The sequence below is a fragment of the Amblyomma mixtum genome, chromosome 2 (assembly GCF_055824585.1).
Source record: "Amblyomma mixtum isolate Tamu chromosome 2, ASM5582458v1, whole genome shotgun sequence".
NCBI lineage: Eukaryota > Metazoa > Arthropoda > Arachnida > Ixodida > Ixodidae > Amblyomma > Amblyomma mixtum.
The window spans coordinates 89,527,369-89,671,181 of NC_143013.1; the positions used below are offsets into that span (position 1 = coordinate 89,527,369).

General features: G+C 47.6%; 4 protein-coding genes, 1 long non-coding RNA gene and 1 pseudogene across 9 annotated transcripts; 4 read left to right on the plus strand and 2 right to left on the minus strand.

The window, feature by feature from the left end:
- The first annotated feature begins 7,665 nt into the window (after positions 1-7,665).
- LOC149360091 (palmitoyltransferase ZDHHC20-B-like) lies at positions 7,666-14,239 on the plus strand (annotated as a pseudogene). The gene is made up of 3 exons (XR_016288200.1): positions 7,666-8,117; positions 10,034-10,351; positions 13,642-14,239. The product of XR_016288200.1 is annotated as a palmitoyltransferase ZDHHC20-B-like (transcript).
- A 4,185-nt stretch (positions 14,240-18,424) lies between these two features.
- LOC149360092 (tubulin beta-4 chain-like) lies at positions 18,425-25,242 on the plus strand. Of its 4 annotated transcripts, XM_089569190.1 has the most exons (8): positions 18,425-18,481; positions 19,241-19,349; positions 19,947-19,949; positions 21,050-21,160; positions 21,948-22,192; positions 22,532-22,731; positions 24,494-24,930; positions 25,070-25,242. In XM_089569190.1, the coding sequence occupies exons 1-8, from the start codon at positions 18,425-18,427 to the stop codon at positions 25,240-25,242; spliced, it is 1,335 nt and encodes a 444-aa protein (XP_089425316.1). The 4 variants fall into 4 exon arrangements, with proteins under 4 accessions (XP_089425316.1, XP_089425313.1, XP_089425312.1 ...); XM_089569187.1 differs by lacking the exon at positions 19,947-19,949 and having other exon boundaries at positions 19,241-19,355; positions 21,053-21,160; XM_089569186.1 differs by lacking the exon at positions 19,947-19,949.
- Positions 25,243-35,353: 10,111 nt separating this feature from the next.
- Positions 35,354-43,334, plus strand: LOC149360093 (tubulin beta-1 chain-like). The gene is made up of 7 exons (XM_089567783.1): positions 35,354-35,410; positions 36,292-36,400; positions 37,705-37,815; positions 39,284-39,528; positions 39,867-40,066; positions 42,582-43,018; positions 43,162-43,334. The coding sequence occupies exons 1-7, from the start codon at positions 35,354-35,356 to the stop codon at positions 43,332-43,334; spliced, it is 1,332 nt and encodes a 443-aa protein (XP_089423909.1).
- Positions 43,335-54,934: 11,600 nt separating this feature from the next.
- LOC149360094 (neprilysin-like) lies at positions 54,935-65,806 on the plus strand. The gene is made up of 6 exons (XM_089567784.1): positions 54,935-55,033; positions 56,739-57,011; positions 58,439-58,700; positions 59,869-60,065; positions 62,099-63,015; positions 65,374-65,806. The coding sequence occupies exons 1-6, from the start codon at positions 54,935-54,937 to the stop codon at positions 65,804-65,806; spliced, it is 2,181 nt and encodes a 726-aa protein (XP_089423910.1).
- Positions 65,807-70,471: 4,665 nt separating this feature from the next.
- LOC149360095 (uncharacterized) lies at positions 70,472-71,638 on the minus strand. The gene is made up of 3 exons (XR_016288308.1): positions 71,537-71,638; positions 71,337-71,420; positions 70,472-70,700 (listed from the first exon to the last, which is right to left on the minus strand). It is a non-coding gene; the product is annotated as an uncharacterized LOC149360095 (long non-coding RNA).
- A 9,081-nt stretch (positions 71,639-80,719) lies between these two features.
- On the minus strand, positions 80,720-82,599 carry LOC149360096 (uncharacterized). Its single transcript, XM_089569191.1, has 3 exons — positions 82,509-82,599; positions 81,908-81,991; positions 80,720-81,131 (listed from the first exon to the last, which is right to left on the minus strand). Exons 1-3 carry the CDS (start codon positions 82,581-82,583, stop codon positions 80,724-80,726), a joined length of 567 nt encoding a protein of 188 aa, XP_089425317.1. The 5' UTR covers positions 82,584-82,599; the 3' UTR covers positions 80,720-80,723.
- Between the last annotated feature and the right edge of the window lie 61,214 nt (positions 82,600-143,813).

The following is a 143,813-nucleotide window of genomic DNA, read 5'->3' on the forward strand; positions in this document are numbered from 1 at the left end:
CGGACAGTGCTCCGTGAGTGCCACGGGCTGCTTTCGTCGTTGCTCTGTGCAGATGTTTTGAAAATGAAAATCCGGATTCGAAGCTGCTCGGTATTAGATGACCTGTGAACGGATTATTTGACCAGTTCTCCTAACTATGACGTATGGGTTTGGGAGCTGTAATGTCACAGAGCGGCATCCGCTGTGCTCAGCGTAGCAGTACAGTTTGCGCAGTGGGTAGGCCTACTTATCCTCAAGTTCCATGAGTAGGTGGTACCTTGCAATATCATGGGATAAACGGAGCTTGCAGACGGGGACAGCGAAGGAAGCAACGACGCACACAACTGTGCTGAACTTACAATTTCATTTCTGAAAAATTCCATCCACGCCTTTTGTGTGCCAGAGGTACAGAGACACGCGCGCACTCTTGAGGTGTCAGCAGGAGGTCTACAAAAAACGAAAAAAAAAATAGCCGGGATTTAACTCCGCTTAAGCAGATGTGTGACAGCAATGTGATGGCGCAAATCTCAAAGCTGTGAACAACTTTTTCGGGCATGGCCCGGAGAAAATTTTCGGAAATGAGCCGGGCCAAATTTGCAGGTCGCCATCGTGTCGAGCATGGTCAATTATAGCTGAACATGAATTTCAGTTCAAATTGGTCATGTTCCAAATTTCTTGGGTTGCCCGTGGGCCAACTCACAGTTGCTATGGAAACAAGCGATGCAGAAGCGAAATTTTTGCTCAGCATTGGAATCGGTGTAACATCAAGAGACCGGAAGCGGGTGGAGTGGGTGAGGGAAGAAACGCGGGTTAATGAGGTCTTATCCGAAATCAAGAGGAAGAAATGGGCTCGGACAGGGCATGTAATGCGAAGGGAAGATAACCGCTGTTCCTTGAGGGAAACGGAGTGGATTCCAAGAGAAGGCATGTGTAGCAGGCGGTGGCAGAAAATCAGGGTTATTTGGAGAGACATGGTATATGCCTTTACCCAGCTGTGGGCGTAGTCAGGCTGATGATGATGGCGTCACAGTTGCCGTGGCAACGAGCGATGAGGAAGTAAGATTTTTACTCGGCTCTGACGATTGTATACGATTGCTTTTACCCTAAAAGCGCTCCGATTTTGCGCAAGGAAAAGCGTAGAATCGGTAGAAGCGCTGCGTGAAAGAAGTGCGGATTGCTAGCAAACAGCTATATGGAGGACTGTCCCGCAACCGCTGTTTTGTGATTTGCCAACGTGGTTTTGAATGCGTTTCTCTTGTGCCGCACTCACGGGACCGATATTTTGGCGGTGACACACCTGTATAATTACAGTTTCGCCTTTCGTTCCTCTTTCTACCGGCGTACGCGCCACTGTCCCGTTCCGCCGGAGAGAGTCGCATGTCCACTTCATATCGCAGCTTCTGCAATATAATTATTTACGCTTTAGTCACTGTGAAGACAGGAGCGGGCCCTTTGATGCTTCAGGAGTGTACTACTGCCACCCTCGGCTGGCAGAGGTGGACCAACCCTTTTTCGGACGACCTTCATAGCCTCATGTCGATGACGTGTCCCTGCACCGAATACTGTGAGGCTAGCATCGCTGAGGGCCGCCCAAGTGGAGGCATCACACAAACCGCACCATGCGACCGCCGTGTAAATCCCGAAAGCAGCGTGGAGCCACGTATGAGTGGGGCAATCCCATTGCACTGTGCATTTTGTTAAAACTGTGGAGCATGTAATCTCGATTTGTCTATTGTATGTGCGGGAATGACGAGTGTTGACCGCTCCATAGGTGCGCTTCGACAGCATTGGACGCCATATTAGGCACACGACCCGAGGGCTGGCGAGTCCTCTATGGGCAACACGTACTACGCGCCTTTGTTTCCGCAGCAACGCTGACCTCGACTCGCCGCTCGGTGCAAGCGTATATTCACCGTGTGTGTAGCATGCATTTTCGCCCCTCTTTTGTCCTCATTGACAGCCACTAAAACCCTTGCTCTCCCCTGTGGGGAGTGTAGCAGGCCAGAGATTGACAACTCCGACCGGCCTCTTCGCCTTTCTTTCTAAATGAATAAACCTGCCTTTTGAACTCGGCACTAAAAAATAAGAAGCGGGAAGAAGGAGGTCAGAGTGGTTTGTTCATTAAAAAATTTCTCATCCTTTTTAGTGGAATCGGGTTACATGGTGCTCTTTTCTTGCTGCGGTTCGGGGGTGCGAGACAAGCCTATCCTTCAATTCGGCTGCCATTTATTTATAATTTAGAAGAAACCTTTATTGCATAGTATGAAGTCGTTGTCGGAGACCCTGTGTTCAGGCCTTCGTTAGCAAAACTACCTTCTGAATCGTTTTTACGCCATACATGCAATTATCATTCATACTTCATCTTTGTTCGCAGGTGCCCCTATAGCACCCTCCCTCATGTTGTCGCGACCTTGGAAAATGGTGCACAACACCGAGTGTTGGTGGCGGGAGCCGGTGCGTATTGCGTAGATGCGTAGCGGCAAACCTGTCGCCGCCATTGTCGCCGGAGGAAATAAACAGGAGAAAAGCGGTGGCCCGCCTGCCACCTCGGTCACGTGACTCTGTGAAGCCGTGTGGCAACCTGCCCACCGTATTGTGAGCAAAGCGCTCACCGTGGCCGGCGGCAGTTAAACTATTCATTGGTCGCGAGTGGTTGTTCTGAAACGGCTAACTGGGTCTCTCAAGCTCCCCCTGGTGGCTCTGTTTGAAACAGCCAGTTATCAGTACAGGTGGCGCATCGCTTAGACGCTGCACTATTGCGTGGTCTATGAATGTAAAGTACAGAATGACCATGGATCCGCATGTATAGGCATTTACTTAGTAACGCTATCTGGTCCTACGCTTAAAGGGACCCTGAAATGACTTTTGTGGTCACATTCTAGAGCGAGATCTGTAGAGGTGCGCCATGTGAGCATTCCAGTCAAATTCAAAAGCGCCCAGCCGCGGTGGCTGAGTGGTTACGGCGCTCGACTGCTGGCCCGAAAGACGCGGGTTCGATCCCGGCCGCGGCGGCTGAATTTCTTTGGAGGAGAAATTCTAGAGGCCCGTGTACTGTGCGATGTCAGTGCACGTTAAAGAACCCCAGGTGGTCGAAATTTCCGGGGCCCTTCACTACGGCGTCCCTCATAGCCTAAGTTGCTTTGGGACGTTAAACCCCAATAAACCAACCAAACCAAATTCAAAAGCACTGCGTGCACCCTATCATTTACAAATAATTAAAAACCATGGAGGGGACACATATGCTCCGCGTTAAGGGTATGAAGTGATAGCTTTAGTGGCTTAATGCCCATGTATGTAGAATTGGCTATTCACTACTTAACATTCATTGATCCCCGGGAGTCGTTATACCCCTCCTGGCGTAGTGGTGCAGCGTAAAGCGCGGTTAAGGGATGCGCCACTGCAGTGCGATGGGAGAGGCTGCCACCGGTGAGCCTTGTGGGCTCTTCCCGAGCAACCTCCCGCGATTCATCACTAATTTAAGCACCACCTGTCACGGTGGCCAGTTTGCTCACAATCAGGTGGGCAGCTTGTGATGACGTCGCTAGTTTACATAACCTAGGTGGCCTACCTTCCTCCTCGGTTGCTTCTGTGGGAATTTTTCGCTTTATTTTTTGCTCGCGGTCAATGGCGCCGACACCGGATTTTCTGCGACACGAGTTCCTTAACGCTATCGCGGTAAAATTTTTGCTCCCAGTAACTCGCAACCGATTTGGGTGACATCATACCTCGCATCCCGAACCACGATGACGTCAGTGGGCAGTTTGGGTGAGCCTTTTCACTGGGCACGGCCAAATGGCGAGGGTGGGATGGGGCTAGAGGTGATGTTTAGATGGCTCGTGGATGGGTGTAGCCCCGACCTGTTTTCTCTATATTTTTGTGGTCCTGGCGCGTCAGCCTGTAAGAGTTGAGAGGGGTGAGGAGAATCATCAGAATCACCATGCGATCGCGTTACACCCTTAAGGCAAATCTGAAGTGTCCCTCCCAATTTTCCACACAGGGAAGTATTCGTAGCCTAACATTACCCTGCGGGACTTTCGAGTTGTTGTTATTGTCCGAGTGACATGGCACATGGCGATGCACGACGGTGGATATATGCCAGGGTTCAGTGAGGAGAGCCAACAAAAGAGGGTAAACCGAGTATATTATGTCGCATCTTTGACTTCTATATACTGACTGACTCTGTGCCTTCAGTTTATTTCAGAGCCGTCCTATTTTTCTTCGGATATGTGCCGATAGAGAATTAAAATTCTCGCATTTTAGCTTCTTTTGGCATCGTAGATGTCGCATATTTCTAATCATTCTGCCCGAATATGCTTTAGCTTTGCCAAAACATTGGTGGGTGCAACCGTAGGAGTGAAAGAAGCGCACCGTAGGCTCGTGGTGGCACGTGAGACCGCTCCCAGATCCCAGCCTTACCACCCTAGCTGACAGGTAGCGCCGAGAACGTTCTCAGGCACCATGGACCAGGACTGTACTACACCCAAGCAGCACCAGCAGCAGGCGCCCCAAGACGGCCATGGACATCCTCCTTCCAAGCCACTCGAGGTTCGTCAGCCGCCTCCCGAAATGACACCAATGCTTGACGCGCCGTCGCTGATCCCTGACGATGCCCAACCGGTACCACCTCAGAACCCTCCAACGAGTGAGCAGGCCACGGCGACCTCTGCGCCGAGCTGTGACGGCCACGAAACTTGCGAAATTTCGGGTTCAGCAAGCAGGGGTGCGCTTGGGCCTCAGCCCTGCAGTGATCCACCGGTGGCCGAGCCGCCACTTCGCCGCCCTTTGGGTCCAACTTTGGTTCCAGTCAAGACTCTTCTGGCTGTCAGGTTCGGACGCGATGGAGGAGAAAATCGTCAAGAGATGGAGCCTGGCGAAAGCTGCGCTACCCAGCCGCGTCGCAGGGCGCGACTTTTCTTCGCCTTCCGGTTCAACTCCAGTCGCTAGCTTCGCCAAGGCGCTGGACCCCCAACTCTGAAGGGCTCTTCACTCAGCGGAAGCAGGCGGAAGGAAACCTCGACGCCCCCGGTGGACCACCTCAAGCCCGTTTGCAAAAAAAAGAAAAACGCTTTGAATAAAAGCCTGTCGCTGGAGCAGTAATCTTAGCGTTCCTTTCCCTTCTTATCTAACTTACAGGGTAACGAAGAACTCGGCTGTGCTAACACCGAATACAAAGCTCCGTGAGTGCCGAGAGCTGCTTTCGTACATCCTCTGTGCTGGAGTTAGAAAACGACAAAACCCGAACTTGAAGCTATTGGGTATGAGACGGCCTTATTCGTGAACGGATTATTTGAGCGGTTCCCCCAAACAAATTTTTCAGGCTGTAATATCGCAGAGTGAAACATCCATGATGCGCTGCTTGCCAGTACCTCAGACATCTTGCGCACTACTGGCCCATTGTCACTCAAGTTACATGGATAAGGGGTACCTTTAAGTATATTTTTCAAACTAATTCTGAGACAAATTGGTCATTGGTAATAATGCATGTGGGGTTTATCGCCACGAAACGACACATGGTTCATAGGTCACGCCGCTGTGGAGTGCTCCACATTAATTTAGGCCAAGTAAAACTCTTGTTTGGGCGAGTTGGTTCATGTTGAGAGAAAAAACTGGTAATGGCGCAAGAAACGAGTACACAGAAGTCCTGTCCTTTCATTCCTGTCTTTTGTGTGCCTTCTCTGTCCTCGTTTCTTGCGCCATTACCAGTTTTTAATTTAGGCCACCTGATTTTCATTCACGTGCGCTAAGATCGCACAACACACACGTAGTTTTCATTTCGCTTCCACGGAAATGTGGCCGCGGCGGCGAGAATTGGACCCACCACCCTGGGTTTGGGGTCAGCAGTCTAACACCAAAGCTACCGATACTCATCGCGCCGGGTGGTATTGGATAATAGGGCAAAGGGCAAATGCTGTTTGCCTAACGAGGGCTAGCAGAAGCCGAGAGGGTCCCAGAGATATGACGGAAGCCTCTGACTTCTCGAAGGAAGATGCGGAAATAGGACTCGTGTTTAACCGTCGTAGCCTGCTGTGCATAGATTTGCCATTTAAAGCAATCGCTGGTATTGCCACATCACGTTGTTTCTCGGCAGGGGCGAATCTGATCATTTTAGCGCCGGAGGACGTGGGTGCGGTCGGCTTCCCAGGAGAGAGCTTTGACATCAGAAAATCGTGCTGAAGCCCATATTTTGGAAGAAGGCTCAAGGCATGCATGCTTCAAACGGAACCCCCCGTGCAGTAGTGGCCGCGGCAGTTTTAAAACCACGGAATTGGTTTGTGAGCTAAGGAAATGATGCAGTAACTGTCTCTCTTTGCGGCCAAGTTAGCCCGTTGTGCGTTATGACGGTGTGGGCCGATCACTTTACTTTTATTTATTTTTTTCTGCCCACACTAATTTCTGTAGGCGTGAGCGTTAAAAAAAATTGGAGGGTACAGTTAACTTCCACATTAAGGGTATGACGTGATAGTGTAATGGGTTAATTCCCATTTAAGCAGATTCTCATTCTCTGCTTTACATTCATATTTACTGAGGAGTCCTCATACCCCTCGTGGTGCAGTGGTGCAGCGGTGAAGCGATGCGCCACTGCCCTGCGATGACAGGTGCTCTCAGCGGTTGGCTTTGTGCGGTCCGGGTTGCTGTTCCCGAGCGACCAAACATTAATTTATACGCCCCCTGCCACGGTGGTCATTTCACTCACAATCCGGTGGCAGGTTGTGATGGCGCCACGAGCTCACGTGACCTAGGTGGCCCAAATAGGTTTCTTCCCCGGGCATTTGTAAGGCCAACAACAACAACAAGGTGAAAGACGACTTCGCCTCTGGCGCTTGTCCTGTTGTAAGCCGGAACTCTTGGCGCCATTCTTCGAGTACACAGGCGGTTGGTAGCCCAGCCGACCGGAGCTGAAACTTCGCTGTGCGGTCACACGCGATATTGTTGTTGTTGTTGTTGTCCTCAAGAACGGCGCTTACCGACTGCGGGGGATTGGCCTAGACATAGGCGGTGACTGACAGGCGCTCAGAACGTTCATTTTTTAAAAAAGAATGCAGATTTGGAAATTGGAGTTAACAAATCAAACACTGTGAGATTGGTGACTGAAAATGAGGATAGGGTTAAACGCGCAGTATTTGGGAAGGTTTGGTTACAGATGAGTTTGGAGCGACAGCGGGGAAAGAAAGGTAACCGCTGGTCATTAAAGGTAATAGAGTGTATTCGAAGAGAAGACAAGCGTAGCAGAGGACGGCAATAGGTTAGGTGGGTGGATGAGGTTAAGAAATTTTCCGGGATACGGTGGCCGCAGTTGGCAAAGGGCAGGTTTAGTTGGAGACACATGGGACAGGCCTATTTCCCTGCAGTGAGCGTAGTCTGGCTGATGATGATGGTGAGCCAGGAGATGGAATTCAGGAAGTATTTAGGATGGCAGCCGTTCGTGTCTAAAGGTAAACTGTGAAAGGCGGAGAGAACAGTGCTGTGCCCAAGGGTAGAAGCAACAAGAGACGGAGCAATCACAAAAGACACACGCGATATTTTGCCGCGGACCGAACTTCCTTTTCTTCCCACGACACGGCTATCGCCATCGCAGCAGCGCGTGCTGGCACTCAATAGATTCCACCCATTTTATGAGGACAACAACGTCAACTTTCCACTTTCCAGGAGGTCGAAAGTGGCTCCACTTCAGGCACCCTACCCGCGATGACGACCTCCTCGGGTGGTTCCGAATCGGCCCGCCACCGACGCTCTAACCCCGCGTTCGTCGCGTGGCTCCCAGTCGCCCTGGTGGTGGGCATATTCGTGTGGGCCTACTACGTGTACATCTTCGTCTTCTGCGGCTCCCTGGTCAAGGACGGCGCACAACGCTTTGCATTCAGCGCCGTGTTCCACCTGCTGCTGCTGCTGTGCCTCTGGTCGTTCGTGCAGACCACCGTGACCGCCGTGCCGCCCATACCGCCCTACTTCGGCCTCAGCGAGAGCGACCGGCGGCTGCTGGATCAGTGCGCCGACGACGAGGCCCGCGGGGAGTTCTTCGACATCCTGGCGGAGAACCGGGGCGTGCTGACGCGGGGCCCCAGTGGAGGCGTGCGCTTCTGCGAACGCTGTCAGCAGGTGAAGCCCGACAGAGCGCACCACTGCTCTCAGTGCCGGAGGTGAGGGTCCGTTGTGGCCTTGCTATGTGCAGCCTTTGTAACAGGCCAAAGGGTCTGCTTTTTAGTAATTTGGCAGTTCGGGCGGTTGATATGACATCACTTCAAAGATATAGCATAGCACGAGACGGGAACAGGAGGATAAGACAGGAGAGACACAAGTGCTAACTTACAACAACGAGCTATCTCGGAAGAACGGAGGGTAGATTGAGACCGAATAGAAAGAGGGGGGCTTCCTGCGCCAATGTTGTACCGAAGGAGCTGCAGTACTTGAAATGCCATAGAAATTTTGCTTTCTGCACTTTCATGATGTGTGTCCATGACGTACTTGTACTGCCCTCCGCTGTTCACATTGGGAACGCTGGCGGAGAAAAATGAGCCACATGGCATGCTCTAGAGGAAAACCCAACGAACTGCATGTTATAGCGCGATAGCGCTAAGGATCTCGTGTGGCAGAAAATCCGGCGTCGCCGTAGGTGTCATTGACCGTGAGCGAAAAATGTTCACAGAAGTAACCTGAAAGGCAGGTGGGCCATCTTTGTCACGTAACATTGTGACGTCATCACAACCTGCCCGCTCAATTGTAAGCAAACTGCGCATCATGGCAGGTGGCTGTTAAGCTAATGATGAGTCGCGATAGGTTGCTCAAGAAGAACTTAGGTCTCACAATCCCCTCCGGTATGTATGTATGTATGGCTCTGCATGTATGGGCTCTAACCCATTACGCTATCGCGTCGTACCGTTAAGGTAAAGCCTAATTGCCCGCTTCAATTTTTTTTTTTACAGACGCCGTATCCATGAAAAGCTTTGGGTTCAATTCGTTATGCACGAAGACTATGAGCTCCCGCATAGGACTAAGGCCGCATGAATAAGCGCTGTATAATGTCTGTCAGAGTTTAAGAGGTTCGGCTGCGCGCTTTACGTGCTTTCGAATTTTGAGTTATGGTGCTATATATTGCAAGAGCGCTTAACTTGGATCACGATGGTGCCCACTGCAGAGGAGGAAACGGTTATAAAAAGAAGGTGACATAACTTTTTCATTCGGAGTGGAGTATTTCTTCGCTCCCGCCTTCCCCTTTCCCTCACGTCGCGAGTAAGGTGTCCACCAAGAAGTGGGACAGTTACCGCGCCTTTCAATTTCAGATCAACAATCGTTCAGGGGACATGTGTTCCGTACTTCTTTTTTGAGGGATATCGGTCAGCTGCTGTTCATTGCTTGAGAGAGCTTACCAGATGCACTCCACATCAGTAATGTTATCCTAGTATTTCTTTCTCACGGTCCGCATCTGCAGTCAGTAGAAAGATGTTCTCCTTAATCACTACTGCAGTACACACTCCATTACATACGTAAACTGTTTTTCCCTTCCTAAGTTGTTGCACGTTCATTTCGTCTTCCCAGTACCTACCAGGCTTTCCAGGTCATCTGTAGACCAGAGGTTCAGTGTAACCTGCAGGACGCATGATATAAATTACGTGATGTGTGCACACCATGACTGACAGGACTGCATATTTTAAACGCTACAGAATCACGCCAAAAACAGTTTCTTTGATTCGAATCGTTTGGGCACGTCCGTTTGCAAGAAGTTTCCAAAGATGGCACCAGCTACACCAGCCACGGAGCCCAGCAACCATGCAGCAAGTAACGTGCCTGGTGGCCGCACTTTTTAGCAGAGTGACACTTTTGGTGGAGCGACACAGTTACGGTGCTCCTTCCTTGTAGCTTGCTCTTGATTGCCAAAAAAATGTTTTCGCCGAGTAAAAACCCTCAAACAGTTTTAGGTAGAAGCTAGGAAACCATGAACTAATGAGGATCGAAAGATTTTCTTCGAAGGCAATTTGAGCGGATGTAAAAACCGGATGCGTGTGATCCTGGCGACGTACCTTCCTGGTACATGTTCCCTCCTGGCGCGTATTCGCAGGTGCGTTCCAAAAATGGACCACCACTGCCCTTGGTTCAACAACTGCGTCTGCTTCAGCACCTACAAGTTCTTCCTGCTCACCATCTTCTACGTGGTGGCCCTGTGCGTGTTCGGACTGGCCAGCGCCACGCACCACGTGGCAGGGGCCTGGTCCAGCAACGCTTCCACTTACGTCACGCTCAACTGCACCTTTCTCTACGCGTTCGGCGTGATGTTGGTTCTGGTGCTGGGCTCCTTCCTCTACCTGCACTTCAACATGGTGTGCAACAACGTCACCACCCTCGAAGACCTGCGCCCCCACCTGTTCAAGGATGACAGGTATCGAACAAGTTGCCGACCGGCCAGTTTGTACGCCTTACACGTTTTTAAATCGCGTAGCTGAGAAAGAGATGATAAGAATATTAAGGCGGAAGCCTTTAATGCCTCATCGTTGTAAGCAGCAGTTGTCGACAGAAATGTCACGCTTTTCAATTGGTCGCAACGGTCGTGACGTCACAGTGTGCGAATTTCAAACGGAGCCAATTCTACTTTGGCTACTAACCATGCAATCCATTAAAGCGACCGTATAGTGATGCTCCAAGTAAGTGGGACTGAGTTTAGTTAATTGCCTACTTAACCAATTAGCCTAATTAACCTTTCTAGTCAGACCAGATAAATAAATAAAAAAAATTCAGGGGGCACTTTGACTGTCTAAAGTGCGTAGAGGCGAAAGCGTTTTCCGCACCACTTTCGCTGCTTCTGTGGCACTGGTGGCATCACATATAATTGAGTACTAATTGCTAAGTCATGACAAATCACTAATTAATTCTTAATTACTAATTAATGCCTGAATACTAATTAACTGCTAATAATGACGCTTAAGTTTCGCCTTTAGGAGTGGAACGCGACAGCGTGTTGTAGCGCTGCCAGGGAGTCCACGGAACGCGACCACCCGTTCGGCGCGATGCCTTGCCTCTTTGAACGCAACGCTTTTTGAGGAAAGGAAATGGCGCAGTAATTCTCTGTCATCTCGGTGGACACCTGAACCGCACCGTAGAGGAAGGGAGGAAGTGGGAGTGAAAGAAGAAAAAGAGGGCCCGTAATGAAGAAAATGAAAATTGTATTTGAGGAAAGGAAATCAAGCAGTAACTGTCTCGCATATCTCGGTTGGTTGGTTTATGGGGTTTAACGTCCCAAAGCAACTAAGGCTATGAGAGACGCCGTAGTGAAGGGCTCCGGAAATTTCGACCTCCTGGGGTTCTTTAACGTGCACTGACATCGCACAGTACACGGGCCTCGAATTTCTCCTCCAAAGAAATTCAACCGCCGCGGCCGGGATCGAGCCCACGTCTTTCGGGCCAGCAGCCGAGCACCATAGCCACTGAGCCACCGCGGCGGCGCTTGCATGCTTATTTTTTTTGCATATCTCGATGGACAGCCGTCAAAATTCAGGGGGGCACTTTTTTGACCTAAAGTGTTAGTTAGTTATATGGGGTTTTATGGCGCATAAGCAACTGAGGCTATCATACGCCAAACACAAGGTTAGATGATGTTTTGTTAAGTGTATAGAGGTTACATTATAATAGATTTAAAACATTGGCTTTCTTTAGAAACTTACAAACAAGTGAAAACTCGACAAGTGTTTGTTCGCCTAAAAGCAATGCGGGATGAAATGGAATGTGTTCATTGTAAAATACCGTAAAACTTTTTTTTTAAGTTCTGACCTAAAGTGTGGTCGCTGATGTGTCGTTAAGATGTTAAGCTTCGCCTCTAAGAGTGGAACGCGACAGCGTCTTGCAACCCTGCCAGGGAGTGCATAGAACGCTATCGCCCATTCGGTTCTACGCCTCGCTCGTCGGTAAATTGGTTTTTGAGGAAAGGAAATGTATCTGTCTCTCATACCTCGGTGGACACCTAAACCTCGCCAGGAGGAAAGGGAGGAGGATGGGAGTGAGCGAAGACACCGTATTCACTAGACGCGCCTTTGTTCATTCCAAACCATCGAGCTGGCATGGCGGAGTGGATAGCATGCTCGTCTCGCACGCCGAAGACCGGGGTTCGATTCCCGAGCTCGACCAATTAACTACTCGGTTTTACTTATTTATATGGCCTGACTAGAAAAGTTAATTAGGCTAATTGGGTAATTAAGCAATTAACTAAGCTCAGTCCCACTTGGAGCATAACTATACGATCCCTTCAATTGGTTTCATGGTTACTAGCCAAAGTACAATTGGCCCCGTTTGAAATTTGCGGACTGTGACGTCACGACCGTTTTGACCAATTGAAAAGCGTGACATGTCTGTCGACAACTGCTGCTTACAACGATGAGACAAATGGCTTTCGCCTTAAAACGGGAAGGAAATTGGCCGAGCTCGGGAATCGAACCCCGGTCTCCGGAGAGCGAGACGAGCACGCTACCACTCCGCCATGCGATCTCGATGGTTTGGAATGAATAAAGGCGCGTCTAGTGAATACGGTGTCTTTGTTCACTCCCATATTCCTCCCTTCCCGTTACGGCGAGGTTTAGGTGTCCACCGAGATATGAGAGACAGATACACTTCCTTTCCTCAAAAAACAATTTACCGACGAGCAAGGCGTAGAACCGAACGGGCGATGGCGTTCTGTGGACTCTCTGGCAGCGTTGCAAGACGCTATCGCGTTCCGCTCTTTGTGGCGGGTGGTTGGTTGGTTGGCTGCGGCTGAGAGAAGGACGAAAAGGAAAGCGCACGTGGCCTACCTGCCGACTGGCTCAAGCCGAGCCACAACCGCCGCCACGTGCAGAAATGAGAGTTGAAAGATAAGAAGAAAAACAGAGTAAAGACGCGCGTCGCAACAACCGCGTCCGCCGAAGCGGACGCTGGCTGAAAAAACAGATAAGCGGCCGTAGCCCGAGGGCTGCAACCCCCTCTCAGAGGCGAAGCTTAACATCTTAACCACACATCAGGGACACAAGCAGCAACACCACGCTTACGGCTTTCGTTTTACCGCACTTTAGGTCAACAAAGTGCCCCCCCCCCCCCCCCCCCTGAATTTTACGGTATTAGAATATGTTTTGCCTGAAACTGAGTAGTATAGTAACAGTAACATACTGTATTTAGGCAGCAAATTAAGCGCCCATCAAGTGAGCGGCTTGACGGATCAGGGCCGATCCTCCGATGTGGAAGACTAGAGCCACGCATGGAAAGAGACAGGGGGAGGGGGAGGGTAAGGGGTGGACTGAATAGCGACGAGAGAAAGGAAAAGACAGTGCTCTAAATTAGCATAGATAGAGGGACATTTGGGCCAAAAGGGATGAAAATGCAAGTAGTAGAGTTAAAGATGCGCCGGAGAAGTGAGGACATGGGCTTGAACCTTGCGAATGATGTGGAATCAGAAGACACGGAGGGAGAGGTACGCAGCTTAGGTATAGTGGAATAGAATTCAGTGCATCCGCTGTGCTTTCCCTACTGAGAGAAGAGGTCGCGAGGTACTAGAGCAAGAGCGCAAAAAATGGGCTTCCGCGTAAAAAAAATTATGCCAGAAACACTGCTATCAGCACTGATTTGCGAGGCCTGCGTGACATAAACGTCCACACAAAATAAAGGCGACGACGTAACCCTCCGCGGACGCCATCGGTGCTCTTTGCGCAGGGACTCGTTCGACATTGGCTTCCGGGACAACATCGCCGAGGTGTTTGGCCATCGCAAGGCCCTCTGGCTGCTGCCGATCTTCACGTCCCTGGGAGACGGCGCCCGTTTCCCAACACGGCTGCACCCGGACCGTAACGTCTACTGTCCTCCCGTATCGGTGGTGGTCGAGGAGCGCAGGCCGTCTGTTCCGGTCCCTCCGTTGCCTGTGGCGGCCGAGGTCCCCGAGTTGCCGGTTTTGACCTCGTGTCGGAGGCCCGTTCCGTCGACAGAGGGCCCGCTAGGGGGCCTCACGCTGACTCCTTTTGTGGCGCCCCCTCGCGGCAGTCTCTCCTTTCTTCCTCCGACGGCCATCACAGTCGTGCCGCCAACAGAAGCCGCGCCGTCGGACCGGCTTTGTGAGAGCAAGAATGAGTTACTGCCTATTGTAGTGGCACCGGCACTCACTTCTGTGGAAGTGCAGTGACTTTTTGCTACACTTCTATCTCCGCAGACCACCGTGAACGCAGCATGTGACGATGCGGCACGGGGAAGGGGAGTGATGATAATGCGATGGAGGCATCAAATTGAGATGGAAGGTGAACATACGAACATTCTTTGAACTGCTTTACCGTCCTTTAACAAGTGTGACGATATAAAAGCGCGGCAGGATATTGTATAGGAAAACGGAATGGAGTATCTGTTCTCGCTTCGGCGAGCGCGGCTTCGGCCGCTTCTTTTTGAGCAGCGTCCGCTCCGGCGGACGCAGTTGTTGCTGCGACGCGCGTCTTTTCTTTCCTTTTTCTCTTTCCTCTGATCTTTTAGCTCTCCTCTACTGCACGTGGCAGCGGTGGTGGCTTGGCTCGAGCCAGTAGCAGGCCCGTGCAATTTCGTTTTCATCCTTCTCTCAGTCACAACAACAACAACATATAGGAAAACGCCCTCGGGAATGGGTCGTGAAAGTTTGAATTTGTAAAATACCCAATCATGAATTAAAAACTTGCTGCAGTAAGACACAGCAGTCAAAAAGTTTTCTCTGCTTGTAGCTACGTCGGTACCCGTCATGGTTATCGATTGAATAAAATGCTCTGAGTATCGCGAAACAGCCACAACTTGAAGCAGGAGGCTTCAGAAAGATTAGTATACACGTCAATTAGAAGTATAGTGGGCACAGTATAATGGTATGAGGTAATATATTAGCTGAGATTAGGGGGACGAAATTTTGAATAGAAGATACCCCACAGGGACCTCAGAGTAACATGGACTCAAAGAGAACGAAGGCGTGACAGAAGGCGGCGCCAAGTGGGGCGATAAGTGAAATTTACCGGTATGAGGTGGCTGGTGTAAGACAGGGCTGATGGATGTTCGTGGAGGAGGCCTTTGTTTTTCAGTGGAAACATCTGAGCATCTAGTGAACCAGCTCTGTTGGTGACAGAGCACACTTCCAAATGCTGTTGAATAGTATCAATCACTGAATCCTTTTCTGACAAATGAAATTTCTCTGCTGCAACCCAATATTCAGTGTGTTCACAGCGCCACCCTCGTCCATGGGACATCTATGAGATGGGTCGAATGTCCTCTAATAGCACTTAAGCCACTTGAAACGTTAGGTTAAACGCAACACAAATACACTCTCAAGTAAAAGATTGGAGAGAGAATAAACTTTTATGATATCAAAGGAGACGGAACAAATTGTGGACTTGTAACCACCGGCACTATGACCATAGCGAAAACAGTTATTGCACTGCAGACGTCTAGACGTTAACAGGCCCACCCGAAAGATTAAAGATTACGTCTTGATTTTGGACGGCCAGAAAGCACCCGGAAAAGTTGCAATAACAGACTCGGCTGGCATCCCGCCCGTCATTAACTTCCCGGCTACAACGATGCACAGCAACGCCATTCCGCTAGGGGCAGAAGTTCAAAGGTCTGGGCTGAAGTTAAGCCAGAATCAACGTCTCGGACAAACCCTTTCGCGCGGGCAAGATGGGAAGAAAGAGCATGCAAAGGAAGAGCAGTTAAGATTACTCAGGCTTTGCGGAGGCGACTTTTACACAGGCGAGGTTGTAATTGTTGTTGTGGTCCTTTTTTTGCGTTTTATTGGCAGCTACTTTGAGATGCCATTGTAGCCCAGCTTTTGACATGACATAGGCGCTGTGTATATTTTGAAGCTTGCCCGAATTGATTGAACTGCAGCCATCCACAGACAAGCGATCACATTATTTGCTAGTGCCCTCACTACACTGATGCCAGGAGGAGGGCCTTAAAAAATACTCTGAGACAGTTGGACGGACGTTCTCTCTCTGAGGAAACTACAATAGGCGCCAGGGCGAACCTAACTGACGGCTAGTGTACGGTGAAGGCCGTCAGATTTTGCTGTGAAACAGGCCTAGATTCCCGTCTGTGACACATGCGTGTGCTGTGCTGTACGCGTCTATACGGTGTGCAGTGCGCACCACACATGTGCATACGCGTTTTTTTTCGGGACATGTGTCTGTGTACTTTCAGTTTTTTTCAGCAACACTGCACGCTGTGGGTGCAAATCCACTTATGCCTGGGTGTGAGGCGTGCAGAGTCCTTCTCTGCAAGCGTACGTGATGTGTGTGTGCGTGCGTGCGTGTGTGTGTGTACGTGCGTGTGCGTGTACGTGCGTGTGTGTGTGTGTGTGTGTGTGTGTGTGCAAGGCATATGCTGCACGAGGAAGACATGCGCCCCATGTGCAACACGTCGTCTCGCGAGATGAGTGCCACCTAGTGTGTGCGTAGTCTCCTCTAACTCAGATTACTACAAGCAATTCATTGTATACTTGATCACCCTTCATTCGCACCTTCAATATCCTTTTACTTTCCCTTTCCCCCTTCCGTAGTGTGGAGTAGTAGGCCAGGGTCACCCAACCACCGGTCGACCTCTCTATCTTTCCTTTCATTAAATTACTTTCCCTCTCTCTTGATCAAAGCCGACTGAAATCGGGTGCTACATTCTTCACCTAAAAGCAAGATTGGAAATTCGGAAGCCAAATATCAACGCCTTTTCTCTCGCAGTATGAATAAATGGGAGTGTATAACAGAGCAGGAACAGGAACTAAATGTAGTGCTCGAAATCGCGGCATCCTCTGTGATTATTGTCCGCATTGTCAGAGCTGGCCGCGTACCAGCCGCTGGTCATTATCTGCTACTCCCAGTACATCTTGGTCTCTGTAGGTGCAGTCGGAGTAGCGTAATCTATCAGGCAGTAAAGAAAAAGAAAGCTGCGAATACTTCTGCTTTAATGGCAACGACATGTATGAACTTAAAGATGAGGTGGACGAAGTTCGAGCGCATTCCCAACTGTCACTCAGAAAATTTACTTTTACCTTGTGCATTTTATGATTTACTTTTAATGCATTAATTGGCCACAGCTGGATTTTCGGCCAGTCCTCGGGAGATAAACCACAAAATTTTCGAGGCTGACAGCAACCTCCGATGACTGCCCATAAATCTTCCTTTGGTTGGAGAACCGGAACATCTTGTCGATTCGATTTCTTGCGCGCCTCTGAACCGTTCACCTGGATAATAAAGCGCGAGACACGGCAGCATGAACGCAGGCTTCCTTAAAAGCATATATTCACAGTTTTGCAAGGTAAGTCCAGACGTACGTTCTTCAGAGAATCCTCAATATTTTTGAACAAGTCTCTGTATGGTTCAGTGCTGTGGCGTGTTTGTCAAAGCCCTTGGTATCGTTTCAGTCAGCCAGTCAGTTCGTCTGAAAATTTTATTGTGGGCTAAGATTAAGACCCCAGAAGAGGGGCCATTTGATCAACCAGATTTCGCGGGTTGTCCAGCTTTGCACACTGTAGCCAGGCGCTCCATGTTAAGGGCGAGAGATAGGGAAAATAAGGCGGGAACTGGTCAGTTCTACATGTGAAAAGTATGAATCCAGTGCTTCAAATTGAACTCTAGTTGTAAGTGTTGCAAAAGCTCTGAAGTGGTTCTACTTATTAGGCAGCTGGAAGTTCGGGATCTGTAAATCACAATAAATTACTTTCATATAGCGCTTTTTGTGTAAACTCGTGGAATGCTGCAAAGGAGACCATATGTTGATTATACTAAACGTGGCAATTATCACTGATTATTCAATAATTTTTTTTCTCCTTCAACGTTGCACTACTGACCGTCATTAAGGCATTTACAACGTTATATCTACTGAAGTCATTTCCACAATGGACAAAATGTGCCGTAAAAACAACAATGAACACAGAAGTAGTTAAAGCACAACCACTCTCAAAACTGAGTGCATTATCATCACCATCATCACTGATAGCCTGGAGGGCAACAGGAATTCATCCAGCAAGTTCTCCGGGCAGCCAAGGCCAGAGGAGTCCTGGGATAGTCATACGGCCTTAATAAAATTTCTTCTCTCTCACGAGCACTGAAAAAAGAAAATGAAAGCAAGCCATGACGCGTGCCAGAGACGCCTAGCGCCATGATGATGATGCCTAGCGCGTTCTTCCCTGCAGACAGTTGTGAGCACCCCGTTTGGACAGATGTTTTCCGAAATGAGAAATAGTTCATATTGTACTGCTCATATACTCTGCACGGCATCTAGTACGTGAATTGAAAGCCTTATATACGAGCTATAAGGCTCATTTAGCTTGGGAGGAACAGGCTGTAGCGCTTTCTTGGGCGGAATTAATTTGCCACGCGTACAAAGAGGTGTGCAGTTGAGGAAGAAGTGAGCGGTGGTGCGGCGCAAGGCTACAATTGCGCGGACCCCTGACCCGAGCTGACAGTCGGCGCCTTGGCAGCTGAGACTCGGAGTGGCTTCCAACATGCGCGAGATTGTGCACATCCAGGCAGGCCAATGTGGAAACCAGATTGGAGCCAAGGTAAGCCGCTACTTTCGCCTCGGGTTATTTCGTGGCTCAAGCGGTCGCTGTTTTCATTCGGTCCCAGAGCCTGTCCCGGCGCGTTTGACCTTGGCGATTGCGTTGCGCCCTAAACTCCATATCCTAGGATATTTTTTCAGGCTACGGGCGTAAATAATTGCTTCTGAAGCAGTCGCGGCTGGCAGTAGCCTCCCTGCTTCCGCGCTTAGTCGCGGTTTCCGTGCAAAGCACATTGTCCCCCGGCGCGCACCGAACCTCCGGTCTTCGACTGCTGCTTTCGCTTGGAGGTTTTACTTACTGCTTGCGCTTTATGAGCGTTGCAATATTTTTGCGGTTTTATGGCATCTACTCCAGCCTTTGTCCTTTTGTTATAAGAAATTCGAGACAGTAGGTCTTGGCGCAGAGGTGACATCGAACCAGCTGAAGCCGACAAACTGCCGCAAAAGGGATCTGGCGGAGGGTGAGGATTCTTTGACTGGATTTTTGTTTTCCTATGGCTTAGTTTTCACGCCTGACACTATGCAGAGGCCCAAAATGCCGTTAGTTTCTGCCATCTTTCCGCTATCATTAAGAGACCTGACTCGTCAGAATAGATGGCAGCCGTCAACCCCAGAACACCACTTCACGAGTGGAACTGTAGGAGTTATGTCGCTTAAAGAGGTATAAATCTTTTCGTGCTCGGTGTGACACTGAATGTGTTGTGGTTTTCACTGCGCTATCCGACACCACGCTGATTAATGATGCCTTTGCCCTTTGTAGTTTTGGGAGGTGATTTCCGATGAGCACGGCATCGATCCCAGCGGGGCGTACCATGGCGATTCGGACCTCCAGTTGGAGCGCATCAATGTCTACTACAACGAGGCCTCCGGTACGTGTATTCCTATGTTTCGGACGATAATTTCAATTGGAAACTTCCCGTCGCGTTGAACGCGCTTCTCTACTTTTTCGCGCTGTTAAGCTGACACTTGGCGTCGCAACGAGGCATCATGAGCGGCACGCCCTGGCTATTCGAGCTTTACGTCATGAAACTGATCCATTAGTCGCAGTTTAAAGCGTTGTGGCCTTTTTTTGCCAGCAGCCTGTTATGCCAGTGCAGTTGTTCAGGTCGCATTTATCGCAGTAGCGCAAGGCTCAGTTTGAAGATTCTTGAGCAGAAACTATCTTTTTTTTTCACAAACCAATAATGTTCCCAACTCTGTGACGGCGTCATGAATCACCTAGTCAGATTTGACCATGGTATGCGGTTAGTATTACCTACACAAAGTTTTACCGTGTTGCCGTGAGTGAATAAGACTTTTAACATCATGTTTGCTAAAGGTAACGCCGCTGTACCTAAGTGGCTGCAGCGTTCGGCTTTAGCGTCATCACGGGATTGAATCCTTGCGACAGCGACCGCATTTCGATGGAGGTTATGTGCTGAGGCGCCATGCGCTGTGCGATGTTCTTGCACGTAAAATAACTGCAGGTGGTCTATATTAATCCACAGGCCTGCGTTACTGCCTCTGACAGCTCATGAACAGCTCTGGGACGTTAATACTATATACCACCCCACAAATTTAGTAAGAGGGAATGGAATGGCGGGAAAGCAGCAGGACTTTAAGGTAGTAGCGTCATTTTACTTGATCTGAATTATCCTACTGGCACTTTAAGTGCATTTTTGCTACTCAAATCAAATTTAGTAAATATATTCTTGAAACTACTGATTGGAGGGGGCGATATTAAAGGGCTGCTTTTATTTGCTATTACAACTTTATAGTTAGCACAATCTGTTTTAACGCGATAACGTAAAGGACCTCGCGTCGCAGAAAATCTGGCGTCGTCGGCGTTGTTGACCGTGAACGAAAAATCCCTAGAGAAGAAACCGAGGAGGCAGATAGGCCACCTAGGTCGCGTAACCTTGTGGCGTCGTCACAACCTGCCCACCTTATTGTGAGCAAGCTGTGCACCGTAGTATATGGTAGTTAAATTAATGATTGATCGCTAGGTGGTGTTCGGTAGAAATAACTTGGGCCGCACATTCCCCACCGGTGGCGGGCGCCTGCCACCGAGGGAGGGGTGCATCGCTTAACCGCTGCACCACTGCATCAGGAGCGGTAGGAAAACTCCAAGGGATCTGTGAACGTTGCGTAGAGAATGGCCAATTACGCATATATGGGCGTTAACATCGCCGCCGCGGTGGCTCAGTGGTTATGGTGCTCGGCTGCTGACCCGAAAGACGCGGGTTCGATTCCGGCCGCGGCGGTTGAATTTCTTTGGAGGAGAAATTCTAGAGGCCCGTGTACTGTGCGATGTCAGTGCACGTTAAAGAACCCCAGGTGGTCGAAATTTCCGGAGCCCTCCACTACGGCGTCTCTAATAGCCTTAGTCGCTTTGGGACGTTAATTAAACCCCAATAACCCTAACCCCTAACCCATTAAGCTATCGCGTCATACCCGTAAGGCGGAGCTTAAGTCCTTACCCTCTAATTTTTCCTTTCATTCTTTTGCTTATTTGGTTTTGAAGCACATATACGTAGTAACAGCAGCACGGCACTTTTGTTGCCGCTAAGTGCTATTTCGTTTTTTTGAGGAGGTAAATACGTGCCTCGGGCCATCCTGGTCGACCTGGAGCCAGGAACCATGGACGCCGTGCGCTCGGGACCCTTTGGACAGCTCTTCCGGCCGGACAACTTCGTGTTCGGTAAGGAGCTGCTCGTCGTTTTTTTAGGCAACATCTATAATTTTGCACCGACTCTTCAGAAAACACGTTAGATCAACACACGGACATGAGCGCGCAATATGAACTAAACTGTAACGTGCAGAAAAGAATAAATTTGTACCCAGATCTGTGTACTCATTACGTTTCCTCGCTGAGCTTAATCCAGTCTAACACGACTGTAGCATGCAGCGAAATGGGCGTTAAGTTCGAGAGGCAATATATGCGCTTTTTCCAAAATGAAGCTTCCGTCTGGCGTTGGTACACCGCAGAACACAATTTTGGCACCACATTACTCCAGCAAAACGGGTATGTGAAATATTAATTAATGACGCGATGCAGTCCTCGGCTGGAGAAATCAGTCAGAGTGCTAAATAGTTGGGACAGAGATGGAAGATGGGTCCCGCAGAGAACCTCTTCCTGTTCTCGTGTTGTTTGCCACTTAGCCAGTTTAGCCGAGCGACATGGTGCCGATATTTTGTTCTGCCGGCCGAGTGCAATATGAACCATCAGTTGTTAAATTCTTTACATTTGTGAAGACTTTTTTTCAACTTACTTAAATTACTTAAAATCATTAAATCCTAACTGTTAGCTTCACTAATCACATGCGGCATTTATCCCGCTACTGGTTACGCCCATCAGGCAGCATAAGTCCATTTTTATTACCTTTCTTAGTGTTCAGTGCATGGCTGTCTTTTTGCATAGTGCGGTACTGATTTCATTCAGAGTATAGTTTGCGCAGGTATAAGCCTCTCGCTATCTGCCCCTTCAGGCCAGAGTGGTGCGGGCAACAACTGGGCCAAGGGCCACTACACCGAAGGTGCCGAGCTGGTGGACTCGGTGCTCGACGTCGTGCGTAAGGAAGCGGAGCCCTGCGACTGCCTGCAGGGATTCCAGCTCACCCACTCCCTGGGCGGAGGCACTGGATCCGGCATGGGCACACTGCTCATCTCTAAGATCCGTGAAGAGTACCCAGATCGCATCATGAACACCTACAGCGTAGTTCCCTCTCCAAAGGTGTGTGTGAGAATGCTCATCGGACCGAATTTCGACGTCGTTGTAGAACGGTGGTGATCGGCGATTGGGGTGCACCACGTCATTAACGTGATCTAGCGTCGCCTGTTGTTGTATCGTGTCAGCGGCTACGTGCGTTCTGTTATTACTGGCGAAGGTCTCTCGAAGCGCGCAAGTCGGTACCGGAATAACATCGAAAAGAACGCTCCAGCGTGTCCACGGTAATGTGATCGCCACTGTACGTAAAAAACCTCGTTTCTTTTTGCTTTGTTTGTCCTTGTAGAATATGAATTGATGCCTGCCTGCATCTGGTCATCGTCGTCCTTCTGTCGCTTTCTGCAGGTTTCAGACACCGTCGTCGAGCCGTACAATGCTACCCTGTCTGTGCACCAATTGGTGGAGAACACCGACGAGACCTACTGCATCGATAACGAGGCACTCTATGACATCTGCTTCCGGACGCTGAGGCTCACGACTCCCACCTATGGAGACCTCAACCACTTGGTTTCTGCAACGATGTCTGGTGTCACTACATGCCTGAGGTAAGTATTTCGTAGCTGCGTTCAAGGGGTCACCGAAGTCACTCATGCATGTTCAAAAGCGCCGAAAGAGGTCGACACCCTCCACCGAATTTCTCGTTCTGACAGCAGCGGTCGTTGGTGGTCGCTAAGGTTATTTAGGAAACATTTACAACGATACACTACAGCATAATCTCCATGCATAAGGTACATGTGGTGGCAATATTTGCAGAAAAATTCGATGAAGACCAAGAAAGCAAATAAAGCACTCTCGCTCTCCTTACCTACAAACTAAACTAAACTAGAAACTAAGACCACACCTGCTAAAGCCAACCAAGCAGCCTCAAAGAAGCATTGAAAGAAAGTGAGTTTGGCAGCGGCAGCAATGACGAGGAGGTGGCAGTGGTCGGAAATAATGGACGTACGCGCTTTGCGGCGCCTTATCTATGGCGCACGATCGCGGACATTTTTGAACAAACGGGCAGCGTTTAACCCTCGTACCTCAGGAAGCACAGCAGGCGAACAGAGAAATTAAGGCCACGCGATAGTGGTGAACTTAATATGCTGTTTAAAAAGCAAACATCTCAAACCTCTCGGGAATAATTGAGGTGTTTGTCAGCGGCGAATGTTGCTTCAACGCTATCTCTTTTATTAGGTGCCCATTTATTGCTTTCTCACAGCTTCCGAATCCAAGTGTACAGGGCCTCCCTTGGAAGCCTTACGTACAGTGGTATTTTTATCCCCGCTTTTTTTTTTTTCTGGCAACGAGAAAAGCAGTTTCCAACAGTTTGGCATGGAAGTTTTTCTTCGGTAATCAGTGGTTTGGTTTATGGGGGTTTAACGTCCCAAAGCGACTCAGGATATGAGGGATGCCGTAGTGAAGGGCTCCGGAATTTTTGACCACCTGGGGTTCTTTAACGTGCACTGACATTGCACAGTACACGGGCTTCTAGCATTTCGCCTCCATCGAAATGCGACCTCGGCGGCCGAGGTCGAATACGCGTCTTTCGGGACAGCAGCCAAGGACCATAACCACTGAGCCACCGCGGCGGCCTGGCAAATAGTTGTACCTTCTGAGTGAGCTGGGAAGAGATCACTCCATTAGCCTGATGGGAAGTCAGTATGGAATAGAAAAAGGTGCCCAGTGAGGGGTGGGGGATGACGTTTAGGGTCTGGAGAACGGTGCCATTAACATTTTAAAGGGCCATGACGATCGGCAGACCGGGAAAGTTCAAGACCCACCGATGTTTTCCTAATCTAGTAAACTGAGTAATCGTTGAAGCTGGGTATAAAGCTAGGACCACACAAATAATGAAATTTTATTTTTCATGATTTTGGCAATCAACCGAAAGCAGCAACAGCAGCAGCAGTTCTACAGAAGAAATGATGTTATCTTACTGGCATTAGTTTTTACGTCGCTGCAAAGTGGCTGAGGCAGATAACATTAACTGTAGTTTTAGCGCACCCTTAAAATAGATTGGCAACGTGTAAATTATGCCACTTCTGAAATCTGCATGAGTTCTTTCAATGGTCCACGGGGTCTACACTGGTGTGAAGGAGAAGTGAATACTAAATTTTATGACCGAATTTTCAAAAATTGAATGAATTATGACAATAATCGCGGCATTGTACAAGTACCTCTATTTACGGTTATAGCTCCTGCTCAGGCTTACCACAATCTTGTCACACTGCTGCCACACAAGACCACCGAACACACCTGTTCAAATTCACTCTTCGCTTGTGAATTAAGCGAGCTTCTAATCAAGTATCGTCCCTTCCCTGACAGATTCCCTGGACAGCTGAACGCCGATCTACGCAAACTGGCCGTTAACATGGTTCCCTTTCCGCGCCTCCACTTCTTCATGACTGGCTTTGCTCCCCTTACGTCCCGCGGCAGCCAGATGTACCGGGCTCTGACCGTACCGGAACTGACGCAACAGATGTTCGACGCCAAAAACATGATGGCTGCTTGCGACCCCCGACACGGCCGTTACCTGACAGTGGCCGCAGTGTTCAGGGGTCGTATGAGCATGCGCGAAGTCGATGACCAGATGCTCAACATTCAGAACAAACACTCCGGATACTTCGTCGAATGGATTCCGAACAACGTCAAGACTGCTGTCTGCGACATACCGCCTCGCGGTCTTAAGATGTCGGCTACTTTCATCGGGAACAGCACAGCCATCCAGGAGCTGTTCAAGCGAATCTCCGAGCAGTTTACCGGTAACCACAGTCTTTGATTTCAATGTGGTTCTGAAAACAAATGCTTTTATTAGAGCCCGTTTGTGCCTATTTTGTGGAGCAGCGTACTAAATGTAGTGTGACCACACCTGCTTGATATTAAATTCTTTTTTTTGCGCAGCCATGTTCCGCCGCAAGGCCTTTCTGCACTGGTACACCGGGGAGGGCATGGATGAGATGGAGTTCACCGAGGCGGAGGCCAACATGAATGACCTGGTTTCCGAATACCAACAGTACCAGGAGGCGACAGCTGACGACGAGGGAGAGTTCGAAGAAACCCGGGCAGAGGCCTAGCTTTTTTTTTTTTGTGCAGACAGTAGTGCTCCTCTTGTTTTCTTTCGCTTTGCAATAAAGTTTTTGTTTGTCATGGATCCTTCTTTTTTGAGCCAGGTGCCCGTACGCTTTAGTATGTCGTAGGCTCGGACTCCGTCACAAGCATGGCCACGCGACGTAGCGAAACCTTGCTCTATTGTAATGTGTGCACGTTTGGAAGTAGCTGTGTGACCGGCGTTGCATGGTCGTTTTGCTTTTCCACCGCTGTGTCGCAAGACACAGCTTTCGGCATTTCGACGCAACTGTGTAATCGCTTCAAAATCTTATCATCGAACCAGTCTTAAAGCTAACGCAAGGTGATCCTAAAGGGCAAATGACGAGGTTTTAGAATTCGATGAGTTTAGGCGAGCCAAAAAATCAGTGAAACTTGCAGGTAAAGCATGCGCAATCTTTGACCGCTAGCATTAGAATTTTTGAGGAATCTCTGACTAAAGCGGCGTCAGGCTTCTCTGTAGTGCACAGCGAGAAGTAGGGGTCGCATTGACGTCAGTACGGCGGTGCTAAGTTTCTAGCGAAGAAGCGGTGAAGGTGAAGCTCACGAGGTATTGCTTGGCGGCATTGGAAGAAGCACGGCGACATGTAGACGAAGGCAGCGGACATCTGAAATTTCGGCAATAATGACGTCACCACGAGTTTCCCCGCAGTGATCTAGTACAGTGAGGGGAAGCCTGAACATCGTCGCGGTTTTATTCAGTGATTACGTAACCATTTTAAAAGCTAGCGCAAGGGTACTTGCGCAAAACTGCATTCATAACCTAGAAGCTTCATAGATTCCAATTCTTGAGTAACCTCTAAATCTAAAAAAAGCATTTCACCTTTCCTTTAAGGAAAATAATTTTGATGAGCCGCTATTGGTCTCAGATAAGTTCCTGTCTGAACATCAGGTGGCATCTTTCCTGCGCGGTCGAAACTAATATGAGAAGTCGGTTTTTAGAACGTACAATAGTGCAGTCAGTACAGGGAAAGGATTGCGCTCAGTCATCTCAATGTCACGTGACACTGAGTTTTTTTCTGTATGACCTGTCATTTCTTTAACTCTGTCATACCGTAACAAGCACAGCGTTTTGTAGCGAAAGCTACACTAGGCTTGTGTAAAAAAAAGTCCTTAGGGTGTCGGACATGAAAGTAGCATTGTTTTAACGCAGTTAAACTGAGTCTTATATGGAAATACTGGAAAATATCTATAACGACTGCACAGCTACCACAGTCCTTCATGAAGTCAGCAATAAAATTTCAATAAGGAAGGGTGTGAGGCAGGGAGACACGATCTCGCCAATGCTATTCGCTGCCTGTTTACTGCAAAGCATGATCAGTGAGTTATACAGGCAGAGCAGAACGGTGGGTCTAAAGATTAACATGCAGAAAACTAAAGTAATGTTCAACAGCCTCGGAAGGAAACAGCAGTTTACAATTGGCAGCGAGGTGCTGGAAGTGGTAAGGGAATACGTCTACTTAGGGAGGTAATGTCCGCAGATCCGAATCACGAGAGCGAAATAACTAGACGAATAAGAATGGGGTGGAGCGCATTTGGCAGGTTCTCATAGGTCATGAATGGCAGTTTACTAATATCCCTCAAGAGAAAAGTATATACAACTCTATCTTATCGGTACTAAGCTATAGGGCAGAAACGTGGAGGGTAACGAAAAAGGTTAAACTGAGGACTACAGAAAGAGACGGAAAGAGGGCAGAGTAGGTCAGGGAACAATGACATCCTAGTCGAAATCAAGAGTAAAAAATGTTCTCGGGCAGGGCATGCAATGCTAGGTCAAGATAACCGATGGCCCTTAAGCGTAACGGAATGGATTCCAAGAGTAGATAAGCGTAACAGGGGGCGGCACATTAAGGAGTTTGCGGGGATAGGGTGGCCGCGGCTGGCACTGACAGGGTTAATTGGAGAGATATGGGAGAAGCTTTTTTGCACTGCAGTGGGCGTACTCAGGCTGATGATCATGATGCACACTTCCAAATCAAATGACTTTTAAGGCGGAAACCTTTAATGCCTCATCGTTGTAAGCAGAAGTTGTCGACAGAAATGTCACGCTTTTGAATTGGCCGAAACGGTCGTGACGTCACAGTGCGCGAATTTCGAACGGGCCAATTGTACTTTGGCTACTAACCATGCAACCAATTAAAGGGATCGTATAGTGATGCTTCAAGTTAGTTAGTGGGACTTACTTAACCAGTTAGCCTAATTAACCTTTCTAGTCAGACAAGATAAATAAATTAAACTGATTAGGAAATTGGCCGAGCTCGGGAATCGAACCCCGGTCTCCGGAGTGCGAGACGAGCACGCTACCACTCCGCCATGCAAGCTTTTTTTTTCTTTATTGCCTGGCTTTGGTTCATGACATTGCACAACAAAAATACACATAACGCTATATAGATACGACACTGTCGTGGTCAGCCAGCACGAGACTGGCTTCGTCAGCTTAAAATTCCCGCAACATACACAACGACTCTAGCCTTGAGAGCCACTCGGGAGGCTCCGCAGCTGCTTTTTGGATTGCAAGAAACCAGTCCATGCTTTCCCGGAAATAAATTCGGGCCGGTCATGCGTCTTTGTCACAATGGTAGCCTGTCATTCTGGAGCGCCATATACTGTACAGTGGAGGCCCAAGAGCATTATGAGATCAAAAGGTGCCCCATCCTCATTATCAGTGCTTAAATAGCGAATTCCGTGCGCGTCAAGTGGTAGCTCTTGCTTTATGGTCCTTTGTAACACGTCCCAAAAATAAACTCCTTCCCAGCAATGCAAAAAAACATGGTTTATTGTTTCAGGCTGTTTACAAATTAAGCAGTTCGATCCCCACGGTAAAAAGAAATCCTTTCCCTCTAGAAACTTCTTAACTGGTAACGTCCCGGTGTGTAACTTAAAAAAGAAAGTCTTTACTCCTGGTGGCACCTGCATTTTCTTCACCCTTTTTGAAACATCCCCTCCCGGGCCTCCACTGTACAAGGCCCTGTACATGGGCTCTGGGAAAACAATATCACAAAGATCATTGTACAACTTTTTCCTTTTACTTTTCCACAAATAATCGGTGGAAAAACGTGCCGAAAGAAACCGAACGCTTGCTACAATCTCTTTGTAGTAACCAAAAGTTCCACCAGAGAGCTCTTCTGTGGATACCGCAAACTCCGGCAGCAATCGCCGCAGCTTCACTTGGCACACGGTGGGCAAGAACGGGTCTGTGACGTCGCGAAAAAACAAAAAACGGTTCACCAGCTGCCTTAAAAAGAGGTGCCCTAGCCCTAGCCCCCCGTCTTTTACCCGCCGGAACAGGTTCGTTCTGCTACAACGTTCCCACTCCGCCATGCCAGCTCGATGCCAGCTCGATGGTTTAGAATGAACAAAGGCGCGTCTAGTGAATACGGTGTCTTCGTTCACTCCCATCTTCCTCCCTTCCCGTTACGGCGAGGTTTAGGTGTCCACCGAGATATGAGAGACAGATACATTTCCTTTCCTCAAAGACCAATTTACCGACGAGCAAGGCGTAGAACCTTTCCTCAAAAAGCGTTGCATTCAAAGGGCAACGCATCGCGCCGAACGGTTGGTGGCGTTCCGTGGACTGCCTGGCAGCGCTACAACACGCTGTCGCGTTCCACTCCTAAAGGCAAAGATTAAGCGCCATTAATTGGCAGTTAATTTATGCACCAACAGAATGTAAAGTGAACAATCGCGTAGCAGAATGCAGCACTCAGGCTTTCGCCTTTCATCACTTTAGCCGCTAAAGTTCCTCGTAATTTTTATCCTTAAGAAAATCATATCGTGCAATCTTCGAAGTGTTGTTGCGGGTGCTACTACGCCTTTATTTCTTTTACTAGCTCAACCTCCAAGCATGGTTAGTTGAAGAGCTATTTCAGAGCTTTTCTAGCCGGTCTCTCAACTATCTCGTTTCTTCTGAAAATGCTTCTGCAATGCATATGGCTCCATTACAGTGACTATTAATGCCAACTTTCTAGAATCGCATATTACTTCTATATTACTTCTATGTTTGACTCGAATTTTTAAAAATTTTCCGCAGCCACTTTCAACTGCGACGGCTTCTTGTACTGCTGCACCTGAGTGGGCACAAACGAAATCAGAGTTCAAAAACCTCTGTTTTCGAATACCAGAAGCATGAAGTTGCCACTGCCGAGGAAGAGGATCTCTTTGAGAAGGAGACCCAGAAAGAGGCACCAGTTTTTTTTGCGAAGGCACCACGGCTGTTTTGTTTGGTTTGACTTTTAAACAAATGTTAGTTACCATCGTGTCATGTCCTGCTATCGTACGCCTGCATGACTCAGTACGTCGCAGTAGTTCATACCTATGAACTATACTCATGTTTCTTGCAGAACCAAGGTGTAAAAGGGCTAACGGTATGTGGAGTGCCACGGCGCTTAAAGTGCGATTCTAGTCGCGGCTGTGCAGGTTTCGCAAAATGAGCAGGTAGGTGCACTACGCGAAACGTGCTTCCAGAGTGTGAACAGAGCGGCACAAGAGAACAGCGGAAGACCTTTGCGTACAGTGAGAAAAAACCCAGATTTTAAAGGGTGTGAAGGAAGCAGCGTGGTTAACATTTGTTATGGCTACCTGCTTAAGCTTCGTTCGTTAGTAAGGGCTTTTGCTCCAGGCGCTCCTTTTGCACAACTATACATCCTTGATGACTTTTGCTTGATGTACTGACTTGGTATTTGGTGTTTTGCCGGTGGTTTCGATCTCCCTGACACTACTTTTGCTCCGACGTGATAACCTTGCTTTTTCTATGACGTAATGACCCGGTCTGCCTTTCAGTGGTTTTTCCATTTAATACGCATTTTTGATGCACACCCATGGCTTCTGCGTTGGTCGCATGTTTCTGGTCTGAGGTTCAATGGGGTAATGTGATAAAATGATGAGTGTTGTGATGGTACTGGATGCGCAGCCAGATTCTTTTCCTGATAGCTGGTCATGTGACAGCTCAGCGTGCGTAAAATGTGGCCTGGTTTTCAGTAAAATCGAGGTGGCAGTTCAGCGCCTGTCGTTCGGAATATATTTCTTTGCTGTCCCCGCTTCTTTTGCTCTGCCACTTTGCATGATGAATAACCGCCCAGCCCAAACTAAGATACATTAATCGATTGCACAACAAATGTGGGCTAATTGACTCCTATAGTAAAACTTAAAAAAAAAAACAGCAGTTGCTAACACTGGGCCACGGACCGCCGCGTTCTGTATTACTCCACTGGCTGGTCGTGATAGTAAACGAAGTCAGCTTTTTAATGTTTGACTATCTTAAACAAGTCAGGTATCGAAACTCTAGAGCTTATAACTTTTTTTCTTGTGACAAGCTTCTTATTTAGGTATGCAAGAAAGGTTTCAACAACGCACTTTTTTATCGTAGAGAATTTCTGTTCGACGGTCCTGAATGTGGACGGAGCTTCACCGCAGACTTAAGTTGTATCCAACTATGGAGCGGGTCGTTTTCGTTAAAGCTTGGTCATACTTACCTGAAATACCCAGCATCAGCGTAGCCGTTTACTTCCTTGATCATAAATGCAGCGAAGAAACACGATCACATAGAGAAGAAGCACACAACACACGTCTGTGCGCTTGTGCGTTTCTTATATTGATTGTAAACAGTCTCTACTTAACTCCTCTACCTTTTGCTCATACTACTTGTGTGTGTGTTTGTGTGTTTTCTATGATTTTCACCCCAAAGCCCTTCAGTTTTAATCGCGCCTCATGCCGTGCACGTGCCCCACAAGCAAGTTTAGGCAACCTACACCTCCCTAGCTCTCCTTCTTTTTCAAATGAATACCGTACTGCTGGCACTACGTATCGTAGGGAAAGAACGAGGCATATGGTTACTCATGAGCACTATAGTTCGTTAACACCGGCAGTGCTTCGATCCCGCGCTGTGATTGAGCAATGCATGATTGAGTGAAAACTTTATTTGCTCTCGACAGTATTCGATGTCGAGTCCAGCGGGCGGGTCCCTTAGTCCAGGCCTCCAGAGGTCACGCCAGCAAGGCATGCCCGGTCGACCAACAGGACTTTGTCGTCCAGGTCTTCGCTGGACAGCGCGGTCTCCGACTGCGCCTGGGTGGGATTCTGTATGTGTGGGACTGCTGTGATTTTCTGACTGCCCCATGTTGTGTGGTACAGTGATGGTCTGTCTCCGCACAAAAGACACGTGTCTCGGAATATGGCTGGGTGGATTTTATTAAGAATAAAGAGGTTTGGGAAGGCGTCTGCAGTTGCCTCGAGCGGACCGACTTCTTCCTGCTTAGTTTTGCATGTTGGATAGGGAAACGCTTCCCGATGCTCCTGAAAGACTCAGCTATGTCATCGGAAATTTCTACCGGATCGGTTCCTACTTTGGCGACCGCCGCTCGATTAGTGTGGTCGCTAGCTGTGGCGTTTGTGATTTGGTTTCCGGTGAGTACGGCGTGTCCTGAAACCCATGTGATGGTGTGGGGTTGTCAGTTAGTACCTTCATGGCGAAATATTTGGAAATCTTTCCTGCTGAATGGCCGCTTGTTCCCTTACGACTGGTTGTTTGTAAGCCAGAGATTACCGCCAAGGATTGATACCGTCTTCTGCCGTCGGCAATTGTTAGAAGTTTCTCGGGCATATGACATTCCGGTCGCTGCAGTGTAACACAGAATTCAACGACAACCTGCGCACTTCTGGAGTGGAACTTGCTGAATGTTTAATGTTGTGCCGTCTTTTTCAGTATACACTCTGCACACTGTGTATAGTCCGAGCGCTCAATTTTGCTGCAAAAAAATTACTAGATTGTTCGCACCCGTTACATAGCCTGGCAGAGTCAGGTGTGCGAACCGCCCATAGAATTACATTTGGTACAGCTGAAGTATAAGAAAAACAGAGTAAGCGTCGCGAATTTTATGCCACAATCTGCGGTACTGAAAAAGAAAAAAAAAATATCCGTACATTCTGTATTTACAGATGGTTCGAAAATCACAAAATTTCAACTTTTAAAACCGTATAGTCCGCAGAATGTATGCCAATAAATACGGTGTTACAGAATTTCTGCCCCTCGCCTCTGTAAAATTTCCTGGTCTTGATGGTAACATATAAATTATTGTTCGCCCCTCGCCTCTATTAAAGCCCCTGTCTGGATGCCAACATATATAAATAAATAAGTTTCTTTCTCGGTGTACAGAAAATTCCAGGCATCTCATGGCTATAAAATATGCTACAGATTAGATATTACGACGCCCACTACGCTCGTTATCCTCGCCAGCAGCGTTTTCCTTGTTCCATTCGCTGAAAAACCCAAACCATATCGAGCGTATGAAAATTCTGAAGCTTCATTTGGGGAAGCACAACAAATGAATGAGTCAAATAACATTTCTTCACTTACACTCAATTGCGTAAATGAACAATTCGATCATTGTTTATTTATAAACGGCTACCTCAGGATTCACCCAAAGATGAAGAAGACGAAGTTTGCATCTTTCCGCGATGCGTTCATCTCGAAAAACTCAATTTTGCCTTAAATATTCGAAGGTACTTTTGTTACGCATTACATGGTCTTCACCGGATTATGAGCTGATCCCCCCGAAGGGGTGTTAGTTGTCAGCCTGTGAGATCAACAACAACCTCAGATAGTTGATCATAAATCAGCTCCTCCTCCAGCGCAGATCGGGATAGGGGTATACATGTCGAAGTGTAAATATCATATCGCAAAGCGTAATCCCATATTACGGCAGAAGGGAAGACATTACGACAAAACCATTGCGCTCGTCCCTTCTTGTGTATTCCCTTCGTTTTTACACGGCGTGAGTATCGTTAGAACTGTTCCTGGTTGGACAAGTGGAACGTCTCAGCCATCATTGGGCACCTCGGTACCTTTAACGTGGAGAGCAATGCATAAGCTGAGCAACATACTCTAAACTCTGCTAAGATCGTATATACAGAATTTCACGAGACAGGGGTCCCAGTCATGTTTTCTCGACAAATCCTCAGCATATTTGATCAAGTTATCGAACAATGTAGGGCACAGTGAGGCCGAAAACAGCGCTTGCTATCTTTTCAAATCGCACTCAACCTGCCAGCGTTACAAAATGCTGTTAATCATGCCTTTTTTTGCAACTGGAACCTGATGCTTAAGTTAAAGGAAATTATTTTAAGCACTTGTCTTGGTGTACAGGATGGGGAAAGTGCAAATGCATTCTTTTTCGCTTGATGCAGATATCCATGTTTGTGGAGGAAGACTCCAACTTGTTTCCTCCTATGTTCTGTTAAGGTGGGTTTACACGATGTACCACATACCGGACTTGCCCCACCGACTTTGCCGTTCCGCTTGGGCTAAATTAACCTAAATTAATGGGAATGCCCCAAATCCCCAATTCAGCCTCCCAAGTCCTCACCCATTCCCTCCTCCTCCCAGTGGAAAGCCGCCGTTTCCAGAGCACTGACCTGGGTGGCCAGCGCTGACTGATCGACCGGGTAAGCCGGTTTGCAACAGCTAACGGGGCCCTGGACTAAGGGCTCCACCTTCTGGGGGTACGTAACCCCAGACGAAATAAAGTCAGTTAGATTGGAATACCAGAAATGAACGGACGACTACGCTTCGAAACGCAGCAAATATAAGGGAAGAAGCTGCAGACTTCAAGGCGGCTATTGGGATGGTTATATTCCAGGATCTGACATGGAACTACTCCATCCGTATATCTGATTGCGCTCCTTATTCCTTCCCGAGTGTTTGGCCATTGGTTTTGCCCTTCTCAACACTTTGAGGTATGCAGTATATCAAAGGTTCTCATCCTTGCAGACTGCCTCTCAGCTTTAGCCTCTCTCGAAACTTCACGAAACGCTCTTTTGAATCGTTCCCTTAAGATCGGTGTCCCACACACTGTGATATTCCTGGTCATGCGGATATCCATTTTAACGAGATGGCTGATTTATTGACAAAGTCAGCTACCAGTGCCCCTCAGCGGGGCACTGGGAGCCCTGCTGCATATTTCATCCAGAATACGTGATTCTTAGCTCAAATCGTAGCATCTTCAGCACAAGTACCTTTGGAATGTCCTGTCATGTAAACCAAGGCTGTGTATGGTGTCAATGACGCTTCCGCAATTCAGAATCCCCCGCCTAGATATTTTGTATTTATGCAGATGTGGGTTCGATCCTACAAAACTGTGACACATGCAGGGAACGAAGCAAACAGACATTTTCTCCTCTCTTCCCGGCGGTTCACACTTCAGAGAAAATCTCATCTAGAGGTCTCTTTTTCGAGGTTAGCGTTCCCTCCTTGTGTTACACCCAGCTCATCTCTTGCTCGGGGTGATCCCCAAGGGATTCGGGTTAAGTAGGCTTTTCGGATATCTTCACGACTACATTATTGCAACTGGAACGTTACCTTGTTAACTGTATTCAAAATTCTTCCGCATGTCTAAAAATATTTTTTTCTTTTTATTCCTGAAACATAAAAATTGTTTTCATTTTTCTTCAGTTGTTATTTTTTTATAGCTTAGATCGTTTCACAATTCTACTTCGCCTCATGCCTTTCGTTTTCTTGCATATACCTATATGATTCTCCTTGGCATTCAGCAACAAACCTTGCCCAATCCCACAGCGCAGATATGTGCCATGTTTACTGGTGTCAACGACAACTACACATCATAAGTTCTCTCTCGCAGTTCGGTGGAGCCCTGGAATGAGGATGCCACCCATAAGCTCGCAGAAATCCAAAGATTTTCCTCCTGCTCTTCCTCACGCGCAAACAGTTTCGAGCACTGAGAAAAGAAAGTAGAAGCAGCCGCGTGAGCCCCTGCAGCCAGTTGTGGCGCCCCATTCGGCCGTACGCTTTCCGAAACGAGAAGTAGTTCGCTTTGTACGGCGCGTATCCTTTACACGGCATCCAGTGCGTGAACGAAAGGTCTTATAAACGACCTCAGAAACGGATTTACATTGCCAGAAACAGGCTGTGGCGCTTTCTCAGCCGCTATTAAGTCGCCACGTGTACACGCAAGAGCACAGCTGAGGAAGAAGTGAGCGGTGTTGCGGCGCAAGGCTACAAATACGCGGACCCCTGATCCGAGCTGGCAGTTGGCACCTTGGCAGCTGAGTCTCGGAGTGGCTTCCAACATGCGCGAGATTGTGCACATCCAGGCAGGCCAATGTGGAAACCAGATTGGAGCGAAGGTAAGCCACTTCTTCCGCCTCGGGCTATTTCGCGGCTCACGGGATCGCGACTTTCTTTCGTTCCGAGAGCCTGTTCCGGAGCGTTTGACGTTGGCAATTGCGTTGCGTCCTTAACACCGTGTTCTAGAATCTCGTGTCAGGCTACGGGGTCAACCATTTGACTTGTGTGCGAAGTCGTGGCTGGTAGTAGCCGCGTTGCTTTTGTACTTAGTCTTGGCTACTTTGTGTAGGACAACGTTGTGCCTCCAGAGAATGTCGAATCTCTGGTCCTTGACCTTTGGTTTCGCGTTGACATTTTTTTTGCTGCTGCCTTTTTACGAGCGTTGTAACAACTCTTGTTGCTTTATGGCATCTACTTGAGCCTTCATCTTCGGCCTTGGCGGAGATGAGACATTAGCCGTCTTACGTCCACTGACTACCACAAAAGGGATGGGGCGGAGGGCACTGATTCTTTAAAGGGACTCTTTCCCCCTGCTGGGGTGGCTGACGGGATTCAATGGCCTGAAGTGCTTTTAGGCCCTGCGCGGGTTTAGCCATCGGGAAGATGCATGACTCGGCAGAATTGATGTGGGCGATGAACCTCACAACGCCAGTTGAGAAGAGGCATCGGTAGCAACTACGACGTTTAAGACCTTTGAAGTTATTTCGTGTTCGGCCCCGTGTGGGTTTAGCCATCAGGAATACATATGAACTGGCAGAATTGATGCTGGCCATGGACCTCGCAACGCCAGTTGAGAAGAGGGACCGGTTGCAACTACGACGTTTAAGGCCTTTGAAGTTATTTCTTGTTCGGAGTGAATTCTAGTCATTAAGTGTGCTTTGATGGTTGTCACTGCGCTATCCGACACCACGCTGATTAATGATGCCTTTGCCCTTTGCAGTTTTGGGAGGTGATTTCCGATGAGCACGGCATCGATCCCAGCGGGGCGTACCATGGCGATTCGGACCTCCAGTTGGAGCGCATCAATGTCTACTACAACGAGGCCTCCGGTACGTGTCTTCCTATGTTTCGGACGATAATTTCAATTGGAAGTTTTGCCCTCGCGTGGAGCGCGCCGTGCCGCGGTTTGACACAATGGAAGCATCCGGCTTCTTAGCGACGCATTTTTTAAGCGGCAGGCCCTGGCTTTTCTAGCGTTGCGTTGTAAGACTGATCGAGCATTTTTCATTAGTCAGAGTACGAACGCGCCGAGGCGCGGCATTTTATGCCACTGTAAGTGTACGGGTCCTATTGCCTGCAGTCTCGCAGAGCTCAGTTTAAAGCCCCTTCATAAAAGGGGCATTTTCTCAATGGCTAAAAATGTTCACAACATTTGTGACGGCCTTTAATTCCCTCGGCAGGCTTGACGATGGCATACTCTCAATGTTCCTTCGACTGTTTCGTGGCGTACGTTGCCTTGAGTGGGAAATGAGCTTTAACGCAATGTTTGCTAATATGTTGTAGGAACGAATTGCGCACAAAAGACACACACAGGAAAACACGAGGGAGACTGAAAGAGCGCAAACTATCAACTGGTGTAATACTGCAGCTGTGCTTAAGTGGCTATGGGTTCGATCACGGAATCGAATCCTTGCTTGCCCCGCCGCGGTGGCTCAGTGGTTACGGCGCTCGGCTGCTGACCTGAAGGACGCGGGTTCGATCCCGTCCGCGGCGGCCGAATTTCGATGAAAGCGAAATTCTAGAGGCCCGTGTACTGTGCGATGTCAGTGCACGTTAAAGAACCCCAGGTGGTCGAAATTTCCGGAGCCCTTCACTACGGCGTCTCTTGTAGCTTGAGTTGTTTTGGGACGTTGAACCCCAATAAACCAAACCAAAACGAATCCTTGCTCCGGCGGTCGCATTTCGATGAAGGCGAGATGCTAAGACGCTGCGTGCTGTGCAATGTAATTGCGCAAAAAATAACACCCTGCTTAGCAGATATATTCTGAAGCCTGCGTTATTGCGTATATGACGGACCATGTTCAGTTAATGCGCTATACGTATGGTAATATGAAACAGAATGGCGGAATCGAAATAGGGCGTCAAGGAAGTAGTCGTTTTAATTCACTTAAATTTCGCTTTCTCGCACTTAACGTGCGGTTTTTCTACTGAAACCAAAACAATTAAATATTGATGAAACTGCTGTTCAAAGGTGGGGGAGGGGGGTCTGCTATTGCTGCTTTTATTTGCTGTCATATCTTGTGTTGGCGCGCTCTAGCTTTCTTGCTTGTTTTGCTTGTTTTGTTGTGATGCATATATTTGTAGTAACTGTACGGTATCTTTGCCGCTGAAAAATATTTCGTTTTTGTTTGAGGAGGTAAATACGTGCCTCGGGCCATCCTGGTCGACCTGGAGCCGGGAACCATGGACGCCGTGCGCTCGGGACCCTTTGGACAGCTCTTCCGACCGGACAACTTCGTGTTCGGTAAGGGGCTGTTCATTGTTTTCAGGAGCAACACGTATACGTTAGCACCCACTGATCTTAAAACACGCCATAGAGCAGCGAGCGCGCAATAAGGACCAAATTTAAATTCTCAGCGCACGCTAAATATGCACCCATATCAATGTACATGCATCGTTTCCTGGCTGAGTTCAATCCAGTTCGTGTGGCAGTCAAAATAATCCAGCCACGGTATGAATTGCCTTTGAGTTCAATATAAAGCCATTCTTACCAGTTTCTTACGAAACTTCGGTCGCCAAGATTAACGCGCAAGCTTGGTGGTTCGTCAAGAATGGAGTGTGCCGTGAAACGAGCACATAACGAGAAAGCTAGCACATGCGCTATTCTTACAACGCTCCCATCCGCATTTGACACAATCTCTACTCCACATCAGTCAGGAAAACAGACAGGTGGCGCATTACATACGGAAAGGGAGGTGGCCCTCTGTGGGTGCAATCCAGCATAAAGCAAAATCGTAGAAACAAATATAACACAGAACACAGCAAAGGATGTTCTCCCGCGGAGAACGGCCTCCTGTGCTCGTGCCATTTGTCAACCATTTTACGTAGTGCCTTGCTGCAGAGATTGTGTTCTGTAGCCGAGTACAATAGGAGTCATGACTTATTGAATTGTTTGAAACGTCGCAAACTTATCCAAGATGTTAACCTTCCCTATGTCATGCGCTGTGTATCCCTCTGTACACTTCTCTCAGAAAAACCAGCAAAAAAGGGCAACGGAGAAGAATGGAGAACGACACAGACAGAAGCGCTGAACTTTCAACTTTATTTCGGAAGAAACTAGTGCACCGTATTTGTACAGTCTCCTGCCAGGGACCATGACGCACAAGCAGAGCGTCATGGTGGTCTAAATTTCCGGAGCCCTTCACTACGGCGTCTCTCATAGCCTGAGTCGATTCGGGACGTTAAACCCCATAAACCAAACCAAACCAATGCACAATAACTCAGGATATAAAGAGTGGCGCAAGCAAACAAAAACCTACACAGCTCTTTGCTATATAACACATCGAGGAAAGAAAGGAATGCGAAGATGAACAGCCAACAAGGAACGTGCCATAAACCAACGGTGATAGAAACATTGTCTTGAACTAAAAACGACGAAAGCATAAAAAGGTGAAAGGCTAAGAAGTAAAGCGGCAAGAAAACTAAAGCTAAAGTTCAGTGCTTCTGTCCGTGTCGCCTCCTTCATTCTTGTCCGTTGTCCGTTTGCGCTGGTTCTTCTGAGATCATGCCTTAACAACTAGCCCAAGAAGTGTTGCTAAAATTCTATACTATTGCTGCGTCCATCATGTAGCATAAGTACATGTTTGGCACCTTTCTGGCTACTGTGTGCTGTGAGTTGAGTGCATGGCTTTCCTTCATTGCATATTCTAGAGCTGATTTTCTTCACAGTATGGCTTGTACAAGTATAAGCCTCTTGTTATCTGCCCCTTCAGGCCAGAGTGGGGCGGGCAACAACTGGGCCAAGGGCCACTACACCGAGGGGGCCGAACTGGTGGACTCGGTGCTCGACGTCGTGCGCAAGGAAGCGGAGCCCTGCGACTGCCTGCAGGGATTCCAGCTCACCCACTCCCTGGGCGGTGGCACTGGATCCGGCATGGGCACACTGCTCATCTCGAAGATCCGTGAAGAGTACCCAGATCGCATCATGAACACCTACAGCGTAGTTCCCTCTCCAAAGGTGTGTGTGAGAATGCTCATCGGACCGAATTTCGACGTCGTTGTAGAACGGTGGTGATCGGCGATTGGGGTGCACCACGTCATTAACGTGATCTAGCGTCGCCTGTTGTTGTATCGTGTCAGCGGCTACGTGCGTTCTGTTATTACTGGCGAAGGTCTCTCGAACCGCGCAAGTCGGTACCGGAATAACATCGAAAAGAACGCTCTAGCGTGTCCACGGTAATGTGATCGCCACTGTACGTAAAAAACCTCGTTTCTTTTTGCTTTTTTGTCCTTGTAGAATATGAATTGATGCCTGCCTGCATCTGGTCATCGTCGTCCTTCTTTCGCTTTCTGCAGGTTTCAGACACCGTCGTCGAGCCGTACAATGCTACCCTGTCTGTGCACCAATTGGTGGAGAACACCGACGAGACCTACTGCATCGACAACGAAGCACTCTATGACATCTGCTTCCGGACGCTGAAGCTCACGACTCCCACATACGGAGACCTGAACCACTTGGTCTCTGCAACGATGTCTGGTGTGACCACATGCCTTCGGTGAGTGTTCAGTTTCCGCCTATAGTATACGTATACAAGCGGAATTATGATCCGCGGCACATAGTTTGAGTAATGCCTCTTTATAGGTACAGAGCCAGTCTGTTGATCGGGACCACGATGTAAGTCGTGCATGTTTCAGTACGTCGGTGAGTGGGACGGGCGCAGAACTCTTAAGCTTTTCTCTGCGGCAGCAGTCAGACTGGCAAGCAGCAGATGCACTGAAAAGAAGACTGATGTTTGGACAGACTTGTAACCATAAAAGAACGAGCTCTGCGGTAGCGACAGCGATGCGCAATTCGCAGTTGTCGGGAAACACAATGTCCACGCTTGTAGACAGCGCTGTACTGAAGCCTCGGGAAGATTCCAGATAATCGGTGTACATTTGAAGACAGCTAAGGATCACTATCACTTGGCCGCGAGCCTGGCAGCTTTACATAAGTACGCTCAGGCCATATGGCGAAGGGCAGAGAGAACCCGATGGTGTTAGATCATGGAGATGTGTACATATCTTTCTGTATCAAAGAAAGAGGGCATGCCGACAACGTTGTTGGTTAATCGCTGTGTTAGTCCGCTGGCCTGTGGATGGCAGGCAGTCGTTGTACTGTCTGGTCTGACTGTACTACAAGATTACTCGGGTAAGGTCTGCCGTAAGCCCAGTTGCCTTGCCCATGATTCAGCTTGAGGGACGTCTGCTCGTAGGTGTTCGTCTTTAACTTTACTACCATGGGATATTAGGTTTGAGGGCAGAGGGTTAAGGGACTTGCCGCAGTTAATCTACTTGTTACCGGACGTCGACAGGTCGAATAAGCCGCGAGAGTTTATTCCAATCTGCTCGAAAATATCCTTGCTTTATTAATAACCATAAAAAATGCTGCTTGGTTTTCAGCAGTGTTTTGCATCGTTGACGATTAATATTTCTTCAGAAAGCAGCGGGGCACACAGCGTGCGCATGATTGCGATGTGTCATATCTACGACCGCAGTGCAGGTTGTCGTCTAAGGCGCAATTCTTTTTTTCAAAAGCATGCTGATCATTACGCAGGAAGTGGGAAAACTAGGCTCGAACACCTCAAGACTAAAGGGGGGGTTCGCATTCCCATCTACTACCCATTACATAGCGGTGTTATTTAGTGACAGCGGTGGCAGCCATCGACCGCATGAAAGCGTCCAACGCTGCCGGATTGGCTTCACATCTTAATTCTACTGCCTTAATCGATACCCGCTACACAGTAGTAGCGCCGGTGAGGCTTCTTTCTTACTCATTTTATCATCTCTTACTACGCCTACTGCAGGGCAAAGGCCTCTCTCATGGCTTTCCAATTAACCGTGCCCTTGCGTCCACCGTATCCCCGCAAACTTCTCAATCTCATCAGCCCATCTTTCTTCCACTCCCTGCTACGTTTGCTTTCTCTTGGAATCCACTCCGTTACCCTTAAGGACCAGCGGTTATTTTGCCTTCGCATTACATGCACTTCCCAAGCCCATTTCTGCCTCTTGATTTCGACTAGGATGTCATTAACCCGCGTTTGTTCTCACCCACTGTCCGCTTCCGGTCTTTTAAGCCCGCCGCGGTGGCTCAGAGATTATGGTACTCGGCTGCTGACACAAAAGACGGGGGTTCGACCCAGCCGTGGTGGTCGAATTTTGATGGGAGCGAAATTCTAGAGGCCCGTGCATTGAGCGATGTCAGTGCACGTCAGAGCCCCAGGTGGTCGAAATTTCTTGGAGCCCTTCACTACGGCGTCCCTCATAGCCTTAGTCGCTTTGGGACGTTAGATCCCCATAAACCATAAACCAAACCGGTCTCTTAACGTTACATTTATCCTTTTACCATAGCTTGCTGTATTGTCCTTAAATTAAGCTGAACCCTTTTCGTAGCCTGCATGTTTGTCCCATAGGTCAGTACCGGTAAGATACAGCTGTTTTATACTTCTGGAGGGATATTGGTAAACTGCCATTCATGATCTGAGAGAACCTGCCTTATACGCTCCACTAACATTCTTCCAGTTATTTCCCTCTCATGATCTGGATCAGAAGCCAATACTTGCCCTAAGCAGACGTATTTCCTTACCATTTTTACCTTTAAATGCCGTAAAGTACACTTTGTCGTAATCGATGTGGCCCGAGACATTCGCGCCATGGAAGCAGCCTTAAAGTCGGTCGAAGTATGACCTAAACTGATCTAGGCGGTATGAATAATTGAATATATTGGCTTCGCAGTACTCGACTATCGACTCCGAATGGCCAGAAAATCAGTGTAATTCTTTATGATAAGTCTCGAGCCCATCCAAATCGTTTGCAAGACATATGTGAATAGCGGAATACTGCAGCTTTTATGCAATCGTCTAAACTATCCGCATTATAAAACCATTTTATATGGTTATATTGTTCTACATACATCACCCTCGTAATGGCTATTGTCATACGGGAATATATCCCAGTCTACTTAAGCAATTGGAATTCTCTGATATCGACATATATGTACACATTTGTTAAGATCCTTCCCCGCCCTTTCAGGTTTCCTGGACAGCTGAACGCTGATCTACGCAAACTGGCCGTTAACATGGTTCCCTTTCCGCGCCTCCACTTCTTCATGCCTGGCTTCGCTCCCCTTACGTCCCGAGGCAGCCAGCAGTACCGGGCTCTGACTGTACCGGAACTGACGCAACAGATGTTCGACGCGAAAAACATGATGGCTGCTTGCGATCCTCGCCAGGGTCGTTACCTCACAGTGGCTGCAGTGTTCAGGGGCCGAATGAGCATGCGGGAAGTGGATGACCAGATGCTCAACATCCAGAACAAGCACTCTGGCTCGTTCGTCGAATGGATTCCGAACAACGTCAAGACTGCTGTCTGCGACATACCGCCTCGTGGTTTGAAGATGTCGGCTACTTTCATCGGGAACAGTACAGCCATTCAGGAGCTGTTCAAGCGAATCTCCGAGCAGTTTACCGGTAAGTACCGTCTTTGATCTGGAAGTTCTTAAAACACGCTTTCTTTATAGGTACCCATTTGGTGCCCATTTTCTGGAACAGCGCATTTTCCGGGTCAGTTTAGGAGTGTGACTATGTGTGCTTACTATCAAATTACTGTGCAGCCATGTTCCGCCGCAAGGCCTTCCTACACTGGTACACCGGGGAGGGCATGGACGAAATGGAGTTCACTGAGGCGGAGTCTAACATGAACGACCTGGTTTCCGAATACCAACAGTACCAGGAAGCCACAGCTGATGACGGAGAGTTCGAAGAAGAGGCGACGCAGATTGAATGATTTTTTTTCTTCCGTTTTACTTGTGTAGAGAGAGCTTTTGTTTCTTGCTCCTCAATAAAGTGTGTTGTGTTTCTGTCCATAATTCCTCTTTCCATCCTAAACAGAGTTTAAAGCTTTAGACGTTGCCCAACAAGGTTGACAGCAGCACCATAGAAATTAACTTAGTCCAGGTAGTTGGTGGGTGCAGGGATCCTTGAGGTAGGACAATTGGTGAAATCGCTTTCCTGTAGATGCAAATTTAATTTTTACCACGTCACAGGCTCCAGAGTCTTGCTGAAAACTTCTGTCTTTGAGCGCAGAGTAGAATTGTAGCTGGCGTCCTAGCGCTCAGACGAATTGTGGGAGGGAGCAGCGCACGTTTGAGTTCCCCGAATAAACGGATCCGACAAATTTCATTGCGCATGCGTGCGCTTGCCGGGGAAAGCCAAGCCAGCATACTGGTTATGATTCTTCGCGGCGCCTAAATGGTAGATCCGATCGCAGGCTCTGTCCACAGCCGTATCTGTTGTGTTCAGCTTTAGGAACTAGAACCTTCACTTAGAGCTTGGGGGCCTCTGGTGAGGAGTGAGGGTGAGGTGTTCTGTGCAGGTCGTACCGGGTGCAGCGCTGAGAAAAGTGCAATTGCTGCGACGGGAGATAACCGTGGCGGCGCCGCTGAGCTTGTTACTCGAGCCTCTGGACGTCGCGTTTAAAAGTTGCTTGAGCTTCACTTAGGAGCATTTTTTTTTCATCAGAACCTCTTTTCGCGTACCAATGGGCGTGTTTTTACATCCTCCTACAATGTTGCGTTTCTTGCCACGGCGTTTGCCCTCTGCCTTCACAGTGCCCATCCAAGCATTTGCTTATGTCACGAAACGCACGTTGGTCCTTGATGATGATATTCTCCTCTGCTATTTATTCATCGTCGTCTTTGTTTAGAAAAAAAAACGGATTTGATTTTCGCTTTTCTTAAAGAAATGAGCCTAAATTTATTCAAAAAGTGCTTGGTAGCTTACAAGCAAGAAAATAGAACAGCGCGAGCAAGCTATGGTGTTTTCTGTAAATAAAATTACAAGAAATGCGTGTGCTCAGCGTGAAACGTGCAAGAAGGAATGAATCGGGGAGATTTTGAGTGCACGAGCCTTGTGCTGAATGGTTATTACTTTTGTGACATGTAAGCTCATTTTTGAACGAACTGCTGAAACATTTTTTTCATTTGACAATAACAATTTAACGGCGACGGTGCATATCATACGACTCACTAATGTCTCATTACTAGACTGAACGTATTTATTGATCGCTGGTACTACACGCCAACTTGTGGGCCCTGTTTCGTCTTTTTGGTCTATTGCGGAAAACAGTCAGACGCATGTAACATTCCTAAACAGATAGCAGATGGCTAGAAGGCGCTGTTGCTTTTGGCGAAATAAAAATGTGCAACAAAATATAGCTGACTGTTTCACATTTCGATATATTTGTCCCCGCCCTTTCTCAAATGCATCAGTAGGACTATGGCTGGAGGAGTTATCAGCAGTAAATGCGCACATCGAGCACTCATTAAATTGATAATCTTGAATACGACACTAAAATTTCGTACAGTTCCACCGCTATAACCTTATATCGGGCGGAAATCGGTGTAAAGACTGCTTCACGAAACTGCGCGAAAGTAAAACTGCCTGCGTCCTCGATATCCATTATTTAGGTGCATTCCGCAGACCTGAAGGGCGCATAAAAGGCACATGTGGAGATTAAAATTTTAAGAGCGTGAGCTCTTACTCATCCCGTTTCGAGATTTCGTGGGGTCTGCTACCATCCCGAGATCACAGCGCGATCTGTGGCAGCGACTACTCATCACGTTTCGAGATTTCGTGGGGTCTGCTACTACCCAGAGATCACAGCGCTATCTGTGGCAGCAACTAGAAAACAGTACACCTCGCACTGAGACTTGTAGCGCCATCTACAATAGCTTTATAGAAAGAACCACTTGCCGCGTGCCAATGATGACGTCACAGTACAATATGGTGGATAGAGGTGGAACTATGTGAGTATGAGTGTTATAGAAGAAGACAGTTCGTCTAACCAACCAAGTGCAGAATTTCATGAAGGGGCCAGTGAAGATGTTAAGCAGTGATTTGTGTGCTGGTTGCAATATGTACAAGTGAAATGTTAATGAGTGTGTTTGTCATATGGGAAAATAAACGTCCAAATTCGTATTCCCATTGGTGTACCTCCCTTTAATCTCATTCATATCAATTCTAGTAAACCCACAGCTAACGCTCCTTACTTCAACGTTTTCCAGACGGTGGCGGCCTTTTTTTAAATCTTAGGATTCGCCAACGTACGCTGATCTAGAGGTAGATGGAAGCCAAATTCACGGAGCTAAACTTCGCAGCTGCCTTTCTTACTAACTTCGACGTGCTGTCTTGGTGACGGTTCTTCTTTTCGATAAAACCCAAAATACAGAGCCCTCTGCTTGGTGCAGCTTTCAGAATCCGGCTTCGGGAGGTGCTATGTTCGATTCCCGCTGCCGGATGGGCACTCACCGGTTTTCTGAAAAACGGTACCATCTATGCCGCTGCCTAGTGCTCGGATTCCTAGGGCTGAATGGCTTGAAAAAGAAGCGTGCGCCTTCAATTTCGTCACTGCGGGCTTGAACATCCACTCTGAAAAAGGGCCACGATGGGCTTTTATCGCACAAGGCTGAGCTTGGTACCTCGGAGATGGATTTTCCATCGAGGGAGTTGAGGGGACAAAAGCCTTTTTCCAAGCATTTACACCAAACTTGTACCCATCAGAAAACCGGTGAGTACCCTGTGGCACTGGGTATCGAACCCAGCTGTACCGCAACGCCACCGCTTCGGTTTGTGTCGTGTTGCTCCTGGTCTGTGCGTATATGCGCTAAAACGTTTTTTACGCGATCATTATGCACCAATTCAAAAAAAAAAGAAGTTTGAGAGCAGCACATGGCACCGATCAAGATCTGCCACTGAAACTAAGCATGCTTGCTGAGAAACACTGTGTGGGATAGTCCCAAACAGGGCTCCATCGCGCGCTTGTACCACGCGCCTCACCAACGCGGCCACCTGCCGGCGTACCTCAACTCCCAGGGTGCATCGCGGCGTCGTTTGAATAGCGCAGCTGCTTGTGAAATCGGTCTACTGGCGACGGAATTTTGATTGTTAGGCGATGCATCATCCCGCGAACACAACGAAGACAGATGAGCTTACTAGACGTTGGGACGTCTCCATTTTCGCAGGCTCAGCACAGTGTATAGCAAAGTTTACCAGTGCAGTTCTTTCATAAATTGTAAGATTTCATTGTAACAGTATATATATCCGCACATCTCCCGTAGGCAGCCTTGCATATTTTTTTGCTGTTAACGATTATGCTAACGTCAAAAGGGTTCCCCTTTGGTTTTCTATGGCAGTCTTAACTGCACGATGCGAGGGATGGAAATATATCAGAACGATTTTGCGACTTTTCAAAAGAATACACAATTACCTTCAATATCTCTATACCAGTACCTTAGAATTTTCAATATTCAAAATTCTTGCTCAAGAATTTTGGACGCGTAAGCTTCAAAATGAAATCTGAGTACATAGCTTAAAATGAAACCTAGCTTCAATTGACAAGATCCACGTACTCATTGCACACAACAAGGTGGGCTTCTTGAAATGAGCTTGTTGGTCTATGGGGGTTTAACGTCCCAACGCGACTAAGGCTATGAGGGACGCCGTAGTGAAGGGCTCCGGAAATTTCGACCACCTGGGGTTCTTTAACGCGTACTGATATCGCACAGTACACGGGCCTCGAAAATTTCGCCTCCATCGAAATCCGACCGCCGCGGCTGGGATCGAAGCCACGTCTTTCGGGTGAGCAGCCGAGCGCCATAGTCACTGTGCCACCGCGGCGGCTTTGAAATGAGTTTGTGTTTTTATTCTGGGCTGACAAAGTGGTCGAGGGCTGCGTACTCTCGACCACTTAACGCGACCTCGTGCCAAGCTCTTTCCGGCGAATAAAATGTTTTACAATCAATTAAATGAACTTGTATTTTCATTCTTAAATATTACACAGCTGCCTCACTTGCCTCTTTATAGCGTACCGTAGAAAGGAAACAACAAGCAGATTTTTTGTCTTAGACGCATTGCTTCCATGGCGGTGGGTACATTATGCACGGGTAGCACGTACCTACATTCCAAGACGGGTCCGCCGCGGTGGCTCAGTGGTTATGGCGCTCGGCTGCTGACCCGAAAGACGCGGGTTTGATCCTGGCCGCGACGGTCGAATTTTTTTGTGCGATGTCAGTGCACGTTAAAGAACCCCAGGTGGTCGAAATTTCCGGAGCCCTCCACTACGGTGTCTCTCATTGCCTCAGTCGCTTTGGGACGTTAAACCCCATAAACCAAACCAAACATTCCAAGACGGATGGGCAGAGCGCTTGCAGAAAGCCGTCGCAGTTAACGAGACAGCGTTAAGGCTCCCGTTCTGCAGAAAATGCCGCATCGCTGTCGTGAGCGGAAAATGGATCGAGGTAGGACGGTCCACGTGGCAGGTGAGCCACCTAAGTTACGTGACCTTGTGACGTCATCCCAACCTGCTTACAGGATTGCGAGCAAACTGCGCACCGTGGCAGGTCGCAGTTCAATTATTGTTGCGGAAGCAACACTGCGCTATAGGTGTGAGCGATTTTCGGAGTCCCGGAGAGCCCCAAATGCACATGCGCGAGGAGCGAGTGTGAGACAGTTACTGAGTAACTTCCTTTCCTCAAATACAATTTTCATTTGCTTCATTACGGCCCCTCTTTATCTTTCTTCTTTCGCTGCCACTTCCTCTTTTCCTGTACGGTGCGGTTCAGGTGTCCACCGAGATGACAGAGAATTACTGCGCCATTTCCTTTCCTGAAAAAGCGTTGCGTTCAAAGGGCAAGGCATCGCGCCGAGTGGGTGGTGGCGTTCCGTGGACTCCCTGGCAGCGCTACAACACGCTGTCGCGTTCCATTCCTAACGGCGAAGCTTAAGCGTCATTAATTAGCAGTTAATTACTACGTAGTAATTAATAAGTAATTAGCCACTAATTAGTGAGTTGTCATTACTTCGTAATTAGTACTTAATTATATGTAACGTCATCCAGAGGTGACGTCACCAGTTCTACATAGGCAGTCAAAGTGGTGCGGAAAACACTCGCCTCAGTCAAATTGCCCCCTGAGATGCCGCCGCCGCTTCCGCAATTCTAAGATAAGATAAGATAAGATAAGATAAGATAAGAAGTTTATTTAGACAGGTACAAGTGTCTGGGAGAATGGCGAAAAGGCAGTAAGATGCCTGGATGCCTGGAATTCTACTCTGGATGACCATTGGTCAAGCCACAGCCAAATTTTTGGTTGATAGCGAGAGGCTGTTCGGAAGGAGCAACCACCTGAGTGGCGGTCAGCAAACGCGTGGCACCAAACTATCGCGTGGTGCGGAAATAAACGCGCCCCGTAAAATGCTTCTTTCAGCTAAACGGGAGCATTGTTCGAGCTCAAATTTCGCATAGAAATGGCATTTGGTCGGCAGAATTGTTTAATACCACGTTTGCTTGGGGTACTTACCCGATTTGAACAGAATAAGTCGGATATTCACATCGTCTGCGGCGACGACGAAGGAAATTAAGCTGCTCTGTCAGCTATCGCACCGGTGGCGCCATATCGTTTGTTGGTCGTGAAGAATCAGCAAAGGAGGGGGATTCGGGGTGGTGGTGGTGGTGAAAAAATGGCTGAGGCTGAAGTTGGTTAAGCCTGGAGAATGCGAAGCATCATCGTGTCGCGTAATTTGGAGGCGCACAACCACAGCGACGGCGCGAGGTGGGCCCCCGTTTCTCCACTGTCGTGACGTCATCGTGTCACGTGGTGTGACGTTATGTATCACGTGATTTGGAGGCGCACAACCACAGCGACGGCGCGAGGTGGGCCCCCGTTTCTCCACTGTCGTGACGTCATCGTGTCACGTGGTGTGACGTCATGTATCACGTGATTTGGAGCCGCACAACCACAGCGACGGCGCGAGGTGGGCCGCCGTTTCTCTACTGTCGTGACGTCATCGTGTCACGTGGTGTGACGTCATATATCACGTGATTTGGAGGCGCATAACCACGGTGAAGGGCTGAAGTGGTAGCTAAAGCAGTATGCTTCGCATAAAACATTTATCGTGGAATACGTTTTTACAGAGAGGTGATTGGGGTAGGCCCTATTGGCTCTTTCCCCTAACAATACTAGGTGGAGCCCCTATTCCGGGGCCCCATTGGCAAGCAACGCCGCCCGCGTCCGGTGAACCAAGGCCTTTTGGGTCTTTAGGTCCGGACGCTCTTTCGACTGTTTTTTTAATGCTCACAAAACACTTAGCTTGGCAAAACTAAGTTTCAGCAAGTTAAGTTTTTTGCGAGCATTAAAAAACAGTTGAAAGAGCGTCTTAAAACCTCCCGAATCCCCCTCCTTTGATGATTCTTCACGACCAACAAACGGGATGGCGCCACCGGTGCGATAGCTGACAGAGCAGCTTAATTTCCTTCGTCGTCGCCACAGACGATGTGGATATCCGACCTATTCTGTTCGAATCAGGTAAGTACCCCAAGCAAACGAGGTATTAAACAATTGTGCCGAAAAAATGCCATTTCTATGCGAAATTTGAGCTCGAACAATGCGACCGTTTAGCTGAAAGAAGCATTTTACGGGGCGCGTTTATTTCCGCAACACGCGATATACTGCACAGGAACTCCACGAATGGCCGTGAGCCGAACACATCATTAGAATGGTTTAAGAACCGTCCTGTATGCGGAACCTCTGCGTTTCGATGGAGCCGAGAAAAATGGCTGCGGCTTAGGTCACCTATAAACCATGCTCATAACCATGCTATATAATCATGCTCATGCAAGCGAAAGTCACGACATGAAGCCACGCTACGGCCCATTGCTGCGGTGCCGCGTGCCTGCCACAACGTTGTCAGCGCTAACGCATGCAGCCCACATCTCTCTCACCACCCCACTACCTCAAAACGAGATTGAGGCGTCCACTGACCCAGGGAGCCAGTTAACCTTCCTTTCCTCAAAATCATCTGAGTCTAAAACGTTGTCAACGCCTACGCCAATGAACACAATGAACGCCGACGGCCTATAGCTTTGTAAATTGGGTTTTCAGGAAAGGATATCGCAGTATCTGTCACATATCTCGGTGGACCTGCTTCAGTGCCACGTTTCTGCCACAACATTGTGAATGCAAGCGCATGCAGCGCAACCTGTTACCTCCGCCACGTGCCGCCGCGGTGGCTCAGTGGTTATGGTGCTCGGCTGCTGTTCCAAAAGACGCGGGTTCGGTCCCAGCCGCGGCGGCTAGAATTTCTTTGGAGGAGAAATTCTAGAGGCCCGTCTACTGTGCGATGTCAGTGCACGTTAAAGAACCCCAGGCGGTCGAAATTTCCGGAGCCCTCCACTACGGCGTCTCTCATATCCTGAGTCGCTTTGGGACGTTAAACCCCATAAACCAAACCAAACCAAACCTCCGCCACGTAGCTTAAAGCGCGACTGAGGCGTCCACTGTCCCAGGTGGTTACTTATGCACTCTTTACCTAGTTTTCGAAGCTTCCGCTCAGAAATATGCGACTATTACAAATCCACGCACCAAACTCTTCCCACCCCGTGCAAAGGGCTGGGGAAGGTCAACGAGCGGGTACTCCTGCGCCTGCTCACCAACACGATGTTGTGCCCGGAAACTCTGCAACATTTCGATCCTCAATTCGACGGGCGGTGCTCACACTGTGGGGAGGTGTCTGACACTTACCACATGGTGTGGGCCTTCCAGCAGAACCCATCCCTACCCCCTATCCCAAACCCCACCCGAGAGGACTGGCAGGCGACCCTGTCCGGTTGCTGCACCCTCGAGGCCCAAAGGGCCTTAACGCAGCGCGCCCGGGCTGCGGCAAACGCCAATGGGGTACCTGTCTAGGCATCCCACCTAGTGGTTGTAAGGGCGTGACCCTTCAGGTCACGACCCCCAACACCTCTCCCTATGATTTAATAAATGTTTTCACCACCACCACCCACCTCCTCATCGGTGTCGGCCGCCCGTTTAGTGTGTTTACGCTCCCCATCGATTGTCAAATCCCTCGCACGGTTGGCAGTTCCGACCGGATGATCAGACTCGGCCCGCCGTCCGCGAGAAGTCGTCGGCTCCAACCGACTCGCTTCGTCCATAGCGAGAAAATGGAAGGCGCGCACGCGAGCGGCGCCTTCGCCTTCTCACGCGAACGGTGGCGAGTCACGTGACCACAGCTTGCAAGACGACGGTCGGCGCAGCGGCAGCGGCGGGAGGTGGTGGTGGAAAACATTTATGTACAGGTATAATACAGGAGGTTATGCATGAGCTGACCCAGAGGGGGCCAGCCCTTACAAATACTAGGTGGAGGTCCCTAGTTCGGGACCCCAGTGGCATCGACCGCCGCCCAGGCTCGCCCGACCAAGGCCCGTTGGGCCTGCAGGTCAGAGCAGCCGAGAAGGGTCGCCTCCCAGTCCTCCCGGGTTGGGTTGGGGTGAGGGGGGATAGCAGGGTTGGAGGGGCAGGCCCACACCATGTGGTAGATGTCCGAAGACTTCTCTGCACAGTGCGGACAGCTGCCCGAGAAAGAAGGGTCGAAGTGTTTCAGAGCTGCCGGGCACAGCAAAGTATTAGTATACAGGCGGAGCAGAAGCCGCTCCTCCGCCTTTAACAGACCTTTACACGGGCGGGGATAAAGACCATGGCCAGATTGAGTAAAATGATGTCTTTGAAGGTGTAAGCTGGAATAAATTCGAGTTCCTGACCGTCAGGGTCGGAGGGGAATGTCCGGTGAGAGAGCGCGCGGGCGGCGGCGTCAGCTGCCTCATTTCCCTCAAGGCCCATGTGAGCGGGAGCCCAAACGATACGCCGGTGCGCGGGGTCACCGGTGTAGACGCTGTTTTGAAGAATGCGGCGGGAGCACGACCGTAGCTGCGGCCACGGTGTAAGAAATATTTCTTACACCGGCCTTGCTGCGGCCTTGGTGTGAGAACGGCTGCGGCGAACCACGTGGTTAGTCATGCGACAGACACATCCTCACCCCTCCCCCGCTTCAAGGTCAGATGTGGCCTCCCGGTGACCTTAGCTCCTGCTAGGCCAGTAAAGTTCGCTTTGAAACAAAATACGGCAGTGTGCTATGCAGCGACAAAACGGCCGCCGCAGCCGTAAGCCTCTAGAAATGCAATTCTCGTAGCTTTTCAAACGCGTAAAACCAGTCATGGCGGTAGATGAACAGCTAGAGTTAGGAGGACGCAGCTGAGCTGAAAGGACGCAGCAAACGGTGAATGCATCCTTGCTTATTAAAGCGAGAAGGTTCCTGGAAAGGGCTTGTCCGCGTTAATAGCCATTACGCGCCTGGGATCACATGACGACGCCGTGCGCTCAGCCCGTGCCTCTATATAACTTCGCCATTATTGGAGGGTACACTTAAGCTCCGCCTTAAGGGTATGACGGGGTAGCATTAGCGGGTTAATGCCCATATATGCAGAATTGGTCATCTTCGACTTTACATTCATACGACTGTTGATGTTGTCATACGACGCCCGGTGCAGTGGTGCAGCGGGTTAAGCGATGCGCCACTGCCCTGCGATGGTAGGTGCTACCACCGGTAATTAATGTGCGACCCAGGTTTCTCTTCCTGAGTAACCTCTCGCTACCAACGATTTTATTTACCAGTCACCTACCACAGTGGTCAGCTTGTTCACAATACGGTGGGTAGATTGTGATGACGTCACAGGTCACGAGACAGTTGGCCCACCTAGGTTGTGTCTAGGGAGATTTTTCGCCCCTACGCCAACGCTAACGGCACTGTAATTTCGGCAAAACGGCAATCTTAAAACTATTGCGTTAAAAGAACCGGAAGCAGCAGCCATTCGTATCAGACTCCATAACCTTGAAGTGCAAAAGCGAGAGACTGAGGCCACCTGAAAGAGAAGATCCAGCTGTTACAGAACAGCATGCTGAAGTCGCTCGCCTGCGATTGGCGCATATAGCGGAGTCATTTCATCGCGCTTTCACTTCATTGCACTGCAGCGAGCGTATTTCTGCATTAGCACTTTGAGTAACCGCCATTTAAATTTTTTCTAAGTTCTCTCTTGTGATTAGATCCCATAAGCGGTAGTATTTCTGCGGTTATAAATAAGTAAGCTCGTCATATTAGTTACTCACATTTAATTTCCTTTGGGCAGTTTTTCGCGTGACTCCTGTAAAGCTCATGTTGCAATCTTTACAGTCATTTTCATCGTTACGTGCTCAAGTACTCCCCTAAGGTTTCAAAAGGAGAGCTGTCTAGTTTGTAAAACGAGTCAGAGCATTTTTTCGCTTTTCATGCAACGGCAAACCTTTTTGTCACTTGAAAGATATGCACTTTACTCCCTCGGTTTCGGCACGATGACCTTCTAAACTATAATATGCGATTAATTTATAAGCACTTCGTTCTTATACAGCTGTTCTCTTTAGGAAGACGATGAAGAAGAAGAAGCCCGAATCGTGGGAGTGTGCCATTGCAGAAAAGGCTGACAAAGACAGCGAATTCTAAGCCACGAGCTACTTTTGTAAAACTGGAGCTTGCATAGACTAGAAAGCACTGAAGGGCGTTTTGGAAGGCGTCCCCATCGCTGAAAGGTAAGGCAACTTTTCTAAAAACTGCTTTGTTCTTTCAACCTTCGGACCGTAGTGGGTTCATGTGATCCTCGTTTTGGCCATCCGTAGTGGTGAGGGAAAAAATTAGTTGGAAGATCTCCGGTCCTGCACAGATGTTCGTTTTCATAGGGTTGTTTGTGCGGTTCGTTTCCATCTTTACTTTACTTGGAATGCCGTCAGCCGGAATGCTTGTTCTGAGCTAGAATCCAGTTTTCCTAGCTGTTTAGCGTGAAAGTCTTTAATCCCATGCATTCCTCGCGCAAAACGACTCGCATCATATAAGGCTGCAAGATAGAGCACTGCCAGCAACGAGCCCCCTCGCAGAAGTCCTGACCCACGGCACCGTGCTGTGCTCAGGAACGCAGCCAAACCGCACCCAAAGCAGAAATCGCTGAAGTGATTTTCAGTCAATTACTTCATTTAGCAGCGCTACCCATAATATAGTTCGTTTAGGGAGCAGGAAATAATTTCATGACTGCTATTTTCAATCATGGCTTGGAGCAGCTTCACAAAAGACAGTAACAACATATATGATCTATTTGATTAATACTAAAGCATTGGCCAAGACATTCAGAGCCACCAGGAAGTGTTATGTTTTACTCCTTTATTACACATTTATAAAACGCGGTTATTCCTCCCCCCCCCCCCCCCCCAATATTCCCCTTGTAACTCACGCAATTCAACCTACATTTTGTTGCCCAAATATTTCGCTCTCTCTAGCATTTCTGCAGCAAAAGGTCGTTATCACTTCTGTTTTTCCTAGCCACACAGTATAAAGAGGATATATCGTTGTGGGCCAAGTTCAACATGCATCCAATATTTTGTGATTGTGATTCGTCCACAGATTCACTCTTAGTGTGTGCTCCATCCGGAAGAGGTCGTTCGCATCCAGGTCCATTACTCAACAAGAGTATAAATGGAACCGGTAAACGACGCCAACAATGAGAACGTAAGGCGCAGAGGTGGGGAGGAAGGCTCAGCTAAGCGACGCAAGAAAAAGATCAAGGAATCAAAGGTTAGTCGACAGACTTTCAAGAATTTCATCATTGTTATAAAATGAGCTTTACCTCTTCACCTTGTAGCACGCTTGTAAGCAAGCCGCGCTTCCCTGCTTACTGCCGAGTGACTACGGTATCATGAGGTGCACTCTGCAATTTTTGAGCGTCTCGTGCCATCACAAGTAAAAGTCATGGCGAAAATGCGTGTACAGTAGACCAGATGTAATAGTATTTCAGGAGAGGACAAATACGGGCTGGTTGGTACATGTTTTACGAATTGGAAAAACAGCGCAATCAAAGACGAGACACAAGAGAACGACAAAACACCAGCGCTGACTAACAACCAAATGGTTTATCGCTACAGGTGAGGCAGCATATAAATGAAATGGCACGAGTAAAAACACAAAATAAGCATGAGAGAAAGATACCGCACAACCACACAAATTGTCTAAAAAAAGGCACGTCACTGATTAAGATACACAAGTTCCTTTGATAGTAGATTTATCGATCAGCTGCTGATACAGGTGTTACCGAGCTTTCTGATATGGCAAGCCTCCGAAATGAGCCTTGTGGTCTCATCTTTATAACGGCGATGATAATGGTCCGATTGAGGTGCGCCTCGCAATCTTCACACTCAGCACAGTGCACAGCAAGATGGTTTCTGCGAGACTTGTTCTCTATATCTTTTGCATGTTCACGCAGTCTATCGTTGATGCATCGTCCCGTCTCACCGATGTAGAAACTGCCACAGGATGTAGAAACTGCCACTGCCATTAGTCAGCGCTGGTGTGTTGTCGTTCTCTTGTGTCTCGTCTTTGATTGCGCTGTTTTTCCAATTCGTAATAGTATTTCATTCCTAATGATGAAGGAAAAATGTATTGCATATGTAAGCGAAAAGTGCAGAACATATTGCATTCGGGCTTTCATAGGTGATTTGTACGGCTTGGAGAGTTCTCTGTAGCACAAAAGAAAAAAAAATGCAGGGGACCCTTAAGCTCCGCCTTAAGGGTACCACGTGACAGCGTTAATGGGTTATTGCCCATATATGCGGGATTGGCAATTCTCGACTTTACATTCATAGACCCCTGGGAGAACTCACAGCACGCCCGGCAAAGTGGTACAGCAGTTAAGTGACGCGCCACTGCCCTTCGATGGCAGATGCTGCCAATTCGACCCATGTTGTCCTTCCCAAGGCCACCTCCCTTCACCAATCATTAATTCAACTGCCACCTGCCACGGCGGTCAGATTTCTCGCAATCCGGTTGGCAGCCTGTGATGACGGTTAAAGGTCAGGTGGCATACGAGGCCCACTTAGATTACTTCTCCGAAGATTTTTCGCTCTCAACGCCGACGACTATGGTACCGGATTTTCTCTGCAAATAGCGAGCCTTAACCCTGCAGCTTTAAAGATATGTAGGCATGGGACCTCATGAACATATGACACTTGTCCTTTCACTCAGAGAATGCTCAAGTTGGGAAACACTTCAGTGGGCTGAGTTTCCTCTTTTATTTTATAGATGCCACATTTTTCGAGTAGCTCCGCGAGAGTCGCGGCGGCTGGATTGCATGTTAGCCGTTGCTACATGAGCGAAGCTCTCTCGACCTAGTTGCTTGCAGTACGACTTTGCACCCGCTCTATTCAGTGTACTTGAAAACATTGACAGGTCCCGTGATGACTTTTATGACGCGTCTGATGCAAATCCTTTTCTTTCTGGTCCCAAGGAGGCGCAGCCAGGGAGTGCCTCGGTGTCCCCGGTTATCAAGCTCGAGAAGCACAGCGTCTCTTGGGTGACCCTGGTGTGCGCACTCGTTCTCTTCGTAGTCGTCGTGGCTGCGTTGACAGCCCTCGTCGCCCGACAGCTGGCATCCCGACACGCGAACAGCGACGACGTCTGCGCCACAGAAGACTGCATCAGCCACGGGCGAGCTCTCCTTGCCGGTCTCAACCTTTCCGTCGACCCCTGCGTCAACTTCTACCAATACGTCTGCGGTCATGTACGCATCATTTATCATTGCCTAGTTTTCGTGCACCAAAGTGGAAGAAAAAGTATTTTATGGTAACATTTGTGTGAATCTATTCCTAGGTAGAGAATGGCTCTAGTCAAAAAAGACGTAATGGGGCGGCGGAGATGTAAAACTGATGTGACAGTCGACTTTGCGAGTAAAGGCACTGAGTTACCATATCGCCACGATGGAGCTTCGTGACACTCAGAGTGATGACACCACGTCTAGACCAGTGGCCCTGGTAAAACGCTGCCGCCTTGGCGGCCGCATTCCGACATAACGCGAACATGACCAACGAGGTGGGTGCATTGTGCCGGGGCGTCTAAGTAAGTGGCGACGTCGTCGATCGCGTTTCACTCCTCGTTTGCACCGGCATATCATTTTACAACATCCACCGCTTCCGCTTCGACTTGATTGTGAAAGCGATCGAAGTGGTGAAATTGGATTCGCGTGCAAAACGCGTCGGCAAGAAAAGGGAGTAGGAGCAGAGCGTAGCGAACGCTCAACACGTGAAGTCCGCATTATCTGCGAGTGTTGAATGCACTACACCACGTTCAATTCTGCTCTCCGGTCTTTTCTACTCCGCGGCAGGAAATGTGCAACGGCTCTAGCGATGGACCACACTATAGGGTAGCGAAATGCATTGCTGCAGAGATGCAGCTTGCCTAATATAAGTCCTACTAAGGGTATATAAATGCTAGAGCACTTTAACAAGACCCAGGCTGAGTGTGCAACCTAGCTTGTACACAGCAGCATAGAGCTATAGCTACGTAGTCACCATAGCGCGCACGTAGTTTGGGCAACTTTTGTGTCCTCTATAAAAGTTACGTTACAGTATTGCTAATTATTTACCTATGGCTGATCTCCGGGACAACCACCATTGTTATCACCATAATCAGCCTCACTACACCCACTGCAGGGCAAAGGCATCTCCCATGTCTCTCCATTAACCCTGTCCTGTGCGAGCTGCGGCCACCCTATCCCCTCAAACTTATTGATCTCATTCGCCAACCTAAATTTCTGCTGCCCCTTTCTACGCTTCCCTTCTCTCGTATAGACCACTCAGCTACACTTATCTCCGTTATCTTGGCTTCGCTTTACATGCCCTGCCCAAGACCATTTGTTCTCCTTTATTTCGACTGGGATGCCATTAATTCGCGTTTGTTCTCTGATCCACTCTGTCCTCTTCCTGTCCCTTAACATTATGCCTGTAATTTTCCTTTCAACAGCTGGCTGGGTTGTTCTGAATTTAAGATGAATCCTTTTCATTAGGCTCCACGTTTCAGGCCCATAGGTGAGTATCGCTAAAATACAAGTGTTACGTACTTTTCTCTTGAACGGATATTGGTAGACTGCCATTAATGATCTCAGAGAACCTGCCAGATGCGCTTCGTGACCACTGCTCGTAAAACATTCAGGTGGCGCAAGGCTCCGATGAAGACCGGGTGTCAAGAATGTACGCCAGAAAGGTGGATGACTACATGCGGTACAGGAGCAAACCCGTAGCCGACAACCAAGGCGTCGGAGCACGCCTCGAGGCCATGTTCACGCCGGCCCTCGACCTGTGCCTGCAAAGGCCGCCCACGGCGGACCCAGCACCATTCGTAGAGTTTATGCGTGAACGGGGACTAACGTGGCCCTATGGACCGGAACTGGCAGATAACAGGACAGAAGAAACAGGTATGTCGCTTTTTGAACGGGCCCGTTAGCCTTTCATTTGCAGCAAAAAATTCAAGGAGGTGCTTCCTCTCAAATATCGGGGCAGTGCAAAAAAACCCGCGAGGAAAGCTCAATTTTTCTATAGGACCAGCGCCTAGATGGCACATGGCGTTTTTCATCTTGGACAACAATAGAGTAATGCCAGTTTAAAAATTAGCGTAATAGTTACACAAATTATTTAATGAAGTGGAATACGGCCGCAGATCGGATGGCAAGAAATTGTGCAGTAAATTAATAGTTAATCATTTCTCAGACGTGTATACGTACTTCCCCCAGTTATGTAAATACAGAGTCAGTTCCAAGCAATCTTGCCACCTCCTAGCGCAGTATCGATTTGTGCAAATGATAAGGACACTACCGTATTCAGTCGCACAAGGAGAAAAATTGCCAAAATGGGCACACCTCCTAGAGTCGCGTTTAAAAGTTGAGCAAGTTATAACTTCCAAGGTATAACTTTTTTCTCTTGTAAGAAACGCGTTTTCCAAATCAGCATAACTGTTAAACAAGTGCGTTTACCATGCGAGGGAATATGTAACCATTTTCGTTCAGTTTACTGCGATGCGGATGAACACAGCCTATTGTCGAATATTTCTTTGAAGCTATTATGCCTTCAAACTGATGTGTCAGTAGATGTGTATTTATGCATGTCCTGGCGCCGTATTTTATAGTTGTCCTTTTTTCGTTCTTCATTTCGCTTCCAGTTGGTCCTCTGTGAATGGTCATTCAGATCTACCCGCGGCTTTGAAGCTTCTGTGGAAAGCGACCAGGCTATTGAGTGGTTGGCGACAACATTGGCTGCACAGCCAGGGTTTATGTCCGGCCGCCTGCTGGTGACACAGTGCTGCGATGCAACTTACCGTTGGCTGCATAATGCATTCAATTTCAGCCAATAGTATAAGGTACGGTCGCCAACCACCCAATGGCTGGGTCGCTTGTCCCAGACTCTTGAAAGCCGCGGGTAGATCTCAGTGACCGTTGACAGAGGACCGAATGGAAGCGAAATGGACAACGGAAAACAGAGAGCTCATAGAATACTACCCCTCGTAACACGCTGTGTTGAACTGCTTATTTTATCGCATGATTGGCTTCGAGTAGCATAAAGAACGCGATGCGTCGTGGATTCCAGCAGGCAACCCGCTGTTCCCGATCCTGGTGGACCTGTCGCTCAACTGGCGTGTCTCCCTTTGGTTCGACGTGAATGTGATGCACTCGGAGACCGAAGGTGAATTCATCATCACCTTGGACGAGCCCGGGCCGGTTCCTGTCCTGCGCATGGAGCAGCTTGGTATGCTCGGAGACGACGCATACGACCGCGTTGCACAGCAGGTACGTAGGACTCATCAGGGGTGTTTTTATGATATCCTACGTGCTCATGCGGTAGGAGGAGTTCCACGCCCACCTTTCTGGCTGCCGGCTAGCGCTGGTGAACAGCCACAAGGCTAGGCTGCAGGCAGCGAAAATATACTCGGTAGCAGGTAGGTGTGACAGCCGTTACCGCAGCTCGGTTGGTAGAGCACTGTACGCGATATACAGAGGTCGTGAGTTCGGATCCCACCGGAAAACACATAGCTGTTTTTTACTTTCCGCAAATTATCTTCTATATAAAATTATAACAAATGTAGGTAGGTGTGACAGCCGTTACCGCAGCTCGGTTGGTAGAGCACTGTACGCGATATACAGAGGTCGTGAGTTCGGATCCCACCGGAAAACACATAGCTGTTTTTTACTTTCCGCAAATTATCTTCTATATAAAATTATAACAAATAAATATCCGTTGTGGTCAAGTTCCGCTACTCAAATGTGTCACTGCGGCAGAAATCATTGTTGTGGAACACAACCAAAAATTATCCGCTAAGTCTTCCTTGCTTTCATTGGGGGCTAGTATCTGTGATACGGCGAGACGGTAATAATTGTTATAATCAGACTAAATTCATGACATTCTTAACGTGTGATATTCAAAAAGCACTTTATTAAAATTGTTCTTGTCAGTACTGTTGGACAAAGGAAGTAGTACCGTTCAATACTCGCAGTTTACCGTCTTATGTATGCAGCCAGCAGACACTCGGCTTGAGTATAGGTAGATGTTTCATTCTGGGTTTTACGTTCTTGGTGAGCACGAAGACAGTGAGCGGTAAAAATATTAGAAAACAATTCCCAAGCTTCTGTCACTGCCAACCTGCTGAGAGGCTCCGTAGCAGGTGTTTTAATGGCTTTGAAATGGCTTTAAACGCACCTTCGAGCACTTGGTCTGCTGTGATTGCGGCAAACCCCTTTGAAAATGCGCCAACTAGTCTCCGGAACCCGAGTCTTCCGGAAACAAAACTAGACTTAAAGTGCTACGTTCATCACGGTCCAGAAATATGAGTAATCTATGAGGATCTTCAGTCCTGTCAAGTTTGCGGTTATCCCTCCTCCCCAACATGTCTGACGAACTGGCCCAAAGCTTCCCCTTGTTGAAATATGAGTAACTTTGGATTGATGCTAGCTGTAGGCGGAACCAGCGGAAACATACTCTAGAAGGGCTCCAAGAGTAGCGCGAAAGAGCATTGCCTCAATAGGACAGCAATAGAAATATTCACACAATTAATTTCCCAATGACCAACGCTATAAATAAAAAAACGAAACATTCCCTTATGCTCGTTCGTTTCTGTGAATGTTGGCTTCCTTCATGCATACGTGGAACTCGTTACCGGCTGACATAGTTGCTGAAACTGAGTTATCACATTTCCAAACAAAACTTTCAGCACACCTTGGTGTACAAAAATCACCGTGATATTTTCAGTATTGTTGAAGAATTGTGTCTTATATGCTCAACATATGTATCCTTCAGCGACTGCAGTGCTTTGTACTTACAATTTGTTTTAGTTATTCGTTGTATTTGTTAACTACTGTGTACTGTGTGCTTCCGAGAGAAGCAATGAAGGTAAATGAGAGCAGCAAAGGCTCAATTGCAGTGCTGACGGGTCGAAAGGCTGCCGTGGGCACCGGTGTGAGACCATGCTTTGGAGATCACCTGGGGAGGCATCCATCTTGCTTAGGACACAAGCTGGCTCCTGATGGCTATAATGCGTGGTTACTGACAATTTGCATGCATTTGTTTAGCAAAATGCATCCTTGTGCAGTGCGATATTATCGCACGTTCAAGAACTCCTGGTTGTGTAAGTTAGTACGGAGCCCTTCAATATTGCGTCCCTCACCTATGTGTCACTTCGGGACGGAAACCTCAGAGTTTCTTGCAACTTAAACATTTTTCTGTGTATGTGAAGTGCTTTCTTCGCTTATTGTGCAGCCGCGTGAAAAGATCGCTTTCGTCTCTGCCAAACTCCCCTGAATAAATTTTTTTTCACTTTCACCTGCAGGTGGCAGCGTTTCTTTCTGGTGGGGCGGTGACACTGAGCCAGGCGGAGCTAACGGACTTGCGGCTTGACGAAGGCATCGTGAGAAACACCTTATCATTCAGACGACGAGATCCCGAAAGCGACGGAGCAACTGAAGCTGACGCCACCGTTTCAATCAAGGACGTACTACATCTCACGAAGGGCGTTGGGGCCCAGGAGTGGCTAGGCACCTTGCAGAAGTTACTGCGCGGTGCTGTCGGTATGGGCCTCTCCGCCGACACGCAGGTTCTGGCTTTGAGCCGGGCACGGATCCACCACGCTTTCATTATGCTCGAAGATCTGCCCGTCGAAGTGGCACTTAACGTGACCGGCTGGATGTTCTCCTACATCTACATCTGGACGATGGACTCTCGCTTCGATTCTTTCACGACAACCGGAACCACGTACAGCAAGGAGCGCAGCACCAGTACACTCTGCTTCCTAGGCGTGCACGAGATGTTTGGCCTCGCTCTCGTCGCTCCTTACTTTTCAAGCCTCTACGGCACAGAGGGGCGTCGCAGCGTCGAGGACGTCTTCCGTGCTGTAATGAATGCATTGATATCCATCATCAAGGACACAGATAGCGTCACTGCTTCCACAAAGCAGAGAGCAGAGGAGAAGTTGAGTCGCCATATGAAGATCCATCTTTGGCCTCCGGAGCCCTTTTTCCGTCTGGACAAACTGGATGACATATACGCTGCTTTTGCTACGGAAGCCACGTCAATGTTTGCTCTCTGGGTTCGCACAAGGACGGCGCTCCAGGCCTCGCGGACTAACCGGTACTACGGGAGCCTTATGACCGAACGGGTCCGGTGGTTCGCCGGAAGCACCCGGTACCTCTACAGCCGAAATTCGTTTCATATGGGTGTGTGGGCTGTTCTGGCCCCTTCCTACATGAGGTAAGCATTAAATATGGCGATACCATAGATAAGTTTTGAGTCTCAAAATCAAGGCTGCTATAAGGGCCGCTTAGCTTCCTAGCAGAAAACGTTTTTTTTCTGAGCCGTTCTCTTTATTCACAGCATCGATAGCGCACTTAAGCTACTAGAGCATGCACAATGGAACAAAGGATTCTTGGGCGGTGCATAATGAATGAGTTGTGTGTGGCTAAGGAAACATACGGTATTAAATTGTACCATTTTGCATCAAAATCTTTTGTTCTTCGCACCCCTAAACGCACCCGTCACTGCTTCCGACAAGGAAAGCTGTCCAATGGTGCCACAACCACTTTGATCTTTCTGAAGCAACCAATCCGAGCACTGACTGCGTGAAGGACACAAAGGGTCCACAGGTCCATAATCAGTGCTCGAGGGTGACTTTAGGACACCAGCAGCTGGGTCACCTCTGCGTGGTCGTGTTCGGGCTTTTCACAAGTTTTGCAGTTTCTCGCTTTTAACAATACCACTCAATGACCTCGACATACTGCAATACATGAACTACGGGCAACAAAATATGCGGATATAATGCAAAACTAACAGCGGCATGCATAGCGAAGCCCCCAAAAAAGGAAAGATTTAAGTGAGTATGAACCATAACAATCTAGAATCTAGAAAAGATCGTACAAAACATGGAATTGTAAAGAAAGCCACTCATACCTACTGGGAATAAATAACTGTTGGAGGTGCAAAAAAGTAAAAAACGTCAAAAAGAATTGAAAATCTGGATTGCAAGAAATACTCGGAATATTGTGCTATTAGTGCTGCTGATTGTGAAACACCGCGTGCAAGAAGACGGAACACTAAAAGAGAACAGGAAGCACAAGAGAGTGCTCGCAATTGAGGCGGAACCGGAAGACTCGTCTCCTAGGTGAACATGCAGGCCTCTTTCAGCACGTGTCAAAAGCATGAAAACAAAATCGTTGGGAACGCATTGTTAGCTTTAACAAGACGTGAAAGCGATAACGGGCGTGGATTTCCCTGCATGAAACACCTTATGCGAAGCCCTTTGTAGTTAATCTCGCTTGAGCGTTGCCAGTCGCGACGAAACTTCTATAATATCTTGTGACATCCGGTGCTTTTCCAGCTTGTCTGTCTCCCCTTTTCGCTGCTGAATGCATGAAAGTTTTTGTCAAAAGTATACAACCCAATGGGTTTGCTTCTAAACTGTTTTGCGCGGCTACCTAGCACGTCTAGCAGTCCAAAGCTTGGCAGCATTGAGAACTCGAAGCCATGCATGGTTCAAGAGAATATGGTCGCTTAGGATGCATAGCTAGGCACGCTGCAGGCACCGTAAGCAAACCCCTTGTGCTGTATACTTTTTACGGGGATTGTACAGTCTTTATCAAAAGTTTACAACCCAAGGGGTCTGCTTCTGAGCCCCGCAGCGCAGCTGCTCTTCCATACTCAGAGACCCTAATCTCACGAAGGAGGGAGGAACTGACGTCCTCAACCCTCTCAAGCTTTAAAGTTCTTAAGAGCCGCACTGCACGGCTTGGAAGCAAACCCCTTGGCCTGTATATTTTTGACGAATGCTGTACATATGTGGCGCATAGGTAGCGCGCTCGGGTAAGGACCAATGGAGCAGCGTGATGGAATGGCGTTACGACCCTGTAAGCAATCAAGAATTTTATCGCGACACCTGTATTTCATTTTTCGGCTTCTTGTAGCACATAAAAGCTCCATAATCAGTTAAAGTAGCCTCTTTGTCATTAGAACAGGGTACTCTATCGATGCAGGCTAACTTCTGTTTGTCCTTACTCTCCCTTTAATATGAAGACCTTTATAGACACCTTTAGCACGCAGAGTACCATGTTCCCGCTACAGTTACCTCGACCGAGTACCAGGCGCCCGCACGCCGTCAGTGCGCATGAGCAGGTTGCCTTGAGGGCACGAGATGGCGCCAGGCACGCGGCAGCTGCGCGGACGCCTGCCGCATCGGGGCGAATCAGCGCGCGCACACTGGCGGTGGGTGGGCTACCTGTGCGTACGGCAGCATTTTACACTTTACGTTAACGGTATTATGGAAGACACAGTTAGCATATTGTGCACAGTGTTACCATTACTTTACCGGAACACCGGGAGCCTGCCCACCACCAGTGCGCACGCGCTGATCGGTGCCGATGCGGCAGGCGCGCGCGCAGCTGCTGGGTACCTGGCGACATCTGGCGCCGTCGAAACGATACGCGCATCCGAACTGACGACGCGCGGGCCCCGGTACTCTGGTTATTTAGGTAACGGCAGCACGCTACAATCCATGCTAAAGGTGTCTAAAGGCAGATGTAACAGCTGCAGATCAAAACTTCCTTCTCGTCGATGCAGGCGCGGCTCCGACCTCATGACATTCAGCGGCCTGGGATTCCAGATTGCTCGAAGTCTGGTTCGAGCTGTGGACGACCGTGGCAGGATGCTGAACGAAACGGGCGACGCCTGGTCGGCGTGGGAGCGGCGACGCAACTGCTCTATCGATTTCGCTACCAGGCGCGAAATGCGCGATCTGTCCGAACGATTTGCCCTGAACGTGAGCGTACGGGCCCTCATCGACAACACGCCCACGAGGCGTGATTCCTTCAAGATTCCTTTCCTGGACTCCATGACCGGAAGCCAGACTTTCTTCGTGAGCTTCTGCAGCCACTTCTGTGGTGACGAAGAGCGGGCATCACTGTGTGACGTTGCCATGAGTTCTGCAGTATTTCGAGACGCCTTTCACTGCAAGGACCGCAGTATGCCAAAGTCACACTGCGAGTTTTTGTGACAGTTACTGAAGCGGCGTTATTTGGCAGAATTCAAGGTAAAATGCACTGTACTAACAAAACTCATCCTTCTGGTGTGTGGTGATGGAAAATACATCTCGGGCTGTGCCTGCATGCTTATGACCCACTCGGCAAGAGTGGCCTGTTTTGCATTTCGATAAACATACAATTAAAAATCGCCAAATGCGGAAAATATCTTCTGCCTGGGTAGAATCGTTATCTTGTTATGAAGTTCCCCCACAAAGCATCGCCTGCCATTGATCGAATTGTAAAACGATAGCAGCGTTTGTTTCCGTTATTCAAAGGCAGCTGACCCCCTTTTTTCCACTCAATGCTTTTTAACGAATGTGTTTAAAGACGTCGAATTACTGCCATAGAGCCTTCGCTGCTACTCCGGTCTAACGAATATTCGTTAAAGTAATTAGCTGGGCTACTTTGCGCGATTCATGATTATTAACGAATTAAAATCGGGCATGGGACTCACACACACAAAACAATCGCGAGAAATCCTTTTTTTTTGCCGCCGCGGTGGCTCAGTGGCTATGGTGCTCGGCTGCTGGCCCGAAAGACGCGGGTTCGATCCCGGATGCGGCGGCTGAATCTCTTTGGAGGAGAAATTCGAGGCCCGTGTACTGTGCGATGTCAGTGCACGTTAAAGAACCCCAGGTGGTCGAAATTTCCGGAGCCCTCCACTACGGCGTCTCTCATAGCCTTAGTCGCTTTGGGACGTTAAACCCCATAAACCAACCTAAAATTCATCATGAACCAACTCGCCAAAACTAGAGTTTACTCAACCTAAACCAACCAGAAATCCTTTTTTTTTGTCTGTGTCAAGTTAGCGTCATTTAATTCGCTAGAAATCATGAACTTTAGAAGCAAAATTTGTTTCATCCTCCCTGAATTATTTCTCATTTATAATTCAGAGGTTTACATTGTTAGATTAAGATTGTTGTTAGATTGTTACATTGTTAGATTGTAGATTGTTAAGCACGGAAGGCGCGCTGATTAGGGCGTTTTGTTTTATTTAGAAGGTGAGTCGTACCGTATGAAATATGCATTTCATGTGGCCACTTTTAGTTCCATTTTTGGTGCTTCAAATGTTTCCCTAACATTATTGCCCTGCGTTAAGATCACCAAAATTTTCTATTTATTTTTAATATTGCGTTCATCACGTTGGTAATTATGGTACAAGCTTGGTTATTTGTTTCTGCGCCTAAAGAGAGGCTCTTTGTTAATATCTAAAAAGTTTTAACTATCACCTCATGCTTTATTTTCGAGCAACGTTTGCAGTATTTCCTAATGAATTTTCAACTGAGCCTCTACGAAATACAGCCACAAGGAAGGCAGGGAGGGGGGGGACAAAACGCATTTTCAGCAGAATGCAGCTAGCAATTATGTTCTCTGCGTAGACCTCGCAAAAAAAGACCACCTTTTAAACTATATTTAGAAGCATTAAAACCTGGTTACGATTATTTTCTTACAGCTTCAGTTCGTTTTGGATTTTTTAAATATTCTCACATAAAGCAGGAAGGATTTTACCATCACGTATATTGCTTGGAAGCAGGAATAATTTTTGCACAGTGCTTGCTTCTTGAAAAAAAAAATCAAACAAACTGAACGCTGGAATCGAAGTTGTCGGTTCCCATAATGATTGCAGAGATGATCACAAAAAAGATAAGCAATAGAAGGGGGTTAAGATTTCCTGGGTCCATAGAGTTTCTAAGGGTCGCAAAAAAACAACCAGACACCTCACGCTCATGGCGATGTCCTCACGGAGGACCATTTTAATCTGCGTCTGTGTTTCTGAAGGCTGCAGTATTTCGGAGGCGAAAGTCCAGCGAATCGATTTACTATACGCCACAGGGAGGAGTTCTCAATTATTCACTAAAACATTTAAAAAATTGGCTGTGGCTTAGCTAAGATTAAGCCTGGATATCTCGAAGCCAAAAGCTCTCGCTGCTTTTCAGCCAGCTCCCAAGCTGCCACTTCTGGATCGGTGTTTCTGCGCCGTCCGACTGTTGCTTCTTCTTCTCCTTCCATGGAGAGTGTCTGCGCCGGTTCTGTGGGCAAGCCATACGCCTTGGCGTTGACGGCGTTGGAAGGTACATTTAGCGGGTGTCGCTCGACACCTTGAAGGCGCGTGCACGACAGAATGTGGTAAGCTAACATATGAAGAAAGTATGTGTCATACTTATAGGGTACACGAGAAATGGTTTAACCGGCACATAACCCGAAGATGATTATGCTTTTTAATGCAAAAGCATTATAAGGCTCATCAACAACGAAAAATGGCGTCGTTGGTAGCAAAAGGGGTAACGATAAGCCCATATGACATCAGCGTGTTGGCAAAAAACATGTGAACCGAAGATTCGGGGAACCGAACCCATGCACTTTGTTTGCGAGGCGAGCAAGAAACACACAGGTCACAAAACTTGTTATTAATTGCCTTTCTTTTCACCAAACATAACAAAGACTGGACAAATGGCAAAGGTGATCCGGTTTACCGACAACTGGTCTCAGTATCAATGGTTCAAGTACAAAATTGTCTCGTGCTGTTACCCACTCGTGCACATTTCTGAGCTTTCAAAACCTCCATGATTTAGCGATCATAATCGCCAAACTACTGAAAAAAATTTCTGACACGAACATCACCATGAAGAACAGCCATTCGGCGCGTTTGCACGTTCCGTGTCACTCCTTAGCGGATGAAAATTAACCCAGTATATGCGTTCCTTTACGACTGTATATACAAATGAGTCGGCGTGCCATGAGAAGGGAAGGCAAAGAAATAAAAATAAATGGGCAAAAAGAAAGAAAAAAAAAGAATGTTTTCGCCTTCAAAGCACGTAAGTAGTCTAAAGTGCCCACCGTAATTTTTGCTCCTCGCGGCAACACCTGCTTTTTCAAAAGTTAAAAGCCGGTTGAACCGCTTCTCGTGCTCCTTAGAAGTATGACGCATACTGCGCGTCGTCCATAGTGTTTTGAATTTCGTGCGGATATATGTATGTACTCCTTTATTGGCGCTCCGTTTCGCCGCGAAATATAGCTCACAGCTTGAAGCGCTCTCCACGATAGCGTAGGAAATTCTATAGGGCGAGAAACGGACGCTACTGGCGACAGTCGCTGATTCGGTCTCGTCCAGGTGGTTCAGCTGCAGCCGAAGATTAGCACGAACACACGGTTGCGAACACATGTCGATAACAATATTGCCAGGCGTGTTCGCAAACCACGTCGCCGTGCCATCCGCACGGTGCGAAGTCAAACGCTCGGATGGCGTCACTCGTGCGAATCAGCTGTGATGCTTGCACAAGCGCCTCCTTATCTTTTCAGTGCCAGCCAGACCCGATCAGACCAAACCCTCTTCTATTCTGGTTTCCTGCTCTCCCAGGTAGGCTAGCCTTCGATGCTCCTTCATTGTTTAAGAGGAGGGGCACCCTTCTTGTGGCCAATACATGGAGCATTTAATGCTCCCAACACAGGGCGCATGACGCCCAGCAACGGGAAAAATGCCCTCCCTAGTCGATCTGGACCCGCCACATATTTGACGAGCAGCGTCTGGCGAGGCCGGAAGCGGAGGCTGATTCGGCCAATAGCAGCGCAGAAAGCCCACTTTCCAGTTTCACTGCTTGCGCCTGCCGTCGCCAACATTTCCGCTATATCGTGAAAATAAGCGCTTAATCAAGCATGAAATGTCGCTTTTTTTTTAAAGTACACCAGCCAATCTTATATCGAAATGCCTTTGTTTCCTCCTTGAAGAGAATGGCGTCGAAGAAAACCTTGCCGCTGGATTCCGTTGCTAAACGGGCATCCCTAGGTAGGCGAGTTCATGCATTCAGGAGTACAAATATAGATATCAACGCACGCGTGATAAAATTAGTACAGTCGTGTCAAATTGAACACTTCCGTTATCTTAACATGAGGGTCAGCGTCGCTGCACCTGAATACTTCCACGCTCAGTGGTATTTGCCACATGCTGATCGCATTGCTGATCACGCAGATACCACCATCTGCAGCTGGCAGCTACACCAGACGCAGCCCGTTCGTGGCGTCTTGAATTTCGTGCAGATATGAGTAGCTCATAGTTTGCGGTCATTCTTGCCAGAGACAGCGTGGCATACTGGGAAGGAGAAAAGCAGCACATTGCGAAGAAACCAGCCCATGTCTGATTGTCCGGCCTCCGTCAGGGCTCTGCGACAGGCTGAGGGCAACAGGGAACGCTAAAAATAAGGCCATTTCGGTTGGAAAAATCGAGGTCACGTATAAGAGACGGGGCATATTCAAGAAAACACGTACACACACACGAGCGCTCGTGTGTGTATACGTGTTTCTTTCTCCGTCTTGTGTTATTGTTGAATATGTGGCTAAAAAACTGGCTCAACGTTCTGCTCTACTAAGAGAGGGGATCAGAAAAAGCGAGCACATTCAACGTGAGATGGGCAGGTTCGTGCTGTAAGCGAGAATGTCTCGCGACATGACCACACTGGATTATAAGAAAAAAAAATGGGACTCGTGCAAACACTGTGGCTGTGTACGTAAAAGGTGCACACGGCACAGGGGGAATTATGATGCTCAAGATAAACTGCAAGTAAACGTTTTATTTAACGTTGTTCGCATACATTCGCCTTCGCGTAGTCGCGAGCGACTGGCTCAAGTGCTACAGCGTTTCAATGACCGGACGCAGCGCGTTTCCCGAGCGAAACACGGGCCCGGTGCGCCGTTCCGCGCGATCACCCCCAAGTTAATCATCTCGGGCGGTACAGATCCACCGGAGAATTCCTGATGCCTCCGTTGCCGCTGGGTCCCAAATGGTTGCAGTGGATGCTAGATGTTGTCGACGCTGGGCTTCACGGCGGAACATGAAGTGCCCGCCTTGAATGTCGAGCCGCACGTTTGTTCCTGCAGGATCAAATTCAGTACAGATTTTTGGAAGAGCAGAGTGAACATTAGGCGCCCCATGTTCACGCTGTGTTTCAAGGCCGTGCGGTCAATTAAACACGAAAACATTTTGCCTGAAATTCAACACTGAGAGACCTGCGGCGCATTCATTCAGTGATATTAGTGCTCGGCTACTGATACGAAAGACACGGGTTTCACATCGCCTCCGGCGGTAGTGTTTGGAGGCGAAATACAAGATACGCGTGTGCTGTGCGATGCTCCTGCACATTAATGAACCCGATGTTTTCGAAGTCATCCGTAGTCCTCTACTATGGATTCCCTCATAGCCTGAGTCGCTTTGGGACGGTAAATACCTTAAAGCTTGAACGAAAGTCTCTGGCCTGTTTATGTAAAAAGTAAGCAGCAGAGATTTACTTTACATAAACCGCTTGTTGGCGCGCATCCTCCCGGCGACCATACAACTTGCACTCACTTCTCATAGCAGCTGTCGAAATCAGGAGCGAGCCTTAAAATTGGCTGCATTTTATCAGTATAATCATGGTGTGGGGGCTTCCAGAGGAAGCGTCTTCGAGAGACCTATCCGCTATGCAAGAAAAATACCGTACGCGCGGAGAGGCAAATGGAAGCACAGCTTACCACGTAGGAAGCATCTCTGTCCCTGTGGTCTCGCTGTACAGATCTGGGAGCAAAAACCGGGGCCTCCGGGTCAAGAGCCGAGCACTGCGTGATGAAAGAAAAAGATTGTTTCATGCACGCGCTGAGCAATGCGAATTCGTACGATTAAAGAAAATAGACTGCGCGAGAGAACAGAGTAGGCATAGTTGTAATTTGAATACCGGTGTCAATGATGGCTGACTGAAGGCCGAACCACATGGCAGCGTTTCTTCGGCGTCGCGTCAGCCTCTCGGCTATTGGCGGCGCCGGAGGCGAAGGTCCGGCGTTTGAAATGTGTTTGACTAACACAAACACCTTCCAAACGCCGAAACTTCGCTTCCGGAGACGCTGATAGCCCAGAGGCTGACGCGACGACGAAGAAACGCTGCCATGCGGTGCGGCCTTAATTTTGAAAAACCAACGCGCTAATAAATAAGTGGCATCGAGTTTAGTACCGAAGTTCTACTCCGCTGGGACGCGAACATTCTTTGCGTAGAATTTTAAGCTTCAAGCAATAAACGAACCACAACAGAGGAACACACCGAATAACTCGTGCAAACAGTGGTAATGAGGCGTCACTTACGATGCCACCGGCAGCCACACCGAGGGGGTCGAAATAAGGCAGATGCTTCCCTCTGTGCCTGTAGCACCGTCGAATTTCAGGGCAAGTATTACACTGCAAGAGGGCGAAAAACAGGACAATCCATTAGGCATGATTAGAATTTCACTATTCGCAAAGTATGCTGGATGAATTGTTTGCGTTACTATGCACTCCTCGAACTTATTAGCGGCCTAGCTGTTACTGTGATCAACTCTGAAGTAGCTTCTTCGCTGAAACTCATCCATATTTGGAAAATTCGAACAGCATGGCAGCAATTACCTTTATGTATACCTCCATCGTGGTGGTCTCGTAGACTTTCAAGGCTTGGAGTATAGATCGGTACTAGACGGAACAGTCCGAAGTCGGTCTTTTATACGCGTTCGCTTCATTTCTCTGGGCGTAGCCTGAGCCGTGGTCCAATCGACGGCCGTTCTCAGAAGTCCATTGTTGGATCTCTCTCTCTCTACGTCTCCTTTATTCCACTCCCCGTAAGATAAGGAAAGCTTGCTGAAAAGAGAGTGACGAAGCTTCTCTGGTATGTCAGCACTACAGCCTGTTATCTCTCATCAAGCTACTTCTGACTGGACTAAAGAATCAGCGTGTTCACCTTACAGCTTAGTCACCTTTACCAAGAATACAAAGGTTTTCTCACCATGGGAATGTAGAAGGGAAATACTTTAGGAGCCGTTAGAAGGCGGGGTTGAGAGGGTGTCCCTTTATCTCGGCCGGGCTTGAACGATCCGAATCCCCCCTCCCCGTTTTCCAGTAGTCTGTGCGTCAGCGACCTTCGCACGCGAGAAACACGTGTTTTTCAAACAGGCGCTTCTTTTTCAATTTGATGTTATAAATAGCATGGCGTACCTATATATTTATGTTTTGTTTAATATTTTGAAGAAACCTCTAAAGGCCTTCACTAAAATCTTATTACGCAGGGGGTGGCAAAATGGAAACATTGTTTTAGAACACTGAACGTCTAACATGACTAACTGAACAATAAACAAAATTAAACTACCAAGATCATCAGTTGTAACAAAAATATAAATGACCTTCAGTACTCAATATCGATTTGAGCGGCTTATTTATTTTTTCGCCTGGCCGCGACGAACATTCGCCTTACTCTCCAGAATGGGTTGCCTAATGGCGTTCAGTTTACCGCGATAATATTTATGATTTTTTCACAGAGCCCATTGGGTGTGCTTAGGTGTTTGCTGCACCCAGTACATCACGGACCAATCACTTCGGCACATCCGGTAGTGCTGCTACTTGGACAAAGCTGGATAAAGGTGACGTCATACTTGGTAGGACATGCTTCTTCGTAACTGACGCATACTTATGTCCGAAAAAAAAAAGAATTTTACGAGCAGCCTTGTGATGAGCAATGCGCCAGGTTTCTTGGGAACACGATTGTTGCATCCAACGCGGCTGCTATCCAATGACTCACCCACCCTGCCCCATTCTCACTGAATGAACTGGTAGCCTGATTGCCTGCTTGCTTGCACGATTGGAGTGCCCCGTGCTTCCCTTTCCGCGCACCACGAGAAAAATGCACTTGTGCTGCATTTTCACTTGAGAGCAACAACCTCCTATTCCATGGAGATCCAGAAAGTGACGACGGCGTGTTTAAAAAATCCCTATCAGTCGACTGGGTCATGACGTCACACTCTGAGCTGAGGAATTAGTTATTAAAACATGAGCTAAATCGTATTTCAGTTCTCGTAGCATGAGGCAAAACTCTTTAGGATGTGTAACGATGTAGTCCCCCTGTAGCCGGACATAGGATGTATATTGTTTATTGCGTTCATGGGTATTTGCATAAATGTCCGGCCCGGGTGTGATAGCCTTGCTTCGAGAGCTGAGTTCGAGTCACATGTTGTGCTATGCGCCTCAGAGTGAAACGAGTGTACCCTCCACTTGGAATCAGCTTGACAGCTGTAATTTTCAGAACCTACCCGTTGGGAGGACAATAGAATTATTTAAAAAAAGCAAGTTTCATTGCTTGTAAAACGTTTAATCAATTTTCCAGTTTTTATTATTCTGTATTTCTGATGTTTTGTCACTCCATACATATCTATTCTAGAGAATAATTTCGCCATTAGTACCTTGCGCTCCTTAGTGTGAACATTAGTAGAGCAATTTATTCTTTTCTAATTTAGCCGGAAGGCAGATATCCTTCCTAAGGTAGGTAGATAACTGCAGCGCTTGTGTTGTGTTTTTTTTCTTCTGTTGTCCCTTCTTCGCGCTGTTACCAATATAGTCCTGAAAGAACAAGCCCAACTCAGCACTCATATAATTTTCTAAGGTGTGTGTTTTTTGGTCTTGGTAACTGAGTGGAAGAATATGTGTAGGTGAAGGCTTTTATAGGTTTCCAATGTATTTCATTTCTTCTTCTCCATCCTTTTGTGATACCCTCGGCTGAGGGACCATACTTCTAATGCTACTGGCATATTTGTGAAATGAAGCACACAAAAAACAAGTCACGTAGTAGGAGTACAGAAAGATTACACTAATGGTGACATTTTATTTCATTTATTTTTTCTTTAAAGGACCGAGGCCATTACATATGGGGGCGCAAAATCAAGATTTTTTGCGTCAAGAAAATTATGAACACGTCAAAACAGAGAAACAATAATTGAATTGAAAATAATATTTAATTTTAAATATAAATATGCAGCAGCAGTTAAAGAATGTCGTGAGGGGTACACAAAACTAAGTGGAATGCGCGGTATCAGAACAAAAACAAAATTTATATATGTAACACTCCTGTAATTTGGCAGGTCATTCCACGGTGCTGCTGCGTCCATGAAAAGTGAAGACTTTATTGCTAAAGTGCGACAGTTGATGCGCGCAGTGCTATGATCATGGCTTCGGCTTCTAGTCGTCCTGTGAGGGGATTGTAGCTTCGCGTGTCTCGGGTGATGATGAAGAAACGATGAAGAAGACGATGGTGAGATATGATGCGGCATGACATGAGTGACGGAATGGAAAGGAAATGTTTCAGTACAGTAATACTGGTTTTTCTTGAGTAGCAAGATGTTATAAACCGGATGGAGCGAGTCTGTGAGGCTTCAAGGTGAGCAGCGAGATACGCTTGTGATGGGTGTCAAATGGATGACGCGTATTCTAGTCTATGTTTCTGTTTTTATGTAGTCTGTTCTATGTCAGGGGACGCGGCCTTCAAGTTAAGGCGCAGGTATCCAAGTGTACGTGTGGCTTCAGCGTGGATGTTTTGAACGTAAGTTACCCATAATAGCGATGACGTTAGATGGAGGCCAATATATCTATATGATGATATCGGGTCAGTAGAATCTACAGTGCTTTTCAGTAAGAGAAGAAGCATTCTAGCTGGCCTGCACCTGCGAGTTTACTGTTCGAAGATTGTTGCATTTCTTCTTCGTGTAGTCTTCGTAACGTTCCTGCCGTCACAGTTCTGTCTGAAGTGTTTTATGCGAAGCATATTAAACGTAGGTTTCGGGCCTTCGCGAGACGCCCGGCGGTGGCCACCATTGACCCTGAAGTGGGGTCACGTGACATGACGTGATGACGTCACACCGGCTGCAGATGGGGCCTCATATCGCGCCGTCAGTCGCCTCCTTGCGGTGGCCACCATTGGCCTTGAAGTGAGATCACATGATGTGACGTCACGTGATGGCGTCACACCGGCTGCAGAGATATCGCGCCGTCGGACGTCGCCCAGCGGAGGCCTCCACGCTTCGGATCGCGCCGTGGCGCGCGACGCGGCGGCGGTGCCACCATCGCTGCATCACGTGATATGTGACGTCACGCCAAAGATGAAGCGGCGCGCGCCAGTCTACCGCCTCCTCTTTGGTGAGCCTTTTGTGTGGGGCTGGGTAGCGTTTCCGCTGACCCCTGTAATGATCGAGTATATCTGAGTACGTGGGGGTAACTGGGTCAAAGGCGCCTGTGGTGCATAGTGCTGAGTCTGCTCGGTTGACGTATCCTCGAGCTAACTCGTCTGCTGCCACGTTGCCCCTCATCCCCTCATGTCCCGGAACCCACACTATACTATGTTTAGTGTTTTTGTGTCTTCTCGTCGTGTGTAGAATATGATTGGCGATGCTGTCGATCCTGCCTCTTGTGTAGTTTCTACATGCTTGTTTGGAGTCCGTCACTATAGTGAGGTTGTGTCCTGTTGCGTTGCCGTGCGATATTGCCAGAGCAATGGCGGCTTCTTCAGCTGCTTCTATGTTTGGGTTGTTGATCGTTGCGCTGGTTATTTCTTGCCCTCCTTCGTCTGTTACAACGGCGATTGTTTTGCGTTGGTATCGGTACTTTGCTGCGTCCGTGTAGACTACGTTGGGATTGTCGCTGAGTTCCCTGGTGAGTACTCGGACTCTGGCTTGTCGTCTTTCATGATGTAAATTCGGATCCATGTGTCGTGGTATTGGTCTTACCCGGATGTTGTTTCTGTCTTCATTATTAATCTGTTCCTTGTCTCTTTGTGTACCTAGAGGTACCTACCCACACCTTCACAAACTACACAAGATTTTCCCTACACAATATGCAGACGAATGTCCTTGGTGTCAGGGTAAACCTACACTAGAACATATCACATGGACCTGCCCTAAGGCAGACTTAGAGCCAAGAATAAACCCGACTGTGATGCAGTGGGAGCACTTGCTGGCCAGCGAGGACGAGGAAGCGCAACGATTCCTTGTGCGCCGAGCCACGATGGCAGCAGTCAAGTGCGGCATCCTGGACCAAGGATCGACCACGGCGCCCAGTGACCCGTAAGGGTCAAGAACACCTTAAATTTATCAGCAATAAAGTTTTTTCCATCCATCCAAGCGGCGCGCGCATCCACTGGGCTTAACCTTGATAAGCCTCCAATTTTTTCACAAAGCGCATGCGGACCCTTGGAGTTGTGCTTCACCCATAGGCTGCAGTACGGTTTACGGTGCTTTCCGGGAATTTTTACTGCTGCGCTCTGCCCAAAAAGAAAACAGAGCACACTTACATAACATCAAGAAATACTCCTAACAATGGTAACCTGTATTCGCCTAACACCGAAAAGTATGGTATAAATGAGCCGAAAAAAACTGATGACCTCAATGATTTTATTACGTCACCATTATGTCGTCAATTACGTTCCAGAGGAAACGGCAGTACCGAGTACTTTTATACGCGTGTGCTTCATTTCTCTGGGCGTAGCCTGAGCCGTGACCCAATCGACGGCCGTTCTCAGAAGTCCGTTGTTGGACCTCTCCCTCTCTACGTACTCCTTTATTCCACTCCGCATAATGTAAGGAAAGCTTGCTGAGCAGAGAGTGACGAAGCTTTTCTGGTATGTCAGCACGACAGCCTGTTATCTCTCATCAAGCTATTTCTGACTGGACTAAAGAATCAGCATGGTCAGCTTCCAGCTTAGTCACTTCTACCGAGAATACAAAGGTTTTCTCACCACGCGAATGTAGAAGGGAAAATACATTAGGGGCAGTTGGAAGGAGAGGTTGCAGAGGATCTCGCTTAATCTGGCTCCAACATCATTTGTGCGCGGCTTGAACGATCCGAATCCCCCCTCCCCGTTTTCCAGTAGTCTGTGCCGGCGTAAAGATGTCGGCGACCTTCGCACGTGAGAAACAGGTGTTTTTAAAACAGACACTTTTTTTTCAGTTATATGCTATCAGTGGCATGGCATACCTATTGATATATGCTTTGTTTAATATTTCAAGAAACCTCTAAAAGCCCTCACTAGAATCTTTTAACGCCGGGGGTGGCCAAATGCAAACATAGTTTTACAACACAGAACTTCTAACATGACTAACTGAACAACAAAACTAAACTACCAAGATCATCAGTTTGTAACAAAAATATGAATGACCTTCAGTAGTCAATATCGATTTGAACGGCTTATTTATTTTTTCACCTGCCTGAGACGAACAACCGCCTTCCTTCCCTTCGCTGTGTCGATTCCTCCTTAGAGCTCTCATATCCTCTCTCATCGAAGCGTTGGCTAGTGAAGTAAGGCTGCCCGTCATCCCTTGTGCACTTAATTTGTCTACGAAAAACACCATCTCCCTACCTTTCCTATACCGTGGATACGCGTCTGCTGGTTGCATAAGGTTGGCATAGTTGGAGAAAGGAGCACAGGTATATATGCTCTTGGCTATAGGTATGCTTCTTCGTTAACATATGGGAACAGTCGCCTTTGCATGATTCGTCGTTAGTGACGTGGGGTGAACTATCACATTTGGAGAGAAGCGGAGTACATTTCACGAAATATCATACTATATATTATGCCTCATAAGCAACAATAGCCACAGACAGCGCCGAAAATTAAAAAAAAATGCATGCTCGTTTCTATCCTACGTCTTTGTTTACGAGTCGAGCGGGGAACACATAGGTCCGTTATCAGTTGCCTTGGCAAAGGTGATCTGGTTTACCGACAACTGGTCTTAATATCAGTGGTTCAAATCTAAAATTGTCTTCTGCTGTTACTCACTCCGGTGCGCATTTCAGAGTTAACGCAGTATATGCGTTTCTTTACGACTGTATGTCAATGAGTCGGCGTGCCATGAGAAAGGAAGACAAATAAATAAAAATAAAAGGGCAAAAGAAAAAAAAAGAATGGTTTCGCGTTCAAAGCACGTAAGTAGTCTTAAGTGCCCACCGTTATTTTTGCTCCTCGCGGCAAAACCTCCTTTTCTGGAGTTAAAAGCCGGTTTAACCGCTTCTCGCGCTCTCTAGAAATATGACGCATAATGCGCGTCGTCCATAGTGTTTTGAATTTCGTACGGACATGCGTACTCCTTTATTTGCGCTCCGTTTTGCCGCGAAATATAGCTGTCAGCTTGATGCGCTTTCCGCGATAGCGTAGCAGATTCTATCGGGCGAGAAACGGACGCTACTGGCGACAGTCGCTGGTTCGGTCTCGTCCAGGTGGGTCAGCCGCAGCGGAAGATTAGCACAAGTGATAACAATATTGATAACACACTTCGATAACAATATTGCCAGGCGTGTTCGCAAACCGCGTCGCCGTGCCATCCGCATGGTGCGAAGTCAACCGCTCGGGTGGGCTCACTTGTACTAAACAGAGCAAGTATCTGCAGCTATGATGCCTGCACGAGCGCCTCCTTATCTTTTGAATGCCCGTCAGACACGATCAATCAAAACCCTCTTCTATCAGAGCAAAACAGAACTGCGCGAAGGCGACGGGGCAAAAGAAGGCACGAATACACACACACAAAGCGCACACTTCCAACTGACTTTATTTTGCGAAAGCAGGGTGCTTATAAAGGCTACCACAGGCAAACAAGGAGACAAGCAAAAGGAACGTGCGCACAGCAATGACAGTATCAACAAGACCACGTGTGGTTAGACCCATGGAAAGCTCGGATGTGCCCATCTAAGAAATTGATCTCTTGCCTTGAAAGAGATAAAGGAGGCGCGCTAACACACTTATCGCCCGTTTTGGAGATGAAATATGCCTCGATAACTTCTCTTTGGGTATTTGTTTTGGTCTTTAGAAAGGAACTTGACTTTTTCCAGGTAAGAAAAATAGTTCTTGGTGTCGCAGCTCTTACAAGGCAAGGGTAAATTGCTGCATTTGCCGCTGCTGAGGGATCGCCTGAGTTCCAAAGCGTGTTCATTAAAACAATGTGGCCTATGCAGGAACGACCGCATGGCAGAGGTTTACTTTTTCTATCCGCGTTTCCTTCTCTCCCAAGAACGCTGGCCTTCGATTCTTCTTCACTGTTTAGGAGGAGGACACCCTCTTGGTGGCACAATACATGGAGAGTTTAATTCTCCCGACGGAGGGCACATGACGCCCTAAGACGCGAAAAATGCCCTCCGGTGAAAATAAATGCTTTAGCAAGCATGAAATGTCGCTTTTTTTAAGTACACTAGCCAATCTTCTGTCTAAATGCCTTTGTTTCCTCCTTGAAGAGAATGGCGTCGAAGAAAACCTTGCCGCTGGATTACATTGCTGAGCGGGCATCCCAAAATAGGCATTAAGGAGTAGAAATATAGATACCTGCGCATGCGTGCTAAAATTAGTACAGTCGTGTCGAATTGAACACTTCCGTGATCTTAACATGAGAGTCAGCGTCGCTGCACTCGAATACTTCCACGCTCAGTGGTATTTGCCACATGTTGATCACATTTCTTTTAGCGTCTTCGCTCCATATACCTGCATCCGGGCGCCGCCGCTTACAGCCACTTAAACTCGGTCGAAAAAAACGTCACATGAGTTCCGGCCTTTAAAACGCGAGGTGGCAGCTACGCAAGACGCACCTCGTTCGTAGCGTTTTGAATTTAGGGATGATATGATGTAGCTCATAATTAGCCAGAGACAGCGTGGCATACTGGGAAGGAGAAAAGCAGCATATTGCGAAGCAACCAGACCATGTCTGATTGTCCAGCCTCCGTCAGCGATCTGCGACATGCTGAGGGCAACAGGGAAGGCTAAAAATAACGCCACCTCGTTTGGGAATAACGAGGTCACGAAAAAAGGGAGGGGTAATATAAAAAGCGACCATATTCAACGTGAGATGGGAACGTTCGTGCTGTAAGGGACAAAGTCTCGCGACATGACCACACTGGATGAATTATAAGAAAAAAAAATGGGGGGGGGGAGTTCATTGCCCTTGTTCACTCATCTCATGCAAACACTGGCTGTGTACATAAAAGGTGCACACGGCACAGCGGGAGTTATGATGCTGAAAAAAAAGTAAACGTTTTATTTAAGGTTGTTAACATACATTCGCCTTCGCGTAGTCGCAAGCGACTGGCTCAAGTGGTACAGCGTTTCACTGACCGGACGCAGCGCGTTTCTTGAGCGAAACAAGGGTCCTGGTGCGCCGTTCACGACTTCGAAGCCCAGGTCGGAGATGCGAGTGGCGTGCGGCTTTATCGCTGCGGTGAAGGGTAGTGTCCGGGCAGGTGGCAGGAATCCATAGCTGCGCCCTTTGGAATCTGAACACGTGTGCTGGTCCGTGGGCATCCACACCCGCCGTGTAGTCGCATCGTTCGAGGATGTCCCGCGCGATCACCGCCAAGTGAATCATCTCGGGTGGTACAGATCCACCGGAGGATTCCTGATGCCTCCGTTGCCGCTGTGTCCCGAATGTTTCCAGTGGACGCTCTTTGTTGTCACCGCTGGCCTTCACGGCGGGACATGAAGTGCCAGCCGTGAGTGTCGAGCCGCACGTTTGTTCCTGCAGGATCAAATTCAGTACAGAGTTTTAGAAGAGCGGAGTGAACATTAGGCACCCCAGGTTCACGCAGTGTTTCAAGGCCGTGCGGTGTATGCTCGCGACAGCTCTAAAATTGAGGGTTTGCCGCGTGCCGATTACTGCAGCCGCTGGGAGAGCTGAGCAGGGAGAGTGAAAACCTAAATTATAAGCGTCGCAAATTTAAATTTATTTACACTTTTAGCGCACTATTAAACAAGGAAAAATTTTACCCGAAATTCAACACTGAGAGACCTGCGGCGGCGGTCTTTCAGTGATCTTAATCCTCGGCTACTGATGCGAAAGACCCGGGTTTCACATCGCCCGCGGCGGCAGTGTTTCCATGGAGGAGAAATACATGATACTTCTGTAATTTGCGACGCTCCTGCAAATTAATGAACCCAATGTTTTCGAAGTTATCCTCAGTGCTCCACTATGGATTCGCTCATAGCCTGAGTCGCTTTGGGACGGTAAATACCTTAAAACTTGAACAAAAGTCTGTGACCTGTTTATTTAAAAAGTAAGCAGCAAAAATTTACTGTACATAAACCGCTTGTTGGCGCGCATCCTCCCGGCGACCATACAACGCGCACTCACTACTCATAGCAGCTGTCGAAATCAGCAGCGATCCTTAAAATTGGCTGCGTTTTATCGGTATAATCATGGTGTGGGGGCATCCAGAGGAAGCGTCTTCGAGAGACCTATCCGCTACGCAAGAAAATTACCGTACGCGCCGAGAGACAAATGGAAGCACAGCTTACCACGTGGGAAGCATCTCTGTCCCTGTGGTCTCGCTGTACACATCTTGGAGCAAAAACCGGGGCCTCCGGATCAAGGGCCGAGCACTGCACGATGAAAGAAAAAGATTGTTTCAAGCACGCGGTGAGCAATGCGACTTCGTACGATTAAAGAAAATATAGTGCGTGGGAGAACAGAGTAGGCATAGTCAGCCATCATTGACACCGGTATTCAAATTACAACTGAAGGCCGAACCGTATGGCAGCGTTTCCTCGGCGTCGCGTCAGCCTCTCGGCTATTGGCGACGCCGGAGGCGAAGGTCCGGCGTTTGAAATGTGTTTGACTAACACAAACACCTTCCAAACGCCGAAACTTCGCTTCCGGAGACGCTAATAGCCCAGAGGCTGACGCGACGATGAAGAAACGCTGCCATGCGGTGCGGCCTTAATTTTGAAATACCAACGCGGTAATGAATAAGGGGCATCGAGTTTAGAACCGAAGTTCTACTCCGCTGGGGCGCGAACATTCTTTGCGTAGAATTTTAAGCTTCAAGCATTAAACGAACCACAACAAAGGAACACACCGAATCACTCGTGCAAACAGTGGTAATGAGGCGTCACTTACGATGCCACCGGCAGCCACACCGAGGGGGTCGAAATAAGGCAGATGCTTCCCTCTGTGCCTGTAGCACCGTCGCATTTCAGGGCAAGTATTACACTGCAAGAGGGGGAAAAAACGGACAAACCATTAGGCAGGCATAGACTTTCACTCTTCGCAAAGTATGCTGGATGAACTGTTTGCGTTACTATGCACTCCTCGAACTTATTAGTGGCCTAGCTGTTTTATGCGTAGCATATTGCAATCACTCAGTTCAGCCCTTGGGCGCGGCCGGGCAGCCACCAAAGCACGTGACGTGAGGTCACGAGGTTTGGTGACGTCACGTGGTGACCTGACGTCATCAAACCAATACCAAAAAAATAAAAAATAAAGAAAAAAAAATGAAAAAAAAAGATACGGCTGAGCATGGTGGCGGTTGCCACCGCCCCGTTTCAAAGGGGGCGCTCCTATCCATCCATCCATCCACCCATACGTCACGGAGGAAAAGCTGCTGAGAAAATCGAGTGCCCCAAGCAATACCTCGCGCAAAAAGACCGCGCAATATGCAACGCATTCTTGGCTTAACCAAGCTAAGCCTGGGCATTTTTTTTTTTGTGATTAAGTCTGAAGTAGCTTTTCGCTGAAACTCATCCATATTTGAAAAACTCGAACAGCATGGCAGCAATTACCTTTATCTACACCTCCATCGTGGTGGTCTCGTAGACTTTCAAGGCTTGGAGTATAGATCGGTACTAGACGGAACAGTCCGAAGTCGGTCTTTTATACGCGTTCACTTCATTTCTTTGGGCGCAGCCTGAGCCGTGGCCCAATCGACGGCCGTTCTCAGAAGTCCATTGTTGGACCTCTCTCTCTCTCTCTACGATCTCCTTTATTCCACTCCCCATAAGGTAAGGAAAGCTTGCTGAGCAGAGAGTGACGAAGCTTTTCTGGTATGTCAGCACTACAGCCTGTTATCTCTCATCAAGCTACTTCTGACTGGACTAAAGAATCAGCATGGTAAGCTTCCAGCTTAGTCACTTCTACCGAGAATACAAAGGTTTTCTTAGCGAATGTAGAAGGGAAAAATACATTAGGAGCAGTTGGAAGGAGAGGTTGCAGAGGATCTCGCTTAATCTGGCTCCAACATCATTTCTGCGCGGCTTGAACGATCCGAATCCCCCCCCCCCCCCCTCTTTCTCCAGTAGTCTGTGCCGGCGTAAAGATGTCGGCGACCTTCGCACGTGAGAAACAGGTGTTTTTAAAACACACTTTTTTTTTCAATTTGATGTTATAAATGGCATGGCCTACTTATAGATTTATGCTTTGTTTAATATTTCAAGAAAATCATCGTTTTATTTTGGAATTTTTTTTCTCAACGCCAGCTTTTGAGCAGCACAACAATATAAGATACTAAGCGAATTCGCAACCTGTTAAGTGTGGTAAAGCTTGAAACGTTTAACATCGACTTTAAAATTATATTTCTAATCTCGTGATTCAATTCAATTAAATTCAAGTTTATTTGCATCTATACATGTACAGATGACGGGAGTGCAGACAAAAAGCCAAATGGATTTGGCTTGACGGGGTCTGTACCCCCTACAAAAATGGCACTATGCACAATAAAGAGAACGCAAAGATACAATAATAGATAAACGAAAAAAAGCATTAGTGAACATCCTATAACATTCTATGCTATAACAGAAATACATACGGGCAAAAAAAATCAATGATAGAATGCTGAAAGGATTTGAATAGCAGAAAGCATATAGCATGAAATTATACAAAAAAATAGCTTTGAAATTCACAAACATAAATAATAAGTTACTAACAAGCAAAGAAAATTGGTTAGGCATTCATGACGTCAGTGTATACTACAGCAAACAAAACAAAAAAAAAAGAATCCACAATGAGCCCATAAAAGGAGAGATACGCTGTTATTAAGTTTCTAATGAGTTTAACAAAGATGGCAGTGTGTGGCGTAACATTTGTTGACCGTAGTTAGTGCGCGTTTTAGGAACGTACCATGTTTCTCTGTGACGTGTGTTGTAAATGTTAGAACTCATTGTCAATAGAGATAAATGCTCGAAGAATTTGGTGTTCTGTTTTTTCGCAGTAGTGAAACGCTTGAGTAAAATACTACTATATATGGAGGTGACAGGCTGTAAGTTAAGGGCACTGAAAAGAGGCTGCGTATGAGCGTCATATGAGGAATTAGCGATAGCGCGCACTGCTTTCTTCTGCAAAAGATAAAGTTTTGTGATGTTAGACATCGTGGTGTTTCCCCACACTAAATGGCAGTAATTCAGATGGGACAGGAAGAGACAGTTGTAAATCAGCTTTTTCACGCTCAAGGGAAGAAAAAATCGAAGTTTCCTTAGTATTCCCACAACACGAGCGATTCTGTTAGCAACTGAGTCTGTACAAAGATTCATAATTAAGGTCTCTTTAAATACGACCCCGAGGCACTTAATGGATGGCACAATGTTGATAACCGTGGAACCCATTTGCAAATGGCCGTCAATGTGGACATTTTTGTTTTTAGGTTGAAAAAGTACAGCCTTTGTTTTGCTTTTATTTATAGACAGTGAATTCAATGAACTCCATCGATTGAGTTCGCTTAAAGCAGCGTTCGCAAGAGCCAACAGGTCCGTTGCACAACCAGATGTAAAAAACAGACTAGTGTCGTCAGCGTATATGATGAATTGGGCAGTGGTGTAAACATTTATTATGTCGTTAATGTAAATATTAAATAAAGGTCCAAGAATGCTTCCTTGAGGTACACCAGAATGAATGATGATGTCACCTTTATCCAGCTTTCTCCATGTAGCAGCACTACCGGATGTGCCAGAGTGATTCGTCCAAAATTTATTGGATACAGCAAACGCCTAAATATGTTGCAAAAGGATTTGTCGGGCTAGTTGGTTCATTTCTGAAATAAAGGCCAGCGTATTCCTGAAAACTGAAGTTGTCAGTATGCGCTTCTAAGTGTCGTGAATGTGTCTCCCTTGTGTCCTAACCCTTTCGCGCAGTTAAATCTGTATTTCACAAACGCCTAAGCACACCGAATTGGCTCTGTGAAAAAATCATAAATATTATCGTGGTAATCTGATCTGTATTAGGCAATCCATTCCGGAGAGGAAAGCGGATATCCGTCTCGGCCAGATGAAAAAATAAATAAGCCCTTCAAATTGATAATGAGGACTGCGGCCATTCATATTTTTGTTACGGTAAGTGATGATCTTGGTAGTTTTGTTTTGTTTAGTGGTCAGTTAGTCATGTTAGAAGTTCTGTGTTGTAAAACTATGTTTGTATTTTGCCACCTCCTGCATAATAGGATTGGTTTGATTTATGGGGTTTAACGTCCCAAAGCGACTAAGGCTATGAGAGACGCCGTAGTGGAGGGCTCCGGAAATTTCGACCACCTGGGGTTCTTTAACGTGCACTGACATCGCACAGTACACGGGTTTCTAGAATTTCTCCTCCAAAGAAATTCTAGGCGCCGCGGCCGGGATCGAACCCGCGTCTTTTGGGTCAGCAGCCGAGCACCATAGCAACTGTGCCACTGCGGCGGCCCTCCTGCATAATAAGATTTTTGTGAGGGTCTGTAGAGGTTTCTTGAAATATTAAACAAAAGATAAATGTATAGGTACGCCATGCCATTTATAACATCAAATTGAAAAAAAAGCGCCTGTTTGAAAAACACCTGTTCCTCACCTGCGAAGGCCGCTGACATCTTCGCGCCAGCAAAGACTAATGGAGAACGGAGGGGGGGGGGGGGGGGTAAAATTCGGATCGGTCAATCCCCGCCCAAGTGATGTTGGAGCCCGACTAAGGGACAACCTCTGCAACCCCGCCTTCAAACTGCCCCTAAAGTATTTCCCTTCTACATTCACGTGGTGCGAAAACCTTCGTATTCTTGGCAAAGGTGACTAAGCTGTAAGGTGAACATGCTGATTCTTTAGTCCAGGCAGAAGTACATTGAGGACATAGCAGAGCAGCTTCGTCACCCTATTAAGCAAGCTTTCCTTACTTTATGGGGAATGGCATAAAGGCAATTGTAGATAATTTAACAAAACTTCTGTTTGGGCTCGATGGTGCATAGCTTATATTCCTGTGTGTTTCCTTGTCCTGTGTGCTTCCTCCTCTTGTGTGCGTGTTCTTGTGCGCTTAAATTCATTTCGATATGAGATTGTAGAGGGGGAGAAGCCCAACAGTGGACTTCCGAGAACGGCGGTCAATTGGACCACGCCTCAGGCTGCGCCCAGAGAAATGAAGCGACGCGTATAAAAAGGTCCACTTCGGACCGCTTCGTCTAGTAGTGATCTATGCTCCAAGCCTTGGGAGACTACGAGACCACCACAATAGAGGTGTACAGTCGGGGACAAAAGTCTCCGGACCACGTGTTCCTCTAACGAAGGCGATAGCTCTGTTATTAGTCGGCGGCCGGAGACCATACTTGGTTAGGTAAAAGTTAAATTTTCGTTCTTTCATCTCCAAAATTGCGGTCTCGAGCCGCTGTCTGATAATAGAGCTATAAGCTTCGTTTGAGGAACATGTGGTCCGGAGACTTTTGTCCCCGACTGTACATAAAGGTAAATGCGGCAAGCTTTACGTGTTTGCCAAATATCAACCATTTTGAGTGAAGAAGCTACTTCTGACCTAAGCAAGTAACAGCTAGGCCGCCTAATAAGTTCGGGGAGTGCATAGAAATACAAACAGTAGTGTATCAACCATAGATTGAAAAGAGTGCAAGTTTATACTTGCCTAACGATTTGTCGCTTTTTTCCCCTCTCTTGCAGTGTAATACTTGCCCTGAACTGAGAAGGTGCTACACTCACAGAGGCCAGCAGCTGCCTTATTTCGACCCACTCGGTGTGGCTGCCGGTGACATCGTAAGTGACGCCTCATTACCAGTTTTTGCATGAGATCGGGCGTCTTCCTTTGTACTGCTCATTTCTTGATTCAAGAGCATCCGCCTCGCATTCGGGAGGTGCTGGGTTCGATCCCCAGTGCCGCCGGGTACCCACCGGTTTCTTTAATGGGTACAAGATTTCTCTTGGCCTGGTGCTCGGGTCTTCTAGGGTGAGATGCTTAGGAAAAGGGTCGTAGACCAAGTGATTCAGGCTCAAGAATCTGAGCAAGATATTTCGCGCGCCAGTGGAATAGACTACTTCCATTCGAAACTCCATGCCACTTATTCGTTAGTGCGTTGGTGGCTCAACATTAAGGCCGAACAACATGGCGGCAATTCTTCGGCGTCGCCCAAGCGTCTCAACTTCTGCCGTCGCCAAAGGTGAAATTTCGACCCTTTCACGTTTGCAAGGTGTGTTTGTCAGTATTAGTCACACATCTCTAAAACGTCAGAATTTCACCTCCCGCGCCGGCCACAGCCGAGACGCTGACGGGGCGCCCAAGAAGCGCTGCCATGTCATTCGGCCTTGAGTTATAATTTGAATACCGGAGTAAATCATGGCTGACCTTAAAGCTTGCGTTCTGATTCTTACCTATTCTGTTCTGCCGCGCAGCCTATTTTCTTTTTGGAAACGGAAACAATTTTCTTTTTCTTCCATCGTGCAGTGCTCCGCTCTTAACCCGGAGGCCCCAGTTTTTGCTCCGGGTGGTGCCGAACAAGTCCACAGGGACAGAAATGCCTTCCAAGTGGTAAGCTCTGCTTGCATTTGCCCCTCCGTGCGTGCGGGATTTTTCCTGCGTAGCGGATAGGTCTCTCGAAGGCGCTTCCTCTGGATGGCCCCACCCTATACGTATGGCGATAAAACGCAGCTCTTGATTTCGGCAGCTGCTATGAGTAGTGAGTACGCGTTGTCTGGCAGCCGTGAAGATGCGGGCCAGCAAGTCCGGTATATACACTCATTTTGTGCTGCTTACATAATAAATAAAGAGTTCATAGACATTTTTATAGTGTTTTGCGGTTTAAGGTCCCAAATCGACTCAGGCTATGAGGGAAAAAGTAGGGTTGCGGACAACTTCGGAGATATGGGTTCATTAACATGCGCTAATATCGCACAGCAGAATGGGTATCTAGTGTTTCGCTTCCGTGGAAACACTACCGCCGCGGCCGGTGTGGAACCCATGTCTTTCGGATCAGCAGCCGAGCAACAAGACCATTGAGTGACCGCGGCGGCGGTTCTCTCAGCGTTTAATTACACGCATAATATTTTCGTGTTTATTACTATGCTAAAAGTGTAAATGAATTTATATTTTCGAGGCTTGAGATTTAGCTTTTACTTTTCATCTGAAATCTCTCTCGCAGCGGCTACAGTAATCCGTATGCGGCCGACCCTGAATTTTAGAGCCGTCATTGAGCGCTCACCGTACAGCCTTCAAACGCAGCGCGAATCTGGGGCGCCTGATGTTCATTCCGCTCTTCTAAAACTAAGTTGAATTTCATCTTGCAGCAACGAACGTGCGGCTCGACATTCATGGCCGGAACTGCGTGTCCCGCCGTGAAGCCTAGCGACCATCCACTGCAACCATTTGGGACACAGCAGCGACCGAAGCAGCAGGTATTCCCCGGTGAATCTGTTCCACCCGAGATGTTTCGCTTGGGGGTGCACGCATGGGATATCCTGGAACGATGCGAATGCACGATGGGTGTTGATGCCCACGAACCAGCACACGTGTTCAGATTCCAAAGGGCGCAGCTATGGATTCCTGCCACCTGCCCGGACACTACCCTTCACCGCAGCGATAAAGCCGCACGCCACTCGGATCTTAGACCTGGGTTTCGCAGTCGTGAACGGCGCACCAGGGTCCGTAATTCGCTCAGAAGACGTGTTGTCCCCGGTTACTGACAAGATGCTGGGCTATTTGAGCCTGTTACTTGCGGCTACTAGAAGATGAATGTATGTCAATTAAACATTTACCGGCTGTTATTCTTGTGCATCATAATTCCTGCTGCAGCATGTGCACCTTTTCCGTACACAGCCAAAGTGTGTTTTTATGCGAGATGAGTTAACATAGGCCAATAAATTTTGCTCCATTGGAATGGTCTCCTGAGTAACCTCCCTGCTTTTCATCTTGCACTCGCTTTCAGCATGTAGCAGATCTCAACTTGTCTCAGACAATTTTACAGCGGGCTATTTGCGGACGAAAGTTTAGTGTGGACTAAAGTACGCCTTCGCTGTATGGGTCCCGATCTCTGCTAACTCACTCACTCAAAGAGTATCGAAGTTTTAAAAGTGCACTAGCCAACATTTTACAGTTACGAACCTAGCACCCGCGTCACTGGGCTACGCATTCCCACTGCTGAATACGTGAACGCTTGCCTTTTACACGTTTGCCACGTTTTACCCCGCCGTGAACAAATGAATGTTGTGGTCATAGCAAAGTGTACACGTCCCCATAAGAGTTAGCGGGAAACGACCCGCGCCGTCACTAAAAACCGCTGTCAAGCGCACAAGTTAAGTGCACTTACGGGGAGTGCGCTTTAGCATACCGAGTGACACATTGGGCTGCGCGGTGCTAAACGAGAAAGGAGAGTGCACTCGTAGTAAAAAAAAAGGGGCGTCAGAAAATGAGCGGAATTCCTGAAGAGGTCGACGGAAAAGAAAAAGGACTCATAATAATTGACTGCTTAACATGACAGCGCAAATAAAACCAGGTTCAACAGTTTTTAACGATGAAAAAAAATAGAAATAGCAGAACAGCCAAGACTATCCAGAATTGCTGCAACAATCAAGATGGCGGCGGGCGGTGATGTTGCATCTGATCTCGTTCCTTTGTTTTGTTGCTTCGGTTGTAGCTATAACGAGCAAAGTTTTTATTTAAACAGTGTTATAGCATGTAAAATAAAGTTGTAAGTACTTTTTATGCACTATACATATTGTCCCTTTAAAGTCGCTGTTGGCGAGGCTACGCACTCAGCCTTCAAAGTGCGTTCTGTGAACGCACTCCGACGTGAGTGCGCACTTTGGCGAGTGCACTTATGTTACGCCGTTTAGCTGTGCTAGAGTGCACTTTTAGAGAGTGGCACTCTTCGTAAGTGAACTATATTTTGCGCGCTTGACAGGGGTATCACTGCACAGTTTGTGAACCCGAGGGCACGGGCGGAGTGTTCAGCCTAAATTACCTACAATGCAGCGTATGGTATAAAAAATAGTGTAGTAAACCTGCTGTAAAACTGCAATGCCAAATTTCGGTAGAAGGAGGGTCTCTCCTCTCACAGCCAAAATACTAAGACAAAGAAAATTGGACAGGCCAATTAACATAGTCTGCATCCCCGCGCACATATCAGTCCGTGGCAACGAGGCTGCTCATAAGCTATCTCGAGATCTCCACCATCAAGCAGTTCAAGAAGAGCCCCATCTAAATTACCATGGAAGAGAAGGACGACTAATATCATAACAAGAAGCAACCCGGCACTATACTCTCAAATAATATGGTGGAGGGACCCTTTCGCTCCATTTTTCTTACATTTGTCACCCTCAATATCCGGGATGATATGTTTAATTTATATTGGGTGCGAGTAGACGCTTGGTTTAAGATGTCTCCACGCCACCGCTTGCTGATAATTAGGCTTCACACTGGGGTGGGGTGTCGCCAATCCCCAGGCAGGACGAATAAAATAGATAGTAGAGACGTCTGGGAGACCTTGCTACGTAGCCCGGACCCTGAGCACAAGCTCCTCGCCATCCGACTGGTTGAAGAGGCCGCCGTGATACAGGATACCCTTTCCACCTCAATCCCTCCTGGCTCTCATCTCTTGACAGACTGGGAGAGCCGGGCGGACATCGCGAAGGAAGGAGAAATATTCAAATAGAGGCCAAGAAGAAAAGGAGGTTGTATTGTCAAGTCAGCATTTTTGAGCGGGCACGCGCGCAAACAGCACATGTGTGTCGTGCCATGCGTGCAGTATAGTTATTGTCTTTATAAAACAAATGACCACCGTTCTCCTTTCTCTTCTCATTTTAACCCATCGTGGAAAGTTATTCCTGCCTCTGCATGTGGATTTGGAGCAGGTGTAATGAACGCGAGGTAAATAAATAAAAAAAAATCTTGATGCAAAAAGGGAGCTAATTAAGTGCAGTGTAAAGCGAAAGAATATTACCAGAAGCAAATTTTGTGCAGCAAAATAAACAGTTAGTTAGTTATATTGATTTTAATGGCGCAAAAGCAACTGAGGCTATGATGCGCCAAACACAAGGTTAGAGTTTTTGTTAAAGGTGAAGCTTTTTATACTTAGAGTTTGTTTAAAACGCTGGCTTCCTTGAGAAACCTAAAAATACAAGAGATGTCAACCAGTGCTCGATCACCTAAAAGTAACATGGGGTGTAATGGAAGTCTTTCCCTATAAAATGTTGTAAAATATTTCTTTCTTAGTTCTTCTAGTTTGACGCATGAAATTAAAATGTGGTTCACCGTGAGTTCAGCACCACACATGTCACAGAGTGGTTTGTTCTGTTTGGTTAGTAGAAAGCTGTGCGTGAGGTGGGTGTGTCCAATGCGGAGCCGACATAAAATGACTTCGGTAAAACGTTCTTGATGCCTACATGATTGCCATTCCCCTAAAATTGGCTTCACAGAATGTAGTTTGTTGTTTACGTGCTCTTGCCATGCAGCCTGCCATTTATTTCTGAGTTTACTGTAGATAAACTTTAAGCAATTCCTGTGCGGTATGCTCACTTGTTTTATTTGACCATTCCGGGCTTGTGCAGCGCATACATCTGCTTTCTCATTGCCCACAATTCCAACATGGCTAGGAACCCAGCAGAATTTAATGTTATGCTTTTGTTTTGTGATTTTAACTATGTTGTGTATGATGTTTCCTATTATAGGTTCAGCTGCATTTCTGGAGTGCAGTGCTTTAAGCATACTCAGGGAATCGGTGTAAATGATGCTATTTTTGATGTTCTCTCTTACTATTTTTTCTACAGCTACAAAGATGGCATAACTCTCAGCAGTAAAATCTGATGCGCATTCTGGTAGTCGCATTATCTGTTTAGTATTTTCTTGGATTACTGCGCTTCCAACGTGACTTTCTGTTTTTCAGCCATCGGTATAAAATTCAATGTAGGTGTCATACTTTTCTTGTGGTGCAAAGAATTCCTGTAATATGTACTCATTTGGCGTTTGCTTTTTATCTAAATGTGTCATTGTGAGGTCGCATACTGAAGGCAGGCTGTACCATGGTGGTAAATATTCATTCCTTTGTGCAATATTCGGTAGGGCATCTAGTATTGTTAGCTCTTCGCATTTATCTTCAAAGCGCAGTAGTAATGGCCTGATAGAATGTGGTTTGTTGATGAATAATCTTTTAGATGGGCACTTGGTGACAATTGGATGGCAGAGATGTTTCGGAAGGGAACGGATTTTTAAGACATATGAGCATGTAAGGGCGATTCTTCGATCCTCAAGAGCGGCTTCATTAGTTTCAACGTAAAGGCTAACTACTGGTGATGTTCTGTATGCTCCAGATGATAGCCGCAAACCAAGATTATGAATGGGGTCTAATCTTTTCAAGTAGGATGCTCTTGCCGAACCATATACTATGCACCCGTAGTCCAGCTTGGAGCGCACCAGAGAGCGATATATTTGTAAAAGGCTTGCTCTATCGGACCCCCACCGCTTCCGTGAGAGCACTTTTAAGACATTGAGGGCTTGAGAAGCTTTCTTTTTAAGGTTGTTAATGTGTGGTAGAAATGTGAGTTTCTTGTCGAAAGTTAGGCCTAAAAATTTGTGTTCTTGTTTAATTGGTAGCGCAGTGTGATTCAGGTATAGATCGGAATCGACCTGTAGGCCTCGTCGCAATGAAAAAAGAACAGCTACTGTTTTTTTGAGGAGAAAATTTAAATCCATTTCTGTCTGCCCAAGCACCTAGTTTATTTAGTGTGATTTGTATTTGTCTCTCACAGGTTGATATGCTGGAGGACGTGCATGCTATTTGTAGGTCATCTACATAAACTGAATACATTATGGACTTGGGTATTTCTTTAGCTAAGGAATTCATTTTTATTATGAAGAGTGTCGTGCTTAGAATGCACCCCTGGGGTACGCCGTTCTCTTGGGTGAAAGTCATGGAGAGAGTTGCTCCTAGGCGGACTCGGAATGTGCGGTTAGCCAGGAAGTCGTTCAAGCAGTTCAACATCCTGCCGCGGATACCTAGCTCTGCTAGGTCACGGAGGATGCCGAACTTCCACGTAGTATCGTAGGCCTTCTCCAGGTCGAAGAAGACCCCAATACAGTGCTGCTTGTGGATGAACGCCTCCCGGATGGTGTTTTCTAGGCGGACAAGGTGATCTGTGGTGGAGCATGTTTTCTTAAACCCACATTGGTGTTTATCTAGTAGTTGCCGAGATTCAAGTACGAAGGTCAATCTAATGTTTATTACACTTTCGAGAGATTTAGCAATGCAGCTGGTGAGGGCTATTGGTCTGTAACTGCTAGGACTTGTTGGTGGTTTTCCGGGTTTGAGAAAAGGTATTATGACTGCTTTTTTCCACTCGTCAGGTATGTTTCCAGTTATCCAGATTTTATTAAATAATTTTAACAGTGCCTCTACAGCAGCCTCGGAGAGATGTGCAAGCTTAGCGTAATGCACGTTGTCTGGTCCTGGTGCTGTTTTTTTTCCAGAAGATAATACCTTATTTATTTCTTGTAGTGTGAGAGGCTGGTTGTAATCCTCATGTACACCTGCTCCAGATGGGAATTTTTGTTTTCCAGCTATTGCTTTGTGTTTCTGAAATGTGTTTGTGTAATTGGATGAGCTTGAGATCTCAGCGAAATGTTCGCCCAATATGTTGGCCTGTTCTTCTAAAGATGTTTGTGTCCCGGGTGCTGTCAAGAGAGGAGGTGTGAAAGGGGTATGGTCACCAGTAAATTTACGAACTTTTTCCCACATTTTCTTTGATGTTGTTGAGCTGTTTATTGAGGAGACATATTTCTGCCAAGAGGTTTTTTCTGCATTTCTTCGGACATACCGCGCTCTGGCTTTTGCCTTCTTAAAGGTAAGTAAGTTCTCTGCAGTGGGATATCGACGCAGAGCGCTCCAGGCTTTGTTTTGTTGTTTTTTTACTAATGTGCATTCTTTTGTCCACCACACTTTGTGTTTCTTTTGTGCAAGTCCTGTTGTTTGAGGTATAGCGAGTGTTGCGGCCGATATTATGCATTCAGTAAACTTCTCATTAATTTCATCTGTGCTAAGGTCGTCACAAAATTCCTTTTCCAGAGTGGCACTTTTTGTAAAGAGTGACCAGTCGGCAAGCTGAATTTTCCAGCGCCGTGGTCTTGTGGGGATGATTGGAGTAGACGATGAGAGGCTGATGACGGTAGGTAAGTGATCGCTGCCCATGGGGTCATTTAAAACATCCCATTTAAAATCGTTAAAAAGTAATGGTGATGCGAAAGCTAAGTCGAGAGAGCTCATTTATGCTGAGCTTGGGCAGCAATATGTGGCTTTTCCCGTATTTAAAAGACAGACATTATTCGAAAGTATAAAATCTTCGATCGTTTGGCCTCTAGAGTCACAGCGTTCGCTTCCCCAAAACGGAGAGTGAGCGTTAAAATCGCCAACTACCAGAAATGGCTCCGGCAGTTCATCGATCAGGCCTTCTAGATCTTGGCATGTTAATGTGATGTGTGGGGGAAGATATACAGACCATATTGTTATGGTTTTGTAGCTGATGACGCTAACCGCAACCGCCTCAAGTTTTGTTTTCAGTTTGATTTCTTGAGCCGGGACGCCGCTTTGGATGATGATTGCGACGCCTCCCGAGAGTCTACTTGCATGTTCGCGATCACGCCTAAAAGTTGTATAATGCTTTAAGATATTTGAATGTTGTGGACCAAGATTGGTCTCCTGGAGACATAGAGCAAGAGGCATCACGGACCCTAGAATATGTGTTATATCACTGTAGTTCTTCAACATTCCTCTACAGTTCCATTGAATCGCAAATATCATGTTTGTTTTTTTGGGTGGGAATGGAACTGAAGGAATTTACTGTTCTGGGCCCGTTACCGGGGTTCTATCTTTTCTTCGCTCGTGAGAGCCGGTCCGCCGCTGCAAAGCGGGCGGAGTGGTAGTTGTATCCATCACCTCACCAGAGGTGCTGGAGGACCGCGAAGCCGCGGATGTGTTGGTGTCAGGCCTCCCCCGACGGGGGGAAGTCCTGCGGGATGCTGGCCCATGGGCCGGCACTCCCTGGCTTTCAGTTGGCAGAGCAGCCTTGGCTGTCTCTGCCTGGGGCGTTGATGGCACTACCACAGGCGCGGTGGGAGTGGCCGCGGCAGATGCCGGAGTGCTGCGTGGTGCACCGCCCCTGCGCGCCACGTCAGCATAGTTTGGTTTGGCTGTGAAAGAGAATGTATTTGTCAGTGCAAAACGCCTTCTGGCTTTTTTTAATGAAATGTTTTCTTTGGTCTTAATGGTGATGATTTCTTTCTCCTTTTTCCAGGACGGACATGCCCTGGAGTACGCAGCGTGGTCGCCTTCGCAGTTAGCGCAGCGTAGAGCTGCGTCACATTCCTCAGAATGGTGGTCTTTTGATGCACATTTCGCGCAAGTTTTGCGGCCGCGGCAACTCTGTGAGCCGTGGCCAAACCTCTGACAGTTAAAGCCTCTTCGGGGGTTAGGGAGATAGTGTCTAACATTTACTTTCAGGTATCCAATGTCAATGGTTTCTGGCAATGTGCATGTGTTGAAAGTCAGGACCAGGTGTTTGGTATCTATATCTTTGTTGTCCTTGCGGATTTTGATTCGGTACACATCAATGACGTTTTGATCGGAAAGGCCTTCCAGCATTTCTTTCTCTGTGAGATGTAGAAAATCATTATCTGAGATGACGCCACGGACAGTGTTGAGAGATCGTTGTGCAGTGATGGAGACAGGTGTGTCCCCAATAGACACTATGTTACAGAGTTTGGTGGTTTGGACATTTTCTCGGAGTTCTAGCAATAAATCGCCACTGGACATTTTCGATACTTTGTAGCCGGGGCCCAAAGCTTCTGTTAAGCATTTCGATACCATGAAGGGGGATAGAATTCTGGCCTGTTTATCTTGAATTTCACTGTGGACGACATGGAATTTCGCAAATGTTGGTTTCTTTTTAGAAAAAAGTTCTCTGCCTCGCTCCGCACTCTTTTAAGAGAGCGATCAGGTTTGGAAAGAGGGGAAGCCATAAAATTTGATGTTTTTCGGTCATGGTGCCAGCCACCCACCATGGAGTCCAACAAGGGGATGCGACAGGAACTTGAAGGCAAGTCCTGCCTACGCCAGCTGTACACCTTAACTATAACCTAATATGACTCAACTCAGGGTAGTTGGTCACACACGGTTAACCCTCGCCGCCAGGAAAAAGAGGAAAAAACGAAGAAGAGAGGAGGATACAGGAAAGTTGTAAGAAAGGGAATAAGAAAGTGAAAGATAGAGGGGAGGACAGGAAAAGGCGACTGCCGATTTCCTCCGGTTGGGTCAGGCCGGAGGTGCCGTCTGCAGGAAGCTGGGGCCAAAGTGGTGTGTTGCCTCCGCCGAGGGGCCTTAAGGGTCCAAACGCTCGGCATCGGCTCAACCACCAGGATCCCCTTTTCCCCGGACACGGCGATGCCACGCACGGCTAAGCGCGGATGCTCGGGTCCGTGGTGACGCAGTGTTCACCATCATCCCCCTGCGGGGATGTCCCTGCGGATGCTCGGGTTAACCCCGTGGTGTCGCCACTCACCAACGTCTGCATGCTGCAGACGCCTCCCTGCGGGGAAGCAAAATAAATGTATATTTTTCTCTTCGAAGACCGCGGCAGGAATGCGGTCCGAAGGTGGGCTGGTTCATATTTTCGCGGCCCGGCCGGGTAAGCCACTTCGCGTTGTAAAATACATACCGGTTACAAATGAAGAAAGACTTATGCGCTGCGTTCATTGCTGTACTTACCTACAACCGCTGATGACCCGTGCACTACAGGGACGGAAAAGTTCTTCTAATCTTTTCATCCACATAGCTGGGCAGATCGACGTGGTTGCCGGATCCCAGTCGACCATACGCCAACCGCGCAAGTTGCCTGTATCTGTATCGACTGAGTAATAAAGCACAACATATAATCAAAATTACGTGCGGTCGTCGTTTGAAAATACAATCAATGAAATAACATATGCGTTCAGGTCTCTGAGGTCGTGGAAACACGCCGGATGGTAATGCTGAAGCTTCCTTTATTCGACCTCAAGTATGAACGGCGTGAGACAATAAGAAATTCGGCATTTTCAGTAACGCACGTGTGGACTTCCAGGATTATCAGACCGGCCAGCGAGTCTTCCATGTAGCAGTGTGTCTGTGTCCGCTTTCGGGTGACTCAGCTTACCGTGTAAACGCTGTTTCTGTATTGAAACATGAGCACGTAGTCTGGAAATGTGAGCAGAACTCGAGGCCAGAAGCACCAGATTGCAACGGCCTTTAAGAACACGCTTCACAACACCAGTGTGCAGAAGAAACGGATTCTCAATACGAAAACTGAAAATCTGTGCGTCAGATGCAAAGATATTATAGGGTGGAAAATCTTCGCGGCAGCAGATACACTCACTGCACGACGACGTTACTGAGCATCGGGTAGAGCTGCACCCGCCATAAACGCGTGCATGTTGATTCCTTTTCAGACGACGCCGACCTCTCCTTAGACCTCTGCCTGGTCTAAACAACGTGGCGCCAAAAGGGCGTGTTTACACGGTAAGCGCTTTCGGGTGCCTCAACTTACCGTGTAAACGCTGTTTCTGTATTGAAACATGAGCATGCAGTCTCGAAATATGAGCAGAACTCGAAGCCAGAATGCAACGGCCTTTAAGAACACGCTTCACAACACCAGTGTACAGAAAAAACGGATTCTCAATACGAAAACTGGAAATCTGTGCGTCAGATGCAAAGATATTATAGAGTGGAAGATCTTCGCGGCAGCAGATACATTCACTGCACGACGACATTATTGCGCATCGGGTAGAGCTGCACCCGCCATAAACGCGTGCATGTTGATTCCTTTTCAGACGACGCCGACCTCTCCTTAGACCTCTGCCTGGTCTAAACAACGTGGCGCCAGAAGGGCGTGTTTACATGGTAAGCGCTTTCGGGTGACTCAGCTTACCGTGTAAACGCTGTTTCTGTATTGAAACATGAGCATGCAGTCTGAAAATGTGAGCAGAACTCGAGGCCAGAAGCACCAGAATGCAACGGCCTTTAAGAACACGCTTCACGACACCAGTGTGCAGAAAAAAAACGGATTCTCAATACGAAAACTGAAAATCTGTGCGTCAGATGCAAAGATATTATAGGGTGGAAAATCTTCGCGGCAGCAGGTACACTCAACGCACGACGACATTATTGCGCATCGGGTAGAGCTGCACCCGCCATAAACGCGTGCATGTTGATTCCTTTTCAGACGACGCCGACCTCTCCTTAGACCTGTGCCTGGTCTAAACAACGTGGCGCCAAAAGGGCGTGTGTACACGGTAAGCGCTTTCGGGTGACTCAGCTTACCGTGTAAACGCTGTTTCTATATTGAAACATGAGCACGCAGTCTGAAAATGTGAGCAGAACTCGAGGCCAGAAGCACCAGAATGCAACGGCCTTGAAGAACACGCTTCACAACACCAGTGTACAGAAAAAACGGATTCTCAATACGAAAACTGAAAATCTGTGCGTCAGATGCAAAGATATTATAGGGTGGAAAATCTTCGCGGCAGCAGATACACTCAATGCACGACGACATTATTGCGCATCGGGTAGAGCTGCACCCGCCATAAACGCGTGCATGTTGATTCCTTTTCAGACGACGCCGACCTCTCCTTAGACCTCTGCCTGGTCTAAACAACGTGGCGCCAAAAGGGCGTGTGTACACGGTAAACGCTTTCGGGTGACTGAGCTTACCGTGTAAACGCTGTTCTGTATTGAAACATGGGCACGCAGTCTGAAAATGTGAGCAGAACTCGAGGCCAGAAGCACCAGAATGCAACGGCCTTAAAGAACACGCTTCACAACACCAGTGTACAGAAAAAACGGATTCTCAATATGAAAACTGAAAATCTGTGTGAGATGCAAAGATATTATAGAGTGGAAAACTTTCGCGGCAGCAGATACACTCACTGCACGACGACATTATTGCGCATCGGGTAGAGCTGCACCCACCACAAACGCGTGCATGTTGATCCCTTTCCGACGACGCCGACCTCTCCTTAGACCTGTGCCTGGTCTAAACAACGTGGCGCCAAAAGGGCGTGTGTACACGGTAAGCGCTTTCGGGTGACTCAGCTTACTCTGTAAACGCTGTTTCTGTATTGAAACATGAGCACGCAGTCTGCAAATGTGAGCAGAACTCGAGGCCAGAAGCACCAGAATGCAACGGCCTTTAAGAACACGCTTCACGACATCAGTGTACAGAAAAAACGGATTCTCAATATGAAAACTGAAAATCTGTGTGTCAGATGCAAAGATATTATAGGGTGGAAAATCTTCGCGGCAGCAGGTACACTCAACGCACGACGACATTATTGCGCATCGGGTAGAGCTGCACCCGCCATAAACGCGTGCATGTTGATTCCTTTTCAGACGACGCCGACCTCTCCTTAGACCTGTGCCTGGTCTAAACAACGTGGCGCCAAAAGGGCGTGTGTACACGGTAAGCGCTTTCGGGTGACTCAGCTTACCGTGTAAACGCTGTTTCTATATTGAAACATGAGCACGCAGTCTGAAAAGGTGAGCAGAACTCGAGGCCAGAAGCACCAGAATGCAACGGCCTTTAAGAACACGCTTCACAACACCAGTGTACAGAAGAAACGGATTCTCAAATACGAAAACTGAAAATCTGTGCGTCAGATGCAAAGATATTATAGAGTGGAAAATCTTCGCGGCAGCAGATAGACTCACTGCACGACGACATTATTGCGCATCGGGTAGAGCTGCACCCACCACAAACGCGTGCATGTTGATTCCTTTTCAGACGACGCCGACCTCTCCTTAGACTTCTGCCTGGTCTAAACAACGTGGCGCCAAAAGGGCGTGTGTACACGGTAAGCGTTTTCGGGTGACACAGCTTACTGTGTAAACGCTGTTTCTGTATTGAAACATAAGCACGCAGTCTGAAAATGTGAGCACAACTCGAGCCCGGAAGCACCACAATGCAACGGATTTTAAGAACACGCTTCTCAACACCAGTGTACAGAAAAAACGGATTCTCAATGCGAAAACTGAAAATCTGTGGGTCAGATGCAAAGATATTATAGAGTGGAAAATCTTCGCGGCAGCTGATACACTCGCTTCACGACGAGGTTATTGCTCATCGGGTAGAGCTGCACCCGCCAGAAACGCGTGCATGTTGATTCCTTTTCAGACGACGCCGACCTCTCCTTAGACCTCTGCCTGGTCTAAACAACGTGGCGCCAAAAGGGCGTGTGTACACGGTAAGCGCTTTCGGGTGACTCAGCTTACTGTGTAAACGCTGTTTCGGTATTGAAACATGAGCACGCAGTCTGAAAATGTGAGCAGAACTCGAGGCCAGAAGCACCAGAATGCAACGGCCTTTAAGAACACGCTTCACGACGCCAGTGTGCAGAAAAAAACGGATTCTCAATACGAAAACTGAAAATCTGTGCGTCAGATGCAAGATATTATAGAGTGGAAAATCTTCGCGGCAGCAGATACACTCGCTTCACGAGGAGGTTATTGCGCATCGGGTAGAGCTGCACCCGCCATAAACGCGTGCATGTTGATTCCTTTTCAAAGACGCCGACCTCTCCTTAGACCTCTGCCTGGTCTAAACAACGTGGCGCCAAAAGGGCGTGTGTACACGGTAAGCGCTTTCGGGTGACTCAGCTTACTGTGTAAACACTGTTTCGGTATTGAAACATGAGCACGCAGTCTGAAAATGTGAGCAGAACTCGAGGCCAGAAGCACCAGAATGCAACGGCCTTTAAGAACACGCTTCACAACACCAGTGTACAGAAAAAACGGATTCTCAATACGAAAACTGAAAATCTGTGCGTGAGATGCAAAGATATTATAGGGTGGAAAATCTTCGCGGCAGCAGGTACACTCAACGCACGACGACATTATTGCGCATCGGGTAGAGCTGCACCCGCCATAAACGCGTGCATGTTGATTCCTTTTCAGACGACGCCGACCTCTCCTTAGACCTGTGCCTGGTCTAAACAACGTGGCGCCAAAAGGGCGTGTGTACACGGTAAGCGCTTTCGGGTGACTCAGCTTACCGTGTAAACGCTGTTTCTATATTGAAACATGAGCACGCAGTCTGAAAATGTGAGCAGAACTCGAGGCCAGAAGCACCAGAATGCAACGGCCTTTAAGAACACGCTTCACAACACCAGTGTACAGAAGAAACGGATTCTCAAATACGAAAACTGAAAATCTGTGCGTCAGATGCAAAGATATTATAGAGTGGAAAATCTTCGCGGCAGCAGATACACTCAATGCACGACGACATTATTGCGCATCGGGTAGAGATGCACCCGCCATAAACGCGTGCATGTTGATTCCTTTTCAGACGACGCCGACCTCTCCTTAGACCTCTGCCTGGTCTAAACAACGTGGCGCCAAAAGGGCGTGCTTACACGGTATGCGCTTTCGGGTGACTCAGCTTACCGTGTAAATGCGTTTTCTGTATTGAAACATGAACACGCAGTCTGGAAATGTGAGTAGAACTCGAGACCAGAAGCACCAGAATGCAACGGCCTTTAAGAGCACGCTTCACGACATCAGTGTACACAAAAAACGGATTCTCAATACGAAAACTGAAAACCTGTGCGTCAGATGCAAAGATATTATAGAGTGGAAAATCTTCGCGGCAGCAGATAGACTTAATGCACGACGACATTATTGCGCATCGGGTAGAGCTGCACCCGCCATAAACGCGTGCATGTTGATTCCTTTTCAACGACGCCGACCTCTCAGACCTCTGCCTAGTCTAAACAACGTGGCGCCAACAGGGCGTGTGTACACGGTAAGCGCTTTCGGGTGACTCAGCTTACTGTGTATACGCTGTTTCTGTATTGAAACATGAGCACGCAGTCTGAAAATGTGAGCAGAACTCGAGGCCAGAAGCACCAGAATGCAACGGCCTTGAAGAACACGCTTCACAACACCAGTGTACAGAAAAAACGGATTCTCAATACGAAAACTGAAAATCTGTGCGTCAGATGCAAAGATATTATAGGGTGGAAAATCTTCGCGGCAGCAGATACACTCAATGCACGACGACATTATTGCGCATCGGGTAGAGCTGCACCCGCCATAAACGCGTGCATGTTGATTCCTTTTCAGACGACGCCGACCTCTCCTTAGACCTCTGCCTGGTCTAAACAACGTGGCGCCAAAAGGGCGTGTGTACACGGTAAGCGCTTTCGGGTGACTGAGCTTACCGTGTAAACGCTGTTCTGTATTGAAACATGGGCACGCAGTCTGAAAATGTGAGCAGAACTCGAGGCCAGAAGCACCAGAATGCAACGGCCTTTAAGAACACGCTTCACAGCACCAGTGTACAGAAAAAACGAATGCGAAAACTGAAAATCTGTGCGTCAGATGCAAAGATATTATAGAGTGGAAAATCTTCGCGGCAGCAGATACACTCAATGCACGACGACATTATTGCGCATCGGGTAGAGCTGCACCCGCCATAAACGCGTGCATGTTGATTCCTTTTCAACGACGCCGACCTCTCCTTAGACCTCTGCCTGGTCTAAACAACGTGGCGCCAAAAGGGCGTGTGTACACGGTAAGTGCTTTCGTGTGACTCAGCTTACCGTGTAAACGCTGTTTCTGTATTGAAACATGAGCACGCAGTCTGAAAATGTGAGCAGAACTCGAGGCCAGAAGCACCAGAATGCAACGGCCTTTAAGAACACGCTTCACAACACCAGTGTACAGAAAAAACGGATTCTCAATACGAAAACTGAAAATCTGTGCGTCAGATGCAAATATACTATAGGGTGGAAAATCTTCGCGGCAGCAGATACACTCACTGCACGACGACATTATTGCGCATCGGGTAGAGCTGCACCCACCACAAACGCGTGCATGTTGATTCCTTTTCAGACGACGCCGACCTCTCCTTAGACCTCTGCCTGGTCTAAACAACGTGGCGCCAAAAGGGCGTGTGTACACGGTAAGCGTTTTCGGGTGACTCAGCTTACTGTGTAAACGCTGTTTCTGTATTGAAACATAAGCACGCAGTCTGAAAATGTGAGCAGAACTCGAGCCCAGAAGCACCAGAATGCAACGGCCTTTAAGAACACGCTTCACAACACCAGTGTACAGAAAAAACGGATTCTCAATATGAAAACTGAAAATCTGTGGGTCAGATGCAAAGATATTATAGAGTGAAAAATCTTCGCGGCAGCAGATACACTCGCTTCACGACGAGGTTATTGCGCATCGGGTAGAGCTGCACCCGCCATAAACGCGTGCATGTTGATTCCTTTTCAACGACGCCGACCTCTCCTTAGACCTCTGCCTGGTCTAAACAACGAGGCGCCAAAAGGGCGTGTGTACACGGTAAGCGCTTTCGGGTGACTCAGCTTACTGTGTAAACGCTGTTTCTGTATCGAAACATAAGCACGCAGTCTGAAAATGTGAGCAGAACTCGAGGCCAGAAGCACCAGAATGCAACGGCCTTGAAGAACACGCTTCACAACACCAGTGTACAGAAAAAACGTATTCTCAATACGAAAACTGAAAATCTGTGTGTCAGATGCAAAGATATTATAGAGTGGAAAATCTTCGCGGCAGCAGATACACTCGCTTCACGACGAGGTTATTGCGCATCGGGTAGAGCTGCACCCGCCATAAACGCGTGCATGTTGATTCCTTTTAAACGACGCCGACCTCTCCTTAGACCTCTGCCTGGTCTAAACAACAATCGCCAAAAGGGCATGTGTACACGGTAAGCGCTTTCGGGTGACTCAGCTTACTCTGTAAACGCTGTTTCTGTATTGAAACATGAGCACGCAGTCTGAAAATGTGAGGAGAACTCGAGGCCAGAAGCACCAGAATGCAACGGCCTTTAAGAACACGCTTCACAACACCAGTGTACAGAAAAAACGGATTCTCAATACGAAAACTGAAAATCTGTGCGTCAGATGCAAAGATATTGTAGAGTGGAAAATCTTCGCGGCAGCAGATACACTCAATGCACGACGACATTATTGCGCATCGGGTAGAGCTGCACCCGCCATAAACGCGTGCATGTCTATTCCTTTTCAACGACGCCGACCTCTCCTTAGACCTCTGCCTGGTCTAAACAACGTGGCGCCAAAAGGGCGTGTGTACACGGTAAGTGCTTTCGTGTGACTCAGCTTACCGTGTAAACGCTGTTTCTGTATTGAAACATGAGCACGCAGTCTGAAAATGTGAGCAGAAGTCGAGGCCAGAAGCACCAGAATGCAACGGCCTTTAAGAACACGCTCCACAACACCAGTGTACAGAAAAAACCGATTCTCAATACGAAAACTGAAAATCTGTGCGTCAGATGCAAAGATATTGTAGAGTGGAAAATCTTCGCGGCAGCAGATACACTCAATGCACGACGACATTATTGCGCATCGGGTAGAGCTGCACCCGCCATAAACGCGTGCATGTTGATTCCTTTTCAACGACGCCGACCTCTCCTTAGACCTCTGCCTGGTCTAAACAACGTGGCGCCAAAAGGGCGTGTGTACACGGTAAGCGTTTTCGGGTGACTCAGCTTACTGTGTAAACGCTGTTTCTGTATTGAAACATAAGCACGCAGTCTGAAAATGTGAGCAGAATTCGAGCCCAGAAGCACCAGAATACAACGGCCTTTAAGAACACGCTTCACAACACCAGTGTACAGAAAAAACGGATTCTCAATACGAAAACTGAAAATCTGTGCGTCAGATGCAAAGATATTGTAGAGTGGAAAATCTTCGCGGCAGCAGATACACTCAATGCACGACGACATTATTGCGCATCGGGTAGAGCTGCACCCGCCATAAACGCGTGCATGTTGATTCGTTTTCAACGACGCCGACCTCTCCTTAGACCTCTGCCTGGTCTAAACAACGTGGCGCCAAAAGGGCGTGTGTACACGGTAAGTGCTTTCGTGTGACTCAGCTTACCGTGTAAACGCTGTTTCTGTATTGAAACATGAGCACGCAGTCTGAAAATGTGAGCAGAACTCGAGGCCAGAAGCACCAGAATGCAACGGCCTTTAAGAACACGCTTCACAACACCAGTGTACAGAAAAAACGGATTCTCAATACGAAAACTGAAAATCTGTGCGTCAGATGCAAATATACTATAGGGTGGAAAATCTTCGCGGCAGCAGATACACTCACTGCACGACGACATTATTGCGCATCGGGTAGAGCTGCACCCACCACAAACGCGTGCATGTTGATTCCTTTTCAGACGACGCCGACCTCTCCTTAGACCTCTGCCTGGTCTAAACAACGTGGCGCCAAAAGGGCGTGTGTACACGGTAAGCGTTTTCGGGTGACTCAGCTTACTGTGTAAACGCTGTTTCTGTATTGAAACATAAGCACGCAGTCTGAAAATGTGAGCAGAACTCGAGCCCAGAAGCACCAGAATGCAACGGCCTTTAAGAACACGCTTCACAACACCAGTGTACAGAAAAAACGGATTCTCAATATGAAAACTGAAAATCTGTGGGTCAGATGCAAAGATATTATAGAGTGAAAAATCTTCGCGGCAGCAGATACACTCGCTTCACGACGAGGTTATTGCGCATCGGGTAGAGCTGCACCCGCCATAAACGCGTGCATGTTGATTCCTTTTCAACGACGCCGACCTCTCCTTAGACCTCTGCCTGGTCTAAACAACGAGGCGCCAAAAGGGCGTGTGTACACGGTAAGCGCTTTCGGGTGACTCAGCTTACTGTGTAAACGCTGTTTCTGTATCGAAACATAAGCACGCAGTCTGAAAATGTGAGCAGAACTCGAGGCCAGAAGCACCAGAATGCAACGGCCTTGAAGAACACGCTTCACAACACCAGTGTACAGAAAAAACGTATTCTCAATACGAAAACTGAAAATCTGTGTGTCAGATGCAAAGATATTATAGAGTGGAAAATCTTCGCGGCAGCAGATACACTCGCTTCACGACGAGGTTATTGCGCATCGGGTAGAGCTGCACCCGCCATAAACGCGTGCATGTTGATTCCTTTTAAACGACGCCGACCTCTCCTTAGACCTCTGCCTGGTCTAAACAACAATCGCCAAAAGGGCATGTGTACACGGTAAGCGCTTTCGGGTGACTCAGCTTACTCTGTAAACGCTGTTTCTGTATTGAAACATGAGCACGCAGTCTGAAAATGTGAGGAGAACTCGAGGCCAGAAGCACCAGAATGCAACGGCCTTTAAGAACACGCTTCACAACACCAGTGTACAGAAAAAACGGATTCTCAATACGAAAACTGAAAATCTGTGCGTCAGATGCAAAGATATTGTAGAGTGGAAAATCTTCGCGGCAGCAGATACACTCAATGCACGACGACATTATTGCGCATCGGGTAGAGCTGCACCCGCCATAAACGCGTGCATGTCTATTCCTTTTCAACGACGCCGACCTCTCCTTAGACCTCTGCCTGGTCTAAACAACGTGGCGCCAAAAGGGCGTGTGTACACGGTAAGTGCTTTCGTGTGACTCAGCTTACCGTGTAAACGCTGTTTCTGTATTGAAACATGAGCACGCAGTCTGAAAATGTGAGCAGAAGTCGAGGCCAGAAGCACCAGAATGCAACGGCCTTTAAGAACACGCTCCACAACACCAGTGTACAGAAAAAACCGATTCTCAATACGAAAACTGAAAATCTGTGCGTCAGATGCAAAGATATTGTAGAGTGGAAAATCTTCGCGGCAGCAGATACACTCAATGCACGACGACATTATTGCGCATCGGGTAGAGCTGCACCCGCCATAAAGGCGTGCATGTTGATTCCTTTTCAACGACGCCGACCTCTCCTTAGACCTCTGCCTGGTCTAAACAACGTGGCGCCAAAAGGGCGTGTGTACACGGTAAGCGTTTTCGGGTGACTCAGCTTACTGTGTAAACGCTGTTTCTGTATTGAAACATAAGCACGCAGTCTGAAAATGTGAGCAGAATTCGAGCCCAGAAGCACCAGAATACAACGGCCTTTAAGAACACGCTTCACAACACCAGTGTACAGAAAAAACGGATTCTCAATACGAAAACTGAAAATCTGTGCGTCAGATGCAAAGATATTATAGGGTGGAAAATCTTCGCGGCAGCAGATACACTCAATGCACGACGACATTATTGCGCATCGGGTAGAGCTGCACCCGCCATAAACGCGTGCATGTTGATTCCTTTTCAACGACGCCGACCTCTCCTTAGACCTCTGCCTGGTCTAAACAACTTGGCGCCAACAGGGCGTGTGTACACGGTAAGCGCTTTCGGGTGACTCAGCTTACTGTGTAAACGCTTTTTCTGTATTGAAACATGAACACGCAGTCTGGAAATGTGAGTAGAACTCGAGACCAGAAGCACCAGAATGCAACGGCCTTTAAGAACACGCTTCACGACAACAGTGTACACAAAAAACGGATTCTCAATACGAAAACTGAAAATCTATGCGTCAGATGCAAAGATATTATAGAGTGGAAAATCTTCGCGGCAGCAGATAGACTCAATGCACGACGACATTATTGCGCATCGGGTAGAGCTGCACCCGCCATAAACGCGTGCATGTTGATTCCTTTTCAACGACGCCGACCTCTCCTTAGACCTCTGCCTGGTCTAAACAACTTGGCGCCAACAGGGCGTGTGTACACGGTAAGCGCTTTCGGGTGACTCAGCTTACTGTGTAAACGCTCTTTCTGTATTGAAACATGAGCACGCAGTCTGAAAATGTGAGTAGAACTGGAGGCCAGAAGCACCAGAATGCAACGGCCTTTAAGAACACGCTTCACAACACCAGTGTACAGAAAAAACGGATTCTCAATACGAAAACTGAAAATCTGTGCGTCAGATGCAAAGATATTATAGAGTGGAAAATCTTCGCGGCAGCAGATACACTCACTGCACGACGACATTATTGCGCATCGGGTAGAGCTGCACCCGCCAGAAACGCGTGCATGTTGATTCCTTTTCAGACGACGCCGACCTCTCCTTAGACCTCTGCCTGGTCTAAACAACGTGGCGCCAAAAGGGCGTGTTTACACGGTAAGCGCTTTCGGGTGACTCAGCTTACCGTGTAAACGCTGTTTCTGTATTGAAAGATGAGCACGCATTCTGAAAATGTGAGCAGAACTCGAGGCCAGAAGCACCAGAATGCAACGGCCTTTAAGAACACGCTTCACAACACCAGTGTACAGAAAAAACGGATTCTCAATATGAAAACTGAAAATCTGTGTGTCAGATGCAAAGATATTATAGAGTGAAAAATCTTCGCGGCAGCAGATACACTCGCTTCACGACGAGGTTATTGCGCATCGGGTAGAGCTGCACCCGCCATAAACGCGTGCATGTTGATTCCTTTTCAACGACGCCGACCTCTCCTTAGACCTCTGCCTGGTCTAAACAACGTGGCGCCAAAAGGGCGTGTGTACACGGTAAGCGCTTTCGGGTGACAGAGCTTACTGTGTAAACGCTGTTTCTGTATCGAAACATAAGCACGCAGTCTGAAAATGTGAGCAGAACTCGAGGCCAGAAGCACCAGAATGCAACGGCCTTGAAGAACACGCTTCACAACACCAGTGTACAGAAAAAACGTATTCTCAATACGAAAACTGAAAATCTGTGTGTCAGATGCAAAGATATTATAGAGTGGAAAATCTTCGCGGCAGCAGATACACTCGCTTCACGACGAGGTTATTGCGCATCGGGTAGAGCTGCACCCGCCATAAACGCGTGCATGTTGATTCCTTTTCAACGACGCCGACCTCTCCTTAGACCTCTGCCTGGTCTAAACAACAATCGCCAAAAGGGCATGTGTACACGGTAAGCGCTTTCGGGTGACTCAGCTTACTCTGTAAACGCTGTTTCTGTATTGAAACATGAGCACGCAGTCTGAAAATGTGAGCAGAACTCGAGGCCAGAAGCACCAGAATGCAACGGCCTTTAAGAACACGCTTCACAACACCAGTGTACAGAAAAAACGGATTCTCAATACGAAAACTGAAAATCTGTGCGTCAGATGCAAAGATATTGTAGAGTGGAAAATCTTCGCGGCAGCAGATACACTCAATGCACGACGACATTATTGCGCATCGGGTAGAGCTGCACCCGCCATAAACGCGTGCATGTCTATTCCTTTTCAACGACGCCGACCTCTCCTTAGACCTCTGCCTGGTCTAAACAACGTGGCGCCAAAAGGGCGTGTGTACACGGTAAGTGCTTTCGTGTGACTCAGCTTACCGTGTAAACGCTGTTTCTGTATTGAAACATGAGCACGCAGTCTGAAAATGTGAGCAGAAGTCGAGGCCAGAAGCACCAGAATGCAACGGCCTTTAAGAACACGCTCCACAACACCAGTGTACAGAAAAAACCGATTCTCAATACGAAAACTGAAAATCTGTGCGTCAGATGCAAAGATATTGTAGAGTGGAAAATCTTCGCGGCAGCAGATACACTCAATGCACGACGACATTATTGCGCATCGGGTAGAGCTGCACCCGCCATAAACGCGTGCATGTTGATTCCTTTTCAACGACGCCGACCTCTCCTTAGACCTCTGCCTGGTCTAAACAACGTGGCGCCAAAAGGGCGTGTGTACACGGTAAGCGTTTTCGGGTGACTCAGCTTACTGTGTAAACGCTGTTTCTGTATTGAAACATAAGCACGCAGTCTGAAAATGTGAGCAGAATTCGAGCCCAGAAGCACCAGAATACAACGGCCTTTAAGAACACGCTTCACAACACCAGTGTACAGAAAAAACGGATTCTCAATACGAAAACTGAAAATCTGTGCGTCAGATGCAAAGATATTATAGGGTGGAAAATCTTCGCGGCAGCAGATACACTCAATGCACGACGACATTATTGCGCATCGGGTAGAGCTGCACCCGCCATAAACGCGTGCATGTTGATTCCTTTTCAACGACGCCGACCTCTCCTTAGACCTCTGCCTGGTCTAAACAACTTGGCGCCAACAGGGCGTGTGTACACGGTAAGCGCTTTCGGGTGACTCAGCTTACTGTGTAAACGCTTTTTCTGTATTGAAACATGAACACGCAGTCTGGAAATGTGAGTAGAACTCGAGACCAGAAGCACCAGAATGCAACGGCCTTTAAGAACACGCTTCACGACAACAGTGTACACAAAAAACGGATTCTCAATACGAAAACTGAAAATCTGTGCGTCAGATGCAAAGATATTATAGAGTGGAAAATCTTCGCGGCAGCAGATAGACTCAATGCACGACGACATTATTGCGCATCGGGTAGAGCTGCACCCGCCATAAACGCGTGCATGTTGATTCCTTTTCAACGACGCCGACCTCTCCTTAGACCTCTGCCTGGTCTAAACAACTTGGCGCCAACAGGGCGTGTGTACACGGTAAGCGCTTTCGGGTGACTCAGCTTACTGTGTAAACGCTCTTTCTGTATTGAAACATGAGCACGCAGTCTGAAAATGTGAGTAAAACTGGAGGCCAGAAGCACCAGAATGCAACGGCCTTTAAGAACACGCTTCACAACACCAGTGTACAGAAAAAACGGATTCTCAATACGAAAACTGAAAATCTGTGCGTCAGATGCAAAGATATTATAGAGTGGAAAATCTTCGCGGCAGCAGATACACTCACTGCACGACGACATTATTGCGCATCGGGTAGAGCTGCACCCGCCAGAAACGCGTGCATGTTGATTCCTTTTCAGACGACGCCGACCTCTCCTTAGACCTCTGCCTGGTCTAAACAACGTGGCGCCAAAAGGGCGTGTTTACACGGTAAGCGCTTTCGGGTGACTCAGCTTACCGTGTAAACGCTGTTTCTGTATTGAAAGATGAGCACGCATTCTGAAAATGTGAGCAGAACTCGAGGCCAGAAGCACCAGAATGCAACGGCCTTTAAGAACACGCTTCACAACACCAGTGTACAGAAAAAACGGATTCTCAATATGAAAACTGAAAATCTGTGTGTCAGATGCAAAGATATTATAGAGTGAAAAATCTTCGCGGCAGCAGATACACTCGCTTCACGACGAGGTTATTGCGCATCGGGTAGAGCTGCACCCGCCATAAACGCGTGCATGTTGATTCCTTTTCAACGACGCCGACCTCTCCTTAGACCTCTGCCTGGTCTAAACAACGTGGCGCCAAAAGGGCGTGTGTACACGGTAAGCGCTTTCGGGTGACAGAGCTTACTGTGTAAACGCTGTTTCTGTATCGAAACATAAGCACGCAGTCTGAAAATGTGAGCAGAACTCGAGGCCAGAAGCACCAGAATGCAACGGCCTTGAAGAACACGCTTCACAACACCAGTGTACAGAAAAAACGTATTCTCAATACGAAAACTGAAAATCTGTGTGTCAGATGCAAAGATATTATAGAGTGGAAAATCTTCGCGGCAGCAGATACACTCGCTTCACGACGAGGTTATTGCGCATCGGGTAGAGCTGCACCCGCCATAAACGCGTGCATGTTGATTCCTTTTCAACGACGCCGACCTCTCCTTAGACCTCTGCCTGGTCTAAACAACAATCGCCAAAAGGGCATGTGTACACGGTAAGCGCTTTCGGGTGACTCAGCTTACTCTGTAAACGCTGTTTCTGTATTGAAACATGAGCACGCAGTCTGAAAATGTGAGCAGAACTCGAGGCCAGAAGCACCAGAATGCAACGGCCTTTAAGAACACGCTTCACAACACCAGTGTACAGAAAAAACGGATTCTCAGTACGAAAACTGAAAATCTGTGCGTCAGATGCAAAGATATTGTAGAGTGGAAAATCTTCGCGGCAGCAGATACACTCAATGCACGACGACATTATTGCGCATCGGGTAGAGCTGCACCCGCCATAAACGCGTGCATGTTGATTCCTTTTCAACGACGCCGACCTCTGCTTAGACCTCTGCCTGGTCTAAACAACGTGGCGCCAAAAGGGCGTGTGTACACGGTAAGTGCTTTCGTGTGACTCAGCTTACCGTGTAAACGCTGTTTCTGTATTGAAACATGAGCACGCAGTCTGAAAAATGTGAGCAGAACTCGAGGCCAGAAGCACCAGAATGCAACGGCCTTTAAGAACACGCTTCACAACACCAGTGTACAGAAAAAACGGATTCTCAATACGAAAACTGAAAATCTGTGCGTCAGATGCAAATATATTGTAGAGTGGAAAATCTTCGCGGCAGCAGATACACTCAATGCACGACGACATTATTGCGCATCGGGTAGAGCTGCACCCGCCATAAACGCGTGCATGTTGATTCCTTTTCAACGACGCCGACCTCTCCTTAGACCTCTGCCTGGTCTAAACAACGTGGCGCCAAAAGGGCGTGTGTACACGGTAAGCGTTTTCGGGTGACTCAGCTTACTGTGTAAACGCTGTTTCTCTATTGAAACATAAGCACGCAGTCTGAAAATGTGAGCAGAACTCGAGCCCAGAAGCACCAGAATACAACGGCCTTTAAGAACACGCTTCACAACACCAGTGTACAGAAAAAACGGATTCTCAATACGAAAACTGAAAATCTGTGCGTCAGATGCAAAGATATTATAGGGTGGAAAATCTTCGCGGCAGCAGATACACTCAATGCGCGACGACATTATTGCGCATCGGGTAGAGCTGCACCCGCCATAAACGCGTGCATGTAGATTCCTTTTCAACGACGCCGACCTCTCCTTAGACCTCTGCCTGGTCTAAACAACGTGGCGCCAAAAGGGCGTGTGTACACGGTAAGCGTTTTCGGGTGACTCAGCTTACTGTGTAAACGCTGTTTCTGTATTGAAACATAAGCGCGCAGTCTGAAAATGTGAGCAGAACTCGAGCCCAGAAGCACCAGAATGCAACGGCCTTTAAGAACACGCTTCACAACACCAGTGTACAGAAAAAACGGATTCTCAATATGAAAACTGAAAATCTGTGTGTCAGATGCAAAGATATTATAGAGTGAAAAATCTTCGCGGCAGCAGATACACTCGCTTCACGACGAGGTTATTGCGCATCGGGTAGAGCTGCACCCGCCATAAACGCGTGCATGTTGATTCCTTTTCAACGACGCCGACCTCTCCTTAGACCTCTGCCTGGTCTAAACAACAATCGCCAAAAGTGCATGTGTACACGGTAAGCGCTTTCGGGTGACTCAGCTTACTCTGTAAACGCTGTTTCTGTATTGAAACATGAGCACGCAGTCTGAAAATGTGAGCAGAACTCGAGGCCAGAAGCACCAGAATGCAACGGCCTTTAAGAACACGCTTCACAACACCAGTGTACAGAAAAAACGGATTCTCAATACGAAAACTGAAAATCTGTGCGTCAGATGCAAAGATATTGTAGAGTGGAAAATCTTCGCGGCAGCAGATACACTCAATGCACGACGACATTATTGCGCATCGGGTAGAGCTGCACCCGCCATAAACGCGTGCATGTTGATTCCTTTTCAACGACGCCGACCTCTGCTTAGACCTCTGCCTGGTCTAAACAACGTGGCGCCAAAAGGGCGTGTGTACACGGTAAGTGCTTTCGTGTGACTCAGCTTACCGTGTAAACGCTGTTTCTGTATTGAAACATGAGCACGCAGTCTGAAAAATGTGAGCAGAACTCGAGGCCAGAAGCACCAGAATGCAACGGCCTTTAAGAACACGCTTCACAACACCAGTGTACAGAAAAAACGGATTCTCAATACGAAAACTGAAAATCTGTGCGTCAGATGCAAATATATTGTAGAGTGGAAAATCTTCGCGGCAGCAGATACACTCAATGCACGACGACATTATTGCGCATCGGGTAGAGCTGCACCCGCCATAAACGCGTGCATGTTGATTCCTTTTCAACGACGCCGACCTCTCCTTAGACCTCTGCCTGGTCTAAACAACGTGGCGCCAAAAGGGAGTGTGTACACGGTAAGCGTTTTCGGGTGACTCAGCTTACTGTGTAAACGCTGTTTCTGTATTGAAACATAAGCACGCAGTCTGAAAATGTGAGCAGAACTCGAGCCCAGAAGCACCAGAATACAACGGCCTTTAAGAACACGCTTCACAACACCAGTGTACAGAAAAAACGGATTCTCAATACGAAAACTGAAAATCTGTGCGTCAGATGCAAAGATATTATAGGGTGGAAAATCTTCGCGGCAGCAGATACACTCAATGCGCGACGACATTATTGCGCATCGGGTAGAGCTGCACCCGCCATAAACGCGTGCATGTAGATTCCTTTTCAACGACGCCGACCTCTCCTTAGACCTCTGCCTGGTCTAAACAACGTGGCGCCAAAAGGGCGTGTGTACACGGTAAGCGTTTTCGGGTGACTCAGCTTACTGTGTAAACGCTGTTTCTGTATTGAAACATAAGCACGCAGTCTGAAAATGTGAGCAGAACTCGAGCCCAGAAGCACCAGAATGCAACGGCCTTTAAGAACACGCTTCACAACACCAGTGTACAGAAAAAACGGATTCTCAATATGAAAACTGAAAATCTGTGTGTCAGATGCAAAGATATTATAGAGTGAAAAATCTTCGCGGCAGCAGATACACTCGCTTCACGACGAGGTTATTGCGCATCGGGTAGAGCTGCACCCGCCATAAACGCGTGCATGTTGATTCCTTTTCAACGACGCCGACCTCTCCTTAGACCTCTGCCTGGTCTAAACAACAATCGCCAAAAGGGCATGTGTACACGGTAAGCGCTTTCGGGTGACTCAGCTTACTCTGTAAACGCTGTTTCTGTATTGAAAGATGAGCACGCAGTCTGAAAATGTGAGCAGAACTCGAGGCCAGAAGCACCAGAATGCAACGGCCTTTAAGAACACGCTTCACAACACCAGTGTACAGAAAAAACGGATTCTCAATACGAAAACTGAAAATCTGTGCGTCAGATGCAAAGATATTGTAGAGTGGAAAATCTTCGCGGCAGCAGATACACTCAATGCACGACGACATTATTGCGCATCGGGTAGAGCTGCACCCGCCATAAACGCGTGCATGTTGATTCCTTTTCAACGACGCCGACCTCTGCTTAGACCTCTGCCTGGTCTAAACAACGTGGCGCCAAAAGGGCGTGTGTACACGGTAAGTGCTTTCGTGTGACTCAGCTTACCGTGTAAACGCTGTTTCTGTATTGAAACATGAGCACGCAGTCTGAAAAATGTGAGCAGAACTCGAGGCCAGAAGCACCAGAATGCAACGGCCTTTAAGAACACGCTTCACAACACCAGTGTACAGAAAAAACGGATTCTCAATACGAAAACTGAAAATCTGTGCGTCAGATGCAAATATATTGTAGAGTGGAAAATCTTCGCGGCAGCAGATACACTCAATGCACGACGACATTATTGCGCATCGGGTAGAGCTGCACCCGCCATAAACGCGTGCATGTTGATTCCTTTTCAACGATGCCGACCTCTCCTTAGACCTCTGCCTGGTCTAAACAACGTGGCGCCAAAAGGGCGTGTGTACACGGTAAGCGTTTTCGGGTGACTCAGCTTACTGTGTAAACGCTGTTTCTGTATTGAAACATAAGCACGCAGTCTGAAAATGTGAGCAGAACTCGAGCCCAGAAGCACCAGAATACAACGGCCTTTAAGAACACGCTTCACAACACCAGTGTACAGAAAAAACGGATTCTCAATACGAAAACTGAAAATCTGTGCGTCAGATGCAAAGATATTATAGGGTGGAAAATCTTCGCGGCAGCAGATACACTCAATGCGCGACGACATTATTGCGCATCGGGTAGAGCTGCACCCGCCATAAACGCGTGCATGTAGATTCCTTTTCAACGACGCCGACCTCTCCTTAGACCTCTGCCTGGTCTAAACAACGTGGCGCCAAAAGGGCGTGTGTACACGGTAAGCGTTTTCGGGTGACTCAGCTTACTGAGTAAACGCTGTTTCTGTATTGAAACATAAGCACGCAGTCTGAAAATGTGAGCAGAACTCGAGCCCAGAAGCACCAGAATGCAACGGCCTTTAAGAACACGCTTCACAACACCAGTGTACAGAAAAAACGGATTCTCAATATGAAAACTGAAAATCTGTGTGTCAGATGCAAAGATATTATAGAGTGAAAAATCTTCGCGGCAGCAGATACACTCGCTTCACGACGAGGTTATTGCGCATCGGGTAGAGCTGCACCCGCCATAAACGCGTGCATGTTGATTCCTTTTCAACGACGCCGACCTCTCCTTAGACCTCTGCCTGGTCTAAACAACGTGGCGCCAAAAGGGCGTGTGTACACGGTAAGCGCTTTCGGGTGACTCAGCTTACTGTGTAAACGCTGTTTCTGTATCGAAACATAAGCACGCAGTCTGAAAATGTGAGCAGAACTCGAGGCCAGAAGCACCAGAATGCAACGGCCTTGAAGAACACGCTTCACAACACCAGTGTACAGAAAAAACGTATTCTCAATACGAAAACTGAAAATCTGTGAGTCAGATGCAAAGATATTATAGAGTGGAAAATCTTCGCGGCAGCAGATACAATCGCTTCACGACGAGGTTATTGCGCATCGGGTAGAGCTGCACCCGCCATAAACGCGTGCATGTTGATTCCTTTTCAACGACGCCGACCTCTCCTTAGACCTCTGCCTGGTCTAAACAACAATCGCCAAAAGGGCATGTGTACACGGTAAGCGCTTTCGGGTGACTCAGCTTACTCTGTAAACGCTGTTTCTGTATTGAAACATGAGCACGCAGTCTGCAAATGTGAGCAGAACTCGAGGCCAGAAGCAACAGAATGCAACGGCCTTTAAGAACACGCTTCACAACACCAGTGTACAGAAAAAACGGATTCTCAATACGAAAACTGAAAATCTGTGCGTCAGATGCAAAGATATTGTAGAGTGGAAAATCTTCGCGGCAGCAGATACACTCAATGCACGACGACATTATTGCGCATCGGGTAGAGCTGCACCCGCCATAAACGCGTGCATGTTGATTCCTTTTCAACGACGCCGACCTCTCCTTAGACTTCTGCCTGGTCTAAACAACGTGGCGCCAAAAGGGCGTGTGTACACGGTAAGTGCTTTCGTGTAACTCAGCTTACCGTGTAAACGCTGTTTCTGTATTGAAACATGAGCACGCAGTCTGAAAATGTGAGCAGAACTCGAGGCCAGAAGCACCAGAATGCAACGGCCTTTAAGAACACGCTTCACAACACCAGTGTACAGAAAAAACCGATTCTCAATACGAAAACTGAAAATCTGTGCGTCAGATGCAAAGATATTGTAGAGTGGAAAATCTTCGCGGCAGCAGATACACTCAATGCACGACGACATTATTGCGCATCGGGTAGAGCTGCACCCGCCATAAACGCGTGCATGTTGATTCCTTTTCAACGACGCCGACCTCTCCTTAGACCTCTGCCTGGTTTAAACAACGTGGCGCCAAAAGGGCGTGTGTACACGGTAAGCGTTTTCGGGTGACTCAGCTTACTGTGTAAACGCTGTTTCTGTATTGAAACATAAGCACGCAGTCTGAAAATGTGAGCAGAACTCGAGCCCAGAAGCACCAGAATACAACGGCCTTTAAGAACACGCTTCACAACACCAGTGTACAGAAAAAACGGATTCTCAATACGAAAACTGAAAATCTGTGCGTCAGATGCAAAGATATTATAGGGTGGAAAATCTTCGCGGCAGCAGATACACTCAATGCACGACGACATTATTGCGCATCGGGTAGAGCTGCACCCACCACAAACGCGTGCATGTTGATTCCTTTTCAGACGACGCCGACCTCTCCTTAGACCTCTGCCTGGTCTAAACAACGTGGCGCCAAAAGGGCGTGTGTACACGGTAAGCGTTTTCGGGTGACTCAGCTTACTGTGTAAACGCTGTTTCTGTATTGAAACATAAGCACGCAGTCTGAAAATGTGAGCAGAACTCGAGCCCAGAAGCACCAGATTGCAACGGCCTTTAAGAACACGCTTCACAACACCAGTGTACAGAAAAAACGGATTCTCAATATGAAAACTGAAAATCTGTGTGTCAGATGCAAAGATATTATAGAGTGAAAAATCTTCGCGGCAGCAGATACACTCGCTTCACGACGAGGTTATTGCGCATCGGGTAGAGCTGCACCCGCCATAAACGCGTGCATGTTGATTCCTTTTCAACGACGCCGACCTCTCCTTAGACCTCTGCCTGGTCTAAACAACGTGGCGCCAAAAGCGCGTGTGTACACGGTAAGCGCTTTCGGGTGACTCAGCTTACTGTGTAAGCGCTGTTTCTGTATCGAAACATAAGCACGCAGTCTGAAAATGTGAGCAGAACTCGAGGCCAGAAGCACCAGAATGCAACGGCCTTGAAGAACACGCTTCACAACACCAGTGTACAGAAAAAACGTATTCTCAATACGAAAACTGAAAATCTGTGTGTCAGATGCAAAGATATTATAGAGTGGAAAATCTTCGCGGCAGCAGATACACTCGCTTCACGACGAGGTTATTGCGCATCGGGTAGAGCTGCACCCGCCATAAACGCGTGCATGTTGATTCCTTTTCAACGACGCCGACCTCTCCTTAGACTTCTGCCTGGTCTAAACAACAATCGCCAAAAGGGCATGTGTACACGGTAAGCGCTTTCGGGTGACTCAGCTTACTCTGTAAACGCTGTTTCTGTATTGAAACATGAGCACGCAGTCTGAAAATGTGAGCAGAACTCGAGGCCAGAAGCACCAGAATGCAACGGCCTTTAAGAACACGCTTCACAACACCAGTGTACAGAAAAAACGGATTCTCAATACGAAAACTGAAAATCTGTGCGTCAGATGCAAAGATATTGTAGAGTGGAAAATCTTCGCGGCAGCAGATACACTCAATGCACGACGACATTATTGCGCATCGGGTAGAGCTGCACCCGCCATAAACGCGTGCATGTTGATTCCTTTTCAACGACGCCGACCTCTCCTTAGACCTCTGCCTGGTCTAAACAACGTGGCGCCAAAAGGGCGTGTGTACACGGTAAGTGCTTTCGTGTGACTCAGCTTACCGTGTAAACGCTGTTTCTGTATTGAAACATGAGCACGCAGTCTGAAAATGTGAGCAAAACTCGAGGCCAGAAGCACCAGAATGCAACGGCCTTTAAGAACACGCTTCACAACACCAGTGTACAGAAAAAACCGATTCTCAATACGAAAACTGAAAATCTGTGCGTCAGATGCAAAGATATTGTAGAGTGGAAAATCTTCGCGGCAGCAGATACACTCAATGCACGACGACATTATTGCGCATCGGGTAGAGCTGCACCCGCCATAAACGCGTGCATGTTGATTCCTTTTCAACGACGCCGACCTCTCCTTAGACCTCTGCCTGGTCTAAACAACGTGGCGCCAAAAGGGCGTGTGTACACGGTAAGCGTTTTCGGGTGACTCAGCTTACTGTGTAAACGCTGTTTCTGTATTGAAACATAAGCACGCAGTCTGAAAATGTGAGCAGAACTCGAGACCCAGAAGCACCAGAATACAACGGCCTTTAAGAACATGCTTCACAACACCAGTGTACAGAAAAAACGGATTCTCAATACGAAAACTGAAAATCTGTGCGTCAGATGCAAAGATATTATAGGGTGGAAAATCTTCGCGGCAGCAGATACACTCAATGCACGACGACATTATTGCGCATCGGGTAGAGCTGCACCCGCCATAAACGCGTGCATGTTGATTCCTTTTCAACGACGCCGACCTCTCCTTAGACCTCTGCCTGGTCTAAACAACGTGGCGCCAAAAGGGCGTGTGTACACGGTAAGTGCTTTCGTGTGACTCGGCTTATCGTGTAAATGCTGTTTCTGTATTGAAACATGAGCACGCAGTCTGAAAATGTGAGCAGAACTCGAGGCCAGAAGCACCAGAATGCAACGGCCTTTAAGAACACGCTTCACAACACCAGTGTACAGAAAAAACGGATTCTCAATACGAAAACTGAAAATCTGTGCGTCAGATGCAAAGATATTGTAGAGTGGAAAATCTTCGCGGCAGCAGATACACTCAATGCACGACGACATTATTGCGCATCGGGTAGAGCTGCACCCGCCATAAACGCGTGCATGTTGATTCCTTTTCAACGACGCCGACCTCTCCTTAGACCTCTGCCTGGTCTAAACAACGTGGCGCCAAAAGGGCGTGTGTACACGGTAAGTGCTTTCGTGTGACTCAGCTTACCGTGTAAACGCTGTTTCTGTATTGAAACATGAGCACGCAGTCTGAAAATGTGAGCAGAACTCGAGGCCAGAAGCACCAGAATGCAACGGCCTTTAAGAACACGCTTCACAACACCAGTGTACAGAAAAAACGGATTCTCAATACGAAAACTGAAAATCTGTGCGTCAGATGCAAAGATACTATAGGGTGGAAAATCTTCGCGGCAGCAGATACACTCACTGCACGACGACATTATTGCGCATCGGGTAGAGCTGCACCCACCACAAACGCGTGCATGTTGATCCCTTTCCGACGACGCCGACCTCTCCTTAGACCTCTGCCTGGTCTAAACAACGTGGCGCCAAAAGGGCGTGTGTACACGGTAAGCGTTTTCGGGTGACTCAGCTTACTGTGTAAACGCTGTTTCTGTATTGAAACATAAGCACGCAGTCTGAAAATGTGAGCAGAACTCGAGCCCAGAAGCACCAGAATGCAACGGCCTTTAAGAACACGCTTCACAACACCAGTGTACAGAAAAAACGGATTCTCAATACGAAAACTGAAAATCTGTGCGCCAGATGCAAAGATATTATAGAGTGGAAAATCTTCGCGGCAGCAGATACACTCAATGCACGACGACATTATTGCGCATCGGGTAGAGCTGCACCCGCCATAAACGGGTGCATGTTGATTCCTTTTCAGACGACGCCGACCTCTCCTTAGACCTCTGCCTGGTCTAAACAACGTGGCGCCAAAAGGGCGTGTTTACACGGTATGCGCTTTCGGGTGACTCAGCTTACCGTGTAAATGCTTTTTCTGTATTGAAACATGAACACGCAGTCTGGAAATGTGAGTAGAACTCGAGACCAGAAGCACCAGAATGCAACGGCCTTTAAGAACACGCTTCACGACAACAGTGTACACAAAAAACGGATTCTCAATACGAAAACTGAAAATCTGTGTGTCAGATGCAAAGATATTATAGAGTGGAAAATCATCGCGGCAGCAGATACACTCGCTTCACGACGAGGTTATTGCGCATCGGGTAGAGCTGCACCCGCCATAAACGCGTGCATGTTGATTCCTTTTCAACGACGCCGACCTCTCCTTAGACCTCTGCCTGGTCTAAACAACAATCGCCAAAAGGGCATGTGTACACGGTAAGCGCTTTCGGGTGACTCAGCTTACTCTGTAAACGCTGTTTCTGTATTGAAACATGAGCACGCAGTCTGAAAATGTGAGCAGAACTCGAGGCCAGAAGCACCAGAATGCAACGGCCTTTAAGAACACGCTTCACAACACCAGTGTACAGAAAAAACGGATTCTCAATACGAAAACTGAAAATCTGTGCGTCAGATGCAAAGATATTGTAGAGTGGAAAATCTTCGCGGCAGCAGATACACTCAATGCACGACGACATTATTGCGCATCGGGTAGAGCTGCACCCGCCATAAACGCGTGTATGTTGATTCCTTTTCAACGACGCCGACCTCTGCTTAGACCTCTGCCTGGTCTAAACAACGTGGCGCCAAAAGGGCGTGTGTACACGGTAAGTGCTTTCGTGTGACTCAGCTTACCGTGTAAACGCTGTTTCTGTATTGAAACATGAGCACGCAGTCTGAAAAATGTGAGCAGAACTCGAGGCCAGAAGCACCAGAATGCAACGGCCTTTAAGAACACGCTTCACAACACCAGTGTACAGAAAAAACGGATTCTCAATACGAAAACTGAAAATCTGCGCGTCAGATGCAAATATATTGTAGAGTGGAAAATCTTCGCGGCAGCAGATACACTCAATGCACGACGACATTATTGGGCATCGGGTAGAGCTGCACCCGCCATAAACGCGTGCATGTTGATTCCTTTTCAACGACGCCGACCTCTCCTTAGACCTCTGCCTGGTCTAAACAACGTGGCGCCAAAAGGGCGTGTATACACGGTAAGCGTTTTCGGGTGACTCAGCTTACTGTGTAAACGCTGTTTCTGTATTGAAACATAAGCACGCAGTCTGAAAATGTGAGCAGAACTCGAGCCCAGAAGCACCAGAATACAACGGCCTTTAAGAACACGCTTCACAACACCAGTGTACAGAAAAAACGGATTCTCAATACGAAAACTGAAAATCTGTGCGTCAGATGCAAAGATATTATAGGGTGGAAAATCTTCGCGGCAGCAGATACACTCAATGCGCGACGACATTATTGCGCATCGGGTAGAGCTGCACCCGCCATAAACGCGTGAATGTAGATTCCTTTTCAACGACGCCGACCTCTCCTTAGACCTCTGCCTGGTCTAAACAACGTGGCGCCAAAAGGGCGTGTGTACACGGTAAGTGCTTTCGTGTGACTCAGCTTACCGTGTAAACGCTGTTTCTGTATTGAAACATGAGCACGCAGTCTGAAAATGTGAGCAGAACTCGAGGCCAGAAGCACCAGAATGCAACGGCCTTTAAGAACACGCTTCACAACACCAGTGTACAGAAAAAACGGATTCTCAATACGAAAACTGAAAATCTGTGCGTCAGATGCAAAGATACTATAGGGTGGAAAATCTTCGCGGCAGCAGATACACTCACTGCACGACGACATTATTGCGCATCGGGTAGAGCTGCACCCACCACAAACGCGTGCATGTTGATTCCTTTTCAGACGACGCCGACCTTTCCTTAGACCTCTGCCTGGTCTAAACAACGTGGCGCCAAAAGGGCGTGTGTACACGGTAAGCGTTTTCGGGTGACTCAGCTTACTGTGTAAACGCTGTTTCTGTATTGAAACATAAGCACGCAGTCTGAAAATGTGAGCAGAACTCGAGCCCAGAAGCACCAGAATGCAACGGCCTTTAAGAACACGCTTCACAACACCAGTGTACAGAAAAAACGGATTCTCAATATGAAAACTGAAAATCTGTGTGTCAGATGCAAAGATATTATAGAGTGAAAAATCTTCGCGGCAGCAGATACACTCGCTTCACGACGAGGTTATTGCGCATCGGGTAGAGCTGCACCCGCCATAAACGCGTGCATGTTGATTCCTTTTCAACGACGCCGACCTCTCCTTAGACATCTGCCTGGTCTAAACAACGTGGCGCCAAAAGGGCGTGTGTACACGGTAAGCGTTTTCGGGTGACTCAGCTTACTGTGTAAACGCTGTTTCTTTATCGAAACATAAGCACGCAGTCTGAAAATGTGAGCAGAACTCGAGGCCAGAAGCACCAGAATGCAACGGCCTTGAAGAACACGCTTCACAACACCAGTGTACAGAAAAAACGTATTCTCAATACGAAAACTGAAAATCTGTGTGTCAGATGCAAAGATATTATAGAGTGGAAAATCTTCGCGGCAGCAGATACACTCGCTTCACGACGAGGTTATTGCGCATCGGGTAGAGCTGCACCCGCCATAAACGCGTGCATGTTGATTCCTTTTCAACGACGCCGACCTCTCCTTAGACCTCTGCCTGGTCTAAACAACAATCGCCAAAAGGGCATGTGTACACGGTAAGCGCTTTCGGGTGACTCAGCTTACTCTGTAAACGCTGTTTCTGTATTGAAACATGAGCACGCAGTCTGCAAATGTGAGCAGAACTCGAGCCCAGAAGCACCAGAATGCAACGGCCTTTAAGAACACGCTTCACAACACCAGTGTACAGAAAAAACGGATTCTCAATACGAAAACTGAAAATCTGTGCGTCAGATGCAAAGATATTGTAGAGTGGAAAATCTTCGCGGCAGCAGATACACTCAATGCACGACGACATTATTGCGCATCTGGTAGAGCTGCACCCGCCATAAACGCGTGCATGTTAATTCCTTTTCAACGACGCCGACCTCTCCTTAGACTTCTGCCTGGTCTAAACAACGTGGCGCCAAAAGGGCGTGTGTACACGGTAAGTGCTTTCGTGTGACTCAGCTTACCGTGTAAACGCTGTTTCTGTATTGAAACATGAGCACGCAGTCTGAAAATGTGAGCAGAACTCGAGGCCAGAAGCACCAGAATGCAACGGCCTTTAAGAACACGCTTCACAACACCAGTGTACAGAAAAAACCGATTCTCAATACGAAAACTGAAAATCTGTGCGTCAGATGCAAAGATATTGTAGAGTGGAAAATCTTCGCGGCAGCAGATACACTCAATGCACGACGACATTATTGCGCATCGGGTAGAGCTGCACCCGCCATAAACGCGTGCATGTTGATTCCTTTTCAACGACGCCGACCTCTCCTTAGACCTCTGCCTGGTTTAAACAACGTGGCGCCAAAAGGGCGTGTGTACACGGTAAGCGTTTTCGGGTGACTCAGCTTACTGTGTAAACGCTGTTTCTGTATTGAAACATAAGCACGCAGTCTGAAAATGTGAGCAGAACTCGAGCCCAGAAGCACCAGAATACAACGGCCTTCAAGAACACGCTTCACAACACCAGTGTACAGAAAAACGGATTCTCAATACGAGTTAGTTAGTTATATTGATTTTAATGGCGCAAAAGCAACTGAGGCTATGATGCGCCAAACACAAGGTTAGAGTTTTTGTTAAAGGTGAAGCTTTCTATACTTAGAGTTTGTTTAAAATGCTTGCTTCCTTGAGAAACCTAAAAATACATGAGATGTCAACCAGTGCTCGATCACCTAAAAGTAACATGGGGTGTAATGGGATGGTTTCCCTGTAAAATGTTGTAAAATATTTCTTTCTTAGCTCTTCTAGCTTTATACATGAAATTAAAATGTGGTTCACTGTGAGTTCAGCACCACACATGTCACAGAGAGGTTTGTTTTGTTTGGTTAGCAGAAAGTTGTGCGTGAGGTGGGTGTGTCCAATGCGGAGCCGACATAAAATAACTTCGGTAAAACGTTCTTGATGCCTACACGATTGCCATTCCCCTAAAATGGGCTTAACAGAATGTAATTTGTTGTTTGTGTGCTCTTCCCATTCTGCCTGCCACTTATTTCTGAGTTTACTGTAGATAAACTTTAAACAATCCCTGTGCGGTATGTTCACTTGCTTTATTTGGCCATTCCGGGCTTGTGCAGCACATACATCTGCTTTCTCATTACCTACAATTCCAACATGGCTAGGAACCCAGCAGAATTTAATGTTGTGCTTTTGTTTTGTGATTTTAACTATGTTATGTATGATGTTTCCTATTATGGGTTCAGTAGCATTCCTGGAGTGCAGTGCTTTGAGCATACTGAGGGAATCGGTGTAAATGATGCTATTTTTGATGTTCTCTCTTACTATTTTTTCTACAGCTATGAAGATGGCATAACACTCAGCAGTAAAAACTGATGCGCATTCTGGTAGTCGTATTATCTGTTTATTTTTTTCTTGGATTACTGCACTTCCAACATGAGTTTCTGTTTTTGAGCCATCGGTATAAAATTCAATGTAGGTGTCATACGTTTCTTGTAGTGCAAAGAATTCCTGTAATATGTACTCGTTTGGCGTTTGCTTTTTGTCTAAATGTGTCATTGTGAAGTCACATACTGAAGGCAGGCTGTACCATGGTGGCAAATATTCATTCCTTTGTGCAATATTCGGTAGGGCATCTAGTACTGTTAGCTCTTCACATTTATCTTCAAAGCGCAGTAGTAATGGCCTGATAGAATGTGGTTTGTTGATGAATAATCTTTTAGATGGGCACTTGGTGACAACTGGATGGCAGAGATGTTTCGGAAGAGAACGGATTTTTAAGACGTATGTGCATGTTAGTGCGATTCTTCGGTCCTCAAGAGCGGGCTCATTAGTTTCAACGTATAGGCTGGCTACTGGTGATGTTCTGTATGCTCCAGATGATAGGCGGAGACCAAGATTATGAATGGGGTCTAATCTTTTCAAGTAGGATGCTCTTGCCGAGCCATATACTATGCACCCGTAGTCCAGCTTGGAGCGCACCAGAGAGCGATATATTTGTAAAAGGCTTGCTCTATCGGACCCCCACCGCTTCCGTGAGAGCACTTTTAAGACATTGAGGGCTTGAGAAGCTTTCTTTTTAAGGTTGTTAATGTGTGGTAGAAATGTGAGTTTCTTGTCGAAAGTTACGCCTAAAAATTTGTGTTCTAGTTTAATTGGTAGCGCAGTGTGATTCAAGTATAGATTGGGATCGACCTGTAGGCCTCGTCGCAATGAGAAAAGAACAGCTACTGTTTTTTGAGGGGAAAATTTAAATCCATTTTTGTCTGCCCAAGAACCTAGTTTATTTAGTGTGATTTGTATTTGTCTCTCACAGGTTGATATGCTGGAGGACGTGCATGCTATTTGTAGGTCATCTACATAAACTGAATACATTATGGACTTGGGTATTTCTTTAGCTAAGGAATTCATTTTTATTATGAAGAGTGTCGTGCTTAGAATGCACCCCTGGGGTACGCCGTTCTCTTGGGTGAAAGTCATGGAGAGAGTTGCTCCTAGGCGGACTCGGAATGTGCGGTTAGCCAGGAAGTCGTTCAAGCAGTTCAACATCCTGCCGCGGATACCTAGCTCTGCTAGGTCACGGAGGATGCCGAACTTCCACGTAGTATCGTAGGCCTTCTCCAGGTCGAAGAAGACCCCAATACAGTGCTGCTTGTGGATGAACGCCTCCCGGATGGTGTTTTCTAGGCGGACAAGGTGATCTGTGGTGGAGCATGTTTTCTTAAACCCACATTGGTGTTTATCTAGTAGTTGCCGAGATTCAAGTACGAAGGTCAGTCTAATGTTTATTACACTTTCGAAAGATTTAGCAATGCAGCTGGTGAGGGCTATTGGTCTGTAACTGCTAGGACGTGTTGGTGGTTTTCCGGGTTTGAGAAAGGGTATTATGACTGCTTTTTTCCACTCGTCAGGTATATTTCCAGTTATCCAGATTTTATTAAAGAATTTTAACAGTGCCTCTACAGCAGCCTCGGAGAGATGTGCAAGCATAGCGTAATGCACGTTGTCTGGTCCTGGTGCTGTCTTTTTTCCAGAAGATAATACCTTATTTATTTCTTGTAGTGTGAGAGGCTGGTTGTAATCCTCATGAACACCTGCTCCAGATGGAAATTTTTGTTTTTCAGCTATTGCTTTGTGTTTTTGAAATGTGCTTGTGTAGTTGGATGAGCTTGAGATCTCAGCAAAATGCTCGCCCAGTATGTTGGCCTGTTCTTCTAAAGATGTTTGTGTCCCGGGTGCTGTCAAGAGAGGAAGTGTGAAAGGGGTATGGTCACCAGTAAATTTACGCACTTTTTCCCACATTTTCTTTGATGTTGTTGAGCTGTTTATTGAGGAGACATATTTCTGCCAAGAGGTTTTTTCTGCATTTCTTCGGACATACCGCGCTCTGGCTTTTGCCTTCTTAAAGGTAAGTAAGTTCTCTGCAGTGGGATATCGACGCAGAGCGCTCCAGGCTTTGTTTTGTTGTTTTTTTGCTAATGTGCATTCTTTTGTCCACCACACTTTGTGTTTCTTTTGTGCCAGTCCTGTTGTTTGTGGTATAGCGAGTGTTGCGGCCGATATTATGCATTCAGTAAACTTCTGATTAATTTCATCTGTGCTAAGGTCTTCACAAAATTCCTTTTCCAGAGTGGCACTTTTTGTAAAGAGTGACCAGTCGGCAAGCTGAATTTTCCAGCGCCGTGGCCTTGTGGGGATGATTGGAGTGGATGATGAGAGCCTGATGACGGTAGGTAAGTGATCGCTGCCCATGGGGTCATTTAAAACATCCCATTTAAAATCGTTAAAAAGTAATGGTGATGCGAAGCCTAAATCGAGACAGCTCATTTTTGCTGAGCTTGGGCAGCAATATGTGGCTTTTCCCGTATTTAAAAGACAGACATTATTCGAAAGTATAAAATCTTCGATTGTTTGGCCTCTAGAGTCGCAGCGTTCACTTCCCCAAAAAGGGGAGTGAGCGTTAAAATCCCCGACTACTAGATATGGTTCTGGCAGTTCATTGATGAGTTCCTGTAGGTCACGGACTGTTAATGTTATATGTGGAGGAAGATATACAGAACAGATAGTTATAGTTTTGTAGCTGACAATGCTGACCGCAACTGCCTCCAGTTTTGTTGTGAGTCTGATCTCTTGAGCAGGGACGCCGCTTTGTACGACAATCGCGACGCCTCCCGAGAGTCTATTTGCCTGCTCACGATCTCGTCTAAAAGTTTTATAATGCTTCAGGATGTTTATATGTTGTGGACCTAGATTGGTTTCCTGGAGACATAAGGCTACGGGTGACATTGACCCTAAAATGTTTTTTATGTCATCGTAATTTCTCAACAATCCTCTACAGTTCCACTGAACTAGAAAAGCCATGTTTATGTTTGGGGTAGGGACAATAAAGTGTTTACTTATTTTCTGGGCCCGTTATGAGGGCCCTGTCCTTCTTCCGCTCAAGAGAGCTGTTCCGCCGCTGTAAAGCAGGCGGGCTGGGGGTTAGATCCATCACCTCGTCAGAGGTGCTGGAAGACCGCGGTGAAGCCGCGGGCGTGTGGGGTTCAGGCCTCCCCCGACGGGGGGAAGTCCTGCGGGATGCTGGCCCATGGGCCGGCATTCCCTGCTTTGGGGTTGGCAGAGCAGCTTTCGCTGTCTCTGCCTGGGGCGTGGGTGGCACTGCCACAGGCGCGGTGGAAGTGGCCGCGGCAGGTGCAGGAGTGCTGTGTGGTGCTACGCCCCTGCGCACCACATCAGCGAAGTTTGGTTTCGCTGTGAAAGAGAAAGTGTTTGTGACTGCGAATCGCTTTCTTGCTTCTCGAAATGATATATTCTCCTTTGTTTTTATGGTGATTATTTCCTTTTCCTTCTTCCAGGACGGACATGCCCTGGAGTACGCAGCATGGTCGCCTTCACAGTTAGCGCAGCGTAGAGCTGCGTCACATTCCTCAGAATGGTGGTCCTTTGACGCGCATTTCGCGCAAGTTTTGCGGCCTCGGCAACTCTGTGATCCGTGTCCAAACCGTTGACAATTAAAGCACCTTCGGGGGTTAGGGATATAGTGTCTAACATTTACTTTGAGGTATCCAACGTCGATGGTTTCTGGCAATGTGCATGTGTTGAAAGTCAGGACCAGGTGTTTGGTATCTACATCTTTGTTGTCCTTGCGGATTTTGATTCGGTACACATCAATGACGTTTTGATCGGAAAGGCCTTCCAGCATTTCTTTTTCTGTGAGATGTAGAAAATCATTTTCGGAGATGACGCCACGGACAGTGTTGAGGGATCGGTGTGCTGTGATGGAGACAGGTGTCTCCCCCATACACACTATGTTTGCGAGTTTGGAAGTTTGAACATTATCTCGGAGTTCCAGCAATAGATCGCCGCTGGCCATTTTTGATACTTTGTAGCCGGGGCCCAAAGCTTCTGTTAAGCATTTCGATACGATGAAGGGGGATAGAATTCTGGCCTGTTTATCTTGCACTTCACTGTGGACGACATGGAATTTGGCGAATGTTGGTTTCTTTTTGGAAAAAAAGTACTCTGCTTCGTTCCGCACTCTTTTGAGAGAGCGATCAAGTTTGGAAAGGGGGGGAGCCATAAAAAATTGATGTTTTTCGGTCATGGTGCCAGCCACCCACCATGGAGCCCAACAAGGGGACGCGACAGGAACTTGAAAGAAAGTCCTGCCCACGCCAGCTGTACACCTTAACTATAACCTAATATGACTCAACTCAGGGTAGTTGGTCACACACGGTTAACCCTCGCCGCCAGGAAAAAGAGGAAAAAACGAAGAAAAGAGGAGTATACAGGAGAGTTGTAAGAAAGGAGATAGGAAAGTGAAAGATGGAGAGGAGAACAGGAAAAGGCGACTGCCGATTTCCCCCGGTCGGGTCAGGCCGGAGGTGCCGTCTACAGAAAGCTGGGGCCAAAGTGGTGTGTTGCCTCCGCCGAGGGGCCTTAAGGGTCCAAACGCTCGGCATCGGCTCAACCACCAGGATCCCCTTTTCCCCGGACACGGCGATGCCACGCACGGCTAAGCGCGGATGCTCGGGTCCGTGGTGACGCATTGTTCACCATCATCCCCCTGCGGGGATGTCCCTGCGGATGCTCGGGTTAACCCCGTGGTGTCGCCACTCACCAACGTCTGCATGCTGCAGACGCCTCCCTGCGGGGAGGATTCTAAATACGAAAACTGAAGATCTGTGCGTCAGATGCAAAGATATTATAGGGTGGAAAATCTTCGCGGCAGCAGATACACTCAATGCACGACGACATTATTGCGCATCGGGTAGAGCTGCACCCGCCATAAACGCGTGCATGTTGATACCTTTTCAACGACGCCGACCTCTCCTTAGACCTCTGCCTGGTCTAAACAACGTGGCGCCAAAAGGGCGTGTGTACACGGTAAGTGCTTTCGTGTGACTCAGCTTACCGTGTAAACGCTGTTTCTGTATTGAAACATGAGCACGCAGTCTGAAAATGTGAGCAGAACTCGAGGCCAGAAGTACCAGAATGCAACGGCCTTTAAGAACACGCTTCACAACACCAGTGTACAGAAAAAACGGATTCTCAATACGAAAACTGAAAATCTGTGCGTCAGATGCAAAGATACTATAGGGTGGAAAATCTTCGCGGCAGCAGATACACTCACTGCACGACGACATTATTGCGCATCGGGTAGAGCTGCACCCACCACAAACGCGTGCATGTTGATCCCTTTCCGACGACGCCGACCTCTCCTTAGACCTCTGCCTGGTCTAAACAACGTGGCGCCAAAAGGGCGTGTGTACACGGTAAGCGTTTTCGGGTGACTTAGCTTACTGTGTAAACGCTGTTTCTGTATTGAAACATAAGCACGCAGTCTGAAAATGTGAGCAGAACTCGAGCCCAGAAGCACCAGAATGCAACGGCCTTTAAGAACACGCTTCACAACACCAGTGTACAGAAAAAACGGATTCTCAATACGAAAACTGAAAATCTGTGCGTCAGATGCAAAGATATTATAGGGTGGAAAATCTTCGCGGCAGCAGATACACTCAATGCACGACGACATTATTGCGCATCGGGTAGAGCTGCACCCGCCATAAACGCGTGCATGTTGATTCCTTTTCAACGACGCCGACCTCTCCTTAGACCTCTGCCTGGTCTAAACAACGTGGCGCCAAAAGGGCGTGTGTACACGGTAAGTGCTTTCGTGTGACTCAGCTTACCGTGTAAACGCTGTTTCTGTATTGAAACATGAGCACGCAGTCTGAAAATGTGAGCAGAACTCGAGGCCAGAAGCACCAGAATGCAACGGCCTTTAAGAACACGCTTCACAACACCAGTGTACAGAAAAAACGGATTCTCAATACGAAAACTGAAAATCTGTGCGTCAGATGCAAAGATACTATAGGGTGGAAAATCTTCGCGGCAGCAGATACACTCACTGCACGACGACATTATTGCGCATCGGGTAGAGCTGCACCCACCACAAACGCGTGCATGTTGATTCCTTTTCAGACGACGCCGACCTCTCCTTGGACCTCTGCCTGGTCTAAACAACGTGGCGCCAAAAGGGCGTGTGTACACGGTAAGCGTTTTCGGGTGACTCAGCTTACTGTGTAAACGCTGTTTCTGTATTGAAACATAAGCACGCAGTCTGAAAATGTGAGCAGAACTCGAGCCCAGAAGCACCAGAATGCAACGGCCTTTAAGAACACGCTTCACAACACCAGTGTACAGAAAAAACGGATTCTCAATATGAAAACTGAAAATCTGTGTGTCAGATGCAAAGATATTAGAGAGTGAAAAATCTTCGCGGCAGCAGATACACTCGCTTCACGACGAGGTTATTGCGCATCGGGTAGAGCTGCACCCACCACAAACGCGTGCATGTTGATTCCTTTTCAGACGACGCCGACCTCTCCTTGGACCTCTGCCTGGTCTAAACAACGTGGCGCCAAAAGGGCGTGTGTACACGGTAAGCGTTTTCGGGTGACTCAGCTTACTGTGTAAACGCTGTTTCTGTATTGAAACATAAGCACGCAGTCTGAAAATGTGAGCAGAACTCGAGCCCAGAAGCACCAGAATGCAACGGCCTTTAAGAACACGCTTCACAACACCAGTGTACAGAAAAAACGGATTCTCAATATGAAAACTGAAAATCTGTGTGTCAGATGCAAAGATATTATAGAGTGAAAAATCTTCGCGGCAGCAGATACACTCGCTTCACGACGAGGTTATTGCGCATCGGGTAGAGCTGCACCCGCCATAAACGCGTGCATGTTGATTCCTTTTCAACGACGCCGACCTCTCCTTAGACCTCTGCCTGGTCTAAACAACGTGGCGCCAAAAGGGCGTGTGTACACGGTAAGCGCTTTCGGGTGACTCAGCTTACTGTGTAAACGCTGTTTCTGTATCGAAACATAAGCACGCAGTCTGAAAATGTGAGCAGAACTCGAGGCCAGAAGCACCAGAATGCAACGGCCTTTAAGAACACGCTTCACAACACCAGTGTACAGAAAAAACGGATTCTCAATACGAAAACTGAAAATCTGTGCGTCAGATGCAAAGATACTATAGGGTGGAAAATCTTCGCGGCAGCAGATACACTCACTGCACGACGACATTATTGCGCATCGGGTAGAGCTGCACCCACCACAAACGCGTGCATGTTGATCCCTTTCCGACGACGCCGACCTCTCCTTAGACCTCTGCCTGGTCTAAACAACGTGGCGCCAAAAGGGCGTGTGTACACGGTAAGCGTTTTCGGGTGACTTAGCTTACTGTGTAAACGCTGTTTCTGTATTGAAACATAAGCACGCAGTCTGAAAATGTGAGCAGAACTCGAGCCCAGAAGCACCAGAATGCAACGGCCTTTAAGAACACGCTTCACAACACCAGTGTACAGAAAAAACGGATTCTCAATACGAAAACTGAAAATCTGTGCGTCAGATGCAAAGATATTATAGGGTGGAAAATCTTCGCGGCAGCAGATACACTCAATGCACGACGACATTATTGCGCATCGGGTAAAGCTGCACCCGCCATAAACGCGTGCATGTTGATTCCTTTTCAACGACGCCGACCTCTCCTTAGACCTCTGCCTGGTCTAAACAACGTGGCGCCAAAAGGGCGTGTGTACACGGTAAGTGCTTTCGTGTGACTCAGCTTACCGTGTAAACGCTGTTTCTGTATTGAAACATGAGCACGCAGTCTGAAAATGTGAGCAGAACTCGAGGCCAGAAGCACCAGAATGCAACGGCCTTTAAGAACACGCTTCACAACACCAGTGTACAGAAAAAACGGATTCTCAATACGAAAACTGAAAATCTGTGCGTCAGATGCAAAGATACTATAGGGTGGAAAATCTTCGCGGCAGCAGATACACTCACTGCACGACGACATTATTGCGCATCGGGTAGAGCTGCACCCACCACAAACGCGTGCATGTTGATTCCTTTTCAGACGACGCCGACCTCTCCTTGGACCTCTGCCTGGTCTAAACAACGTGGCGCCAAAAGGGCGTGTGTACACGGTAAGCGTTTTCGGGTGACTCAGCTTACTGTGTAAACGCTGTTTCTGTATTGAAACATAAGCACGCAGTCTGAAAATGTGAGCAGAACTCGAGCCCAGAAGCACCAGAATGCAACGGCCTTTAAGAACACGCTTCACAACACCAGTGTACAGAAAAAACGGATTCTCAATATGAAAACTGAAAATCTGTGTGTCAGATGCAAAGATATTATAGAGTGAAAAATCTTCGCGGCAGCAGATACACTCGCTTCACGACGAGGTTATTGCGCATCGGGTCGAGCTGCACCCGCCATAAACGCGTGCATGTTGATTCCTTTTCAACGACGCCGACCTCTCCTTAGACCTCTGCCTGGTCTAAACAACGTGGCGCCAAAAGGGCGTGTGTACACGGTAAGCGCTTTCGGGTGACTCAGCTTACTGTGTAAACGCTGTTTCTGTATCGAAACATAAGCACGCAGTCTGAAAATGTGAGCAGAACTCGAGGCCAGAAGCACCAGAATGCAACGGCCTTTAAGAACACGCTTCACAACACCAGTGTACAGAAAAAACGGATTCTCAATACGAAAACTGAAAATCTGTGCGTCAGATGCAAAGATACTATAGGGTGGAAAATCTTCGCGGCAGCAGATACACTCACTGCACGACGACATTATTGCGCATCGGGTAGAGCTGCACCCACCACAAACGCGTGCATGTTGATCCCTTTCCGACGACGCCGACCTCTCCTTAGACCTCTGCCTGGTCTAAACAACGTGGCGCCAAAAGGGCGTGTGTACACGGTAAGCGTTTTCGGTTGACTCAGCTTACTCTGTAAACGCTGTTTCTGTATTGAAACATGAGCACGCAGTCTGAAAATGTGAGCAGAACTCGAGGCCAGAAGCACCAGAATGCAACGGCCTTTAAGAACACGCTTCACAACACCAGTGTACAGAAAAAACGGATTCTCAATACGAAAACTGAAAATCTGTGCGTCAGATGCAAAGATATTGTAGAGTGGAAAATCTTCGCGGCAGCAGATACACTCAATGCACGACGACATTATTACGCATCAGGTAGAGCTGCACCCGCCATAAACGCGTGCATGTTGATTCCTTTTCAACGACGCCGACCTCTGCTTAGACCTCTGCCTGGTCTAAACAACGTGGCGCCAAAAGGGCGTGTGTACACGGTAAGTGCTTTCGTGTGACTCAGCTTACCGTGTAAACGCTGTTTCTGTATTAAAACATGAGCACGCAGTCTGAAAATGTGAGCAGAACTCGAGGCCAGAAGCACCAGAATGCAACGGCCTTTAAGAACACGCTTCACAACACCAGTGTACAGAAAAAACCGATTCTCAATACGAAAACTGAAAATCTGTGCGTCAGATGCAAAGATATTGTAGAGTGGAAAATCTTCGCGGCAGCAGATACACTCAATGCACGACGACATTATTGCGCATCGGGTAGAGCTGCACCCGCCATAAACGCGTGCATGTTGATTCCTTTTCAACGACGCCGACCTCTCCTTAGACCTCTGCCTGGTCTAAACAACGTGGCGCCAAAAGGGCGTGTGTACACGGTAAGTGTTTTCGGGTGACTCAGCTTACTGTGTAAACGCTGTTTCTGTATTGAAACATAAGCACGCAGTCTGAAAATGTGAGCAGAACTCGAGCCCAGAAGCACCAGAATACAACGGCCTTTAAGAACACGCTTCACAACACCAGTGTACAGAAAAAACGGATTCTCAATACGAAAACTGAAAATCTGTGCGTCAGATGCAAAGATATTATAGGGTGGAAAATCTTCGCGGCAGCAGATACACTCAATGCACGACGACATTATTGCGCATCGGGTAGAGCTGCACCCGCCATAAACGCGTGCATGTTGATTCCTTTTTAACGACGCCGACCTCTCCTTAGACCTCTGCCTGGTCTAAACAACGTGGCGCCAAAAGGGCGTGTGTACACGGTAAGTGCTTTCGTGTGACTCAGCTTACCGTGTAAACGCTGTTTCTGTATTGAAACATGAGCACGCAGTCTGAAAATGTGAGCAGAACTCGAGGCCAGAAGCACCAGAATGCAACGGCCTTTAAGAACACGCTTCACAACACCAGTGTACAGAAAAAACGGATTCTCAATACGAAAACTGAAAATCTGTGCGTCAGATGCAAAGATATTGTAGAGTGGAAAATCTTCGCGGCAGCAGATACACTCAATGCACGACGACATTATTGCGCATCGGGTAGAGCTGCACCCGCCATAAACGCGTGCATGTTGATTCCTTTTCAACGACGCCGACCTCTCCTTAGACCTCTGCCTGGTCTAAACAACGTGGCGCCAAAAGGGCGTGTGTACACGGTAAGTGCTTTCGTGTGACTAAGCTTACCGTGTAAATGCTGTTTCTGTATTGAAACATGAGCACGCAGTCTGAAAATGTGAGCAGAACTCGAGGCCAGAAGCACCAGAATGCAACGGCCTTTAAGAACACGCTTCACAACACCAGTGTACAGAAAAAACGGATTCTCAATACGAAAACTGAAAATCTGTGCGTCAGATGCAAAGATACTATAGGGTGGAAAATCTTCGCGGCAGCAGATACACTCACTGCACGACGACATTATTGCGCATCGGGTAGAGCTGCACCCACCACAAACGCGTGCATGTTGATCCCTTTCCGACGACGCCGACCTCTCCTTAGACCTCTGCCTGGTCTAAACAACGTGGCGCCAAAAGGGCGTGTGTACACGGTAAGCGTTTTCGGGTGACTCAGCCCTTAGCAAAAACTAATGCGTTTGGAATATACGGAGGTCGATTTAAAATGTATTTTAAACATATTTTGTATTCATGAATGCACTAAAAATATGTAGGAAATACGTTTCTGAAATTTGATGCTTGGTATTCGAAATATATTTTTAAAATGTGCCAAAAATACCTCACTTAAAGCATACTTCGAGCACTTTTCAAATACATGAAAAAATATGCATGCAGTTTTAGCATCTTGTCAGTGTATTAAAAGTGTATTTTCGGAAATATGAAATTAATTCACCGAAAGTATACTTCAATTCTAGAAAACGGGCAGCCCTTGTAAACGTATATGTATGCAGTTTTAGCATCTTGTCAATGTATTAAAAGTGAACTTTCGTAAATATGAAATTAATTCATCCGAAATATATTTCAATCCTAACAATCGGGCAGTCCTTTTAAACGTCTTTGCACACTTCTAGCTGCCATGAACAGTCGAGTGCTCGAAATCGTGTTTCGGGAAATGGCATTTGCGTGTCGTCAATGTATTTGAAGTGTACTTCCGTAAATACGTAATTAATTCGTCCAAAGAACACTGAAATTCTAGCAAATTGGCAGTCCGCATTAGCATATTTGCAGCGCACTACAAGCTGTCGTTGAACAATCTAATGCTCAAAATCGAGTTTCGGGACATCGCATTTTGGTGCTGGCCATCTATTTAAAGTGTACTTTCGTAAATACGCAATTAATCCGTCTGAAGTATATTTAAATTCTAACAAATGGTTTGTCCGCGTAAACATATTTGCATTACACTTCAAGCTACCGTGGAACAATCTAGGGCTCGAAATGACGTTTCAGCGAAGAGTCAAAACTTTCCCTTTCTTGTCATCCTTTCGTTTATGGTAACTTCTAGCAGGAAGGTGATCACCACTTATACCCCTGCTACACGGGCGCTTCGAATGCCTTCCAACCGAATGTCATCTAACGATGCTACATGTGTTCTGTCTAAGGGAGTGCTTGAAGATAATATTACGCCAATGAATATTAACCGCGTCAGCATGAAATTTCCCCGGGAGTGCGCCGATGAGGACGACTGCACTCATACTGTTGTTTACATCGCTTGTTTACATAACATAAAACGCAATCTGCGCTTTGGTTCTAATAAACAATCTGTTTTCTTTTTTACTGGTTGTACTCGTGATTGTTTACGCAGTGCTACAATGTGTGGGTAGCGATGATGCGATCGCACGCCTGAGAAAGCCGGGTTGTTGGCATCGCGCAGGACTGGCGCTTCTCGCTTCTTGTCCCGGCTTTCTCCGACGTGACCAGTACTTTTTTTTAAACTACTTTATCCAGAAGTATGTATGGCGACTGTTCGCTTTAACTGAAACGGCCTAACTTGTTATCCACAAGCTAGCGACGGCGACGACTGCTGCTGGCCGTAAAGCACGGCTCGGCAGTCTGGGTCACACCGGCGATTCCCGTTCATCGTACGCGTGCCCTGCGATGTAAGCAATAGTTGATTTCAGGTCACTGTTGCCAAAACTACACCTGGTGACCATTTGCATTCGCTAAAGCTTGTGATTCGCTCTTCACAACCGCCGAAATCACAGATCCAACCCTGCGAACTCGCTGGGCCTAGTCGTCGCGGAAGGGAACAGAGCCGTCGTCGATTGAAACTGATTTGGCAAGCGCTTATCGCTGGTGAGTGTTCAGGTATCCACAAGTAAAATATAGCCGTTCGTTTCGCTCATTTAGAACCGCGAGCATGCACACACCGCCGCCTCATCACCGTGCTCTCGCTCAGCCGCCGACAAGGCTGACCGTCCGCCGACCGGATTCGTCGGTGTCGTTGGCCTGAAAAACGTGTCCCTCTAGAATCATATTATAGTAAACTAGATATTTCACTATAATTACATGCTGTTGTTCAGCGTGATATATACTGTCGTTGTCGGACTAGTGTGACCGCCATCGTCGTCGTCGCTGTACACTGAAAACGAGCTGAGGCTTTCGAATGCGTTTCGAAAGTGTCGTGCAGCACCGCGGCAGTCCATCGAGTCCGAATGTCATTCCTATTCTCGAATGCCATTCCACTCAATGTCATTCGAACATTTCCGTGTGAGAACGTGATAGTATTATACCAGCAAAAGCGCCTTGGGTACTTCTGGGTCCGAATAAGCCAGCGGAAAGGACCCCGTGTGGCAGGGCAGACCGGCTCCCTTACACGCCCATGTATCTGTTGGTTGACAGTTCGACTCCTGACCTGTGCCTGACGCAAGTTTCAACTAGCAATTCCGTTCTCAATTAATCCCAGATTCGAACGCGACCAGTAGGGTACTTCTGCGATAATTTGGAAGCCCACAGTATTTCCGCAAAAAAGGTATCACCGTGCAAAATAGTGCGTCGCTTTCGCTGGGTATATATACGGCAAACCAAGTATAGCGCTTGTCGTAGGATTTGTTGTTTGCTGTGTCGCTGTCGTCTTGGTATGCTGTATGTAGGTATCTGCCGTTCGTATTCAATCACTTGACCTTATAATATCAGACTCCTGTTGATTAATGATAAATACCCGTGTACGATTTGTTCTCCAGTTGATGAATTAACCCGTGTCATTCCATGGAGCCGCCCAGTAGACTTTTTTTAAGCCCGAGTAAACACATTTTTAATGTATTAAATGTATATTTTTAGTATATTTCTAATGTATATTTTTATTATATTTTTAATGCATTATAAATATGCTAAGCGGGCAAAAATGTACTTTTCACGTATTTTTAAGAACGTTTAAAATATTATTCCTAGTATACTTAGAAAGCATTCGTATTGCAGTTTAAGCATAGGGACAAAAAAATGCGAAATAAATATGAAATTAATACAATACGTTTGAAATGCATTTTTAGCACATCCTCTTTTCGCTAAGGGAGCTTACTGTGTAAACGCTGTTTCTGTATTGAAACATAAGCACGCAGTCTGAAAATGTGAGCAGAACTCGAGCCCAGAAGCACCAGAATGCAACGGCCTTTAAGAACACGCTTCACAACACCAGTGTACAGAAAAAACGGATTCTCAATACGAAAACTGAAAATCTGTGCGTCAGATGCAAAGATATTATAGAGTGGAAAATCTTCGCGGCAGCAGATACACTCAATGCACGACGACATTATTGCGCATCGGGTAGAGCTGCACCCGCCATAAACGGGTGCATGTTGATTCCTTTTCAGACGACGCCGACCTCTCCTTAGACCTCTGCCTGGTCTAAACAACGTGGCGCCAAAAGGGCGTGTTTACACGGTATGCGCTTTCGGGTGACTCAGCTTACCGTGTAAATGCTTTTTCTGTATTGAAACATGAACACGCAGTCTGGAAATGTGAGTAGAACTCGAGACCAGAAGCACCAGAATGCAACGGCCTTTAAGAACACGCTTCACGACAACAGTGTACACAAAAAACGGATTCTCAATACGAAAACTGAAAATCTGTGCGTCAGATGCAAAGATATTATAGAGTGGAAAATCTTCGCGGCAGCAGATAGACTCAATGCACGACGACATTATTGCGCATCGGGTAGAGCTGCACCCGCCATAAACGCGTGCATGTTGATTCCTTTTCAGACGACGCCGACCTCTCCTTAGACCTCTGCCTGGTCTAAACAACGTGGCGCCAAAAGGGCGTGTGTACACGGTAAGTGCTTTCGTGTGACTCAGCTTACCGTGTAAACGCTGTTTCTGTATTGAAACATGAGCACGCAGTCTGAAAATGTGAGCAGAACTCGAGGCCAGAAGCACCAGAATGCAACGGCCTTTAAGAACACGCTTCACAACACCAGTGTACAGAAAAAACGGATTCTCAATACGAAAACTGAAAATCTGTGCGTCAGATGCAAAGATATTGTAGAGTGGAAAATCTTCGCGGCAGCAGATACACTCAATGCACGACGACATTATTGCGCATCGGGTAGAGCTGCACCCGCCATAAACGCGTGCATGTTGATTCCTTTTCAACGACGCCGACCTCTCCTTAGACCTCTGCCTGGTCTAAACAACGTGGCGCCAAAAGGGCGTGTGTACACGGTAAGTGCTTTCGTGTGACTCAGCTTACCGCGTAAACGCTGTTTCTGTATTGAAACATGAGCACGCAGTCTGAAAATGTGAGCAGAACTCGAGGCCAGAAGCACCAGAATGCAACGGCCTTTAAGAACACGCTTCACAACACCAGTGTACAGAAAAAACGGATTCTCAATACGAAAACTGAAAATCTGTGCGTCAGATGCAAAGATACTATAGGGTGGAAAATCTTCGCGGCAGCAGATACACTCACTGCACGACGACATTATTGCGCATCGGGTAGAGCTGCACCCACCACAAACGCGTGCATGTTGATCCCTTTCCGACGACGCCGACCTCTCCTTAGACCTCTCTCTGCCTGGTCTAAACAACGTGGCGCCAAAAGGGCGTGTGTACACGGTAAGCGTTTTCGGGTGACTCAGCTTACTGTGTAAACGCTGTTTCTGTATTGAAACATAAGCACGCAGTCTGAAAATGTGAGCAGAACTCGAGCCCAGAAGCACCAGAATGCAACGGCCTTTAAGAACACGCTTCACAACACCAGTGTACAGAAAAAACGGATTCTCAATACGAAAACTGAAAATCTGTGCGTCAGATGCAAAGATATTATAGAGTGGAAATTCTTCGCGGCAGCAGATACACTCAATGCACGACGACATTATTGCGCATCGGGTGGAGCTGCACCCGCCATAAACGGGTGCATGTTGATTCCTTTTCAGACGACGCCGACCTCTCCTTAGACCTCTGCCTGGTCTAAACAACGTGGCGCCAAAAGGGCGTGTTTACACGGTATGCGCTTTCGGGTGACTCAGCTTACCGTGTAAATGCTTTTTCTGTATTGAAACAAGAACACGCAGTCTGGAAATGTGAGTAGAACTCGAGACCAGAAGCACCAGAATGCAACGGCCTTTAAGAACACGCTTCACGACAACAGTGTACACAAAAAACGGATTCTCAATACGAAAACTGAAAATCTGTGCGTCAGATGCAAAGACATTATAGAGTGGAAAATCTTCGCGGCAGCGAATAGACTCAATGCACGACGACATTATTGCGCATCGGGTAGAGCTGCACCCGCCATAAACGCGTGCATGTTGATTCCTTTTCGGACGACGCCGACCTCTCCTTAGACCTCTGCCTGGTCTAAACAACTTGGCGCCAACAGGGCGTGTGTACACGGCAAGCGCTTTCGGGTGACTCAGCTTACTGTGTAAACGCTGTTTCTGTATTGAAACATGAGCACGCAGTCTGAAAATGTGAGCAGAACTCGAGGCCAGAAGCACCAGAATGCAACGGCCTTGAAGAACACGCTTCACAACACCAGCGTACAGAAAAAACGGATTCTCAATACGAAAACTGAAAATCTGTGCGTCAGATGCAAAGATATTATAGGGTGGAAAATCTTCGCGGCAGCAGATACACTCACTGCACAACGACATTATTGCGCATTGGGTAGAGCTGCACCCGCCATAAACGCGTGCATGTTGATTCCTTTTCAGACGACGCCGACCTCTCCTTAGACCTCTGCCTGGTCTAAACAACGTGGCGCCAAAAGGGCGTGTGTACACGGTAAGCGCTTTCGGGTGACTCAGCTTACCGTGTAAACGCTGTTTCTGTATTGAAACATGAGCACGCAGTCAGAAAATGTGAGCAGAACTCGAGGCCAGAAGCACCAGAATGCAACGGCCTTTAGGAACACGCTTCACAACACCAGTGCACAGAAAAAACGGATTCTCAATACGAAAACTGAAAATCTGTGCGTCAGATGCAAAGATATTATAGAGTGGAAAATCTTCGCGGCAGAAGATAGACTCAATGCACGACGACATTATTGCGCATCGGGAAGAGCTGCACCCGCCATAAACGCGTGCATGTTGATTCCTTTTCAGACGACGCCGACCTCTCCTTAGACCTCTGCCTGGTCTAAACAACGTGGCGCCAAAAGGGCGTGTGTACACGGTAAGCGCTTTCGGGTGACTCAGCTTACCGTGTAAACGCTGTTTCTGTATTGAAACATGAGCACGCAGTCTGAAAATGTGAGCAGAACTCGAGGCCAGAAGCACCAGAATGCAACGGCCTTTAAGAACACGCTTCACAACACCAGTGCACAGAAAAAACGGATTCTCAATACGAAAACTGAAAATCTGTGCGTCAGATGCAAAGATATTATAGAGTGGAAAATCTTCGCGGCAGCAGATACACTCAATGCACGACGACATTATTGCGCATCGGGTAGAGCTGCACCCGCCATAAACGCGTGCATGTTGATTCCTTTTCAGACGACGCCGACCTCTCCTTAGACCTCTGCCTGGTCGAAACAACGTGGCGCCAAAAGGGCGTGTGTACACGGTAAGCGCTTTCGGGTGACTCAGCTTACTGTGTAAACGCTGTTTCTGTATTGAAACATAAGCACGCAGTCTGAAAATGTGAGCAGAACTCGAGCCCAGAAGCACCAGAATGCAACGGCCTTTAAGAACACGCTTCACGACATCAGTGTACAGAAAAAACGGATTCTCAATATGAAAACTGAAAATCTGTGTGTCAGATGCAAAGATATTATAGAGTGGAAAATCTTCGCGGCAGCAGATACACTCGCTTCACGACGAGGTTATTGCGCATCGGGTAGAGCTGCACCCGCCAGAAACGCGTGCATGTTGATTCCTTTTCAGACGACGCCGACCTCTCCTTAGACCTCTGCCTGGTCTAAACAACGTGGAGCCAAAAGGGCGTGTTTACACGGTAAGCGCTTTCGGGTGACTCAGCTTACTGTGTAAACTCTGTTTCTGTATTGAAACATGAGCACGCAGTCTGGAAATGTGAGCAGAACTCGAGGCCAGAAACACCAGAATGCAACGGCCTTTAAGAACACGCTTCACAACACCAGTGTACAGAAAAAACGGATTCTCAATGCGAAAACTGAAAATCT

Coding starts and splice junctions, on each gene's coding strand:
- LOC149360092 (XM_089569187.1), top strand. CDS start 18,425: ATGCGCGAGATTGTGCACATCCAGGCAGGCCAATGTGGAAACCAGATT. Junction 18,482..19,240: donor GAAACCAGATTGGAGCCAAG/GTAAGCCGCTAC, acceptor TGCCCTTTGTAG/TTTTGGGAGGTGATTTCCGA. Junction 22,193..22,531: donor GCGTAGTTCCCTCTCCAAAG/GTGTGTGTGAGA, acceptor CGCTTTCTGCAG/GTTTCAGACACCGTCGTCGA.
- LOC149360093 (XM_089567783.1), top strand. CDS start 35,354: ATGCGCGAGATTGTGCACATCCAGGCAGGCCAATGTGGAAACCAGATT. Junction 35,411..36,291: donor GAAACCAGATTGGAGCGAAG/GTAAGCCACTTC, acceptor TGCCCTTTGCAG/TTTTGGGAGGTGATTTCCGA. Junction 36,401..37,704: donor CTACTACAACGAGGCCTCCG/GTACGTGTCTTC, acceptor TTTTTGTTTGAG/GAGGTAAATACGTGCCTCGG.
- LOC149360094 (XM_089567784.1), top strand. CDS start 54,935: ATGGAACCGGTAAACGACGCCAACAATGAGAACGTAAGGCGCAGAGGT. Junction 57,012..58,438: donor ACCAATACGTCTGCGGTCAT/GTACGCATCATT, acceptor TAAAACATTCAG/GTGGCGCAAGGCTCCGATGA. Junction 58,701..59,868: donor TAACAGGACAGAAGAAACAG/GTATGTCGCTTT, acceptor GGATTCCAGCAG/GCAACCCGCTGTTCCCGATC.
- LOC149360096 (XM_089569191.1), bottom strand. CDS start 82,583: ATGCGACGGTGCTACAGGCACAGAGGGAAGCATCTGCCTTATTTCGAC. Junction 81,992..82,508: donor GTGTGGCTGCCGGTGGCATC/GTAAGTGACGCC, acceptor TTCATCGTGCAG/TGCTCGGCCCTTGATCCGGA. Junction 81,132..81,907: donor ACAGAGATGCTTCCCACGTG/GTAAGCTGTGCT, acceptor TTGATCCTGCAG/GAACAAACGTGCGGCTCGAC.